This window comes from Cynocephalus volans, chromosome 12, assembly GCF_027409185.1.
Source record: "Cynocephalus volans isolate mCynVol1 chromosome 12, mCynVol1.pri, whole genome shotgun sequence".
Lineage (NCBI taxonomy): Eukaryota > Metazoa > Chordata > Mammalia > Dermoptera > Cynocephalidae > Cynocephalus > Cynocephalus volans.
In genome coordinates, this window is record NC_084471.1 from 71,367,094 (window position 1) to 71,474,105 (window position 107,012).

Sequence of the window (107,012 nt, forward strand, 5' to 3'; positions counted from 1 at the left end):
TGTAGCAGACTAGAAAAGAGTTGTAAGTCAGAGAGATATGCTCCTGTTGGCCTGGGAGAAAGCAAACATCCCTGTTGTGAACTGCCTATGGGGCCACGTGGCCAGGAACTGAGGGCAGTCTCCAGGAGCTGAGAGCAGGCCCTGGCTAAGAGCTAGCAAGAACACGGGAACTTCAGTCATACAGCTGCAAAGAAATGAATTTTGCCTACGACGAGTGAGCTTGGAAGAAGACCCTGAACATCAGATGTGAATCACAACCCCAGATGAGACCTCAATGGCAGCCTGGTGAGACCCTGAGCAGAAGACCCACCTAACTCATACCCAGACTCCTGACCCATGGAAGTTATAAGATAATAAATTTGTTATACTTTAAGGCACTCAATTTGTGGTAATTTGTTACACAGTAATAGAAAACTAATACCTGTTTTTAAAATTTTAAGAGAATACTATGGAAAGTTTTATGCCATTAAAGCTGTAATATAGATGAATAGAAAATTACTAGAAAAATACAATTTTCCAAACTGGCTGAACAAGAAATAGGAAACATAAACACTCTTATAAGCAAGAAATTAAAACAATAGTTAAAAAATATTTGTTTAAAGAGCCAGATATTATTTTAAGGCAAATACCAAACAATCAAGGAAAAAAGTTCTAATTTGGGATACACTAGAAAAAAAGAGAAACACAACTTTTTTAATGATGCTAACATAACTTCCATACCAAAACTTGACAAAAACAGAGTAAACTAAGCTCACTCATGAACGTAGTTGCCAAATTTCTAAACATTTAGCAAATTGTAACTTACAACGTATTAAAAAGAGACCTTATGGGCCGAGCCCGTGGCGCACTTGGTAGAGTGCTGCGCTGGCAGCGCGGCGACGCTCCCGCCGCGGGTTCGGATCCTATATAGGACTGACCGGTGCACTCACTGGCCGAGTGCCGGTCACGAAAAAACGACAAAAAAAAAAAAAAAAAGATACCTTATATCATGACCAAAGTCAAGTTTATCCCAGTGATTCAAAGTTGATTTAACATTAGAAAATGAATTGATATAAATCACCACATTAACAGGCAAATGAAGAAAAAACACATGATTATCTCAAGAGATGCAGGAAAGCCATCTATTTTATTAAAAATTCACACCTGTTTATAATTTTTAAAAAAACTCTCAGCAGACCAGGAATAGAAAAGAACTTCCTTAAGCTATTAAAGTGATTATATACCAAAACCCTATAACAAACATCATCTTTAATAGTGAAACATTGAAAGCATCATCTTTAAGAACATAAACAAGCCTAGGGTAACTGTTATCTCTACTTTTATTCAAGATTGTGTTGAAGATCCCAGGCAATACAGTAAAGCAAGAATAGAAACAATGGTATAAGCACTGGAAATGAACAAAAACTGTATTTATAGAGGATATGATTGTCATTATAGAAAAACCAAAAGAATGCAGATAATTTATTAAAATTAATAGAATTTAACAAGATTATTGTATACAAAATTAATAGGAAAGAATCTCATTGCATTTCTATCACCAGCAAACAAATTTAAAAATGTAAATTTTAAGATACAATTTTAAATACTATCCAAAATATAAAGTACATAGGAATAATTCTAATGAAAAAGGGCATTCCTTCATGGGGAAAAAAAAAATGCTCACAAAATTATTGAATGTCACTAGAGAAAATTTAAATAAATGGAAATATTTAGAGACTTACCTGACAGAATGTTGTAAAGTTAAAAACTTTGCCCTAATGGTTCCTGAAGTTCTACCACTTTTAGGACAACTCTTTTTATGGTATAACTATTTTTTCACCCCAAACACACAAATATATATACTGTAAGAAGTGATATTTTAACATTATAATGTCAGAAAAACACACTCACTAATTTACTTCATACAATACCTTCCAGGAAGAAAATATCATTTGGAGCAACTTGAATTGCATGTTATGTTTGGGTTGGAATTCTGTCAATAAAATGATGTGGTCCAGAGGTTATAGGGACGTGAGCAGCCCAATAATCTTTCTACTTAGTATATCAGTTAATGGTATAGAAATAAGGGACACCTGCACTCCCATGTTTATTGCAGTTCTATTTACAATAGCCAAGAGTTGGAAACAACCTAAATGTCCATCATTGGATGACTGGATAAGGAAAACGTTGTATATTTATACAATGGAATACTACTCTGCCATAAAAAAGAATGAAATACTGCCATTTGCAGCAACATGGATGAACTTATAGAAATTTTTGTTAAGCGAAATAAGCCAGGCACAGAAAGAGAAATACCTCATGTCCTCACTTATATGTGGGAGCTTAAAAAAAAAATCAAATAAATGAAAAAAGAAAGATACAGCAATCACAATAATAAGTTGAACTTTCAAGAGAAGAAAACTGAACAGAGATTACCAAAGGTGGAAAAGGGGGACAGGAGTGGTGGAAAAGGGAGGAATTGGTAAAGGGCCACGAAAATCGGTTACATTGCATAATGAAGAATATACTAATTATCCTGATTTGAACACCACATCACACAGGTATTGATATTCAATGCTGTACCCCATAGATATGTACAATCAACTATATTCCAATAAAAAATAAACTAAAAAAACCCACAAAAAACAAAAATAAAGTGCTTGAGAGTTTGCTTTTTTCAGAAACTTTTTTTTTCTTTAAGGTAGTCGACTTTATTCTCCTTAAACCACAAAATAGAGTCTTTAGTTGTACAAATATCCCTAGTTACAGTCTCGTCAAGAGATCCCGGCTGGCGGTGGGGGAAGTTAGAGGACACAACTCTTGAGGGGGTCTCTTTAAAATGCTAACACTCAGGTTAAGAGACTCGGAGCAAGGGTGGTGTTGGAGCTGGCAGGGCCCTCATCCCAGGCTGGAGACAGGCGCTGCGCCCCTCTCGGAGGGCACCCCGCCTGGGCTCGGCATCCTGGCTGCATCGCGCAGTGGCTGCTGCATGGCGTCACGTCTTCCGGGCGCCGACCTGCCCGGGAGCACCAGGGCCACCTCTTGGTCCTCCTCCTGCAGCAACTTTTGAGTGAATATATGAAGGATCATCAAACGTCTTGTATGGCAATGGTCAACTTTCCGATGCTTTAGCTTTTGTGCCTTATTATGCACAGTTTTGTTACCAAAATGTCCCAATTATATCAGATTTGGTAAGACCCAGACTTGAAAATGGTGGTGGAGGTATATGGTCGGGTGGAAAGAAAAAGCTAGTCCATGCATTTAGAATAAGGACACAAGCATCATAAACTTTAATTTTATAGCAGTCCAGGAATTTCAGGAGTAGAAAGAATAGCTGCAGAGAATTGGGGGAGTGAGAGAATTACTGAAGTTCTTTGGATTATGCAGAATTTAAATGGTAGATAATTCAATACTAGGCAAGATTTGGGAAAAACAGTGGGTGGATCAGGGGAAAGAAGGGCATGTCAGATCTGAAAAGGATTATTGTGATGATGAAGAGGTAGAGAAGATCGGGGTTAGGAGGGGAGCAACTTATCAAGTACGCATGCTCCATCAGGGAGATCTTTGGTCTCTCTGTTTACCCCCTTGTCAGCAGCCTGGTCCAGAGTGGGTGCTCAGCCAAAATTTATTGTTGTGTTGAACACAGCATAATGATTTGAAAAAAATTTTTCATTGAGGTACAAGAAGTGGTGTCTAAGACAGCAAAAACCCTAGCTAGAAAATTAATTCAAAATAAAATTGGGAAATAGGTGGACAAGAGTTAAAAGCTTCCCAGACATGAAGCTGTGGGGTGGGGGGTGGGGGGCGGCAAGAATCATATTTACCAGGCCCCCTTATCTATTAAGTTGTTTGGTAAAGAGAACAGAAATTTCCTGGGAAAACCTGGGACTATTCTAGACCTTCCAGGGCCACTTGCCACCGACATGGCCTCACAATTGAGCCTGGGAATGGGCTGGTACAAGACTATCCCCAGAGATACAGTTGCAATGGTCAGGCTTCAAGAATATAGTTGGCCTTATTACAGTTGGCGCCCACAGTAACCAGTTAGAAGCTTGTGCCTGCCTGAGTGTGTGTGTACGTGAGTGTGCACGCAAGGGAGAGGGATGGGGAAGGAGGGTAGAGGGATCAGGAGCCCATACTCCCCGTTCTATAAATGAGCAGCTGGTTTGCAGCAAAACTACTGCACCGTCTCTCTGCACCTTTGGATCCCTCCTCCGAGCCTGAGACCAGCACAGCCAATGCCCTCGCCAGCACGTGCTGAAGCCCATGGACACAGTCAATGTGCATGCTTCTGTGGTGAAAGCTGACCCTGCTTCTGTGGGCAACCCGAGAGATAAACACTCCCTGGCTTCCTCAGCAACCACACCAGGACTCTGCACACAGTGGCCACGGAGGAGATGGCACAGCTCTTGTTAACCTCCCCCGTTCTCTGTCTCTCCCTCTCTAGCTTGGTCTCTGTTGTCCCAACTCTCTCTAGTTACTCACGTCTCCCTCTGGGTCTCCCCTCTGCGTTTCCATCAGGATCTCTCGGTCTGCCCACCTGCCCTCCTGGCTCTGGCTGAGGAACAGGTGGCATGGGTGTGACAGAGAACCAGACCCATCTGCAGAGGCCTGTCTCTAATGACTGGGGAGGAGAGACAACCCCACAAGTCAACCTCTCATTCCTAGAGCTTGGGAAAGCACCTGGCTCCTTAGTTCTGGCTGCGCATCACCAGGCAGCACGCCCAGCATGGGCTGGTCAGCCTCTCAATCTCCTCCATGTTTGGCTTTTCTTGTACTCATTTTCTTTTTTCCTGTCTCTAGTTTAGAGTTCTTGGTGTCTGCATCTCTTGATGTACGTCTCTTTAGAACCTATCTTATATTTTTATACTTTTTTCTGTTTCCCTCTATTTCAGTCTCTCTAATCCTTTCTTTGGCTTTAACATTTTTCTTCTTTTTAAAGAAAGAATAGATCACTCCCCTATGTCTACGATTAATTCCTCTCACTTCTTTCTTTTTTGAACCTTCCTCTACGTGTTAGTGCATGTTGATGTTTTCTGTCTATCTGGCATTTTTCTGTCTTGTTCTCTGGGGAAAGGGAGGCTGTGAAGTGACTCAAGGATGGTCCTCTCTTGGAGATTGTCATACAGAGCACGAGTTCCACATTTTTTTTTTGCAGTATTTCTGGGAGCCAGATAAGAGAAAAGGGGACTTGAATAGATCAGAAAAAAAGCTGAGTTAGATGGAAAGAACTTTCTGACAGAGAGAAGCAGGAAACAGTAGGATGGATTATAAAGGGTGGATGAGGTCTTCTCCTCTGTCTGGATTTCTGCAGGAGCAGTTTGGCTTGAAAGTGGGAGGCTGGCCAAGTCTTTGCAGTATTCTTTCCACGTGTGGAGTGAAACCATAGGGAGAAAGAGAAGAAACAAAGATCAGAGCTAATGTTTATTGTCTAATCTGTGCCAGCCATTAATCATATGTTATTTTTGTTAATCATCATTTTATAGGAGGAAAAACTTGAGAGTCAGCAAGCCAACTCCACACTATAGTAAGTGGCAATGTTAAAAGTGAATTTCAGGTATGCCTGACTTCAGAGTCCCTCTATTTTACCCTGCATTGTGCCTCACTGCTTTTCTAATAAGTGATTAGATTATGTTTCAGGTGTGGTTTTTTAAAAAAATGCATGAGAATTTATGTATTTTGGTTTTAAGTTTTTACATCAGCTTCACAAATCATTTTTCAAATGTTAGGTCTGAAAAAAAAGGATTAAGTCTGCAGGGAAAAAAAATTATTTTGCATGTCATTTAGCTTGAGATAACAAAGTCATTTGACATTGTGCCCCAAATCTGACTAAAAGTAAGACTGTGAATTCTTTTTTTAATTGACAAGAAATTACATATATATTTATGGTATATATTTATATATATGTATGGTGAATATTTATATATATATGTATGTATACATTGTGGAATGGCTAAATCAAGCTAATTAGCATATTCATTACATCACACACTTGTTTTTTCATGGTGAGAATGCTTAAAATCTACTCTTAGCAATTTTCAAGTACTGTATACATTATTAACTATAGTCACCATGATGTGCAATAGATCTCTTGAACTTATTCCTCTTGTCTAACTGCAATTTTATATCCTTTGACCAACATCTCCCCAAATACTCCCCCCACCCTCCTAGTAACAACCATTCTACTTTTTTTCCATGAGTCCCACATTTTTAGATTCCACATATGAGTGAAATCATGTGGCATTTGTCTTTCTGTGCCTGGCTTATTTCACTTAACATAATGTTCTCAGGTTCATCCATGTTGTTGCAAATAGTATTTTATTGTGTGTGTGTGTGTGTGTGTATGTATATGTCACATTTCCTTTATCCATTAATTCACTGATGGACACTTAGGTTGATTCCATATTTTGGCTATTGTGAATAATGCTGCAGTGAACGTGAGAGTGTAGATATCTCTTTGACATACTGATTTCATTTACTTTAGATATACTGTATATCCAGTAGTGGGACTGCTGGATCATATGGTAGTTCTATTATTTTTAATTTTTTGAGGAACCTCTGTAATGTTTAACATAATAGTTGTACTAATTTACATTCCCACCAACAGTGTGCAAGGGTTCCACATCCTCACCAACACTTGTTATCTTTTTTCTTTTTTATGATAGTCTGTCTAACAGGTGTGAGGTGATATCTCATTATGGCTTTAATTTGCGTTTCCCTGGTGATTAGTGATGTGGAAGATTTTTTCATATACCTCTTGGCCATTGTCTTCTTTTGAGAAATGTCTGTTCAAGTCCATTGCTTATTTTTTAATTTGGTTATTTGTTTTCTTGCTATTGAGTGGTTTTGAGTTTTTGAATCTCATAAATACATAACTGTCCACTTCCTAAAATAATCTATTTCTTAGTCCAGGACTCTGTGTGTTTCAGCTTTTTCCATCCTACATCCTACTGGTACAGAGAATAGTATCAATTTTCTCTGGTAACGATTCTCTTTCTCTCTCTCATTATCTCTCTCTCTCTCTTCTTCTCTAATTTAGAAGTCATTCCAAATTTTGTGTGGAGGGGGACGTATTAAATAGGAAAATAGCTCAGATTAATTAATGCCATGGAACAGCTGAACCTATTATCCAGTCCACTGATGTTCAGTAGTTCTCCTTGATTACTAAGTACTTCTCCCAAATTTCTTATTCACCCATATTTGAACATACACATGGGTTCTGAATATTCAGAGGAGCATTATTAGAGATACCTTTGCATATCATTTTCTTTCTTTTTTCCTTAGCTTTTAGGTTGTTTTACTCTTTGTTTAAATCTCCATATTGAGGGTGACCGTGAGAAGGGAGGGAGCAGCTAGCCTAGTCTGGTTTTATTATAGCTTCTGCCGTGGAATAATAGATTCACTTTAGGGCTCAGCTGGAGAAGGGACAGGGACGATGGAAAGAGACCAAGTCTTACAAGGTGGAGGGAGGCACAATATGGAGCTAGGACCTCACCTATGAAATGAGAATGAGATTATTTTTGGTATTTCCATTATTTGTGATGTCTCCCATTCATGTAGATTGACAAGAAGGACCATCTTTGTACACCACAGGGGTCTGGCTCACCACAGGGATCTGGCATGCCAAGTCTGGGCACAGGCATCCTCAGGGACTGCAAGAACTTCAGAGATCCTCAGAGGGATGTGGAGAAATTGAAGTGGACCCATTAGCAAAGAGGTGGATGACAAAGTGAAGGCAGAAAAAACTGAGACAAACAATGAGAGAATTTAAAACACTTCTACAATTTGACTCAATTTGACACACCTCTGTTGCAAGCCAGTTATTGGCAAGGCACCATGAGGAGCAAAGAGACTATTCACTGTTCATCTCGCTGAAGAAAAGGGAGCTGGGAATGAGCTTAAAATGGAAAAAAAGGGAAATACAAACACTTCTGAAGTGAGTTTTTTGTGAGATGTTGGAATGGGTTGCTAAACTGTAACAAAGTTGCCCACAGAGGCCTCCAGGGATAACACTAAGGATTAATTGTCCTTTCCTAAAAGTCATTTACGTCTGTCCTCCAAATGTGTGACCAAGTAGAGATTCACATGCTTTTGTCCCTACACCTTCATTAGGAAATACATGGCAAAACTTTATTACTTGTTGTCTCCCAATTTAATTCCTAAATTCCTCAAAGTTTACATAGATGTGTTAGTGAAAATCATGGACTTTCAAAATTATTTCTCAAAATTTTAAATCTTTAAAAATGCCATAATTCCAGTGCTTCTGAGTAATATGTAACACCAAATGGAGAAACAACTATTCTTTTCTGGCCCTTTAAGGATGTGGTAAGGGCCTTGTCTTTCTAAAGATGGGGCTGGTGTAAAAGGCTGCAGGGTCAGAGAAGCCTGGTGGACAAGGTCTCTGGGTTTACAGGATCTTTCTGTGGCCTGTGCTTTTCCAATTTCTTTCCTTTTTGCTCCTGGTGAGGAGTCTCACTGCCTACTTAAAGTTTATGTGTGATTTCCAGTTTATACCTAAACTGATGTCTTTCTGGGCTTAACTCTTGTTCTAACTTAGATTGGCCTTTTATTCTTTTACAAAGATGCCTTTTTTCAAGAACAACCTCTTTAATCTGTCAGCCATTAGCAGATATTTTTTCTTGCACCTGATTTTTATTTATTCTTTGTGCACATTTTTTTTCTATTTTATCATTTCATTACTTTTAAGATCCCCCAGTACTTTATTGAAGCCCTATCAGAACTCTTAATCATGTTATATTATATTTTGCGTGTCAAATACTACTATCCCCAGCTGTACTGCCTGCTCTGCCAGGATACAGAATCTATAGCACTTAGCAGTGCTTAGGAAATACATTTTTAATTGGTGGACTCTGTTTTTAAAAGGCTTTGGGCATTTTGAGACTTACTGACATTTAAAAACATAAATGTCCTAGTGAATGTTTTTCATTTATCCAGTGACCTGGAAAAAGAAACATCAAATTAAAATTCATTGAGCACCTTTCCCTATTGCAGATACGGTTCTATGTGATTTACATACACACACACACACACACACACACACACACACACATTTTTGGTTGAATGAATAAACTTCCTTTTAATCTTCATAACAAACTTATCAGACAAATATGTTTTTCTTCATTTTACAGATAAGAAAAGTTTATAGGGGTTTGGTTCTGAAGTTGATGTAATTGGCAACATTAAATAATGTAGAAAATTGGAATTCACATGGTCATTTATTCCACTACTCTTTCTACAAGTGTATATTTAAAAACTGCTATGTGCTGGGCAATGTGCCAGGAGATAAGATATAAAATCTCTATATTTTAGGAGCTCGTAGTGTAGAGGGGAAGACATTATAACATGTCATGAGTTTTTAGGATAGGCAGGAACAAGTGCAGATGGGCTGAGGTAGGTAGGATCACTGAAGGCTTCACTATGGATGCAAGAGTTGAAGTTGGTCTTGTAGAAGCAGTTTGTCAAATGGAGAAAATGTGTGGAGAGTGAATTCCAGAAACAGGGAATAGCATACGCAGAGACTTGGAGGCTCAGAAAACTATGGAGTATATGGAAAAGTGAGTAGTAGCTGGAGTATAGAGTGCCTGTAGGAGAGTAGAGGAAGATAAAGAATATTTACCAGTGTTTAATGACAATTTAATATGGAGGTTAGAAAGAGGCGGGTGGAAGGTAACTCCTTCATTTCTGACTTGGCTGACTAAGAGTTTGTTAATACCATTAACTAAGGAAGGAGATTAGGGACAGGAGCCATGCATTCTCCTGAAGGCACTGATAACTGTGCAGGCTGCTGTCCTTTGTCTTTGGACTAGACCAAAATTAAACCAGACTTGAAATACTGGAATATTCATTGAAATATTCTCAAAAACCTACACAGTAGGAAATTATACTCCTTAGCTCATCATTTCAATGTTTAAAAGCACTTATGGGACAGGAAGTCCCTCCAGCTATCACTTCTGCTGACCTTGAAGGAAACGGAGATTTGCTGGTCACCATAGAGGCATTTTCCCCAGGATGAGCTTCCCGTTTTAGTGTTTTCTCTTTCTTTTACTTCTGCCACAACCTCCCCCTTCCCACTTTCAACTAAAAGTATTATTATCCTATCTAGGTAAGATCTAATTACGGTATGGCCAGAAGTACTGCCTCCATGGAGATTTAGAACCAATGTCATTTTCTGAACTTAAATCATATATACGCTAATTTAATTACTCCACCCCACCACTACTCAGTTCTCTATGTTCTTAGGTCAGTTTATTGTCCTTTTAATTGTAATAGCAAGATTGGAGTATAGGCCTGGGAGAAAGCAAGCAGGAGGCTTCTAGCTATTTTTAGCATTGTAGGCCTTAGGCTGCTAAGTGGCCCAGGAAAAAGAGTACGATGTGGTCCACTCCACTCCACGAGAGCCAGGATTCCTCCATACAACAGTTGGGAGCCAAAGCCCCAGTCAGTAATAAATTGGACTTCTTCTTGTAGGTAGCTATAGTCTCAAGAAGCTACGGGTAGTGAGATTGGGTGCTCAACTCAATCTCTCTCTATAGGGGACAATTTTGTGGAAACAAACAACTCAGCAAGATAGAAGAGTACTTTAATTTTTAGTCTAAAGAAGTCTGTGGGAACTTAGTTACCTCAAATCTCTTAATCAGAAGTTTTTAACCCTTTGTGGGTTCCAGCTGCCTTTGAGAAGTTAATAAATTGTAAATTCTCCAAAAAAAATGCTATAATGCCCACGTATTTTCCTACACCATTTCAGAGATGCGTGGATATTCGAAACATATCTATCAATTCCCTGGGGGGTCCATGAACCCCAGGTGAAATATATCTACCATAAAGTTTTTTTATCCGGAAAAATAATGCCTTTCTGCATCTTGAAATGAAGTATTTAATCCAAAAAGTAAGAGAACTAAGTGGTATTTATAAAAGAAAATAGATTTCAAGTGGTAAAAGATTTGAAATTACGAAAGGCACATTTTATTTAAAGCAGAACTGCAAGAAGATAGCCAAGCCTCACAGAGGCTGAAGCTTTCTATGAAAAGAATCTACATGATTTAAACAAGGTGGGTGAGTTCATTTACAACTTAAGTGAACTAACCCCATTCCTAAAACAAACAGATTCTATAGAATAAATGAACAGTGAATTGCTGTATTATATTTTATTTCCTGTGGACATAGCATGCTAGGAGAACAAGAGAAACACTGTGGCTAACTGTTGAATGTATCCTATAGTGTCCTGCTCTTCTTCAGTAAATTTGACAAGAATCAGAGCCTTAGATTATAATGAGACATTTTCCCACCAGTCTAGTCCACAATAGCACACTTTGTTCATTGTGTTCTGCAGTCTTGGGATGTAGACATCTCTCCCTTAACTCACCAGCACTGTACTTCAAGAATTCCAAATATGTGTATCAGCAGAATTCTTTCCTTCCATGATCTGCCAGACATTATTATGACTTAGAGTTTCTTTTAGTTATAATAAAAAATCTATCATATTTCCCTTATAATTCTATTTCCATATACGTGATAATATTACTAACAATAATTGTTTGGGACTTTGAAGAGGTAGTAAATAATACTCTTCCCATCTGGTTCTGAATCAACTGGGAAATAAGACAGAGTCTGCAGATGGAAGCCAAAATATCACCTTTAATAATAACAAAGCAAACATGGACTTCCTAATATGGGAGCACAAAGTTAGACAGACAGACTTACCCCCCGTCACTGGCAGCACTAGACAACAACAGAAACTTCCCCAACAGGGGCAGAGCCTGCTGTAGAGAAGGCCACTCACTACCAAGAGGAAGGCAAGAGGAAGGGGATAGAACACATGTGCTTGGTTTCTCCTTCTAAATTCACCAATCAGGTAAAGCCATTCCACCTCCCCTGCAAGGGTGTAAAGGAGAAGAAGAACGTCAGGAGTGTTATGTTATTACAATTCCCTTCACATGGAAGATAACATCAGGAATATGGAAGAAATGATTCCCCTTTCTACCCCACCCCTAAAAATCCACCCTTTTATTCTCCTGACCCATTAAGTCTATGGTTAACCAGGGATGTAGTAGTCAAGACATTTCTACTTCCACCCTCATGTGGCTCTCTGCCAGAACAAGTCACTGCTCTTTTGGGAGGCTCTTGGGACTGTTGAGCAGTTTCAGTTTTGCTTGCAGATAGTTCTAAAATAAGTCAGAACAGAAGGTTAATTAAATCAACTATGACACCACTTTAGACCCGCAGCTGAAAATTCATTCCCCATTCGTTTCTCCTTGCCAAACTATGTTCAGTCACATTGTCCAACATAACCTATCAGAGGTTTTCAATGAGATTAAATTACATCATTAATATGCAATAATAAAATAGAGGCTCAAATGTCATGATGTATATGAACTAATTTGTAAACTACTGTAAATTTGAATAAGATTTCAGACTCTCACCACTTTAAATAGCATTGGGGTACGGGAAGATGTTACCCAAAAAGTGGTGCTTTGACATAAAGGAATAAAGAAGCAGCCTCAAGTTCTCTCTGACCATTCTCCACCACCAAACCCTTGTCTGTCAATCCTCTGCCACTCTCCAAAGCACAGGAAAAAGCTATTCCCTTATCTACCTGAGGTCCAGACCTGCCAAAGAAGACAGTTACCTCTGATCCTTCCCTGAGTTTTCATTAACCCAACTCACACCACAGGAAGAAAAACTGGAGTCTGTCAACACACCTGGACAAACTTTTGCCACAGACCACTGTATTTTCTATTTTGGTCCCATTCAGTATTTTAAAGAGAATCATTTACTAGTCATTGTCTGCTCTGTGGGCCAAATAGACTTTTGTCCAGGTTGTTGTATGTTCTCAAGCCCATTGAGTACCCCCCAAAATCATTTATTCCTACACCCTACATTTCCCCTTTCCCTATGAAAATTAGCATAGAAGTTTCTGTATTCCACTGGAAAATTGGGAAATTACTCTCTTGTGATTTCCCTGTGTATTGCCCCCTCTGAGAACATTAAAATAATAAAATGTTATGCCTTTTCTTCATATTAATCTGTCATCATCAATTGATTTATAGAGATGCTTCATTGGTTGAAGGGGAAAATATCCCTTAGCTCCTATAATAGGAGACCCAAAGAGTTACGGGTGGTTTTTTATTTTATCTCTATGCAGTTGGCAGAAGAAAACACCATGATCCTCTTCTGGTTTAAAAAAGAAATTTCATAAATACATATACCTTTTGGAAAACAGAGATATCAATTTAAGAATTACTATGATCATTAAACAAGACAACTGATAAAAATTGCATTAAGAGGTCCAGGATTAGTTTTAGAAGACATAACAACTTCTGAAGTCCATTCTTAGAAGATTCTGTGTCAGAAATAATATTTGGCAGGACAAGTTCTACATTACAGAATAATATGTATTTATCTGCAGCTAAAGGAGAATAAACATTTTCTTCTTATTTCCTTGCTGATATTTCTTCAACTAACAGGAGACCATGTAATTTTCAAATCTAAAAAGTGGTTCTCGCAGAAGGAGAAAGTAGAATAATGGTTACCACAGGCCAGGAGGGGAGAGGGAGCCGGGGGGGAAGGAGAAGTGTTGTGTTAATGGGTAAAAAGCTATGCTAGCTACCCTAAGTGAATCAATGTACAGCATATGCATGTATTGAAACACCCCACAACTATGCACAAATAAACATTAAAAAATAAATAAATAAAATTTCAAGTTAGGGTGCTAGAATTCATTAGCACTGAGAAAACTTAAAGAGCACGAGAAGGTCAAAACATATAATATGAAAAAGAGGGCATCAGAGTAAGATTATTAGCAAATGATATATGGGGCAAGTAAAGTTTTACACCTATACTATGAAGTACTGTACTCATATAACTTCCTAATATTATTGAAGTAGACATTCATCTTTATAGTATAGATGTCAGAGAACTAACAAGGTGTAGGGTTGATGCAGGACATAGCCTTATTACCCCCTCCCTTGCGTATCAGCACTCCCATCCCTCTCCCTGGGGTGGCGGGGTGGGGGCTGCCGCCCCTGGCCAAGGTGGTTACCCAAGGAAAGGCATGTCCCCTTTAGATAAATAGGATGCTGGAAGAAGCAGGACACTAAGCACATGAGCAAGCGCTCTGATGCCAGGAGATGAGCTGGTAAATTAACTTATCTACCTATCCATATCTCTGGCATGCCCTGAGTCATGTGAGCTGGTTGAGGGCCTGCATGTGAAAATGATCTACATTCTTACTTTGATCTGTTAGCAATATAACTGCTGTGTGCACTCCGTGGCAGTGCAGACTTCTTAGCAACCAGAAGCCATTGGTGCCTCTCACTGGTCTAATAAACCAACAAACTACCTGCTGGACCTCCAGGTGATTTCTTTGGAATAGGTAAACACCACATGAATGCCCTCTCAAATTTAGGGCTCCCGCATTACACAAGGTCAGCAGACACACCTTCTCTTCCAGAGTGGCCCACCAGATCAGGCCATCCTCCCTGGACCAGCTCCTTTCCAAACACCATGAGATCTTCCCTGTCACTTGCCATGGTGATTCAGTGACAAACATCATTGCCAGCTGAGCATCAGAAAGAGGTAGGATGTGATTTCCATGATATTGTCCCATTTATTTAGACAAATTCTTGACTGGTTAACATTTAATGGTAGCTAACAAGGCACTTGACGCTAGGTATCACAGAATATTCTTTCTGGCAAAATGAACCACAGATAAGCATTTATCCTCTCGTAGGTCCTAGGGATTCCTTGAGCCAAGCCTCAGTTTCTTCTTGGACAAGTCCCAGTCTTCTCTGGAGTGTAGCTCATTGACTTATCTTGCCAGACTCTGACCTCAGCCCCAACATGTCCACTGAGCACAGGCTCCCAAGACACATTTTAAACAGTGCTGTCGGCTCTTCCCTTCCCTTTCTGGGCCCCCAAGAGAAATCCTAGGTGTAAGGGGAGCATCCCAAAGTGAAGATGATGAGCATAGCCAACTGTATAGACACTGCCTTGACCTATGAGGAAATCACACCTAAAGGGGATCTAGAGCTACAAGAAGTGGCAGTGGAGGTATCTTCTAAAATGCAGATAGAGAATATAAGAGATTGAAAGACATGAAGAACAGAAGAGTTCACCAGACATAGATGAATGGCAGGCAGCCATCACCAAAAATGAGAAAGGGAGAGGGAGAAGAATAGAGGAGAATTGGAAGTAGGTAGAAAGAGGAGAAAAGGTCTAGCAGAGAGGGGTAGAGTGAGAGTGTGTACAAAAGGGGGAAGAGAAAATGAAGAGGAGTGGTTGGCAGAACTGAATGTTAAGCAGGAATGTATAAACCATCTATAAACATCTGAAGGTGAAAGGGATCTGATGCATCTACCTCCAAAACAAGATGAAAAGTACAAGAGAGATTTAGTATGAACATAATGGCTTCCTAAAAGTTACAATAGTGAGAGAAGAGCATGGGAATTGTAAATGGTCATTCTCTGAACATGGAGGAAGAACAAGATTTACTCCTAGAGACAAGGGGACAGATTAAAGTTCTCTGAAGGTCCATTCCAGGAAGGTTGAATTGTGCCCTGCTCATAACTTTCCTTTTCTCATTAGGATGATTGGATCCTTTACACCCAAAGGTGTGTAGCCCTAAATTCCAACCCCAGGAGGAAAACTGTCTCCTGTTAGGAAAGCATGCAAGAGCTCACAGCCAGACCCCATCTCCAGCATGCACAGCAAGGATGGCTGAGGTAGCAGAAGCAACTGCCTGGAGAATGAGTCTGGGAAGAGGTGGATGACTGGGAAGAGTGACACATGACTGTCTCCAGAAATGTGCAAATCACTCTCACCTGGGGGACAATCCTGAGGGTTATAATGTTTTTATTTTCCCTGAAACTTCAACCCATTCATCATTTTAAATTAGGTACACAAAGACTGGCCATTTATGTTTTCTTCTAGAAAAATACACCTTCAAATATCTCTCAAGTGCTTCCTAAATATGGTCTTTTATAACCAATAGACACTACCCCCTCCCCTCAAACACTCCATTCCTCAATTCCTTCAACCTTTCCTCATTTGGCATGGATACCAGACCCAATTATCTTATTTTTCACCTCAATGCGCTACTGTTAAAAGCCAGTCCTTCAATATTGAGGGCACCAGAGCAGATGTAATACTTCACTTGAGGCCTGATCAAAGCAAAGTATAATTAATCATCACTCTCTTAATTGTTGATGTTATGCCTATGGTGAGCCTGGCACTTTCACTACCCCATCACACTGCCAACTTACTAGAGTTTACTAAGTTCCAAAATGTTTACCACCACTCATCCATCCTGTTCTACAGTTGGGTTTCTGGGCCCAAGTGAGTACCTTACCATTACCCTACAGCTATCTCCCTTGTGCTCTCCCTGTCCTCCCTCCTCAAGCAGGCCCCAGATGATGGACCTAAGGAATGGCAGCACAGTGACAGAGTTTATCCTCATGGGCTTTGAGCAGAGATCCCCTTCTACTCAGGCATTGCTCTGCCATTTTCCTACTCTTCTACAGCCTTGCCATGGTCATGAATGGCCTCATCACCTTCGTCACCTGGACAGAACCCAGGCTCAACAGCCCCATGTACTTCTTCCTTGGCCACCTGTCTGCTTCATCACCACCACCATCCCACAGATGCTGACCCACCTGGTGGTCAAGAACCACACTGTTTCGTCTCTTGCATGACCCAGATGTACTTGGTCTTCTGAGAGGGCGTGGCTGAGTGCATTCTCCTTGCTTTTATGGCCTATGACCATTACATTGCTATCTGCCACCCACTTAGCTATGCCCAGATCATGAGCCGGCAGGTCTGTGTCAGGCTGGTGGGTACTGCCTGGTTCTTTGGGCTGATCAATGGCATCTTTCTTGAATATATGTCATTCCAGAATCCCTTCTGCAGAGAAAACCACATAGAAAACTTCTTCTGTGAGGCCTCCATAGTGATTGCCCTCTCCTGTGGGGACCCCCAGCTTAGCATGAAAGTGATCTTTGCTGATGCCATTGTGGCGCTGCTCAGCCCCTTGGTGCTCATTGTCACCTCCTATGCCTGCATCCTGGCCTCCATCCTCAGCAGCACTTCCTCCTCAGGTCAAGGGAAGACCTTCTCTACTCATGCCTCCCACCTGACTGTTGTCATCTTTTTGTACACCTCAGTTATGTTCTCTTACATGAACCCCCACAGCACACATGGGCCTGACAAAGACAAGCCTTTCTGCTTCCTCTACACCATCATCACCCCCATGTGCAACCCCATCGTCTAGTTTCCACAACAATGAAATGAAGGGGGCCATGGTGAGGGCCCTTGGGAGAGCCACCTGGCCCAGGCAGAGTCTGTCTAGCAGGAAGGCCTCTGGAGGAGAAGCTCCTTCCACTAGGTGGGGGAGAGGCGAACCCTTCCCCAGCCCTGGCAGGTGAGTAACTCTTCCACACTGAAAGGCTCCAGGAAAGAGTATTCATGTACTTCTTTGTACTAGAATCAGACCTGGCAGTTCCTCCTGAAGTCTAATGCTCATCTCTCTGACTTTACTTCTAGCATTGTTTTCTCTCAGACCTTTCACAGAATTGGGACTTTCCTGAGTATTTTTCTTGTAAGTTCTCACAACAGGATTCAATAAATAAGTGTACTTAACTCCATTTTATTTTATTTGTATAATACTTTTACATGCTATTCTCTGGCCTGAGTTTTGCACATACATTTAAAAGTAAACTTAGTTCTCTTTTAACTTGTCATTTTAGTCTGTTTTTCTTTCTCACATTCACTCTCATTTCATGGATCGGCTCTCATCCACCCCACTCCTATATGAGAAAAAGTAGGTGAGGAAGTTAAGAAAAAGGGGATTAGGGAGCAGTATTGACATTAAGAAAAGTCAGTTAGAGAAAAGAAGAAAAAGATCAGCAGCCTGAACTCCATCTTCTCTGCCTTCACCAGCCAGTGAGGGAGAATTTGTGGTGGCACTAAATGTCTACACTGCACTCAATTTGTTTGTGCTTGTGTGTTGCTGGGGAAGGGTGGATGGAAGAGGCCAGTGTGCCAAACCCCTTCTCCTAAATCCTCTAGTTTCCTTTAGTAACATGACTGTCTGCCTGATATTTCCCTTTGCATGCAAACAGTAAGTGCCTCTACCAAGCTTCTCGGGCTACCAGTTTCCTTTCTTGTTGTTCATATCCCAATTAACTCCCCTCTCACCCTATTGCTTTCTTTTGTCTCTTCCATATTTCATTTTGTTCCGGCTCAATCCTGCTCCACCTTACCTTCTCACCTTAAACAGATCCATTTCATTCCCTGCACTTTAAGGAACACCTCTCCACATTACCTCCACCAGTGCAGAAGCCTTTTTATTTGTAACCCTATCCTCTCTGGCTCCCTCTAGTTTCTCTGCTTAACCAAACATAGCTTTCTTTGAGAGGGCACTACATTCTCAGCAGTTCTTTCTTTAAAAATTGCATTTTTCTCCTGCCTCTTTCATAATAAATAGGGAAGGAAGGTGATAGGCCTGTTCTTTACTTTCCAGAGCCACTTCCATAACATGAATGTACCGCATTTGGGATGCCCTCAAATAGATGTACTGTGTACCCTTTCCACATCCTGCACATCACATATTACCCTTTGCAACAATGGCTTAAAGCCTTAGCTTCACTCCACAAAATGCCAGTCTTTTGAGTCCAAATTAACTTCTCTAGAAATCTGAGAATGTGAGAAGCTCTTAGAAAGGAGGAAGAACTGACACACTACTGTAATTGGGAAGAAACAATAAATGCAGAACTTAAAAATTTCCACTGTCAAAAACCGCAGCAAAGTTAAACAAGCAAGAGACGTAAGGACTATTGCAATATAAGATTGGACTCAACGCTACTAAAACAAGGGGCTGGAGAGTTTTTAAGAGTTGGGGGTCAGCGGGTGGCAGGATACCTGTGTTTGCTAATTGGTCTTACCAAAAGGAAAAGTAAACTTTCTCCTATCTTCAAGACAAGTGGTAGTTTTAGAACAAGGAGCCCACCAAAGTTAGGCTCCTACCCTCCCACAGAGACTGAGATAGGGGCACTATCTTCTTAATGATTACATTTCAAAGGGATGGCTCCCAGGTCCTAGAAAAAGACATTTCCTGGTTCCTAAAACTGGCAATAAGCTTCTAAGGAGATTTATATGCATTTCAAAGGGGCAGAGAAAGAATGTGCAATTACAAGTTTTCTAAAGTAAATGCTCTAAGCAAAGGAAGGTCAAAGGCCTATAGTCAAGAAGAAACCTGTCTAAAGCTGACAAGGGGAATGTTAAGGGGAATGTTTAGGGGAATGTTAAGGCCCCCTAGGTTACTATGGAGAATGAGAAAAAAGTGCTTATCTTTCCCCCAACCGTCTAGAAGTTTGAAAATTCCTGTCTCAAAAAGCGTTTAAAAGGAAAAAGAAAAAAGGAAAGGAAGAAAGGGAAAGGAGAAGAAAGGGTGCTTTTTAAAAAGTGTTCTGAAAAATAATTTCTTAGTTTTACATATGCTCAGAACTGTTGTACTCTGAGATTATAAACAAGACACAGTTCCAGCTTTTATGGATCTCAACGTATAGTAGGGAGGCTAGGAACAAATAATGATAACACGAAGAACAAGTGTTATACAGACCTATACAATACTTTGGGAGCACATATAGTAATAATAGCAGCTCACATTTATTAAGCACTTATGTTCCAAGAGCTTTACATTTAATCCTCACAAAACCTTATGAGTACTAGTATTACCATTTTGAGATGCAAAAGTTGAGGCTCATAGAGGTTAAGTAATTTGCTCAAAATCACACAGCATTTAGAATGGCACATCCTCCATTCTAACTCAGGCGCGCCATTCCAGAGCCTGCATTCCTAAGGAGGTCCAGAAGAATGGGACACGCTTTATAACGAAGAGGTGATATCAGCTAAACCATGAAGAACAAGCAGTTGTAAGGCAGAAAATTGGGGAGGGGGTGGATGCCGAGGACGAATAAAATTTCCGGCAAGAGAGCTGGCTGGTTAGCTCAGTTGGTGAGAGCGCGGTGTTATAGCACCAAGGTCAAGAGTTCAGATCAGTGTACTAGCCAGCCACACACACTAACTCACCAAGGTCAAGAGTTCAGATCCGTGTACTAGCCAAACACACACACACACACACACACACACACACACACACACACACACACACACACTCACTCACTCACTCACTCACTCACTCACTCACTCACTCACTCACTCACTCACAGGCAAGAGGAGTCGCCCATTTCGTTGTAGAAACGTTACGTTCAACACGCATAGAAGAAGGTGGGTTGGGGCTCGGAATGCTGGAAAAGCAGGCCGAGTGACCTAGAACCGTCTTCCCGAGAGCGAGCACTTTCTCGTTCAAGGCCCCGGGCTCCCGAGGGCCCCGACCGCGTCTCCCCTGCTGTAGCCTGGGCCCCGGCCCTCGGCCCCGGAAGGCCACGAAGAGCCCCCAGTCTCCACGAAAACCCATAAAAATGCAATAACCAAAAGCCACCCTTAAGGCGCAAGTCGCTTCCCAGTCCCCTTTCATTTCCGTATGCAAAGCCACTTGTCGCCGGAGGGCGCGCAACCAGGTTCTGGGGTTACCACGGCCCGGCCCAAGAGCCGAGAATGTGGGCAGGGAACCCAGGAATTGCCGCCCGCAGGCTGTGGCACGGACCTCGGACCTTCCACACCAAAAGCCGACGCCACCGTTCCCGACCGGCTCCGCAGCCCACTCCCAAACTACCCGGAAGCCTGTGGGCCCCTGACCCTATTAGAAGTGGGAGCGGAGGTGGGCGTGGCCCGCGCTGACAGCCTGCGGCCAATCAGCCTTCCTCAGCCTCTCGGATCGCCGCGTGGCAGCCAATGAGCGCCTTCTCCTTGGCCGCCCCGCCCGGGCCGCATCGCACTAACCTGACTACGGAACGCTGTCCGTTCTGGGAGACTAGTGCCGTGGCAGCTTTCCGCAGCTGGAGATGCTAATCCTGGCGGCTTGGGATACCCTCCCAGACGAGTGGCATTGTTGAGGTGCCGCCCCCCTTCGGCGGAAGATGAATGGGGGCGGAGCAAGGCTGGAGGGTGGCCTGAGCTGAGGTCTCTGCCGATCACATCGAGACTCCAGAGGTCCCAGTCTTGTCCACGCTCCGCAGCCCAGTTCTTTCCAAGTGATAGCCCCCCTTTTAGCGAATTGTGTAATTGTTGCGCTCCTCTTCCCTCTTTTGAACAAAAGCAGTGTCCTCTGAGCTGCCTTACCTTCTTCCCTTCCGGTTATCCACTCCAGGAAACCTCCTTTGACCCCTCCCCCTTTCTGGTTTTGCTGGACTTTCTTTGAGTTCCCGTAATAACTTGTGCGTTTTCCTATCAGTGTACACCCTTACTGTTTTAGAATTTATTTACTTTTCCGTCTTCTACTAGTCTGGGATTCATTTTTTAATGCTTCGCGCAGTATCTGCCCGGAGGAGGTGCTGTAGCGCTATTTCTTCAATGAAATCTTAAGCAGAATCCTGATGGATTAACCAAGTAAAACCAAAGTTGTTCTAACAGGAGTGGAGGAGGAATGTCCAGAGCCCTTGTCCCCCAAGGAAGCCCCTGAGGTACCTCTTATGAAGTAGTGCCTTCCTCTGAAATATTCAGTTTAATATATAGAAATGCGTGGTTTATCCAGGACATGAAAATTAAACATACGTAGAGCCTCTAGGAGCACTTTTAAAATCTCATCTTTTGGGGCTTCCAATATGATTCCAATAATCATACACGTTTTTATTTCTCCAGTCCAAAGACCTAGCTAACTTCTGTTTGTCTATACAGATCAATCCCTCACCATCCTCATCCAGCTCTAGGCTTGGGAGCCTGACCTGCATGGACCGTATCAATGGGTTCCCTTACCTCGCTTTCTATCGGGTTCAGCCAGTGAGTAGCATAGGCAGAAGATCAGAGAGAAGAAGCAGGAGCATGAGGTTGAGGCTCTTTTTCTGTGGGGATTGTGGCGAGCTTACTTGAGTTCCTTTCCCTAAGATCTCAGCTCCTGGAACATGGCCCTTTCCACCTAGTTAGTTATCTTATTTCCAAGTTCTGGAGCTGCACCTTCTCAATTACCTTTTCCTGCTTAGCCACTCTGATACAGATTCAGGGTACTGCATGCCCGCTTGTGATTTACCTATACCCCTCCCACACCTTTGTAAATAATCCTTTATTAAACCTCTCCTCCAATTATGCTAATATGGGCACTCTGTTTGTTTCCTGGAGATACCCTAATTGATGCAAAGTTATTCTCCTTTGCTGAGACAACAGAAACAGTTATCTCAAATGGAAGCATTTGGAAGGCTCTATGATGTAGTAGAAAGAGAATGGGCTCTGGAGGTAGACAAAATTGGGTTTCATGTCATTCATTTATTCATTTGACGAATGTTTCCCTATTAGCTGTGGACATTTTGGAGAGTATCAGTTATGACACAGAAACCATTCTCCAAGAATCCTCTTCTCCTCCCACAGGGGTAGGCCTGGGCAATCAAATTAGTACCATGAAATATCCCCTCACCCACTATCACCACAATTGACATAGCCACGATGGATCAGTTAAGGCCTCTTTCCTAAGAATTTGGAATTGATATGCAGTGGATAAGGTTGCTTCAGGCTGGAACAGGCAGAAACTAAAGCTATGGAGCTGTTGTCTTCTGCCATGTGCATGTGGAAGCAGAAAAAGCTGGCATGCAGAGAGAATAGGTTGAAGTCATAGGACAAAAGGAAGCAGAGATAAAAGACCATGTCTCCAGAGAAAGAGCCTGAGATAATGGCTGCCCTGGTTTTGGTCAGCCTTGGCGGCCTAGCTGCATTCTTGCTCTTGGGTTCTGTGAAATAACTTTACAGCCTTACAATATAATAAACTGTTTTATTTTTTTGTTTGTTTGTTTTTGTTTTTTTGCTTAAAGCTATCTCAAATGGATTTTCTTGCAACCAAAGAGTCTTAACTAAGATAATAATGCCTCAGTGTGATTATGAGGATTAAATGTTAAAGTATTTTAAGCACCTCAGTTAGCACCTCCAGAAATATACTTCCCTCTTCTCTTACCAGTGCCTTATGTGCTGGATGCATCAGACTTACCTGTTCTTTGTACTTATTTGAAATAACAAGCCCACTTTGCTGTCAGTTTTTTGCAAGTTTTTCCTCATTCTATCCCTTCATCTTCCAGGTGCTGTTCTAACACATTTGTGTTTGGCATGTTTTGAAGTTTTTTTTGTTTCTCAAAGGATTGGGTTAATCGTACTACTCAGTTTGTGGCACACTATCGTTGGTCCCTGCAAGTAAAGGCCCTCTTGCTTTATTTATTTATACTCTCATCTCCCCTGCCATTTTTCTCCCTACAATAGGCGATTTTCTAATGTCCGTAATATGTGTATTTGTTTGTATTTCTAAACATAGTTATTATTATGTGGGCATGTATTTTAAAATGTATTCCAAAGCTATGAGTTATATGTCTCATTCCATGTCTAATTTTTTTCACTAAGCACTGCTTTTCAGTTCCTTCCACATTGCCAGATGTTACCATTTAATCTGTTACTTCATATGGATGCCTAGTAGTCCATGGTGTGCATCCACCACGTTGTATCTGTGCACTATTCCAGTGATGAAGTCCCACTTTACCTCCAACTCTGTGCCACTACAAATGACATATTTGTAGTATTGAACATCCTTGTATTAGTCTCCTTCTGGACTTGTAAAGAGTTTGTTTTCTGTTACTTAGGAGTTGCTGGGCTACTGGGTATGAATCTATTTAATGTGTGCAACTAATGCCAAATTGCCTTCCAAAAGTGGTGGAACCAGTCTTGCAGCAGTGCAAGATTCTGTATTCCTACATGTCTGACAATACTTGTAACTTTCTAGATTTCTAATTTTTGCTGGTTTGATAGGTATAAAGTGATGTCTCATTATTGGTTTAATTTGCATTTGATTGCTTATTGGTTTGGTCAAATTTCCATATACTTACTAGCTTTTTCCTCTTCAGTAAATTACCTGTTCATATCCTTTGCTTCATTATTATTATTATATTGAGTTGCTGTCTTTTTTCCTGTTAATTTGCAGAAGTTCCTTGTATGTTCTAGGATGATGTTATACCCTGGTCAGTTTTAGACAAAGCAAATATTTTTTTCATTCTGCCCTCTGCCTATTAACTTTGTCCGTGATGCCCTTTATGGAACAGAAATCCTTAATTTTTTATAATCAAACTCCTCAGTTTTTACCTTATGGTTTTGTACTTTTGGAAGTATTGAAATGTGGGTAGCACTCTCTTAGTTATGCCTATTCTCTGTCTGACATCTCTAAATCTGAGTTTATTGGAGAGGTCCCTCTGGCCATTCCATCCACTCCTCCTCGTTGGACTCCAAAGTAATTGTACTGACTGAATTTCATCTTCGCTGAGCCTTTTTCCTCATAGTCTCAAGCTATGAAAGTCATATCTTTTAACTATTTGAAGTCTGGTTTCCTATCACCCTGGGCACATATTTCACCTTATCTCCTTGGCTATTAGGAACTCAGTGGCATGATTACTTTCTCTCAAGGTTGTCCTCACTCTCATTTCACTAATCAATTTCATCTTTGTGGGTCAGAAGCAGATCAAGAATAGCAGTCTCTGCAATGTCATCCTCGTCCTTCTGAGAGATGACGTTTACATCAAGTCAACTTGCCCCGCACTTCTGGAACTGGGCTTTGTGCCAGTTTTATTATGTGTTCCTGAGATCTGTAATTCAGTTTATTTATCTGAATAAGTTAGTTAGGCTCTGGCACATTTTTTACAATTGTATCAGTTTTTTTCCTCTCCTTTATCTTTACCTGAATGATTCCTTTCTTGTGTCCATTCTCAAGGATATAAAAATCCCGTACAAGACTCTATCTTTGTGATGTAAAGGCCTACTCTGACTTCCCTTCTGTTGTTTTCTTTCACTTTTATTTTATTTCTCCCACTTATTTTCTTTTGTCTCTTTCTTTCTTACCTCCCTCCCCTCCCTGCCCCTTTTCTTCCTCTTTTTCTTCTCGAATTTTACAAATCCTGGGGCAAGGGCTAATGTTCTACAGCTCACAGCAAAGATGCTGCTACTGACCCGGAAGCAGGTTCCCCATCAACATGTGGTATGTCCCATGATCTGTGACCCTTTTCCAGCTGTACATCAGAACTTAGTTCTGTTTCTTTGGAACAATATATTTACTGTACCTTTTTACTACCATGTTTCAGGCATGAATCTCATTCTACCATGTTTCTTTATTATCTGTGAGATTTTATTGTCCTCATTGTATAAAATCTCAAATCCTATTTTTATGTTACCTGTACTTTGTGCATTGGTAGAGAGGCCATACGTGATTTGTTGGGGTTTGGTTTCTTTGTTTATCTGCCTGTTGTTGTTGTCCACCCCTTTCTACTTACTTTCTCCAGAGAATTACAGGATGCTCCCTGTGCTACTGCCTTTCTTCCAATGTTATACTTGATGTCTTCTGTAGTATAAAACTTTATGCCTTTTCTGAGTTTTATTTTTTATTTTCTCTGTTTTACTTTGTCTTGCCCACATATACACCTTCCCCCCAACACACGCACCATTCCCATTTTAAAATTGAAGTGCTCTCAATTCAGTTGGCAATGTCTACAGAAAACAGATTTTTCCTTCAATCTTCTGAGAAGCACTCTGTCCCAATTCACGAACATATCATTCCCTTATCAGTAGATTGTGAACTCTTTAAAGGCAGCGACTGTGACTTCTTGGAGTCGGCTCCAGTGCCTGCCACCTTCCAGGAGATATAATAGGCAGTTGGTAAACACTTGCTGACAGATTCACTCAGTCACGATTCTCTTCTTGGATTTCTTTTTCCATCATGCCAATAAGCATGGTCTTATAATGCCATGGTCAAGGGTTCAGATCCCCGTACAGGCCAGCCACCAAAAAAAAAAAAAAGATATAAAGTGTATAAGAATTATTTACCTGCTAAAAGAATTTTGAGTCTTCTTCTTTATTCTCAAAGCTGAATTCAAGCCACAGTAAGCTTTCCTTAGCATATTGTAACCACTTATAGTAGAGTATGGTACCATACCATTTACAGGGGGAAAAAACGCTGTTCAGTAATTCAGATGAAGAGGGTTGTGTTCCTAACACAATCATTAACAATGCAGTCTTGGGCATGTCACTCATTTATTTCCATAATTACGTGCACTGACATAATATTTATTCACTGGAAATCCTCTTAGAAGGAGACTGCACTTTTTAATAAAGTGCTTGGGGTAGCAATAAGGTAAATTCCCCCCACCCAGGGGGCTAAATGTGAGAGAAACTATTTTTCTCAAAAGATGAGAAAAAATTTGCCTGTTATTCTGGAGCACGCGGGTAGGGGGAGGAAGAGAGTAAGGAAGAATAGGGTGGAGGAGCCTGTGAAAGGCACAGATTCCTCAATGGACTTTCCTCATGATCATGCTCCCCACGCCACCACACCCACATTTTTCATTCAAGTCCACAGTAAAAAAATTTAAATGCCTATTAGGATTCTTTGTTGAAACCAGTGAAAGGGCTATTTTATGTGTCCTAGAGCTGATGAGAAATCAATCTGAGGCAGCCCACTAGACTCAGGGGTGTAGATGCAGAGGGAAGCAAGAAGAAAATAAACTATAGGACATTGCAGAAATTGTATGGAATTCTGTGGATTTCCCAGGTTTGGGAATTAGAATTGGGGTCAAATTTCATCAGATCTCTAACAGACATGGGAAGTCCCTTTCAGACAACTGAGTTACATATGGAATGGATTTATGTCATCAGTAAGGTTTCTTTCAGCAATAACATTTTTGAAGATTCTAAGAGATGGGAACATGTGATTTTTTTATTCCCAGCTCTAAAATCTTGTAATCGTTCATTTACATACTTATGATTCAATTAAACATACTTCCTGCCTATTAAGAGAAAGATCCTAACTAACAATTTCATTGATTCCAGACACATTCCCCCCACCCCCATTTTAATATCTCTGAAATCTTACAATTACTGTTGGCCAAGCAGCAGTCATGACATACCTACACATGCCTGACATGCTTGAACCTAGTTGTTATTCTAAGGGGCATGACTGGAAATCTATAATCCTTTGATGTTTCAGTTAGTCAACCATTTAAGGACCACTGAAAGACATATTAGTCCTGGTTGTTGTCTGAACACCTTTCCTGAACACCTTTTGGCAAGATAAAAAAAAAAATAATAAATTAGTGCCAGCATTAAAACTTACAGACTAGGTATTGTAGTCTGGAAGAAATTCCCAGAGACCACAGTAGAGGACTTTTTTTTTTCCTTTGTAAGAAATGCTGCTTCACTAATACTCAAAATGGCCCAGAGAACAGAAATGCATGGAAAAATACAGACATCAATCATTGAGTCAAAGTGATTCAGAAATGTGAGACTCAATGTGAAGAAATTATAATACCGTAATGACTAACAGTTATGTTTGTGTGCATATAGTAGTGATACAAAAATAAAGTTCTATTCCTAAACAAGTCTATTTTTTAAACAAGTCTAATTTTTTAAATTGCAAAAAGAACTCTTAAAAATGAATTGGAAAAATCTAAGCAGAAATTTGGTGAAGGACCTAAGCAGATAAGTCACACACCTCCAAAGAAACACACTTGGCTAATAAGCATATTCTAAGATCTGGTGGCAAGTGGGACCATGGCTGGCTCTTGGCTCCCATTGCAGGACCCCTGGGCTTCTCAGCTGGCTCTATTCCTGGCCCAGGTGTGGGCGGGGGCATGGCAAAGGCCCTCAGCCTCCTTCTGAGGACCCTCAAGCTCTGGGCTGGCTGCATTGCTTGCCTGGATGTGGGCAGGGGCGCGGCCAGGACCCTCAGCCTAAAAGAGCTCTTTAAATAAGAAACTTTAAAATGTAAGTTATAAGAAAGCATAGTGATAGTTTAATTGGAAGTATTTTTTCCTCTCTTAGTGGTACCTAAAATAGTGATGTGCCATACAATCAATGGTGCCTTCAAGTCAGTAAAATAAGGTAGATACTTCAGAGACTATAAAAATGAGAAAGCAGTTTTAGTTCTCAAGATACTCATAATCTGGAGGGGGGGTAACAAAAGCACATATGAAATAATAGAAGTAAGGCAAAATATAGCTATCATCCCAAATAGATACCAATCAAAAGATATGGACATTTAAAAGAAGAAGGCCTGGAAGAACTGGAGGATTCTAGCTGGCAGAGACAGGACAGAATAGGAAAGTAAAGAGAATGACCGAGGATCTGATGCAGGAAAACGAGGGGCATTACTGGGGAATGGTGAGTAGCATATTTTGACTATCATACTCACTATATTTTGATAGGGTTAGTCACCCTTTTTGGCTTTACAAACACCTTTAAGAATTTCATGAAAATCATGAACCCTATAACTGGAAACAAAAGCATAAATTTAAAATTAAAAAGTTTTGCCTACTATTTCTGGGGATTTCCCATTCACAGGTATCATAAGAGAAGGGAAAGGGACAAGGGGAAGTGTAGGGAAAAGTAGCCTTGCTGGACACCCCATGAGAGGATGGTACAGTTGACAGAGGCTGCAGAAGTCCTTTTTCTTGAGGAGAGATTTGCATATGACCACACTGGGAAGAATGACTAAGAAAAATGGAATCAAGGGCCGGGGGTGGGGACTCATCCAGACTGCTCATCCAGGGATTGAAGGAGCTGGGACAGCCTTGGGAATTATTTCCAGTTCTGACTTGGATGATATGAACTTCTGACCTGGTGTAAAAGTGTCTAGAAAATGTAGCTGGGAAATAAGATACATGGGTAAAAAAGTATGCCAGGGTCTTCTTAGGGAGGACCTTCGCTCCCCCTCCCCCAGCAGATTTTATACTTAACTCAGGAAGTACTGGGGACATAATGCAGATTGCTGAGGAGAATGAAGTTCAGAGCTCTGGTTTAGGAAGATTAATCTTCAGATTAGAGAAGCCGGGGGAGACCAATTAGGAGTTTATGGAAGCTGTTTTTTTATATTCTTCAAATGCATTCTATTTATTCCATTTTCCCATCTCTCCCCTCCACCCACCATTTGGCAGAGAGCCAGGTCTTTACTACGCATTGTATAGTGCTTACTGAAGTGAAAGCTGTAAATTCACTTTGAGCGTCCACTTGTACTGTCCCTATTCCTCGGCAGGGGGCACCATTGCAGCATTATTAACAGAGCAGGGTTCCTTACAAAAGCACAGTGCTTCCAAGCAGAAAAGTTGTTTATCTAAGGGAATTCACTTTCTGGGGACAATCTAGAAGTGGGAGGAAACAGTAATTGGAATAAAAGATTCAAAAACATTCTTTTGTACTTCCATATCATTTCTTACTGTAGCAGGGTAATCCTGGCTAAATTTCTATTTTTAAGCATGAAGATAAGGATGCTTATGAAAACCTACCTTTTCAAAGAGGCAAGCAATTTTATGTCTTGTGAGAAGTATAGACTTAAATATATTTGGAAAGTAACTACTCCTCAGTTCTGAGAAAACTTCTAGGCGAGCCATTTCGTTATACATATCAAGCAGAGACCAGATACTGAGATCATATAAAACTGCATGTTTACGTTGGAGGCCAGTTTGCATTTCTTAGGGAAATAACTATTTCCCTAAGAGCTGATTTTAGTTGTATCATGCTAACATTGTAGCTTGTTTCTATGAAGTTTTATGTCTTCATTTTGAGATTAAGAGCTCAACCCTGCGAGAGTCCCCTTGGACCAGCAAGAGATGGGAGTACCAGCAACTGAAAGGGCTGTGAGGAGTTATGCCCAGCATGGTGTTGGGCCCAGACATGAAGCACTGCATGAAGCCAGGGCACAGCCTATTTTCTCACCTCTAACACATCAGAGGTGCTCTGGCAAACTCCACATACTAGCAGACTTGGAAGTAATGGAAGACAATGGAAGTAATGGAGTTTTAGCACATAAGGGGAGTCGATTTAATTTGATGGTGAGTAATCAGATTTATGTGAAGATTCCAATTCAGTATAGGAAGTACTCTGGAGGCAAGGGCGCTAGGAGTACCAGCTTCAGGCAGGGTCATTTCTTCTTTGGTATTTTTCAAATTAAAAAAGTCTCATTATACTTTAGCTCAATGATTCTTACTTTTTAAACTTAATTCTTACTTTTTAAGGATTAAGTTGAAACAGTGGACCTTCTCTCTAGAGAATGTACATACTGGTACTTACATGGTTTTACATTCAATTTCAAGGGGTTGTGGCTCCCTGAAGTCTAAAAGTGACCCCTGCCTGTGAGTCCCTGGTTAGGATCCCACCTGAAACTCACTCATCAGGAGCATTTCAAAGGAGGAACGCAAGAAGGGAGTGGGGAATAGGGAGAATGGAGGGCCCAGCAGACCAACCTGTGCTGGTTCCTCTGAGATGATTGTGCAGGTGACTGAAGAAGGCTGAAGAATTGCTTTTTCTGGGGAGATTTTTATCTATCTGGACTTGGGGGGAATAGCTAGAGAACTTGGAGGACTTGAGCTAAGGGAATGAGGACATTTGGGACAGCAGGCATAGGAAGGGGAACTTAAATGGAGTCAAGATTTAAAGGACTCAAGCAGAACTTTCTACACGGGCTAAAGGGCTACACTGCCCTTGGGATTCATGTCAGACTCAAGAATCTGAGCTACAGGGAACAGGAAATAGGCACAAGGATGGAACTGTGTCAGGGAATACCTGCTAGCTTGGGCTTCTTGCTCTCAAGCTGCAGGTCCAGAAGGCCATCTTCTTGATGCTATTATCACCCACTGGACTCTGAGAAGGGCCACTAACCAAAATCTAAAGTGCAATTTTTTGTTCCAACTAAGAAGATGAAAAGTGACTAAAATTGATGTTATCTCCTTTTCAGGACTCTTTTAGGCTCTTGATCAGGGAAGTAAGGGATCTCCTCCAAAGATTCAAATAAGAGAGCAATTAGCATAATGGTTTCCATCTAGGGCTCTTTAAGTCAGACAGACTGAGTTTAAGTCCTGCTCTGCCAAGTGCTAACCTGTGACCCTGAGCAAGTCTTGGAGTCTGTTTCTGAACTGTTATGTAAAAACAATAGTGCCTACTTCGTAGGGTTGTTGTGATATAAAATTGGGCACAGTGCCCAGCACACAATTTGTGCTCAATAAATAATAACCATTGTTATTAGTGCTGAATGCTGGAACTACAATAGGAATCTATCTCCCTGTCCTCAAGGACACTTCCCCAGTTATATACATTAGCTGCCCTCTCTAGGGCCCCCAGCACACATTCCCCAACCACTGCATAGCTCAAGCCTTCCTGGGGTCATCCTATGTATACAAGGCTGGCCCCTGAGAACTTTTTGGCCCATAGCTACATGATGTTTATGATGAAAAGGCCCACGCTAGCTTTGGGATCTCACCATACCCCTTTCCTTAATTCTACCCAAAGGACAAGGGTTCTTCAGATAGGGAAAGATTATATAAAAAGAGAATTTCTAGAACCTTCCCTGGTTAGTTTTGTTTTCCCAGAGGAGTCAGTCACCACCACCCCCTACCCCAATAGAACAATAAAGAAATTAACATTTGCACAAACTTTCCTAGGGGTCTTATATATTTTTCTCCCCAACAACTTTTTATCCCCATTTTACACATCCAGAAACTAAGTCTTGAGCAGTTGATTCAGAGTTTGAACTGAGATTCAGGCCCAGATCTCGGCCTCCAGCGCTCTTTCCACCACTCTGCAACAACCAGCAGCAAGAAAACACACACACACACACAACACCGACACGCACAAGACACCCACACCCACAGCCCTCCAGATCACCCTGCTTTTAAAGTTTGTTCAGGGGCATCCAGGGAAATCTCTATTGCCCAAGGGAGCAGGCTAGAGCTGATGTCAGTCTAAGCCTTTGGGGGAACACCTTACCAGCATTCTCCACTAGAGGCCTGAGGCAGTTATTGTGGTTTCCTTTGTGATGTGTCAGTCTACTCCCAGAGATCTGGGGGAATCCCTCCAGAACAATACCCCCCACCCCACTCCTTCCATGGAATAGATTGTCATACCTACCATACCAGGACCCAGACTTGAAAATCTCCCAGGGGCCAGATGCTCCACTGAAAAGAAGTTTTGCACATGTAGAGTGCTGGCTACTAAAAATCCTTGTCAGCCTGGGAGAATCAACACATATCTCCTTCTTAGACCAGCTAGAGGTCAAGGTGCAGGACAGAAGGGAAAGCAGGCAGAGTTGGCAATGCCTGTCCGAACTAGGGCAGGAATAGTCAACTCCTTGGAACTGGAGTGAAGGAGAGAGGAGGGAAGGCATCCATGGTCCCTGCAGTTCCGACTAAGCCCTGGTCCATGCAGTGGGCCCAGGAGCCCCACCCTGACATCCCTCTAGTACCAGTCATCAAGGAGGGGAGATGACGCCTTTTTATTAAGGTTAACAAGGAAAGCATTGAGAAAGAATACACAAAGGAGGGGGAAGGGCACACAAAGTCACCACTTGAGGAGGTGGGAGGGAGGCACATCAGTTAAGGAACCTCAGGACAGCCACATGCTCCATGCCCTGGTTGTGGGAGTGAGGGGTGGGGGAAGCAGGGTAGATGAAGCGCCATGATAACTTAGGGCTCAGAGAAGGGTCTGAAGCCCCCTGAACCTAACACTGGAGCCACAAGCCCTGCCCCTCAGGGCTCACACACTACTACACAAGTGGACACACATAACACACACAAGACATTATGGAGGCAACACCGAGAGGCAGAGGGCAGGGACATATTGAAAGAAAAAAGAACTGAAGTTAAGCAGGTGTAGCCGGGAGAGACAGTTTTTGGCTGCGGCCCCCAAGAGTCCCTCAAACGTCCCCTAAATCTGGGCTGTTGCTGAGCACCCCAGAGTCTCTGCCTGTGAACTGGGCTCTTTGTTCTCTAAGCCCCAGTGAGTGGAAAAGCAATCCCAGATGAAGTCAGTGGCAAGGCAGGATCCGCTCTGCATGCAAAATCCTAGAGGTTGAGCTATTATGTCTTCATGCACATTCATAGCCAGCTCCTCCCAGCCCAGGGGCCCTAGGAACCCCATTCACCCAGATAGGGCTGCGGTTCCCTCCTCAAGCTTCCTTTACCAATCAGCAGCCGCAGAGATCTGTGAGGGGGAGAGGCTTCTGCAGAACACTGAATGTCCTGGATTTCAGCAGAGGGGTAAATTTCCTGTTGCCAGAACAGAATACCCCAATTCCTTAATTTCTAGGTAAATCGTTAGAGATTATTTGCCATAGTCCTAGATAAGTCCTTTTTCAGAATACAAAAAGCAGAATTTTATTTACAATTCAGGGGTTCTCCTGTTGCCTGGGGAGGAGTAAAGGGTAGGGCAGGGGATGGATGGGAATCCGGAGATAGGCGCTTCCTTTCCCGGAACCTCACCTTTCCTCAGTTTGCTATGATTCGCTTGGTTGGGCAGAAAGAATTCTTGATGCTCCCAAAGTCCTTCGCCCTACAAATCCTTCCTCGAGGGAGTCTCTCTCTGCCCGACCCACAAGAGCAGCCGTCGTTGTGAAGCTGCACCGCGCCGTTCAGTCCCCTTGCCTCACGCACTGGGACACCCAAAGCCAGCCCGGGAAGGTAGTGCCCCCGTGGAGTCCCCTCACAGGGAGGCCTCGCCGTCCAGATGCAGCAAGGTAATGTCGGGCAGGTCGAGGGGCTCCACAAGTGGCCCGTCCCCGCCAAGGAGACCAGCACAGGGACTCTTAGGGCGCTCACAGTGACTGGTGGGTGTGGCGGGGCTGGGCATCTCCTTCTCTTCGTCGTCGTCCTCCTCGTCCTCAGGATCGCGACCCGGCAAGCCGCTGTCCCCGATCCTAGGCGAAGGGGTCTCCGGCTCTTGGGGGGCGCCCGGGAAGCTCCCCTTGCCGCCGACCACGCCCAAGCCGCCCTGGCGGGGCGCCGTGGTCATAATCCGACACATGGAGACGATGGCCCGCTGGTTGGCGCACACGTCGTCCGAGAGCACCTGGATGTGCGAGGCCTGCTCGTCCAGGGCCCCCCGCATGGCCCTCACGTCCTCAAACAGGGCCTGCAGCTGGGCCTTCAGGTGCTCCATCAGTTCCTTCATGCCGCCGTTGTACTCTCCGGAGATCACGTCCCCCACGGCCGGCACGGTGGACACCTCCAGAGGGGCCGGCATGTCGCCGCCGTCCTTGGTCATGATCTCCAGCAGACCGTCCTCCATTGAATGGCAGAAGCGGGCAGTGGCGGCTCTGGGTCGCGTCCAGCCCGGCCTCCGGGGTGGGGGCGGGGGCGTGGGGGAGAAGTCCCGGGAGGGGCGGGGAAGAGCGGGGGGAAGAGGAGGCTCCGGGAGGGGCTGCGAGCCGACGTGAGGAGCCGAGTCCCGGGCGGAGGGCGCGGGCCGGATCGGGGGAGGCCGGAGAGAGACGGCGGGACGAGGACCCGGCGGGGGTCCCAGGGCCGGCCTCTCTCGGGCTCGCCCGGGGGCGAAGGCGCCCTGCCCTACTGCGCCCGTGTCGGCGCCGCCCTCCGGACGCCACGAGCAGCGAGTGCCCGTCGGTTCCCAGGGTCACAGAGGCGCTCGCGGAGGGACCCCGGCGAGGTCGAGGCAGGTAGCGCGTCGAGCTCGGGACTCCCCTTGGCCATTAACGGGCAGCGCCCGCGAGTGAGGCTGGAGCGGCAGGGCGGGTCTCCCAGCGGCGCGGCGGATGCTCCTCTGTTTCCAAGGCGACGCACGGCACGTAAATGACGTGTGTCTCCATGGTAACCAGGAAGTGGAGAAGAAAAAGGAGAGGATGGCTGGGAAGCTGCAGTGGGGCTTGGAGTCTGGGCTAGCGGGTGGGGCGGGCGGGGAGGAGACGCTGCAGTGGCCTCAAGCGAGGCTGGAAGGAGCGTGTGGCTGCAATGTTTAATAGGGAAGCATGAGAGAGCATTTTGCTGCTTAAACGCCCAAGCCCGGGAGAGATCATTCCTCCCCCAGTCCGGGTATGAAGACACTGACTGCCTTAGAAGGATCTTCACCAGCCCGCATTCCTTTTGCAGAGGATGGCGCTAGAAGCGGGTCCTGCTTCCCTGACCTCCAGCCGTCCGCAGGAAAGCAGAGAGGGTACAGAAGCCGATGCTAATAATTCCAGACTTGAGCTGGGGTGCGGTGGCGCCCTGGAGGCGGCCCCGACAAGCCTGGCGGTGCAGAGGCGGGGCGGGGGGGCACTACGGAGGTTTCTGCCTCTCCCTTTGGCTTCTGCAGTAAATTAGCCCTCTCGCTATAGAAAGCACAGGATCTGGGAAAAGATGGGGTTCCCTCCTATATGAAACTCAACCGCTCCTGTCAAGTACTTAAGTTTAAAGAATGAAAGCTCCATAAGGACAGAGAGTTTGTCTCCCCTGCACCCTGCATCACGGAATCCCCAGCAGCTAAAATAGTGCCTGGCACGTAATAGTAAGTAGATGCTCTTGTATATTTGTTGAATGGATACTTTAATAAGAACCACCGAGTCTCATGCCCTTGTCCAGAACTCTCCAGCCCACACGTAGTGGATTTTAGGAGACCTGAATTCAATTTTATTTCTGCCTTTTATTAATTCAGAGACTTTGGCTAAATCATCTTCCTGATCTGTTAGGGGATCAGAATGGATAATCTATAATATTATTGCTAACTCTGAATAACACTCTGCATCAGCTCACAGGTGAAAGGTGAAACTGTTGACAGAAATGGGGAGACTCTATGTAAGGGTAATTGCCTCCTCCAGTGCACATGTTCAGACATATACTGAGTGTCCCCAACCTTTGTGACAACCCCTTTCCCTATTTGAGGGGTGGAATGGGAAGGGAGGAAGAGGAAGAAAAATTGGATTTAATATATTTACAGAGAACACCAGATTGAGAAGCATTCAGCACCTGGGCAGTAGCATATTAATAAAGACCCCTAGTAAATGGGAGAATATAGGTGATCAGAAACCAAAAATGAAGTTCACAAGAACAAATAAACCTGGTGAGGACAAACAAACGGTATCACTTCAAAATAGAGAAGAGCTAGGTATGGGTGAGTGTATTATATATTGAAAGTTCAACAATAGCAAATGTGTTACCTTGTAGTTTCCCTGGCTGTGTGCTCTACTGATGAAGAGTGAGACTGGCCCAGAGAAACCTTTGTGGCACTAAAGAACTGTTTGGCCTATGCCTGTCTGACTGCTATTAAAATAGAAACAAGGTGGGAATATCCCAAATGTCCAATAGCAGAATGTTTAAATAATCTAAGGCACTGCTGATGTAATAAGGTATTATGCAGTCCTTAAAATTTTGATTTCCCAAAACAAATTAAAAACCCCACAGTATGTATTTTCTAAAACTAATGATTCAATCCTATTTTCTTGCTCATCCTTCCTTCCTTCTACAAACCTGTGGTGTTCTCACCTTGGTTATCACTCCTGCCTCCACCATATGCCCCAAACATGGTTAATAACACTTTAGGTTATTCCTAAAGCTCTGACTCAGGAATGCTCTGACTCAGGGCAGAAATGCTTTCCCTTGATTTCCCTGTGCACAGCTGAAGTTGGCTGGTATTTACAAAAAGACTTTATTTTTAAAACTATAGAAAAACTAGAAACAGAGACAGGGCACATAAAAACAGCTGAGCTTGCCAGAAAAGACTGGCATGGCTACAGGGTTTGTTACTTCACATCTCTTGACCAACACTTCACATGGAAGATTTCATCTTGCCAGTTCTCTCACCCTTCAGAGGGTCCCTACCTTCTACCTACAGTGGCCCTGTCCCCAGCATAGGGCCTCCCATCTTTGCAATCCCTTAAGCTTACATTAAACATAGCCCCATACAGTAGGAGCTGGATTATGTCATCATTCAAGGCCCTTTGCCACTATTGTTAAGAATACCATAAATATCAAGGCTTTCAGCATAAGATTACATTATGCTGCCCAGAGGTGCTGGCCATGAAGTCCCCTCAGAGTACAGGGGGTCTGAGCCCAGAGGAAGGGGAAATTATTTCAGAAGCATGAAAGGCAATGGGAAACAGGTACAGCGATCAAGGGGTATGGCTGATCCAGTCAAGTTCAAGGTGAGACATTTGAGAGCCCAGCGTAGGTGGGAACTGGGGGAGTGGACCAGTAGCAGGACTTGAAAACATAGGGAGGAAACATGGGTGCATCAGATTCAGAACCAGATAATTTGAGGAATTTCGTGTGAAAATGAGACATGGGAAAATAGGATAAGGGTCTAGTGTTAGGAAAATAAGGGGGACAGATGCAGAGCCTCGGCCAGCTGGCTGGGTTGCAAGGCTGGGTCCTCTGGATGCCAGTGCCCTAGAGTCTGTTGCATGGGTCCACTCCCAAGCAAATGGGAGCTGGATGGGTACCGTGGCCATCCCATAGAGTATTCAGAGGAACTGCCACATAGCGAGAGAAAATAACCTACACACTTTTCTTCTTGCCTTTCTCTTTTCCTCTGGGAATCACCTTGGCTGTTCTGTTCCTTCATCCCAGCCTCGTCAGTCCATGCAGGAAGAGACCCCATGCTGCATAGATATAGGTCTTCATCAGGTACACTCAGTTCCAAACATCACATTCTCACTAAAACTGTGATTCTGAATAGTCTCTGCCATTTCCCTCTATCTGGTTCTAGTTTATCTCCAATTTCTATTTCATATAGCTGGTGCACTTTTTGCACTATAAATCCAATGAAGATGCTCACTCAACTCACATCTAGAACAATGATCTAAAACAAGGTACAGCTTAGTGCTATACCTTAGGTCCAAAATCCCAGATGTTATCCTCCAAATGTAACTGTTATGAAGCTGAACTGCCTTGTGGCCCATTTCAGCACAATATCACATTTAAAAGAAACATATTCAATAGCAAAAAGAATTAAAAAGCAATTTAGTTTATTACAGTCTCTGAGAAAATTCTAAAGGGGTTTACAGTCTCAGTACAGAGCAAAACATTAAACTTTCCTCTCCTCCATCTCATGCATTATGGCACAGCTGCTGCTGTTGGTCTCCTCCTCCTCCCCAAATAGCCCCAAACATTCTTTCAAGCCTTGCCCTTGTTTTCTCACTCCCCAGCTCCCTCCACCACTTAGATGCATTCTTTTTCTCTCCTGCAGGAAGAAACTTCTTGTCCTTCTAATGTAAATTATTTAAGCTTATTCCAGCTTATTTGATTCTGTCCTTCATTCCTTCCATGTGTACAAGCACCAGGAGCCCCAGCTGTTCATTACAGGGGTCTTCTCAGAGGGTAAAAAAGACAGAGGCTGAGAGTACTTGTATTGTTGTGGTGTCTGTCTGTCACATAGACTAGATTTTCTCAGCTGGAGAGAGTGCTTTACCTGGTGTCACAGCCAACCATCTTCAATTATCTTCCCCACATTTGTACAGAGAAATGGACATGGTGACTTGTAAGAACCCTGATCCCTTGTGAGCCTCTGACCAGAGAGGGGGTCTAACTATCCACATCTTCAAGAGTCTTTAATGTCACAGTCATAGCCATGAGGTGAGCTACACACCCACCCCCCCACCTAAGGCCTGAGCTGGACTTGCAGTTGCTTGCTCCGTGACCTCAAACAATAGTCTTTAAGGAGTCTTTAAGGCCACCTGACTCCCTTCTTTCTCTTCTCAATTAACTTCACTGAGAGAATTCCAGAGAGCTTCCAACTTCTCACTTAATCTGAATGTCCACTGGAAGTAGCCCCTCACTGCAATTAAACCTATTTTGCCAGTGTCTCTTCTGTCTCCCCTTTCTGCACTGCCCACTGCAACTCTTATATCAACACTTGCAGAGGTCCACCCCTCTCCCCGTCCCCAGTGCATGTTTAAATTTGTACCCTGTGCCACTATGACATGACTGGTCCTACTCCAAGTGTTGCTGGGTAGCTGGCCACAGACATAGAAGCATTCAGCGCTCTGGAGCCACTGATAATCCCTTCTGTGGAGCTTCATGCACCTTCCATCCTCTCCACATATTTTCTGCCCCCAGAAAGTTGCCGTTCTTGAAACAGCTCAGAGCCTGGTTTGGCTCCAAGTCAGAATCCTCCTGACTTGGAGGATTGATAATGCTGATAATGCTCCATCACTGAAAGCACCCAGTTTCTGGTTCATTGGGGACAATTTTGCTTGACAAATTGCCTCTACCAGGGTATCAGTCCAATTTGTAGGAAATTATGCCCCATCTAGGGTAGAGTAGGGACTGTGGTGTGTGTGCCACAAACTTACCTTTCATTAAGGGAATTTTTAGAAACTTAATGTCCCTCAAAGCCAACTTACGCAAATGTCTAGGCCCCTGAGAACAGTGCCACTCATGTCTTGAGGAAGTCTGTGGCATTTTATCCTAGTCAATTCATACAAACTTGTGTAGGTTTCATTCTTATTAACACATCTGGTTATGCTCCGTCCATCCCTCTCAGAGGCCCTAAAAATAGTGTTAGAAGTGGTTTCTACCACTTCTGTCTTGTTATGAGATAGAATCCCAAGGGCCAACAAGGCACTGTTAGCTGCAGTTTAGCAGCCACTGCAAGGGGGCTCTTTGTTTCTATTGCACAGACACAAATGGGGACTACATGGACAGGTTCTTCAAAATGTAATCCATGTCTTCAAAGTACTGCAGCAGTTTTGGATCTTAGGCAGAAGTGAGGAGAAGGGCCCTTTACCAATTTTTTCACCCAGACTCTGAAGCCTCTGTTTTTTTTTTTTTTAAAGATGACCGGTAAGGGGATGTTAACCCTTGACTTGGTGTTGTCAGCACCATGCTCACCCAGTGAGCTAACCGGCCATCCTTATATGGGATCTGAACCCTGGGCCTTGGTGTTATCAGCACCACACTCTCCCGAGTGAGCCATGGGCCGGCCCAACAAAGCCCCTGTTTTAACAAGGCTTGTGTGAAAACAGCTCCATCATCTATGGTCAGCCACATGTTCACAGTCCATAGGCACTGTTTCTTTGTTTTAAGGTACAGGTATCCCCTTCACTCAGGAACTCTCTAATTCCTTTACTTTGCTTTAATCTTCTCCAAATCAGTTATCAACATATTATACTATATTTTTACTTTAATTTATTAATTTGTTTGTTGTCTTTCACTCCCAACTAGGGTGTCAGATCCATTGGGGTAGGAATTTTGTTGTTTACTGCTATATCTTTGGCATCTAGAATAGTGCCTGGCCCATGGTACATGCTCAATAAATAGTTGTTAAGTAGATAAGTAAATGAAGTCTCAATCCATACCTAGAAAAAGAAACATCTCCCTTGAGGACATGTAGTTTGCAGAGCTCCATCCAACTCTGCCGTATTTTTGAGAGTAGTTTAGCTTCTTTAGTTTCAACCGTCTACTTTGGTGATCTATGGCTTATGTTCACACAGTTAAGTGGCCCTTTTAGTGGTCTTTCTTGAAACAATTACTTTAGAGACACATGGAGTCTCCATCTCTTGCAAAACAGAAAAATGCTTGTAGCTTTGAAATGAGAGCTATCACCTATCCACCCAGTCTAACCCCATCAGTGTATTCCACCACTATCCGCATCAAAGTCTCAAAGATATTAGGGCCAAGTTTTGTCAGAACTTAGGATTGAAGGACTGCATGCTCTCTGCTCCCCTCAGCATTGCTTGAGAATGTAATATGTCAAGACTGTATCCCCATACTGTGTTTTAAGGAGAACTCCTGATTTATACTCTTTTTCTGCTGGAAATGGCCTCAAAAAAAAAAAAAAAAAAAGCACTCTGTTACTAGTTATAAAAGTGACAGCTAACTGAGAAAGGGATGTTATGAATATAAAGGTTAGTGTACTTTAAAGCTGGTGTTTCTCTTCGCTCTGAGTTCCTGAACTGGCAGTAATTTAGGGTAATGTTAGCCCAGGGTACTTTTTACTGTAATAAAATCTAGGCTTTTTTGTCCCTTCCCTGCTTCTGCTCTAAAAGCAAACCAAACAAAGACTCTCTACATTGATCAAATATGTAACAAAGAATATATAAAGATCAGTCTTTCAAGAATAGTAAAACTAAATTAAAATCAAACATCAAACATGGATCAGAAAAACAATATTCCAGGAATTGCAGTTAGTCTCTAAACATGCTAAGTGAGACCACTTCAGTAAGGCCTTGTTATTCCCCACAGTGTTGTCTGGGTCTCTAAGAAGCAGAGGGAGACGTTACGGGAAGCTCACTGGTGATTGCCTGGACTGAATGAATTAACCTGGGACTAGACTCTCCACGGAGGGTGATCCTGAGTCACGTATCCAATCTCTTATTCATCCCGGTTCATCTATCACCGTATTGCACACCTGCTTCCAGTTGCGTCTTGTACTATTAAAAATCAATTCCCTCTTACCAATTGGCATTAGTGGCTTTTGCTGCTCAGCAGAATAATGAGTATCATCCAAGACACTTCCAGGTGTGATAGGTAATAAACTGCCCACAATCTCACATTCTTCACATTGAAATCACTGATAGTTAAATTGCAATGAGTTCTGGGTTACATAAGGCCTTTCTGCTTCATCTTTATGGGCTTTTATTAGTTTTGGGGGGAGACATTCTCTGCCTAGGAAAAAGTGATTACGGAGAAAGGTTCTAAGAGATGGAGATGGAGCATGGGTATAATGTAATTTGAAACCTAACTCTGTAATTTGAGACCTAAGGTCTAATGGAAGAAAGGAAATAATCAGCAGAGATGTGAGAGAAGGAAAACCTAAAAAGAACTTCTCTGTGGATTTTTAACTCTGAGACAAACTAGCATTATTCCCCACTTCCACTGTGAGGGCAAGATGCAGACTGAGGCATTTAGGTAAGATTTTTTTGAAGAACTTCTTGAGAATGATGGATATGTGGGAGAAAGGAGTCTGAGACTCCTTTTCAGGAGGCCTTGCAAACCAGGAGAGAGATTCTTACTTGTCTGAGGTCAGCTTGGGAAAAATAGATTTATTTATCCCTGAGACTAGCTCTGTGGTTACCATATATACTTCTCTAGTACCCACAGATACCTTTCTAATCCATTTCCTCCTCCCCATTTCTAGAGCAATGCCTTACTTCAGGACCTTGCTATCTCCTGCCTGGAGGATTATTCCTGTTTTGGTCTTTCCTCTGCTTTTCCCTTCTCTGGCCTCCCTGTGCATCCATCTCCTCAAGACGGTCAGAAGAATCTACCTACGATTCAGAGTTGAGCCTTTTCATATCCCAGCTTAAAATGTTCTAAAGTCTTCCCATAACTTCCAGCCTCACTTATTCCCACCACTTTCTCCCTCACTGTGTCCCCTCTAATTACACAAATCTGCTTGTAGTTCCCATACCCCTGCACACTGTTTTATACCTCCATACCTTTATTCATGCTGGTCTCTTATGTTCAAAATGACTTTCTTGCCTTTTTTTCCCCCCTTGCTTTTCTTTTGTACGTTTATTAATTGTGAAATATGACACAAATACATAAGGTAAATAAACACACATGTAAACTATAATGAAAAAGACAATGCCTATGTAATCACTACCCGGGCCAAGAAACAGAATATAGCAAGCATTTATCATGATTCCCTCCATCCAGAAGTCCCCACTCCTACCTTACAGTCAAAACCCTCTCCCTCCTATAGGTGACTACTATCTTGATTTTCACAGTAATAATTCCTTTGCTTTTCTTTATAGTTTATCACATGCTTATACATTCCTGTACAATATAATATAATTTTGCCTGTGTTTGAACGTTATGTGAATGGAATCACAATTAATTTATTTTTTAAACTTTATAGGAATGGAATCTCAAAATTTTTTTGTCTCTTGTTTCTTTTGCACATTTTATCTGTAAAAGTCATCAGTGTTGTTGGGGTACCTGAGGTTTGTTCGTTTTTCACTCTTCTATTGTATTCCCTTGTATGAAGGTACCAAAATGTACATATCTGCATCTACTGTTGCATTCTACTGTTGATGGACATTTCAATTGTTTTCAAATTTAGGCTGTCACTAGCAATGCTGCTATGAATAGTCTAGTAGATGTCTCATAGTGCACATAGCCCAAGATTTTGCAAAGGGAAAACTTTATACATAGGGCTAGATTGCTGAACTGTGGAGTATGCTTCAGTTGTATTAGAGGATATCAAATTGTTGTTGAAAGTGGTTGTAATAATTTCCATCCACCAGCAGGGTAAAAGTTCTCATTACTTCACAGTCTCTTCAACACTTGGTATTGTCCAACTTTTAATTATTGACTTACTCTCTGATGTAATCCCAAGTTCCTAGAACAGTGCTTGACTCATAGTAAACACATGTTAAATATTTGTTGAAAAAATATTTTTTAAATTTTCCAAAATGTGAATTTTCTAGTTGTCTTTTTGTTGTTGATTAATAGCTTAATTCCATTGTAGTTGAAGAACACTTCCTGTTCAATCTCAATCTTTTAAAATTTTTTGAGACATGATAATAGGCAAGTTTTTGCTTATAATTCTTATATGTATGCATTATGAAGGAATATGTGTTTTGCATTTGTTGGGTGCAAGGTTTAGATATGCCTATTAGGACAAATTTTTAATTTTGTCTACTTACATTACAAATTACTAAGAAAGGGTTATCATAATCTTTCACTATGTTTATGAATTTATACTTATAGTTCTGTTAACTTTTGCTTTATATATTCTGGGACTATGTTGTAAGTGTAATTCAAATTTTTTAATTGTTGTGTTTTCCTGGTGAATTGAAACTTTATCATTATTAGGTGGTTTTGTTGTTCACTAATAGTGCTTTTCGCCTTAAAGTCAATTTTTATCTAATTTTAATATAAACACATCAGCTTTCTTTTGGTTGAGGGTGCATAATATATCCTTTTTCATTGCTCTACTTTCAACCTCTGTTTCCTTAAGATTTGAGTGTATATTTGCTAGATAGCATACAGTCAGATTTTGTTTTGTTTTGCTTTTTACCTATTTTGACATTCTTTGTCTTTTATTAAGAGCATTTAGTCCATTTAGATTTAATATTAATATGATTAATATTTGGATTTAAAATATATTTGTGGATTTGTCTACTTTTCATTTATATTAGGTTTTGCTTCCTATGTTTTGAAGCTCTTTCATTAGATACTTAACAATTTAGAATTCTTATATCCTTTTTTTGAATTGTCCCCTTTATCATTAGGAACAGTAATATTCATGGCTCTGAAGTTTACTTAGTCTGATATTAATAAAACCATTTCAGCATTTTTATGAGTGTTTGCATTGTATATCTTTTTCATTTTTTTCCTTTTGTCTTATCTGTGCCTTTATATTTAAAGTAGGTTTCCCATACACACTTGGCTCTCTTTGTCCAACCTGACCATCTCTACCCTTTAATTGGGATGTTTAGACCATTTACATTTATTTCAGTTATTGATAAGATGAACTTTAATCTATGATCTTCCTATTCATTTTCTATTTGTCACATCTGTTCTTTGTTTCTTTTTTCTTATTTTCATTCCAATATTTAGATTAATTGAATTTTAAAATGATTCCTTTTTACCTCCACTATTAGCTTATTAGCTCTACTTCTTTTTTTGTTGTTGTTGTTGTTATTGCTCTAGAGCAGTCCTTTCCAACAGAATATTCTGTGGTGATGGGATTCTTTTATACCTGTGTTGTTCAGTGCAGTGGTCACTAGCCACATCTGGCTATTGAATACAGTTATCCCTTGGTATCCATGGGGGATTGGTCCCAGGACCCCCCACCTATACCAAAATTCAAGGATGCTCAAGTCCCTTATATAAAATGGTATAGTATTTGCATATAACCTATGCAATTCTCCCATATACTTTAGATCATCTCTAGATTTCTTATAATACCTAATAAAATGCCTAGATATCACTTAATTTGCATGGATTCAATGCAGTACTTGATGCATGGCAAATTCAAGTTTTGCTTTTTGGAACTTTGTGGTATTTTTTTTCCCCCAAATATTTTCTATGCAAGGTTGGTCAAATCCACAGATGTAGAACCTACAGATAAGTTGGGCCAACTGTACTTGAAATGTGATGACTGTGACTAAGGAACTTAATACTTAATTTTCTCTGATTTTAATTAATTTTAATTTTAATTAAAATAACCAGATATGAACCATATGTATGGAAGAGGTGTATGACTCAAATGATTCATAGCCAACTATCAGAAGGACATAAAATACAACTGAATTTTTCAGTAAGAGGAACAAAGGGAACAGATCATTCTGGTCTGTTTCCATTAATTTTAGGCACTAGTACTGTTTGCTTTTCCATTTGAAATGTTAAATGTGTATGAGTTGTTAGCAATTGTATCTTAAATAAAAAACACCCAATCCATAAATAAATAAATAAATAAATAGCCCCATGTGGCTTGTGGCTAGCATAGTGCAAAGTGCAGCTCTAGAATTTATTGTATGCTCCTATAACTTATCATAGTTTACTTTTGGGTAGTGTAAGAACCTTATAACAATGAAAGGCTACTTCAAAAACTTCACTGAAAGACTTGTATTATCTTTTAATTCTATTTTTTCATGAACTTTTTAAAGTACCCTCGTATACTTTCAGTTCCTTCCTTGTGTTCTTTGTGTTTTTGTTGTCCTACATATTGCTGCTGTGTATGCTAAAACCTCAGGTTCATTTTTATTATTTCTACTTTAAATAGTCATTTATCTTTTTAAGAGATTAATAAGTGAGAAAATATTTTTCATATTTTACCTATATTTATCATTTCTCACACTCTTTATTCCTTTATGTTGATCCAAATTTCCATCTGTTATTATTTTTCTTCTGCTTGAAGAACTTCCTTTAACATTTCACCTTTTACCTATCTAAAAAAAAAGGCTTTATTTTACCTTTATTTTTGAAAGATATTTTTGCTGGGTAAAAAATTCTGGGTCAACCTTGTCTTCTGCCTTGCATAGCTTTTATAAGAAATCTGCTGGCACTATTTTCTTTGTTCCTGTATATCAGGGGATGGCAGATTTTTTTGCAAAGGGCCTTATAGTAAATCTTTGAGGCTTTGCAAGCCATATGGTCTCTGTTGAAACACTGAACTCTGTCATTATGGAACAGAGACAGCCATAGCACATATGTAAATGAATGTGTATGGCTGTGTGCTGATAAAATTTTATTTACAGAAACAGGCAGTAATCCAGATATGACCCACAGGCCATAGTTTACTAATCCCTGCTCTATGTGTAGTATGTCTTTTTTATCTGGCTGCTTTTAGAATTTTTTTCTTTATCTTTGGTTTTTAGCAGTTTGATCATGATGTGTCGTGGCATGGTTTTCTTTAAGTTTATTCTGCCTTGATTTCATTGAGCTTTCACATCTGGAAAATTTTTAGCCATTATTTCTTTAAATATTTTTTAATACCATGACTCTTCTGAAACTTCAGTTACATGTATGTTAAACTGCTTGATATGTCACACAGATAACTTTTGCTCTGATTCTTTTTCAATCTTTTTTCTTGCTGTGTTTTGTTACAAATTGTTTATCTTTCTATGCCTTCAAATTCTCTAACCTTGTTTTCTGTAGTCTATAATTTGCTGTCAATTCCTCCTATGAAAATTTTAAATTTCATTCCTTTTTTAAATTTGATAATCCTGATTTTATTTAATATTAAACTTTAAAATCTGCACCACATTGTCAAAGTATTACTTTGACTTACAATAATATTATACATATTTAAACTCAACACAATTACAAAATAAAACTATTTTCTTAAAACAATACAATTCTCCTCTAGTAAAAGTAGCTTTATATAAAAGGTTTGGCTTCAGACTGTCATTGCTACTTATTACTGGATGAAATTCCTCTCTTTGGCCTTCATTGTCCAGAAAAAGGCACCTTTCAGTTCATTTTTTTTTAATGAATAATTTGCAACAAGTTCCTAAAGTTTTCCAATCCTTTCAAACTTGTAGAAATCCTTCCAAATGCATTAAACAATGATACCATTTCTTGTCTAGTTAGATGGAATTCATAACTGGGCCAACTTTCTAGCATGTTTACTATTAATTTCTCTGAAAACAAGATTTTCAGAGCAGTGCCCAAACCCTGAGTCTGAAGCTTCCCCCACAGTCAGCATTTAAACTAACCAACAAAATCCATATTTTTTGAAACGTTTCTATAATGCAACCTACAGTCTACCTTCAGTTTGCTTTTTTTCCTAACCCAAGGGAAAAAATTGAATTCATGAGATATTTCCAGAACTAACTTTTTGTTTTCTGAATCTTGCACTTCATTTCCAGTGAATGGTTGAAAAATCTGGGTGCTCAGCGAACGGTTGCATTTTAGATAAACACCATAATTATATTAAGTAGAAAAAGTACAAGTTCTTGAGCCTTCTTGGACTTTCCCCTTTAGTCAAAATTCCATCAAATCACTGAAGAAATTCCATAACGTGTGTTGCCATTTCTTTTCCAAACAGGTATCTTGTAAAGGCTATCTTGCACTCAAAATGCACATTCATGCTTGCATGTAGTCCAGACATAAATTTATAGAATGCTCTTTTTACAGACAGAGACGTTCTGGACAGCTGTGAAAAGTATTCTGTTTACATTTGCCTTGACAGAGGACAGAATATCTAAAGGTCTTTTAGTTGTCTGTGCCTTGAAAGTTTTCTTCACAGATGATGATAGTTCATGTCTCTCAAGCATTTGGTACCTTATAACCTGTGCAATGCTCAGGATTACAGAGAAATCTATATATTCAGCATCAAGGTACTGTATGTCATCAGCTTCATGGAAGTTGTCTGAAGAGTCATCACACTTGATCCACTGAAGAGCAGCCTTCTGTGTTTCCCCACTTAGATATTCATCCACAGCTCCGAGTTAGTCAACTTGCTCATATTCTTCAGTGAGATTATTGGCATCTTCAGAACACATGCAGCTTGCAGATTTATTTTAAATGATACATTTCTAAGTTGTAAGATGTCTAACATATTTTTATTACTTCTTACACTGAACTTATTTGCTTTATCCTATAAAGTACATAAAATAGTTTCACAAAACCAGTATTAGTACTAACAACAAAATTGCAGAATAAAGTTTAAGTGTTCTTTGCAGTTTCTTTTCTTCTTAGAATATATTCCACTAAGGCAGGACAAACTCTTGAGTTCAAAAGTCGTTTGAAATCTTTCTTTTTGGTTATGTTACCAATGTCATATACATTTAGGTTTATTCATTTCATCTATTTTCAGTTTTAGAGGTTGCTCTTTTTTTCTTTTTGGTTTAATTTACTTTTTGAATATATAAAACAATTGCATAATTCTAAAGTCAAAACTACATAAAAAGGTATACTCAGAGGCATCTCCCTTTCATTCCTATCCCCTGATCCCAGTTCCCCTCTCTACCACATATAGATAACTATTTTTATTAGTTTCTGGATTATCCTTCCAATGCTTCATATTACACAAAATGTAGCTATCACATACACTGTTCTGCACCTTGCTTCACATAATACATTGTGGCAATCATTCCATAGCAATACATACAAATACTCCTCATTATGTTTATAACTCATAGTGCTCTGCTATATACCATAGTTTATTTAACTACTCAACTCCCCACCTGCTGATGAATATATGTAGTATTTCTAGTCTTTTGTCATTAAAAATGCCACAATGAATAACCTTGTGCATATATTATTTAAAATATATGCAGGTGTGCTTTTAGTATAGATTTCTTAAAAATGTGATTTCAGGGTTGAAGGATAAATTCATCTATCTGCGATTTTGCCAGATAGTACCAAATTCCCCTCCTTAGGGGCTGCATCACTCTATACTTCCACCTGTAGTGTATCAGTGTGTTTCTGTCCCCAGAGCTTTGGCAACAAAGTATGTTCTCAACTTTCGGATTTTTGCGAACACAATAAGAAATGCTGTTTCAATGTAATGTAATCTGCCTTTCTTTTTTGAGTGGGTTGAGCATGTTTTACTATACTAAGGGCCACATGAATGAATTTTTATTGGGATCATGTTAAATTTACAAATTCACTTAGTGTATGTCTCTCCTTTGTTGCATCTACTTTTGTGCCTTTGGGGAATATTAAAAAGTTTTACTCATAGATTTTTACATGTTTCTTTTTAACTTTATAGCTAGGAGTTTTGTAATTATGGTTGGATCTTGATGTTCTCTTCCATGTTATTTTGTAATTGGTTCTTCCTTCTGTCTATGAGGCCTATGGACTTCTATATATTGCTTTCATATCCTGCTATTGTACTGAATCATCTTTTTGTTTGCAGTAGTTTTCTATTGATTTGCTTCCATTTTCTAGACACACCATCATATCATCTACAATTCTCATATATCTAATCGCTTTCTCTTGTAAAAATGCATTGCCATTTTTACCATGTTAAATGGTGTAGTAATGGTGAAGATCCTTGTCTTGTCTCAAATACTAGCAGTGAATGGCTCCAGTGTTTTCCCATGAAAATAGTAAGAAGCTGATAAAGCAAGATAGTATGATGTTAAGAAACACTCTTTTATACCTTTTTTGAAAATTATTTTTATTAAGAATACATCTTGAATTTTTCAAATGCTTTTCAAGCATCTATGAAGATAATCACAAGACTTTTCTTCTTAGATATAATAATATTAATTATATTAATAATTTTTTTCTTTTTGTATATTATCCTTTTTTTCAATTTTATTTATATTTATTTTGAGGGGTACAGTGTGTTGTTTCAACATATCTTGCACAATGATTCACTTAGGGTAGATAGCACAGTTTTGTTCCCATTAGTTCACCCCATATCTTTCCCCCACCTCCACACCTCCCAGCGTCTGGTAACCATTATTCTATTCTCTACTTTTTTTTTTTTTTTTTTTTAATACACAAAGCTTAATATTCTTATTGCAAAATAAACTCTTAAAAATGAATTAGAAAAATCTAAGCTGAAATTTGGTGAAGGACATGAGCAGGTAAGTCACACACCCAAAGAAATACACATGGTTAATATGTATCTTCTAGGATCTGGCTGCAGGCAGGGGCAGGGCTGTCCTGGCCCCTATCTCTCAGGATCCCAGGCATTGGGCTGGCTTCTGTAGCTGGCCTGAATGAGCAGCTATTAATAAACTTTCTAACATTGAACCATCTTTGCATTCCCAAAGCAATTTCTACTCAGTCATATGGATTTGATTCCATTTGCTAATATTTTATTTAGTACTTTTGCCTTGATATTCATAAATGAGATTCATCTGTAGTTTTTTGTTTAATCTTTATCAGATTTTAGTTTCAATGTTATATTTATTTGATTAAAAATTGTCAAAGTTGTCCTTTTTCTGTGCTTTGGAATAGAATTGGGATTAGAGGTTGCTATGGGTGGAATGTGTCCCCCCAAAATTAATGTGTTGGAAATTTGATCCCCATTGTAATAGTGTTAAGAGGGCGGGAAATCTCATTATGGTATTTGAAAGGTGGGGCCTTTAAAAGGTGATTAGATCATGAAAACTACGCTCTCATGAAAGGATTAATCCATTCTGGAGTCATGAGTTATCATGGGTGTGGACTGGTGGCTTTGTAAGGAGAGCATAAGAGAGTTCTAGTTATTCTCACCATGTGATACCCTGGTCATCACGGGACTCTTCAGAGACTCCTCACCAAGAAGAAAGCCCTTGCCAGATGCACCCTTGACCATGGACTTCTCAGCCTCTAAAACTGTAAGAAATAAATTTCATTTCTTTACAAATTACCCCGTTTCAGGTATTTTGTTATAAGCAACAGAAAATGAACTAATACAGAGATCTGTAAAGAATTCCATTTTAAACCATCTCGGATACTTTCCGAACAATTTTCTCTTTAATATTGTATTAGTCTGTTTTTGTTGCTTATAACAAAGTACACTGAACTGGGTGATTTATAAAGAGAATGAAATTTATTGCTTACAGTTTCTGAGGCTGAGAAGTCCAAAGTCCATCTGGTGGTGGCAACAGTGACCCAGGGGTCTCACATTACAAAATGGTGGAAGCAGAGAGAGAGAAAGACAGACTCTCCTCTTCTTTTAAAGCCCTCAGAACCATGCCCCTGATCACCATTTTTAATCCATCCACTACAGCACAGTCCTACAACCCAATCACCCCTTCAAGGCCTTACAGTTACCATAATAGGATTTCCCACCCTCTTTACAGTCACAGTTCCTAATACATAAAACTTAGGAGACACAACTCAAGCTTCACGAAGTTTTGGGGGGACATAATTCAATCCACTACAAATATCCTATGCAGTATTTTAGTATTTTAGTTTTCATCACTCAGTATGGTGATACAAATGAGCCATTTATTCATTTTCCTTGGGGAAAATCCCCCACCTTTCTTTACTTGATTTACTTCTAATCCTTCAAGACTTTATTCAGTTATCATCTCCTCTAAAAAGTCTTCTCTGAATTCCCCAGGTTGTGCTGTCTCTTTTCTGGGCTCCTATGGACATTGTTCATTCTACATTATATTGAAATAATCCATTAATGGTATCACTATCTTCCACTAACTGGAAGTTTCTTAAGTATAGAGATCCTGTGATGCCTCCACATCTTAACTTCCAGTGTATAGTGCCAAACACAGTGCCTGACATATAGTAGGAGACTCAATAAATATTTGATGAACTGGTCTTTGATCAGAGCCCCCCAAACATACCTACACATGCCTGTTTCTTCTCCCGTTCCTATCTTTCAATTCATCCAGGGGCTCAGCAAAAATCTAGGAGTCATTTTTGACTATGGTAGTCCTCATCTCCAGCTTGTAGTCAATCACCAAGTCCTATTAATTCTGACATTAAAATATTTTAAATCCACCCACTTCTCACCCTTTCTATGGCCAGCACCCTAATCTAAGACCCTATCATTCCTTGCTTAAATCACTTAAACTGGTGTTTTCCCTTTTTAATCCTTGTCCTGGCCCATTCTTCCTCAGAAAGTCAAAGCAATCCTTTAAAAACACACATATCATCATGTCACTTGTACATAGCCTGTCAATAGCTTCCTATACTTTTGGGACACAGTTCAAAATCCTTAATATGTCTCCCAAGACTGCCTGATCTGGAGACTTCTTTCCTTTCCAGCCTCAACTTGTGCCCTTTACCTCCTTATAATTCTAGCCTCTCTCTTCTTCCAACTTTCTAAACTTTTTCTTTCTCAGGGTCTTTGAATATACCGCTCCATTTGCTGGAAGGCCCACTCCCTGCATCTCCTTCACACCTTTGATCTGGTTATTTCCACCAATTTTCCAAGTCTTTGGTCAGGGAAGCTCTCCTTGCCCTCCCAAACTTAATGAGACCCTCTATTGAATAGCCATTTTACCCTCCACACTTTTTGTCTTAGTCCATTAGGGCTGCTATAACAAATATACCATAATGTGGATAGCTTATAAACAACAGAAATTTATTTCTCATGATTCTGGAGGCTGGGAATTCCATGTTCAAGATGCTGGCAGATTCTATGTCTTGTGAGGGCCCATTTCCTCACAGACAGCCATCTTCTTACTGTACCTTACATGGTGGAAGGAGCCAGGGATCTCTCTGGGGTCTCTTGTATAAGGACACTGTATTACTCCATTTTGTGTTGCTATAACAGAATTCCTGAGACTGGGTAATTACAACTGACAGAAGTTTATTTGGCTTACGATTCTGGGACAGCTACATCTGGCCCAGGCCTCAGGCTGCTTCTACTCATTGAGGAAAGTGGCAGCATGCGGGTACAAGCGGATCACATAGTGAGAGGAAGCAAGAGAGGGAGGGGAGGTGCCAGGGTCTTTTAAACAACCAGCTCTCAAGGGAACTAATAGAGTGAGAACTCACTCACTACCCACCCTCTCCCCAGGGAGAGCATTAATCATTTCATGAGGGATCCACCCCCATAACTTGAAGAGCTTTCAACACTGCCACATTGGGGATCAAATTTCCACATGAATTCTGGGAGGACGATACATCCAAACTCCATTAGACACTAATCCCATTCATGAGGGCTCTGCCCATATGACCTAATCACCTTCCAAAGGCACCACCTGCTAATATCATCACCTTGGGGGTTAGGATTTCAACATATAAATTTTGGGGTAATATAAGCATTCAGTTTATTGCACTTTTACTTTGCAGAACTCATCATAGTTGTATTTAGGCATTCAGGTGACTATCTAATATTCATTTGTCACACTAAACTATAATTTCCTTGGAGTCACGGAATGTGTTTATCTTGTTCTCAGTTGGATCTTCAGCATCTATTGTAACAAACAGCACAGTAATAGGATCTCATAAGTATTTGTTGAATGGCTGGATGAACAAATGAATGAATGAATCAATCAGTCAATCAAAGAAGCAAAGAATCAATGAATGAATAATCAACTTTAGGCAAGAAGGCTGAAGGAGTAAATGATCTGTTCCCCCTCCAGGGGGAGACACACTCCTAAAAATAGCATGGGCAGCAGGCAGTAGAAGATTCTGAGATCTGCCATAACTTGCTTCTCAAGCCCCTGAAATTGATTCAAAGAATTCAATCATCTCTTTGCTAGTAAAAGTCTCTAGCTCAGTCTGGATCACCCAAGGTTAAAAGGCGAATGGTATTTCCTCTGTTAATTTCCCACACTTAGACAGTCTTAAAAACTCTCCTGCTGGAGTTTGTCACTTGAGTCTTGGTTTGCTAGGTAATTTAGCTGTAAATGCCTACATTCTTGGAAAAATAGTATGATGTATATGGAATTTCAATATCATCATTAACATTGTCATTTGTGTGTTCAATTTTTTTCAAAATCCCTCTGGCAGTCTTTCTCTATGAAGACAAATGTTTTAAAATTATTCAGATAGTGAAAAATATTGGTAGCCTGTAGAGCCAAAAAAAAAAAGATAAAATATTGATGAAAAGCTAATTTTTAAACAATAGTAATTCATAAACTTCCCCAAGGCTTGGGGAAAGTTAAAAGGAAAAAGAAAATGAGTTTGAATATTGAGAGCACGTCTGCCTCTGAGCAGTTTCTGAAAGAAGTCCTTGTTTAATCCTGATGGCACATCTTGGGAGACTATCCCTGCTGCACATTAATACTGTTCTTTTCTTTGCTAAATTACTTTCTCTAGTACAAGACCTAAACACATGAAAAGTTTCATGAAGCTTACATGATATTTCCTCTGAATTTCCTTTTCTTTTTCTTTATTCTGGTTCCAAAGCTTCCCTTTCAATTTTTCAATGTCCTGGTCTCTGAGACCTCTCTTTCTGAGGCTCAGGGACCAAGACAAAGAGACATTCCACTCTTCCTGTCTGTGGGAAATCAGTTCACTTCAGTTTAGTTCAGTTTGCATTTATCAGTTACCTATTGCGTGATTGGGACTGTGCTATGTGGGAGGAGGTGAGTGCAGGAAATCTAAGTCTCTGCCCTAGAGGTGCTTACCACCATGTAACTGAGAGGATGAGACATTTTGTAACCTCCTTGAACAAATGTAAAATAATACACAGATGACATAGATAATAATCAATATTTATGTGGTTTACAAAACCACTTTTTCACAAATGTGGTTTAAGTATTGTGAAATTCGCCCTTGGGGTAGGTGTGTTACTCTCATCTTATTGTACAGATCAGTAAACTGAGACTTAGGTAATGTAACTTGCTTAAGCAGGTAAAGTAATTATACATAATCTCAGAACTGGAACTTTGGTCTCTATGATGTCTGCATGACATTACATTGTTTCTAAATATGAGGAATATGCTATGAGTGATAGCCGGAAAAAAACTGATGAAATTAAAAGTAAAGGAAAATACATTATTCTAGTAATGAGGGAAAATTATTTTTCCAACTAGCCTACTAGTTTTAACTTGCATCGTATTTTTCACTCTACTCTGTTAATGTTGACTGATTCCCTCTCTCTCCTTCACTTTTAGTGTATTTCAAATTCCCCTCTGGTTCTTTTTTTTTTGGTGATGAGAGAACTTATTTGAAAGAAGTCCCTTCTTCTTACTTAAGTTACCTTTCTCTGGGTAGGGTGTCAGGGAAATCTGGCCGTCAACATTAGCCAGGTGGCCCCTGAAAGAGAAGGATAATAAGGCCTTTGAGACAGGAGAGTAATTGATGAGTTCTGGCCAGAGGCCAGAAAACTGTTGTGAAAAGCTTCATGTTACCACTTAGAAGTGTTTCCAAGGCAGTATTCCTCTCCTTCAGCACACTGTCACTCTAGAGGAGCCACTCAAAATTAGGAAAGGGTTTGGAGCCAGCAGGTGAAGGAAAGAGTTTTTTACTCCAAAAAGGAGTTGTGCAAAAGCCTATGGATGTTCAGTATCTACAAGGCTCAAAGGGCAAGACACCTGCATCTGTAACATGGGACACCTCCACGGCATCCACCTATGGAATCAGGATACTAAATATGTTGAACAGTGATAGCAGCAATCATTACAAGCAAAACATCAACATCAAATTTCTAGTTCAAGGGGCCGGCCCGCGGCTCACTCGGGAGAGTGTGGTGCTGATAACACCAAGGCCATGGGTTCGGATCCTATATAGGGATGGCCGGTTAGATCACTGGCTGAGCGTGGTGCTGACAACACCAGATGAAGGGTTAAGATCCCCTTACCAGCCATCTTTAAAAAAAAAAGAAAAAGAAAAATTCTAGTTCGAGTTTATGTCAAGGTCTGAAAATAGAAACACCAGTTGTACCATCAATCAACACCATCTAATAAATGCTTCTTGAGTGCAGAACTGGTATTACCAGGGGAGAGAAGAAAAAATAATGATATCAAAGTCTTATGGGAGACACAGCACACTGAGGAAAAAAAAAAGAAAGGAAAAAAAAAAAACTCATTAAATGAAAACATGAAGAACAGAATAACCAACTAAAACTTACAGAGATGGAATCCAGATACTGAATGCAAGATTCATGGGATGTGATCAAAGTACAACTTTATTTCCTGGCTTTTACCATCTTTTAAACATTTTTATTGGGGGTGGTGGTGGTAATCTTCTCCTGCTCCTGGATGGAAAATTGGGCAGATTTCCTGATTTTTTTTAAGTTCACTATTTGATAATGGACAATCCTTTTAGTAACAGACACTTTACATTAAAAAGTCAGTCTCGATTTAGTAATTAGAATGTTCCCAGTCCCAAATGGTAATCAAATACTTTGGTTTTCATTCTCAGGTACTAGTCAGTCCAAGACCACCCGCCCCCCCCCCCCCCCCCGTAATAAGGCCTGCTGGCTGCCTGCCTTCAGCTTTCTCCCCAGTTACCTCCTCTCTCACTAGCTACCTGCTATTTGATCTGCTTGTGTAAAAGCAGGAGAAGGCAGGACAGCTAAGAGGATAGGGCAGTTCTTTTTGGGTAGTATAGGTCTGTACTGTGTCTGGCAGATGGTTAAAGCTGGCTCTTCTTGAATTGTGCTTTTAAAGGTTCTTTGGAGATTCCCATTAGAGACCTCTCACTTGAATTACTTTGGCCTAGACAGATGCAAGTGGTTGCCTGTGACTAGCTCTGTGGATTCTAGGATTCCTGTATTCATCTCTAACTTCTGGCCACTGGGTCCCTCCACATTTCTAGACAGCTCTTTTGAATAGACCAAAGGCAATCCCATGTTGGCTGTCTTCTGTGTGGCCCACATCTGGTCCAGGGAAACATTTACACATTCATCATCCCTGCTGAATCTGGGAGTACAGGCAGATCCCAATGCAGCCCCCTCTATCTACTCTGTGGCTACAGCCCTCTTTAATTTATAGACAAGAGCTGGTACAGTTTTCTGTTTTACAACTATGGGGAACAATTTCCAAGCTCTCTGGTCCCACAGAAGCTCCTTCTTAGGCTTGAGAAGGAAGTAATACCATCACTTCCTCTCCCTTTGGGTGGGAGGAGAATGGGGACTCAACAGCACACACAAATTTCTCCCCAAGAAACCTCTTCACAGACCCTCCCTCCCTACATTCTCTTGGTATCACCATGAAGTAGAACTGTTCTTCAACACTGACTTTGTACATAAAATCTCCATTGAAGTAATAATCTTTAATTGCAATTGACAATGCTCATGTCTGTCTCCCAACCATTAATAACAAAGGACTGTGTCTCTACATCTCTGTTTCTCCCAACATAATTGAGCACAAAGCCCGGAACAAAGTAGGCACTCAGTAAATGTTTGATGAATGGATGAGTACATGGATCTGAAAATAAAAGTTGTTTTGTTGTGCAGTGAATTCTTGGAGACACTTTAAAATAATTTGTATGAATAGCCTGTTTTATCACTCCCTGGGAAACTCCATTCATTTTTTACATTTATAAGATGCTGGTGGTTTTCTAGAATTTATTTACCTTAGCATTTACCAACCAAGAAATTTGAGAGATGAGAAAACACAGCGGTAAAAAAGAATATCTTTTTTCAAAGAAGAGATATTTCAGGTTTTTAGAAAAGTTATGGGAAGCTAAATCAAGCCTTCTCAGAAAAAAAATTTCCCCCAAAGCTGCAGGAACTATGGATATTGTTTGAATACTGTAGTTTGTTTCAAAATCCTAAAGCTACAAAAAACAATTAAGAAACAAAAAATTAGGTTTAAATATTTGGCATAATCTTAATGTATTAAATATAATTGATGGGTATAAGGAATTCATCATACTACTCTCTTTAGTTTTTCTGTATGCTTAAACTTTTTATAATAAAAATAACATTAAAAAATTAATTTTGGGACCCATCACTGTCTTTACTCTGTTTTAGAAAGGAGGCTGTTGCTTTGCCCCCCACGGATTTGTCACCCCACTTCCCCTGGGTGACGGAGCCACAGAGGATTACTCAAAGCCCATCTCTTCTAAGCAGTGAGAAGCCCCGAAGTGGTTAATCTCCCCTGGAACCCTCAGGTGAGAGGCATTCCTTCCTTGGGAAATTAACCACAAATTGGGGTTCTCCTCCTGCATTTATTCTCCAGACCAGGAATTATAGGAAGAGACATAGGTAGGGTTTTTGCTAAGTACTGTTTAACAAGTTTAACAATAGAAGCTGGTAACATTCAGTAAAAACAAGTCAGATGACATTCTCTTAGACAATTAAGTGATCCACCAATAAAAGCTTGATCTAGCAAACATTCCATCTACCTCCAGCACCTTCCCAGTAACTTTACATATCAATCAGTAACTAGTCTGTCTTTGAGCCAGCAACCTTGCTATGTTACAAATCTTTATCTTACACCAGTGACTTTATAGCCTGAGGAGAATTTCTTGTTCTTTGCAAGGTCAATATTTGAAACTGCAAGGCTTTGGAAAACCAGGCCCTGTGAAGTACATTTGCTTTATGAATCCTCTACAGGAGGCACCAGACGAAGCAAAAATGGAACAGAAACTATGTAGACCTTGCCATCTTATTATAACTTTCACAGGTCTCATTAGTATTGTAGTATTATGATAGCCATAAATCTGTTTGCATTTGAACTACAGAGTAAAAATTTTGGAAGCAAGAATTTTTGCTTAGGAATTAGGTGGAATCAGGGCTGACTGGTTTAGCTCAGATGGTTGGAGTGCAGCCTATATAATCCCAAGGTGTCATGGATTCAGATTTCTGTACCAGCTGGAAAAAAAAAGGAATTAGGTGGAATCAGAATTCACAGAAATAGAAGAACATGTACGGATCATTTCAGCTAGTGCTTTCACTTTACAAGTGAGAAACTAATACCCAGAGAAATGGAATGAAATAACTAATCAATTTCAGATCCAAGACAAACCCATAGGTCTTATGTTCTCTAGTCTTATACTCTTTCTAATGCGCTGGTTGGCACATGACATTGAACAAGAGCTGCCAAGTCATGGAACCCAAGAGGAGGGATGGATGCCATCCTTCAGGTGCAGTACTTTCATTTGCTGGATCCTTTGACTCTATCATCTCTGCTGTTTATAGGTAGAGACCTCCTTTTGTTGTGCAGTGACTTCTCAGAGACTGAGCAGTAGACCCACTAAAGCTAGGCTTAGTAAGATGAAGGCTAGAGAGGCAGTCACCAAGCTCACAATAGGTCAGTTGTGTTAAGCTTATGCTCCACTTTGAGAGACAGCAATGTGTGGGGCCAAGGAGAGAGTCATCTTACTAGGTCTAGAGAGAAAATGACTAAGCAGGCCTGGGACCATGGTATCATGGAATGGAATTTATTACATCTCTGCCTCAAACCTTATAATTCCCCAGTCAAATAGAATCCAAGTGGATTCAGGGGAGAATAAACCACTAGGCTATTGATGTGAGTCATGTGGTTCTGGACACAGGGATGGGAGTTTGAGAGGTAATGACTGAAATGAGGTTAGGTCTGGACAAGACATGTACGTGTCTTGATTTTCTCTTCTGTTGGCCAGGAAGGGCTTAGGTTCCCAGAATGCATTTCCCCATTTTGGAGCAGCACTGACTCAGGTATATCTAGTTCCTGTGTTAGGACGTGTAATGTTCTTTAGGGGCCTAATGTATAGATTTCTGGTTAGAAGCAATGGGCACAGAATCAAACTGTTTCCATTCATTGAATAAAAAAATGCCTTACAGTGGCTTGAGGGATGGGGGTAGGGACCTCTAGCCTCCATTGTAATCCCATTCAGGTTCCTTCAAGCTTTCCCAAGTGAATCTAAGAATTAAATAAAAAACAGTGAGATTAATATGTACCTACAAAAAATTAAAAATCTTTAAAATAGAAGAGAAAAAAATTAAAAAGAATGAAACAAAATTTTAAAAAACCCATATATATATATATACACATATATATGTAACTACATCTTCAAGTAAGCCCTCCAAACTCCCTCTCAGAGAGCTGTCCTTAAACCCTTCTTCCACAGAGTTACCAATGACCAAAACAGCCTTTAATCCAGAGTCTAGAAGAGGTAGTTTGTAGACTGAATGTTGCCTGCTTTAAAAAAAATGATTTAAAAAAATTGCCAACATTTGAAATTTGAAATAATGCACTTTTAAAAAAATCTGGATTTCAGCTTCTTTTGAAAAATTGGACAATCTCACCATGGCTCAGTGATAGGAGGTGGGGGACACATTCCTGCATGCAAAATTCCTTTGAGTTTGGAACCCAGAAGAGGCTCATTCCTCCGGCCGGTCATGAGCTTTCAATCACCATCCTTTCACTAACGTACATGAACTGGCTAGATCTTGTTGCTTAGAACAAGCATTGAGGAGTAGGTTCCAGAGCACTTGGTTAAAAAGGCTGCAGCGTGGATGGCAGAATTCAGTCTGCCTGTGTGGGCTGCTTCACTCTTCACCTTGAACCACGATGTGCTGCTGACTTTGAAACACTGGTGCTTTGCACGGAAAGTATGTCACTCAGACTTGTCAGCATCTCTCTGCGTGGGAAAGGTTATTGTCAACATGTACCTCTCTTTTACTCCTCAACATTTCGGATACTATACCTCTTGGGTGCTTGTTTGTCTTTGGTATAGTCCACTTTGAAGACGGGTAGACAATATCAAGGAAGGTTCTAAGGAGGAGCATAGATTCGTTCCAACATTTTGAATAATGCTGGAAGTTCTTTTGTTTGCCAGAGACACTTCTTAACAATTTAGTCTCCTAAGCAACTGAATCAGTGGGGACTTAGTGGAAAAGGCAGTGGTTGGTTTAGCGAGTTTGGGAATAATCTGGGATGAGGTGCCCAGACCCGAAATTAGATAGAGACAGTGGAAGGCAGAGGACAGTGGGATGAACTCACTGCATGCCTGGTCCACGCAGGCGCGGCCATACTGAATTGGCCCGACAGCTAGGGTTCGCGAGCTGTTTTTCCACGGCAGTGCGAGGAACCGAGCCCCAGGGCTGCGGCCCACATTGCGCCTGCGCGCAAATCCTCTGGGCTAGGGGAGAAAGTGACCCACTAACTATGCCTCGGAATGACTGAGACTGCCTCACCAGTCTGCGCAGGCGCGTCCCATTTATGGACGCTGGCCAGTGCGCAGGCGCCTCTCCTTAGTCGGTCTTCTTGTCCAGTAAACAGAGGGGCCCGCTGGCTACAACTTCTGCTTCCGGGTCACGCTTTGACAGCGGCTTTCAAGACCCAGCTCAGTCCGGCGATTCGGTGAGTGCGGTCCTCGGTGCGGGAAGGTCTGCAGCCTGGTTCCCTAGCTCGGGGCACCACGCCCAGTAACGCTTCCTCGACTTCCCGCTGGAGGTCCGCGAGCGCTCGAGGCTGAGCCATCGTTCCGGGCCTTATGGGGGAGATCCGGGCGGGGGTTGGTCCGCGTATGGTGCTTCCTGGAGCAGACTGTGCGACCCCTTTCAGTACCGGCACTGGGAGACCTGCCGGGATGGCTGCGATCTGTTGGGAGCTCGTGCGGAAAATGACACCACACGTCCTTGCATTTCGTGCCCTTGCCTCGCCCCCTGTTCCCCTTGGCGAGACGAAGCTGCCACGAGCCCTCCCGCAGCAGGTGCGGTGGGGTTTGGTGGCGCCTCTGGCTCGGCCGAGGGTCTCCCGAGGAAGCCGAATCCTCACTAGCACCACAGCTGTTGAGTGTCTTCTCTCTTCCACTATGCTTTTAGCTTCCCAATAAAATCCCTTTTGTGTTTTCTCTGGATCCCGTAGCGAAAGAAAACGGGGCGAGGGAGGATTTTCAGCCCCAGCAAAGGAAAGGGCTCACTAGGGGTCAAACCGTGCACGGCCTGCTGTCGGGAGAGAAGTCGAGTTTAGATTTTCTTAATCCTTCCTGTGAATGTTGTCAACCTGCTCCGCAGTTTCACTCCTTTATCGCGAGCTTTGAGGCTGCAGTGGAAGACCACTAGCCATATTCTCAGGAGTTCGTTGCCTGGAGTCTAAGAGCGCCCCGAAAATGAGTATAGACTTTAGTTTCATCATATTATCATGGCCCACAAGCGCTTAACAGAACCACTTCAGTACAAGCCTCCCATTTTACTGCTCTGTTTTCTACTCCGATTTTTGAATCGCTGACGCAAATGCACCTCTGCCTTTCTTCCTCCTTTTTCCTTGCTTACAAAATATAAGATACAGATCTTTATCTCTGAGGAGTTTAGTGGCTATTGGAGAGATTAAAACATATGCCGAATCTAAACTATCTAGAAAATTTCATACAGATTGAAATTTCATAGAGAGACATACATAAGTGTGCAAGCTTATTCATTCATAATAAAGTTGGGGAGAAAATACCCAATTTGAATCATTGATACCTATGAATTGAATATTTTTTACTTGCTTTCTATTAGTAGTGTGTATATATTTAACGTATCTAAATGGCTACTGATTAGCAAAATAGAAACTATTAGAGTTTATAGTATATAATATAATGTATAAAGGGATACTCTATCACAAGAAACAAAAGTTGTATGTTATGAAATGGCCAAAATAATTTTAGGATTTTTCCTTTAGTATTCACCATATAGATAACGTGCTTAATTTTTGCAAGTCTTGAATTTATTAGGATCCAAAGTAATAAGGTTTATGTTGGTTCAACAAATACTTACTGAGGACCTACCACGTGCCAGGCACTATTGAAAAAACACGATCTTTTCCCTCAAGGAGCTCATATTTTAATAAGAACATGGATTCCTAAGCAGTTACACCTAGAGAACTGATACTGCATATTATATTTTCTGTACAGTTTTTGATATGTGCTTTTTCATAGAATTCTCCATGGCTGTAATACCTTATTGGCCATAATTTTAGATGTTACCTGACTAGTACCTCTTATACAGCTGAATCATAGTTGAATTTAAGTATACTGCATTATTTTCTTCTTCCATCCTAGGACTCTCTGTCATGTCAACCAAATGTAGTGCTTTCAACATACATTTCCCCAAATCTATTTCCCAATCATCATGCATAGCCAATCATTAAAAGTTTAGATTTATTTAAAATCTGCTTGTTTTCCTAAAACTGAGAGCATATTTCATTGGTATGAATTTTGTTTTTTTCTTTCTAATTTTGTTTCTGTGAATACATTTATACTTTTGCTTTCCTTTTTTATTTTAGAATATTGCCTCAAATATTTCATATTTTTTTCTGTGCTGAAGACATTTGAAAATATTTCACAGAAGCCTTGTCATTATTAAGATACATGTATTTGTTCCATAGTTTTCTCTCTCTCTTCTCACAGGTAACAGTCACTTCCATACCATTTAGTCATTAAACTAACCAATATTTGTTAAATACCTCATTATTGTGAGATTCTGTGGCTGCCCTCACATGGGTGAAAAAGCAGAAGATGAGGTCCTTGCCTTCCAATTGATTACAATTTAGATAGAGAAACAATATGTACATAACTACTGCAAGGCCAATTTAATAAATAACATAAAAGTCATGCTGATAATAAACACCACAAAAATTCAGAGGAGGAAAAGAATGTTTTGTCGCATCTTCAGCCTTTAAAAATCCCATTCCTTGCCCTAGTCTTATTTGTAAACCACACAGAGCTCCACAGGATTCTTAGTACCTCATAGGGAAATATTGTGCTAAACTAGATCAGAGAATAGGACACAGGTCCTGAAGGTCAGAACGTTTTCATCCAGGTTTACCCGGCTCCCTAAGCAACTATTATAATCGATCCTTATGATTATGAAAAATGACATTAATTAAGCACTGATCTCTTTGAAATCTGCTTTTAGTATTGGAAAGGCCTTAAAGAATGCTAAACTCTAAGGACAGGTGTGCTCAGTGATATTGCATATGCCTAAAACTTCTTTGTTTCAGGCAGTTTGGAGCATGTGAACACACTCTGAGCCTCGATGAGTTCCAGTATGTGGTATATTATGCAGAGCATTCAGAGCAAATACTCTCTCTCAGAGCGCTTAATCCGAACAATCGCTGCCATCCGTTCCTTCCCACATGATAACGTAGAGGACCTCATCAGAGGGGTGAGTGTGCTGTTTTTGACACGAGTCGTTTGGCAGGTGAAATGGGAAAATTCCTGGTAAATCCTAATAGATTACAGATTTGCAGCTTTGACGGAGCATAAGATCAAAAGGAGTTTTTACAACTTCTTAAATGTATTAACTTGATCATTAAAATATATTTTCCCCTGTATTTTGCTTTATTTCCCTTCTCCCTTTCACTTTGTGTATCTGATATTTTTCTTTGTGAAATGTGTTCTGGATAACCCTGGTCTCATGTTCTTTGTAAAATCTCTGGATATGGTGCATATGGAATCTATCGAGCTCAAAGTCTTCTGTACATGTTTACTAAGGGAGGAAGGAGGTGAGGAAAAACAAAGGTCATTTTCAAATCCCTGTGAGCCTTTTTCCATACTTTGGTTATAATAGTTACAAGGAGAGATTTCACTTGCCTTCTATCTTAACAACAGCTACCACTCTAGTTCTGTAAAGGTTTTCAGCTGCTAAAATGCATGGTAATTTTAGATTAGGAAAATACTTTATTTGAAATCTAACCACTGCTCTTCAGTAATTCTGTTATATGACTAGTATTCTAGAAAGTTTTTGATACCCTCTTCTGTATACTATTCCTATTGAAGAGAAGTTACAGTAATTTTTTGATCACTAGAAAATGCATCCAGGTAGATACTTCTGTACATTCTTTCTAACAACTTTAGGATTCTCATTTACAGTCTGGACCTCTGTAGCTGCTTCAGAGCTGTGTGTCATAACTGGAGAAGGAAAAGTCAGTGTTAGCTTGTTCTCAGTAAAAGTGGTGTCAGAAGACTCAGCAGTAAAAACTTTGTCACATTCTAATTCTAGCTCTGTTGCTGAGTCATTCAGTGACTTTGGTCTGACTAATTAATCTCCATCTCCTTTACAGATTTGGAATAGAAGCACCATCAGGGGCTAATTAACAGAGAATGCTGATACTAAGAGGTTACTTTGAAGATGTTTATAAACAAAAATAATGTTAAGATAATCCTACTGTTAGTGGTGGTCATTTGTTGAATGGCAAAAAGAGCATGCCAGTTCTAGCCTCAGCCTGACTGACTTACTTTCCTGACTTTTTCAGAGCATGATGGCTATAGAAAGTGGATTGTTTGTCCATCTTTCCTGCTATAGAAAGTGGATTGTTTGTCCATCTTTCCTGCTATAGAAAGTGGATTGTTTGTCCTTCTTTCCTGCTATAGAAAGTGGATTGTTTGTCCATCTTTCCTGCCAGGTGATAAGGTTTCCACTGCTTTTTCACATAAGGTTATGTCATCAATGATGCCCAGGTAACCATCTGGCAGGCTACCTAATGGAGAAACTTTATAACTTGATCTAAGGAATTGACAGTTCCTTTCCTTCATCTTCAGTATATTTCTTTGGTTTGGACATTGACATTAAATATTATTTATTTAAATAATAGAAATGGAAACCAGGAACCAATGGTATGTTTATAATATAGTCAGAGTTAGAACTCTCTTCCCCCTGGACTGAGTGAGTTCTGAGTCTCGTTCTGCTGGGTGAGCCAGAGCTGAGCACACTGACTGAGGTTTCCTTCTTCCCATAGGGAGCAGATGTGAACTGCACCCATGGTACCCTGAAGCCCTTGCACTGTGCCTGTATGGTGTCAGATGCTGACTGTGTGGAGTTACTCCTGGAAAAAGGAGCTGAGGTAATGTGTTTTAACATTTTCACATTAATGATTCTCTAAAACTTGAGCTTCACATTTTCTTAGAATTTCTCCCCGTCTGTCCTGCATCTATTCCCACCTCCAGTCTGACTTTCTAGCTCATGGCAACATTTGCATAGCCAATATTAAAGCAAAATGTAGTGCTAAATATATAAAATGATCCTAAGGATTTCATTCCTTTGCCTTTCTTCTCCTTAATTTAAGCTGTCTATGGCTCCAGGAAGGAGTTTTATCTCCCTTTTCCCTCCCAGCTTACCTTCTAGGGATTGCTAATATTTCCATTTAATCCTCTCATTGCCCGTTGACTGTCCAGGAGCTATAAATGCAGAGGCCCCTCAACTTTGATTAAATCTAAACCATTTGAGGCCTCCTATCAGAATACTATTCTAATACCACTATCACTGGGAGATAAATATCATAAGGCAATCCCTTCCTCAGGATTGGGCTATTTGTGCTATTTCTGCTCATTAGTTATTTTATGTTTTAGTATGTCTTGTTTCTGTTTTCTTTCTAATGTATCCTAAGATAAAAAAAACAAAGATTAATTTTTGAAAGTAGACCCTTGGCATTGGTGTGAAGCAGCATAGTATAATGAATGATTAAAAGAATCTGGAACCAGATTTCATGGATTCAAATTCCAGCTCAGCCACTTCCACCTGTGTGATCTTGAACACGTTAAACCTTTCTTTGCCTTGGTTTCTCTGTAAAATGGAGATGATAATGGTGTCTTCTTCATAAGGTTGTAAAGTGTTTGGGACACTGGCATATAGTAATTGCTAAGTAAGTGCTTATTAAATAATAAACTAGCATATTTGGCTGTTTGTGAGCAGTCTTTAAGATGCATGTGCTGAGGTACTCATGCAGCTGGTGCACAGCTCCAGACACACTGGTCAGTGAGCCTAAGGGCCGGCCACGCCTTTCTTATCTTAATACAGCCATGGTGTTCTCTACTTGTCATCATCTGTTCCATGACTTTTGTGATTAGAACTGTTTCTTTGTGAGTGACCCTGAAGTGAAAGCCAGTGACTGATGCCAATGGTGAAAGTGAAAATATCCAGGGAAAATTGAGGGGTTTAGCCAAATAAAAGGTTGAACTCACTTAAATGTTTGTTTTGCTTTATTGCAGTTTTTGTGGGAAAATAATATGCTATTTATGAATTTGGGATCTTGAAGTGAAAAATTATAGGTGGTGTTGACTTTCAGCAAGCCAGCTGCTTTTCCAGCATTGGAAGACCTGTGCTCTTCCCTTCACATGCTTTCATCTGGGTTCTCTTGTGAACCCACAGCATATTTTTGTGAAGGGCTGACTTAGATTAACACTTGAGCTTCTCTGTATGATTAAAGACATAGCAAAGCTATATGGGCCGAGCTTTGACCTCATTATTTTTCAATCTGGTTGCCATTTGCCCCAGGATACAGAGTCAGGATAAGTAAAATAATCTAAAACTCTTACTCTAATTGTATATTGAAGCAGCTGTCCAGAACAGTTGCAAAGACTTAGATTTCATTTTTTCCTGTTTTACCCTTACTCTATGGTACAAAGTCTAATGAACAGAGAAATGAACATTGCAGCAAAAACCTAAATAATGCAGGCCGGCTAGTCAATGCACATAACAGTGTTAATTCTTTGGAGACAGTTCTTTTCCTATTTGCTCCTAAGCTCCTGTCATTTCTCCATCTTTGGAATTGCTTGTTGACCCTCTTGTTCAGAGTGCCATGTAACAAAGATACTGGGTAAATACATGCAACCTTCTTTGCTGCTTTCCCACCTCCCTCCCACTAGTCTGTCAACTGTAATATAGTTCCTCCCTTTTTACAGGTGAATGCTCTGGATGGTTACAACCGAACAGCCCTCCACTATGCAGCAGAGAAAGATGAGGCTTGTGTGGAGGTCCTGTTGGAATATGGTGCAAACCCCAATGCACTGGACGGCAACAGAGATACTCCACTTCACTGGGCAGCCTTTAAGAACAATGCTGAGTGTGTGCGAGCTCTCCTAGAGAGTGGGGCCTCTGTCAATGCCCTGGATTACAACAATGATACACCGCTCAGCTGGGCTGCCATGAAGGGAAATCTTGAGAGCGTCAGCATCCTTCTTGATTATGGTGCAGAGGTCAGAGTCATCAACTTAAAAGGCCAGACACCCATCTCCCGCCTGGTGGCTCTGCTAGTCAGGGGACTTGGAACAGAGAAAGAGGATTCTTGCTTTGAGCTTCTCCACAGAGCTGTTGGACACTTTGAATTGAGGAAAAATGGCACCATGCCACGAGAGGTGACCAGAGACCAGCAGCTATGTGAAAAACTGACTGTTCTGTGCTCAGCCCCAGGAACTCTAAAAACACTCTCTCGCTATGCTGTGCGCCATAGCCTGGGACTCCAGTATCTGCCAGATGCAGTGAAGGGCCTTCCACTACCAGCTTCTTTGAAGGAATACCTGTTACTTGTAGAATAGCCTGGAGGAGACATTTGCACCATCCTGCAGGCAACCTTGGGTGAGGCTTTTCCCTGTAGTACTGCCTCTTTGTCATGGAAAACAGAAAAGCAGTTGTTTCTGTTGTGTGGTTTATAGATTTTGAGGCAACATGTCACAACAGTAACCTCCACACCACCTCCCCTCACAAACCAAGCAATCAAACAAAAAAACCCTCACTTTTGTTTTCTGTTCATTGCTTATTTGGCTTTTTATACTGCACCCTGCAAAAGAAGAGTTTCCTTCCCCCACCCCCACTTTTAGGGAAAGAGTCAACGGTGCAACTAAATTTCTGTAGGAATATGGAAAGTATTTAAAGAATGTGTGCCTGGTTTTCGTTTGGGGACATGATTAACGTTCCGGAAGAATCCCTTGTAGAAAACATTTCAATTGATCTGTGAAGAAGTTTAAGAAAATCACAGTTCCAGCTAATGACCACTGTGTCCCAAAAATGAAGATACTACAATCTCAAATGGTATGCAGATTCAGAATTGGGCTGGGTGATACCACTAGAGTGCCATGTCATTGGGCATTCAGAAAGGACTGGCCCCCTTTCCCCTCACCAAAGGAAAAAACAGCCTTTGCCTCTGCCTCTTTGCCATGGGCGTGCCCAAGGGTTACAATAGTTCAGCAATGTTATTTCAGAAAGAGTGTCTTGCTGCTTTCCACATAAAAGAGCTAGCAGGTTCTAAGCAGTCCTAAGAACTCCTAAAAGTCCTGGGAACTTTTCTTCTAATTCTGCTCTTTGTCTTCCTGAAAGCCAGCTTGCTCTGATGGGCTTAGCTGCCTTTTCCCATGGGTCTTCTTCATTCCCTATGGAAAGCTTGCTCTGCTAAGAGTTTGGAATTAGTTTTCTTTCAGTTGTTTTGGAACCTTTGCTTTTTGTTGATCTATGCAAAACATTGGTGGAGGGGTGGAGTTGGGAAGGGAGTGGGGAAAAAGCATATGAACTTCTTTTGAGATGGCCCAACTGCTGAAAAAAGATCTATCTTCGTGAACAATACTTAATTTAAAATGCCCTTACTTTCCATATTCCTAAACTAGATCGAGTTGTTATGGATCTTAGATGATCTGTATGCAAATTTGAAAAACTTTTTTTTTAAAGCTGATTGGAAACTACAAACAAAATGAATGGAATCTGCTGTCACAGCTAATTTGAAAAAGTATGTCTTCTTTTGTCCTTTTGCTGTTTTTTTTTGTTTGTTTGTTTTTGTTTTTTGCACATTTAAAGAGGAAATAAATAGTTCCAAAAGCAAGTTTGGCAATTTCTACTGTTCCTACTTTTCTTCACTACCCCTCCCCCACCCACTTTAGGAAAAGTTCTTCCTTTACTGCCTGGCTCTTCAAGGTATCTTTCCATCCCAACCTCTCTCCCATTAGCAATACTGTTTCTGGGCCTTGGTGGAGTGAACAGAAGGGCTTGAGCAGAGTATTTGAAGGGCTTCCCCTTCCTTTATATCTTCCCCCACCTCAAATTTAGAAATACTGCTTTTATGTTCTCAACCCCAGCTGCACATTATATCACCAAGGCGGCTTTTTAAAAACACCGATGCCAGGGCTGGCCCATGGCTCACTTGGGAGAGTGTGGTGCTGATAACACCAAGGCACGGATTTGGATCCCTATATAGGGATGGTCGCTTAGCTCACTTGGGAGAGCGTGGTGCTGATAACACCAAGTCAAGGGTTAAGATCCCCTTACCAGTCATCTTTTAAAAAAAAAACCCACTGATGCCAAGATTTCACCCCACACCAATTCTTTAGAATTTCCTGGGTGGGGCTGGGGGCATCACTGGATTTTTAAGATTCTTCAGATTATCCTAATGTGTAGCCAGGAATGAGATTCACTGCTTTAGTCAGTGATTCTCAAGTCTAGGTATTAATTAGAACCACCTAGGGAAATTTTCAAAATACTAAGGCCCAGGCTCCACCCCCAGAGGATGATTTAATTGGTAAAAGGTGGGGCTGAGCATCAGTATTTTTAAAGGTACCCCAGAGGATTCTAATATTCAGGGTAGGCTTATAAACCACTGCTTTAGATGCTATCATTTCTCGTCATAGACACTTAATATTCTGGAAAGGGAAAATATTTGTCCATATGGGAAAAGATATTAACTTTTCTCAGATACTTCATAATCACTCATGTCGTTGGTGGCTAATACATTCTGCTTCACGGGTACTTAAGAGTTTAAACACAATTTCACTTATCTTTTTAGCTCTAGGGAAATGGCATGTACCTTCAGAGGTTTTGTTTTTTGTTTTTAAGTAGTCTTCACTATGCTTTTTCCCCCAGACATTATTAGGATCCTAAATCTTTTACTCCTTACAAAGCGATATTTTGCCTCTGTAATTAGCTTTCCACTCAGCCGTCCCTTCCCTCTTTATCATTTTCTCAAAGAAACAGCTCCAGGATTAAAGATAGGGAAGAGAACCTATAAGGTTCTGGATGAATGCTTGAACTTTCCCTTTCACTTCATTTTCATAGCCCTTATAGATTTTTGGATTTGATGAAGCATAGTAAGAAGAGGCACAGGGAATGAGGATGGGCTTTGAAGTCAGAAACTGAGTTTGAGTTCTCTTTGAATGATGTTGAGGGAGACATTATTTAATCACCTTGACCCCCTCATCACTGAAGTGGGGCTGTCACCACCCCCTCATAAAGCTATTTTGAGGATTCAATGATAACATGTAACAGTGCATGATGTTTATTGTTAATTTTTCTTCCCCTTAAAGAAGCGTGCAAAGAGCATTTGGCTACTTTAATTCCTGACTCTGGCAACAAACCTTCTCAGTCACTGTTTAGAACTGTGTTTAGGGTATGCCAGTAATACTTTGGAGAGCCAGTGAAAGTGATGGACAAGAGATAGTCCCTTTGTCCACCCCTTGTAATAGCTTGAATGTCCTTACTGCTTCATCAGGCAAATGAGGAAACTGTGTGGGTTGGGAGGAATGTATGTGCCTGTGCCTAGAGCCAGGATTTGTCTATTAAAGCCTAATTTTAAAACTGGCATTAAAACAGGGTGCCATCCTGTCAATCTGGAGTATAGTCTATAGTCCCAATCCCTAAAACAAACTGGGATGGGCACTTGGGTAATAAGGAGGGAGAAGAAGCTGTTATGGAACAGAAGACAAAATGTAGCTGAATAAGAACTGACATCTTTCCAAAGCAGTATTCCAACCAACCCACCAAACTAGGTCCAGGTCAGGGTGTCTATTTTCCAGGCTTTCAAAATGTACATGTCTTCCCCATGAAAGTTCTGTCAAATGGAGTCTGGCTTTCAACAAGGAAGGAGTACAGGGGAAAAGTTGAGAAGGAAGAACATGGGCCTGTTAGAGGAGCAAACATTGTGGGATGGCTGGAAAAAAGCAACTCTGGGTAATGGGTATAAGATCAAAAGGTGTCTCTTATGCTTAAGAGAGACAGGAGAGTTCTCTTGGCTGCCAACAATGCATGAGGGACTAGTGCAAATGGCTGGGACCCTGTGTACAGAGCCAAGAGATGATGCAGAAAAATAGTCCAAGAGGTAGAGAGAAGTACATGGGATGATCACCTGGGCTGTGTTTTCCCAGGTGTTCCGTCTAGGCAGGTCTGGTGCATGGGGCTAATATTACATTCTACTTGTGAAGATGATAACAGGAGAACCAAAAGCACAGTGACCAAGTGGCATTTATTAGTGTAGTTATAGCTTGTCACTGCAGTAAAAGTAGTAGAGGAACCAAGACTCTTCGTTATCACAAAGAAATAAATAAAGCTTATATTTAGGAAAATTTTAACTGAGTAACAAATCTAGCAGTAGCACTAGAGGAACCCAGCCTTGTGTGACAGATGAAGCTGGGGGAGAAGTCAGATAAAATCTACCTAAAAGAAACTTCCACTCCCCCAGCTCCTGGCCAGGACTGATCATGGCTGCATGTACAGAATAAAAGGAAACTTAATGAAAAAAAAAAGCTAAAACACTGAGAAAATGTGGACTTAGATCTATCAGTGCATGAGCTGACCATGATCAGATAATCCGTTCCTCTCACCCCAAAGAGGTTTAGACAGCAGCTTCCCCAGACCGCTTCCGAGTGATGTGCTCCAGGTGGGCATGGTCTGAGGTGTCTAAGTCAATCTCGTACTTGGCTAGGATTTTGAGGATGGGCCTTAGCTTCAGCCACCACTGTTCCTTGGGGATTCGATGCCTACAGAAGAAGGAATGAGGTAGATGAAATATAATCTTTTAGCACCCCAGTTAACTTCTACCAAAGCGTTAGGAGAGGAAGTTGGGCAAAAGAGGCTGTATTTAGGTTGGATGGGCATCAGATCTGAAGAGGATACAACTATAGGTGTTAAAAAAAAAAAAAAAAACGACTGAAGACAGTGAACAGATTGAGGAAAACAGAGCTTGAAATTACCAGGGAGAGAACCACTCCAGAGAACAGATGTACTCACTCAAAATCTGTCTGGTCCTTCAGCTCAGTCACTGGTTGAAAGACCAGGGCCCTCTTACGCATCCCCAGAACACAGCCCGAGTCTGGTGTATTGGCAAAGATCCGCCCTGAAATAGGGATGGTCAATCAGCTTCTATACTGGGGAAGCAGCCTCAATGGAGGGAGCTCACCCTCCCACCTCACCTACCATTACGGTAACTCTCTTTGATTTTCCCAGACATCCAGTTCATAGCCTTGGCACCCATCTTAGTGGCAAAATTCCTGTCAAATGGAGTTGGGCTCCCACCCTGGAAAAAGAATCATAAAAATTACAGAGGGAAGGACTCTAATCTAGATACAGAGAGGAAAAGGAAAGAATAGGCTCCAGGTTTACAGCCAGAAATGGGATCTAAAAGTCTAACCCTGAGACAACGTGAGACAGTGCCAGGATCCAAGGTGAGCTGGCCCAGCATACATGGCCATTTGTCGGGTATCAGAGTAACTAATTAGTTGAAGGGGTGATTGGTCCCACAGTTCCCTCTTTTAGCTTTATAGCTGCCAGATCCTGTTTTAGTCTTATTGGCCACGGGGTCAATTCCCAGCTTCTCTTCAGCCTAGCAGCTTTTGTAAGTCACCATCATCAATGACACAGAAATGTTCTCTGTGACCCAATCTGGCTGTCCTTGTTAGTACCTCAGAATAATGTAAAACATTATACAGATTTTCTCTGAACTGAGAAAAACTAGGTGGTAAAGGAAGGAAAAAACAGGAAGCAGTCTTCATACTTTATCCAATAATACCCCATTCCTGCAGGGGATGATAAGTTCATTCAAACTGAGATATTGGGAATTCATTTGTGGGTAGAAAAAGGTCAATGCAGGCATCAGCTGGGGACATTTGGGATGGAGGGCCTCAGACCACTAGCACCATCTGTGAATGAGGCCTATCTTGGGTGGGGATTGAGTGTCAACAGTAGGGAGGAATTCCTTTTCCCTTGAAACCCCAGTTAGTGGAGATGGAGGCCCAACATCAGCAAGTGCCTGTTCTCATTCAACAGATTCCTCATGAAAGGCAGCATGGTGTGGTAAAAAAAAGCAAAGGACTAGGTTCATTCTAGCTCTGAACCGAGCTTGATGAGTGGCCTAGAAAACATTTATTTCTCCTCTCTGGAACTCATTTTCTTCATCTGAATCAGTGGCTCTCAACTGGAGATGACTTTGCCCCTCAGGGGACATTTGGCAATGTTTAAACACATTTTTGTTACAACTGGGGGTGAGCAGGAGGTACTATTGGCATCTCGAGGGTAGAGTCCAGGGATGCTGCTAAACTTTCCTACGATGTATACAGCAGCCACACCTGACAAAGTATTATCCATCCCAGAATTGCAATGGTACCAAGGTTGAGAAGCCTTGCCCTAAATGAAGAGGATGGACCACATAATCTCTAAGGTCATTTCCAGGATAAAGATGTCTTGATTCTATGACTGTAAAAGATTGCAGGCACATGCTTTTTGGTGGCACTGACCAGCCTCCAGCAGATTGGAGAAGGCAAGTGGGAGCCCCAATGGCTGCTGGGAGTTATGGCCGCCTGGTGAAATGCCTGACTGGGGTGGCTTCCCTACCTGCTGCATGTGGCCAAGCACATTCTTCCTGCTGTCGAAGATGCCCTTCCCCTCCTCAGAGTACAGGTTGAAAATGAAGTCAGTGGTGTAGTTCTCATTGCACTTCTCATTCCTGCCAGGTGGAGACCAAAAGCCAGTGACTCCAGTTGTCTCCCCACCCCTCCGCCCCCCATCTGCCTCTGTAGGCTTTGTTCTTCCCTTCGTATCTCCTCCCAGGGTTCAGGGGATAGGCTGTCCCCGCTCTCTGTATCCACAGATTCCTTAGAGTGTCCTAACCAGGGATCCATTCTGTGATTTAGGGCCAAAGCCTGACCATTTTTTTTCTTCACTTAGGAACAAACCATGGATGAGGTACCTTAACACCAAGCCCCTTTTCACAGTTGTTTTCATCTTTTGCACCAGATGTTCAACATTCGCCTGAAAATGAAACAGTAAATTCTAAGTCTAGCCGGGAGTGGATAGGATCGGGAAAGCACACAAATCTCTTTTTCCACACCAGGCCTCTCCAAGAAGGTAGAGGGACATGGAAGAGAGTTGTTTACAATCCTGGAGCTGAACTGTGCCAAATCCCTTTAAGAAGTTTAGTGCGGACTGAAATTTACCAAAGACTCCAAATGAGACAAGGAGAACTGGAAGAGGGAGCTTAGAGACAGCTACAGTAACTGCAGTTTTCAGCCTCTCACCCTCTCCAATCTCCCTTTCCAGGGGTTTCTATTTCTCTCTTTCCTCAGAGGGCTGATTCTGCTCACAATGTCAGTCTTTAAATGGGTTGCTTGTAGGTAAAGCAGTGAGTCATCTGGAAGGAGCATGTTCCTTCACTTGAGCTTTGAGTTGGGGGTAGACACCCACCCTTCACTCCTGCTAGCAATTGGCTGGGATCTTGGATTAGGGAGTTCCTTCAGCCTGCTGCTAAACTCCAGTTTGTGGCTCTTTTATCTTCCACTGAACTGGGATCTGGGAACATATGGATCATATGGTCCCTCTGTGAAATAGGAGTCAGAGCCCTACTCTGAAGGTGAAAAGGTATCTCTCTCAAAAATGGAATGGTAGCAAAAGAAATCTGGAGGGGCAGCATGATGTAGTAAAAAGACCACTGACATTCTCAATCAGTTAAACCACACAGAGGTTTTTTAACCTCTCTAAACCTTTCCCATCTCTAATACAGAGATAATCTTCTTTGCATGTCTGTTATGAAGATAAAATGCAAAAGTGCACGTAAAAGCCTCAGCAGCATAGCATGCTGCAAAATGAGTGTTCCAGCAATAGTAGCTATGGTCATGTTGTGAGGTTGCGCTGGAGAATGCCTGCCTAGTGCTCTTTCTAGTCCCCTCACGGAACTCTACAGCTCTACAGACCAATCAGCTCCATCTGCATCTTTTTTTTTTTTGGAGGCTGGCGGGTCCTTTTGATCCCAAAAGGGAACAAATGCTGGACCTTGGTGTTATGAGCACCACTCTCTAACCAACTGTGCTAACCAACTGTGCTAACCAGCCAGCTTAAAATTTTTTTTCCCCCCTCATCTTGAGCTCTCATAGCTCAGGCTGCTATCAGACAGTCAGAACAGATTGGGGCAAGAGAGAGCCAGCTAGCAGATTCTCATTGGCCATCTACCTGCAGGTCTCGAATGGTGAAGGGCTCCTCAAAAATGTAGGCGGCATCAGCCCCAGCTGCCAGTCCTGCCATGGTGGCCAGGTAGCCACAGTAGCCACCCATGGTCTCAATGATAAACACCCGACGCTTGGTGCCTGCAGCTGACTGCTTGATGCGGTCACAGGTCTGCGAAGACAATGATTGGTCACAGTTTAGAAAGACATTGCCAGGGGTCTCATTCTCATCACTTCTTTGGCCCTTGCCATTAACTCAACTCTGGAACTATAACCTGCCCAGGCCAGGAGGACCTTATCAAGTCCTTGCATTCAGGGATGACAGGCACATTCGCCAGCCACACTGTGGAATGTCTCTCCTGGGAGGAAAGCTGTACCTATCCTTTCTGGTGCTTGGAGTAGCGAAATTAGGCTATATGACCTCAGAAAGGAAAAAACGTTTGGTATGAAGAATACTGCTGCATTTCCAGGTGACGAGAATGAACACCATTAAAGTCAGCATAAATGCCTGGATTTGAAGCATTTTTCAAACATTGCCACTTGTTTGGAACAATAAAAGTAGCTCACTTTCCAGGACCACACTCAGTCCAGGAATTATAATCCTGGCCAAAAGGGATGGGAAGTGGTGGTAGCTTCTCACCGTGCAGATAGTATTGAGTGCTGTGTCAGCCCCAATGCTGAAGTCTGAGCCAGGGACGTTGTTGGAGACCGTAGCAGGAATGACCACAAATGGGATGCAGAGCTCATCAAACAGCTTCCTGCCCTCCATCAGTTCTAGGCCCCCTGTGTAAGCCTGAGAAGAAGAGAGCAGCAGGGGTGGGGATGGGGAGAGAGGAAAGGTGGAAGGAGAGAGGGAGAAGTGGTAGGGGCACTCACCTCAAAGCCCCCAATGATGACAAGGCCCTGGATGTTAAACTTGGTTATGTTGGCACTGATCTGTTCGAAGCTTTTCTTGGGTAGAGTCCTAGTTTGACCAGTGATGGGGAAGCAGGGGAGTTGGAATTTGGGGAAGAGACAGCAAAATTGAGGGAGAGAAAAGCTAGAGTTAGAAGGTGCTTCATAATTTCTTGATTTGTGCTCTTTCCCTACTGCACCCTCTCACCCCTATCCAAAGATACATGCTTGGGCTCTAAATTGCCAGAGCTGCTCAAACATGTTTGGATAGGCATGTCTGCCCTCCCCAAAACAACAGTGAGCTTGGGGCAGAGGGCCCAGGCAACAGACGTGGTCGAAGCAGACCCTGACCTAATGAATTCATGTCCACGTTTGAGGGACACCTTTGTGGGGTGATTGGGAGGAGGTGCTCCTGCAATGCCACTTACCGTTTAGTCCCAAGTTTAGAACCACCTTGGCCAGTCCAGCCCCCAACATAGCTCCAGCCAACTTCCTCAATCTGCAGGGAAAGACCACACAGTTCTGCATCGTGGCTAATGCACCAGGAGGCCTGTGTGGGACTGATGGCACTTCTTGAGTTCTGACCCCATTCCTTGATTCCCCCTTGGTTGGAAGAAGAACACTGGGTATTGGCTTTCCCCCACACATTGAGCTTGGTCCAACCTGATTGCTTGTTCACAAATGTTATGCACCTACCTACCTGCTCCACTGCCCTAAAATTAAATATCTACTTCTGCCTAAACCCTGAGAGAGTAGAGGGGTAGTGAGGGATAGGGGAAGCATAGTGAGTGGACAGGTCACCCCTGCTACACTTATCTTTCCTGTCACTGCTCCTTGGCCCCAGAATATGTGCCCTCTTCCCTTATAGTCCCCATACCTGACCCTTGGCCAGGCCTTCAAAGCCATCATGTACAACCAGCACTCGGTTGCCCTGGATGAGGCCGATCCTCACAGTGGAGCGAACAGCAGCATTCATGCCTGCAGCCGGGGCCCCCACGTTCATCACAGCCACTGTGTGCAAACCACTCTATAAAGGAGGAAGCAGAGAAAGAGGACAGCATCCCCAGCAGGGGGAGGGGGATGAGGTCAGTAAGAGAGGCAGAACTCTGGGCCCTTATTGTCCTGGGATCACAACGTCTGCCACTGACTACAAGCCCCTCTCCCAGGGAGTACTAGCACAGCTTTCTACCTTATACTATGGAAGCAAAATTCTGTGCCACAAATCAATAAAGCTGCTGTCCCTAGTCCCAGATATCATCATTACATAATGAACAAGAAACCTTCCAGAACAGCATCTCCCAGAATGTGATCCTTGTACCGCCTGCATCAGAATCCACCTGGGGAGCATATTCTTGGCCCATAACCCAGATCTGAATCCCCTCTTGGGAGAGGCACCCAAGAATCTGCATGTTTAGTAAGCAACCTAGATAATTCTGATATATACTAAATCTTGAGAACCACTACTCTGATGGAAGAGGTGGCTTAGATATATACTCAGATATGATTATTCCCGGATTCTCCCAAAGGAAAAATATAGCGGCCCTCTTTCTCATTCTTAGCATGTCATCTTGTCAGCAGTGAAATGGGCACGGGTCTTAGGTTAGAGACATCCAGAGCTAAGATGTTCTTAGCCCCACCAAGAACATGGGGCTGGTATCTGCGGTGGCTAAGAGAAAATCATCACCATTGGGTAAGGGACCCAGCACTGAAGATTAGAGTTGGGGCAAAGAAGTGGGCAGGGATTAGGTTGTATGGATTGGGGGCAGCACTTCATAAAGAGGGACTGAGGGAGGGGGAGGTCAAAGGGGGAGGGAGGGGGAGGTCAAAGGGGGAGGGAAAGTTGCCAGTACCTTAGATACTGGGGGTCTGACATGAGCCAGAAGCTTGTATACCTCCCAGTTGTTCATGAAGCTCCTGTAAAAAGCAGAGAGAGAGAGGTGTCTTCAGGCTGTTCCCATGGCCAGCAGCCATGCAGATCCTGCTGTGAAGTTTTGCTCCCAGAGTGAAGTTCCACAGCGCAGGCCTCTAAGAACATAACTGGGACAGAGCCTGGACTAGGCAGGGGCTACAAAGGGGCCACTAACTCATCAGACACTCTCTGGGCATTCTCCCAGACACTGCCCTCAGCACCACAGGAGACTGTACCCTGTCTAGAGAAACTTACAATCTAGCTGAGGTCCACATATAGAAACAACAGATAGTAAAAGGTTGATCCCAGGCACAGCATCCCTGGGATGAACTGAGCCTCCTGGTCACCTCACAACTAACTTTCTTAGGGAAGAAATTGTTGCAGAGACAATAATATGAAGCAGAAGCTCATATTTTGGGTCTGGAACTGTATAGATTTTTGGCTTCATTCTGTGGTCTAATTTCTGCAGTCAGTGAGCTTCTGGTCATTTCCTCACCGTCCTCTCAGCTTCATGGCTTCATCAAATTTCCTCTCATCCATGGCCTTGGTCACATCTTTGGTCTGAGGGAGAAACATAGCGAAAGTTAGAACTACAGGGTAGGGTCTGCACAGCTGAAGTTTCATCCCACGTCAGACTCTTCCCATCTCTGGCCATGCCTGGATCCTGCCCACCCTGTACCCGACCTCTTCTATGCTCCCCAAACTTTCACAAAAGTACCTTTGCTTTTCCTTAACTGTCTGAGTTATGAGCAGCAAAAGAAAAGGGCTGACTCGGTGCTCTATCATTAGAAGTAGGGCACAGTGGAGAAGTGCTCACAGATAAATAGCACCTTCTTCTGTTCTACACCCAGGTCCCCAGCCTCAAAGTAGCCTCTAAACTAATAAGTGAATGAAGAAGATCCTGCAGGTAACCCAGTTAGGAAGAAAGACTGATCCCTGCAAGTGCTTCTCAACTACGATTTCTGCTCTGAGTCAGTGTTTTAGCTTTTGAGCTTTTAGAGATAACGTTCCAGGCAAGGCTGCCAGTCGTTGGGTCTCCTAAGTCGCAGAAACAGGCCAGGAGATGGGGAGCATCCAGACCAGCCCCAAGAATCAGACCAGACACTCAGCACCAGCCACAATGTTCACTCTGTGGTATCAAAGCAGTGGTTCCTCTATAATAAAAGCCAGGGTTTCCTGAGCACTCAACACTTCCCACGTACTGCATCAGATCCCTTACACAGCTACTCTCCAATCCATGCAATAACCCTCAAGGTGAGTATTAGTAACCTCATGTTGGTTCAGAGAAACATGTTCAAGGTAGAAATCGTAGAGAGACAAAAGCTACCCAGCCAGAACTTAATAATATTCCCCTGCTTTTAGTAAAGTTAGGAGGGATATTGCATTTCTCTTCCAAAAATGACATGACAAAGGGGTTTGAGGTTGGATATTATAAGATATTGGGACTCATTATTAAGGATGATTTAGAATATCCCATCTTCCTTAGGAACATTTTACAGAGGGGGAAATTAAGGCTTAGTTAGAGAGGTTACATCTCCTACACAAAGCCTTCTGTATTCTCTCCCCATATGTCTCTGACTACACCATCCTTCCTTTCCATCTGTGCATGTACCAGTGGCCTTAGAAGTTGGTCCTATGCCCTATGAGCTCCAAGACAGGGGCTTGGGACTATTAATAATAAAGGGGGTTGGGATCAGTACTTACCACCTGGACACACTCCATGAGGGGCAGACGCACAGCCTGGTTACCAGACAGGCTCACCACACAGGCCGGGGTATCCGGGGTCCCCTCCAAAAGCGCCATCACTGCTTCCACACCCATCCTGCTGCCCTGCAGGGGCCCAGGGAGCAGAGAGTGTTGGCTCAGCCACGAGAGCCAGGACACCCAAGGCCCTTTCCAAATCACAGGGCTGAGTTCAACATTTAAGGACTGTAGCCAAGAACTTACTGGGCTTTACCTCCTCACCCAGATTTCATCTAAAGCTTGATGACTGTCCTCTTGTCCATTGGAACCCCAAGGATTCTACTTAGTCCCAGAGAAACATGGCCACTATAATTAGTGATCAACAGGATTACTGGGACTTAGTAATATTCGCTTCTTATTGATAAAACAAGGAAGGAGTTACCTCTCTTCCAGTGAAAGTAGGATAAGAGGGTTCAAAACTGGTTGTCTAAGGTTAGATCTCTATAATTACAATGAGGCAATAAGATATTGATCCTCACTACGAGGGGAGAATATAGTCTTCCATCACTTGTGTAACAGAAGAGAACTCTTGAGTGTATGGGAATAGGTCAAGGGCCACTGCAGTCCAGAGGCTGGTGGAAGGGCAGTATGACCAGTGACATAAGCCCCTGTCTGGTGAAGTGTGGCCCTGCAGGGAAAGGACAGCAAGATGAAGGGTTCTAAGGCATAAGGGCCACAAAGTCCCATGACTTACCAGGATTCGGTCAAAGGCTGATGGTGTCCCCCCACGCTGCACGTGCCCCAAGACAGTGACCCGGGTGTCATATCCCAGACGCTTTACCACCAGCTGAAAGGACAAAGAGAGGAACAGAGAGAGGGTTATGCAGAGTCAAGGGGAGAAAACAAGCAGAGGCTGAGGTAAACTGAGGATAGCTTAGCCTCTTATCTCATAATGGTTACTGGTGGGAGGGAGGGAACAGGAGGCAGAGACCTGCGGAGAGATGTGCAGAAAGACCAAGGGGACATGCAATGTCAGGAGACTCAGACACCACTAGGGAATGGGCTGGGTGTCTAGACCTCTCTGGTTCCATTCATACTAACATTCTTGATGTCCTCGGAGGTGATTGGTTTCCCATTCTTGTCTATAGCACCCTCAGCCACAATGATGATGTTGAGACGAGAACCACGGGTCCTTGTCTGGTCAAGAACAAAGGCAAAATGGTCAGTGGAACGAAACTGATGGATGGGAAATGGATCGTCAGTGGAATAGGGAGAGGGATTTTTTAAGGGCAAAATGAAGTGCCAGTACCTCACTGAGCCGGCGACAAAGGTGTTCCTCCCAGTCATCATCTGGGGGACATTCAGGAATAAAAACCCAGTCGGCCCCACAGGAAAGAGAGGTGACAAGGGCCAGGTATCTGAGATGAGAGCCAGAAGCATCATGCTAAGAGCTACACTCCACACATACACTACAAGCTCTCCTAGTCCCCAGAGATACCTCCATGTCATTCTTGGAGTGAGGGTAAGTGCAAGGGCTTCTCAATGAAGTTCTGTCCCTGAAGAGCACCATCTATTTGTGCTCACCTGCCACAGTGGCTTCCAATCTCAGATCACTGTCCATTCTTTCACACTGTGTGTGCCTGAACATGTACACACATGCTCATGTAGGTGCACGAGGGAGGCGAGTGGAGGCAGGGAAAGGGGACCACACCATGAGGAACATGCACACCTCCAGATCTGCTACCACTGAGAGACCTCACTAGACTCTCTGGGGAAGAGGGCAGGGCATTGCTGGGTCTACAGAATAAATGGGTCAGAATGGGGATCTTACCCACAGTGGCGGCCCATCACTTCTAACACAAATGTCCTCTGGTGGCTGCAAGAAACAGACATAGGACTTACACAGTCCAAGTGTCCCTATGGCTGGGATCAAGCCTCCACCCACACGTAGGCCAATTAACTTCCCTAGGAGATGCATTTATGTGGCTAGGCTTTCCAGCAGGTTTCCTAAGAGACCAGCAAGACCTAGGGGAAACACTTTAGCTACAAGGCATCCTTCCTGTGCCTGAGAAAACACAGTAATTGAAGGTGTCGGTACAGAGGCTCTGCTCCAGGGAGGAATGGGGTCAGGAAAGGGAAGGAGAAAAAGGGAAAAGAAGTGAAGACTAGGTGAAACTGGAATCCTCTAGGATTACCCTGGAGCAAACTGCTCTCCTTCTATCCTTCCATCCTCCTACATTGCCTCCTCCCAACCCCTTTATCTCTGAGCAGTGGTGGACATGGCATCTACAATCTCTATGATACGGCTAGAAACAGTAGGTCAGGTTTTGGACTCCCTGGATTTGTCTGTCTGGATACTAAGCATTTAGGAGACCCCACAGGTATTAAAGACCTCAGAGGTATATGTTTGGACAGTGGGCTGGACAGTGGCAAAAGGAAAATCTTAGAGCATTTAAGTAGCTGTACAATTTCATTGCTCTAGGGATAATTCTTAGTTAAAAATAGTGGTCTAGACCCAGACAACCGGTCGTTATAGTTGCCATTGCTCAAACACTTTAATCTTCTCTAGCCTCTAGCCCTTTAGCCTATCCCAGCTGCCACCCTCCCACGCTGCCTACCTCCCAATCCCCCTTACCTCTGGGCAGTGGTGGTGATGGCATCTACAATCTCTATGATCCGGTGCAGGGCTGAGTCAGTGCCAATGGTCATATCAGTGCCACAGAAGTCATTGTCAATTGAGCCAACCAGGCCCACAATGTTTAGGTAGCTGGACTTTGTAGCCTCCTCAGCTGTGATCTTACCTGACAATGGGAAGCAAACCAGGAGCCACTGGGTGAGGTACCTGGCATGCCTAAAGAGATTTCTAGACAGAGAAGAAACTATAGGCAATAGCAATTATAAGCAATAGTGGAAAAAGGAGGGCACAGGCTGTCTGTTTGTGTCTGGGTAACATTTTTCTCCAATGGGAGGTAAGAGGGGTGTGTGTGTGTGTGTGTGTGTGTGTGTGTGTGTGTGTGTGTGTGTGTGTGTGTGTGTGTGTGTGTGTGTGGAGGTAAGAGGGGGGTGTGTGTGTGTGTGTGTGTGTGTGTGTGTGTGTATGCATGCTCACACAAACAAGCAGTACTGACATGAACAATGTCTCACCCGCTTTCTGGAGGTCACTCAACAAGTCACTCCACTCAGAACGGAAGGTGTCAGCCCCAGTGAGGCTGCCATCACCCCCAATGACACACAGATTGGTAATCCCAAGTTTCACCAGGTTGTGGGCAGCTCGGAGTCGTCCCTCTCGGTCCCGAAAGTCCTTGCACCGGGCACTTCCAATCACCGTGCCTCCCTTTTGGGAAGAAGTAGAAGTCAGCTCCCCATACGACAGTCAAATTCGGGCTTAACATAGCAAGATTTCCTCTATTTCAACACTGCGATGGGCTGACATAACCATGTGACTACCTAGGAAGTTCCCTGACATCCTTAAGAGCCATTTGTCCCCTCCAAGGAAAGAGAAATGATGCTGGCCCAGACATCATAGGGCCATTCTCATATTCTGCCACACATCTTAGAAGACTGCTAAGATCAACCCATTTCATTGAAGGCTTTATCATCAAAGTGACTATCCTCAAAGACAACAAGGCCAAAGGAAGAAGACAACATGTCTGTTGGCTTCTGGAATAATGTCCATCTTTCACATCTTAGAAGCAAAGAAGTAGCAGTGACTTCAGTCTTTGGAAATTCTCCCTAGTGACCTGACATTATTAGATTGTGTCCAAACTATTATTACGAGTTCATTCCAATATGCCTGGTAGTATTTTTTCCTTTCTAACCCATGAGATTTCTAACTATACCCAGTCACTGCAATCCTTTCCCCTTACCTCCTATGATGCTAGTAGCAGGAGCCACAATACCCAGGTATTCACAGGTAAATTAGCTGTGGGTGTAGAAAGCCTTAAATTCCCGAGGATGTATAGACAGCCCTGAGAGAGGTAAGTATACTTAGGGTTTTCACAAATCATATAGGCTCCTGGACATCCACGACTTTGGGGTATTGGTGGAGAATTCTGGCTAATGCTCAGACCACTGTATGGCAGGCCTGTGTAGATCCTCCATTAGGCAGTGCACATTAAATTTCTTCCCATAGGTTTTGAGGGGATTGAAGTGAAGAACAGGGATATGAATATGATTTGTAAATTTTTCAGTAAATCAGCAAATGGTTATATTTCTACTGGGCTAGCCTGTAGTAGATACATATAGAAGAATCCTAGAATCACATGGACTAAGTAGCATAAAGGGCTATGGATATGACTAGGATGTTCTTAGGGTGTTTTTTTGAGACTCTGAAAGGCTATCTCAGTTCCTTCCTCCCTTAAACGGTCTGGTTTCAGGTCACCTCATCTCCATCACATGAGGACTGGCAGATTTCAACTCTGCTTCTGGCTCTGGCTCCAGTCCTCCAGTAAGGTTATTTTCAGGGCTGGACCTTCCCCATGACCCTAGAGTAGGACCTACTTATGTGCCAGTTCCCAAAGTCTTGCCTATGACCTTTCTATAAAGAGCAAACCGTTCTGTTATCACTCCACCCACCCACATCCCTGCCTCAGGAATCCAGGGTGATGTTTTCAAATGCAAACAGTAAAGGGCAAATATAACCCCTCTCTTGTCACTGAATCCCTTCACATCAAACCACGTGGCAGGGAATTTGGGAGACTATGAGCCTAAACCAGAGTGGGATGAAATAAGGACAGGACAAATAAGGGGCAGGAGTCCTCTGGAACATACCAGCTGAAGCATCATCGAAACGCTCTCCCAGGTGGCTTCCCTGATGTGATCTCCACCGTCCACCAGGCCTTGATAACCCTGTGAGGCACATTATACCCATTCAGACTCTGCTGGGCTCCTCCCTAAATTCTCAGGATCAAGACAGGATCTCTGGGAAGAGATTCTCTGAGGGTCAAGTCACCTCGTCCCATTAGTGATTCTAGGATGCTCATGAGACTATCATATCAACACAGCCCAAGGAAGGAGATGTCAACCCTATTCTAGTTTCTGCCATTCTTGAAACATCAGGATATCCTTCTTGATACTTCATTTTAATTCCTCTTATTTTTGGCTCATCCTATTTCCTCCAAACTGCTTTCCAGGGGACTAGGTAACAGATGGTTTGGATGACAACAGAGGAAAAGGAGAAGGGGATGTTAGAGGGAGGGAAGGAAAGAAATGTGACTTGATAGGGAACTATAAAATTTGAGGGAGGAAGGGCAGATAGACCTGACAGAAAGAAGAGTGGGCAAAGCATGAAAGGGAACCAAGAGAAGGGAGCCAAAGAGAAGTTAGAACCTCAGAAAGTTAGGCCAACTGCAGACATATAGTGAGACTCTTCTCTCCTGGGGCTCTACCCCTGGATATACTAAATTTTTTGTAAACACTACTCAGTTCAGTTTCTCTTTCTGTTTTGTGGGAGGTAGAAGGAAGACTGAGAGTTACTTCTTCTTTTAAATTGAACAGGCAACATGAGGACCCACTTTGCAGAACCCTGGGTCCCAGCATCATTATTAAAACCAAGAGTGAGAAGGAGTGACTCATGGAGATAGAGAGCCAAGGCAGAGCAAACAGCAACGTACCTGGGAGGTAAGGAAAGAGAAAGTGGGAAGAGTGTGGGAGGCAGATGAAGCAGAGAAGAGAGAAAGAATGAAGGAGAATGAAGTAGAGAACCAACCTCATGGACAAAGAAGACACGGGCACCAGTAAAGATACCAACTCGAACCACAGCCCTGACAGCAGCATTCATACCTGCAAGAAGGGAAGAAAGACATCAGGGAGAGGTTACTCCTAAGAAAAACAGCCTTGGAATCCAGAAGTTATATTTGACTAAAGATATGAGTCAGTCCTTTTCTTAGGCTTTTCTCTGAATCTACAAACCTCCTCTCATCCAAGTCTTCTGGCCTCCCCATGCCCAATTACTGAATTCAATGTTAATGAAGCTCTGGATACCCCAACTCACTACCCACCCTCTCCCGAACAAATCCTGCCTTTCCCAAGACTTTTCCTTGCTGGGACAATCTGGGGAATAATAGTAACAAAAGCAACAAGCAAGTATTTTCTTGAATGCATATTCTGGGTTAGATACTGCTAAGAGCTTGTCAAACACCATCTCATTTAAACCTAGCCACAATTCTGGAGTTACCTCCATTTTATAGATTTGGAAGCTGAAGCTCAAAGAGGTCAAGGTCACAGAACTAGTACTCTTAGAAAGTTCAGATTTGAATCCTATTCCTAAAATGCCTAAAATAGAGTCAACACCATTGATCTCTATGCCATGCCCTACTAATCTCTAGGGCTGCACTACGTTTTTCCTTGCTTTCTACACTGAATCTAGACATCCAGCTTTGGTAGGCTTTTCAGAACAAAGACATGAGTCTCTGTAGTTCAGTGACCTGATGAGTAGTCCATGTATGAGTATGTCTGTTATCAGATGGCAAATTCTCTCAGTCTCCATGCACAAGCATGTGCATGTGGACACGCATGCACACACACACACACACACACACACACACACACACACACACACACACAGGGCTTTGCAGTGTCATTTGAGTTGCTCTATGTTCCACTGTGTGCTACACAGTTGTGATTCTCAGGCTCCCACAATACCAGAGGAGGCTGTGACCAAGTGTGCAGGAAGAATTAGGAAGGACTCTAATTTTCTCACTGCCTTCTGCTGGTTTCACTCAATTAATCAACAAATACTTTCTGACCTCCTCCTGTGGCCCCGTATATAATATGTGTATGGGAAACTTAAAACTTATGCTATAAATTATTCTCTCTGTGCTTCCAATTGGAAGGAAAAATTAGAACCATTTAAAATAGAGAGAAAAGCTTTCTCCCTTTTTCACCGGTGAGTATTATCCCTGTCCTAGTAGTGGCTCAATGACAAGAACTCTCTTCCAAGAGCACTGGTGGAGCCAACCTGTCACAAAACACAACACACAACAAGTGCTCTATATGTGTGTTTCATACTAGGAACAATGTTACTGATTTTGCGCTAAGCATGGCTCTACTGGTGAGAGATGGGAGACACTCCTATCCTACTTTGTCATGTGAGGAGGGGCTCACAGTAATGCTCAAGGAATTTTAGAGCCATGATGGATCAAGTTCTTGTGAAGCATTTTAGCCATGCTCTCAGATATCCCAGTACATACTTTTGTTTCAGTCTAACATGAATTTACATCATCCTTAACCCTGCCTGGAGAAATGTCATATACCAGTAAGCACTAGGAAAGCCAGTAATTGGAAAAATCTGCAGCACCAGACTAAAAACCATCAGAAACTATTGAATAATCCAAAGCTGCCTGGAATGAAATGGAATTTAAAAAATCATAATGTCTTTATTTTTATTTTTTGCAGGCTGACAGACATTGGTATTACATGGCTACTAGCTCCAAATCAAACTGAAAGTCCATTCACTCACTTAAACAAATATTAACAGAACACCTATCATGTTCCTGGCACTGTGCGAGGCACTGGGGATTCAGCAATGAACAAAATAGAGTCAGGGAATACGAAGATAAAGGACTTAGTAACAGTCTTCAAAATATGTGAAGAATTACAATATGGCATATTGATCCCTAGGAAAGAGATATGTACAAAGTGCAGGGGGAACAAGGACAAAGGGCACGTAAGCCTGCCAGGAGGAAGTCAGGGAAAGTTCTCCAGAAAACACAGCATTTGTTCTGAGATCTAAAGGCCAATTTCCTTTTAAATCTTTTTGTCAGGTAGACAAATTGGGGGAGAACATTCTAGGCCCTGGGAATAGGACACATAAAAGTGAGGGTTAAGAAATAACCTTAGGTAATTCACTATTATAAAGAGTAGGGATGGCCAGTCAGCTCAGTTGGTTAGAGCATGGTATTGATAACAAAAAGGTCAAGGGTTCGGATCCACATACTGGCCAGCCAGCAAAAAAATAAAATAAAATAAAATGTAAAATAGGAAGTGGTGAGAGATGAAGCTATACAGGTGGGAAGGCACTTATATGCCATGTGATAAAGTTTGGCTTTTATTCTGTAGGTCAGGGGGGTTTCAGATGATGGGTTTCAGGGAATCTGTGAATCCCATAAAACTGTATGAAAAGTTTTGTGGGCATGGACATTTCTTTGGGGAGAAGGTCCACAGCTTTCACTGGATTCTTAAAATGGTCTGTGACCCCCCTCACTACCCCAAAAAAGTTGCAGAAAATGAAGAATCCCTGAAGAATTTTGACAGTAGAGGGACATGATGATATCTACATATGAGAAAGAAAACTCTAGAAGCAGTGTGGAAGACAGCTTGAGAGAGGTGTCACTAAGATTAGGAGGCTATCTGGCATCCTAGACAGGAAAGGAGGAGGCATGGACTGGAAGAGAGGCATTTCAGACAAAACAGAAATACTGGACAGAAGACATCTAGGAAACAGAAGCAACAGGACTTATATCTAATTGGCAATATGATTAGATTTCAAGGTTTTGGAGAAGAACGAGGAAATGTCCCATGATTGACTTAGGCAAAAGACAAAACTGTGGTGCCATTAACTGAGTTGAAGTTCTTGTGGGACATCCATGTGGATGTGGAAGACACTGTCTCAGGATAATATATATAATTAGAAGGTAAAAGGGCAAGGAGTGGAACCCTGAGGGAAACCAGCATTGAAAGAACAGGCAGGTGAGGGCCAGCCCGTGGCTCACTCGGCAGAGTGTGGTGCTGATAACACCAAGGCCACGGGTTCGGATCCCTACATAGGGATGGCCGGTTCACTCACTTGGGAGAGTGTGGTGCTGACAACACCAAGTCAAGGGTTAAGATCCCCTTTCTGGTCATCTTTTTTTTTTAAAAAAAGAAAGAACAGGCAGGTGAAGTGGGGTTTCATGCAGGAAATTAATAAGGATCGGCAAGAAAGACAGAAGGAGAACCAGGGCTTAGCAATGTCTTGGAAGCCAAAAGGGGACAGTTTCAAGAAGTGGGGACAGTGCCAAATGCTTCTGATAATTGATCTAACATAAGAACAGGAAGGTTGGGCTTGTCAACTAAAGGTCATTGGTGAGCACTGATGTCAAAGGTTCCTTATAACATCACTAAGGCAAAGCTCAATGAAGTCTAGAAGTCTAAGTTACACCCTTAAGTTGAAGGAACCAAAACCAAAAAATTTATGAAGGGAGGGGGCTTCTCAGAAGCTTTAGGAAAAGCCTGTGTGTGTGAAAGGAACGAGGTCAGAGTAAACACAAAGCCATCAATGCTTTTGGAAAGATGAATAGTCAGATCAATATGAGCAGAACAGATATGAAACTGCTGCTTGTTTTCCAGCCTGTCACAAGGCCTATATGGGATTCTCTACTGGATACCTGCGGTTCTGAAATATGAGTTTGTACAGAAAGGACATTGTTGGGTGGGAGGGGGGACAGGGAGGAGGGAGGGAGGTTTCGGTAATGGGCCACAATAATCAACCACATTGTACATTGACAAAATAAAATAAAAATAAATAAATAAATAAATAAAATAAAAAAATCTCTCCAAAAAAAACAAGAAATATGAGTTTGTCAGCACCACGCTCAGCCAGTGAGCAAACCGGCCATCCCTATATGGGATCCGAACCCGTGGCCTTGGTGTTATCAGCACCGCACTCTACCGAGTGAGCCACGGGCCGGCCTTTGAGTTTGTAATATTAGGAAATAAGAAAAAAACATTGTTTCCTGCTCCAAAGAAGTAAATGTGGGGGTGGCGGGAGTGGGGGTGAGATTTAAAAGAAATAAATGACTTAAAAGGTTTTCAGTGCAAAGCAAACAATAGATGGTAGACAGGAAGTATCCAAATCCATTGGGCAGAAGAAAAATCCTACAATAAGGAAGATTCTCTTTTCTCCCCACTCTGCCTTCTCACCTCAAACCCTGCCAACTTCCAGAGGTCAGCCATCTTCCCTCTTAATTGAATATCTGAGTGTTGCTTAGAAATTAAGTTTTAGGACTCCCTTTGTGCCCCTGTACCTATGCCTCAAACCCCCAGTTCCCTAAAAATCACAGACTCGGGTGTATAGATAGTTCACACTAAGGAGTCCCAGTAGTCCTTTGGCTTCTCCTATTCAACCTCACTGGCCTAGTCGGGCCCCAAGCCAGCCCTGGCCAGACTCTCCTTGGCTGTTCCACGTTACCCTAAATAACCCTCTATGAGCAGCTGCCTGACTTATTAGAAGCAAGACGAAGGATAAGATTACAAGGCACCATCCAGAAGGTATTCTGGGTACAGCCAGGAGGGGCTCTGGAGAACATCGTAAGCACATAGCTTGGAGTCTCCAATTATAGTCTATTGGGAAGAGGTTTTGGGGAGAAGAACTATGGGTGATGGGTTTCTATGAGACTAGACAGAAAAAAACTAACAAATGACTTCATTACTACTTTTTAGAAAGTTGATGTTAAGAAGTTTTTTCTACCTTAACTTTGAATTAGATTTTTTTTTAAAGTATGAAGAATAAATATTTGTTTGATGTGCATTGCACTGTCTAATAGATATGTAACTAAAAATTATAAACCTTAGAATGGCAATTCAAAGAGGTAGCAGAATCCCTGTTCCTATAAACCTTTAAAAATAGGATAAACATGCATTTAGAATGACTGTCTGGAGATAGAGGGCTAGAGCAGGTGACAGGTCCTTTATGAGAGTAGAATATGCCAACTTCATAAGGCTAAATGTGTTATGATTTGGGGGGCTGGGACCATTCCTGGTCTGGAAATGGAAATATAGGATTTGGTATTTAATCAGCCCAGCATCTCAGAGTTTTTGGCTTTTGAGCTCAAGATGTTTGATTCCTGGCCATTTTCCTACCTCAAGAGATTATTAGCTTTGCTGAGCTCAGGGAATGACAGAGCTATGGCCTCTACAAATTTTACAAAGCTCAATCCCACTTTCCCAGGTGGCCTACAGCCACTCAGGGAAAAACACCATTCTGTGCTTTTTACCTGGAACTAGGGCCCATCAAACTTATCTCTGGACATCTATACTAATAAAATGCTCCTTTGGGGGAAACCTGTCAGCTCTATTTCAAGTTTTCTGTTTTGTCCCCTTGTGTCCCTAGAATTTCATTCTCTACCACTCTCAGGCCCTATGGACATATGCCTGTAAGGTGATGTGGATTCACAGGTGGGATATTTCCATGGATACACTGTGCCTATCACAGAATCCCATAGGCCTTCACTCAGCTGGATCTTCCAGAAATAAGCTTGTCTATGGCCCCTTCCTTCATACAGATGATCTTTCCCTTACAGCAGGCAGGTATTGTCATCCCTAAAATAAGACAGTCTCACTGCTCAGGATCAGAAGCTGGAAGGGCTCTGCTGCTCTTAGACTCAAGTTAAGTGCTAGGCCTCCATTTCTTTCTTCTTTCCCTTTCCAAAGAGCTCTTCTCCTTCATCATTTCATAACTGTGTATCTCATGTGGATTTTTTAGCAGGCTTTCTTTTCCCCTAATGTGACCATCTAAGTCCACAGGCCATTGTACAAGGTTTCAGGATCAACACGTAAGAGTTTATGTTGAAGAACTCAGTATTGGCATGGGATTCTTCCAGGAGACAAGACAGAATTGATAAAAGCCAGGTCAGCAGTCTCTACAACCTCAACTATGGCTCTGCATTCCGAATCTGGTCACTATTCCTAAACTCAGGCTGGTGTGCTCTCCTTCCTCAGTTTCTTCATGCTAGCATTCTCCAATTCATAACATATATCACGGTTCTAATTAAATAAACATTAGTTTAAAAATAATTTAAAGTCAAGCTTTACTAATATACTAATAAAAAGTATTGGCTGGCCGGTTAGCTCAATTGGTTAGAATGTGGTGCTGATAATACCAAGGTCAAGGGTTCAGATCCCTTTACTGGCCAGCCACCAAAAAGAAAGTATCGTAAGAGCAAAGACTGTGTCTGACTTTTTCACTGATCTATCCTTAGTGCCTATCATCCTGCTTGACACACAGTAAATCGTTTTTATTTAATTAATAAATTAAGTATTTATTATGTGCCAGCCACTATTCCAAGCACCTTACTTGAATAGAGTTCGGTTTCTTGGAATCTACATTCTCCATGAAGTTTTCCCTGATTAATATCCTTTTGTTATATAAGTAGATTCTACTTGGTTAATGCACACTTGCTTATTTTTATTTATGTGTCCTACCTAAGAATTCTAGTGATTTATGATATCTTTACTTATTAAACTGTAAGTTCATAAAGGAAGACAACTTCTTCACAACATACAAAACAGGCTCTATGCAACATGGGTGCTTAGCACAGAGCCTAAGAAAGCCTAGGGATAGTGGCAAAGAGGAGGGGGGAGACTAGCTGAAATCTCTCTCTTTCTCTCTTTGTTCCATCACTGTCTCCATGTCCTGGTATTCCATTCAAAGAGATTCTGCCTCCTTTTCAACATATTATAAACTAGAATATACAAGATCAAAGGAGAAAAAAGTATTTTTAAGAAAAGTTCCACATCCCCTCTCTCCCACTTCATATATACCTGATTTTTATGACTCCCATGTTTCTCAGACTCAACCTAGAGAAGGACTCTCTCTGGCTCTGATTTCTTCCCTTTCAGCCCCGAGGGGATCTGTATTTACTGTTAACTGCTACTGTTCCTATTTGTTCAAGGGCTAAAGGAATGGAAGGGGAAGAAAGGCCAGAGAAAACAGAGAGTGCCTGACTGACCCTGGTCAGCGTAGGAATTCTCCAGACGTCAGGGTTAACACCTAAAGATCTAGCTGGGGCCCAAATACCATTTCTGGGTCTCCTCTCTTTCCCACCATTTCCAAAGTATTTGAAGTGAATCCACCTATTGCCTTGTCAACAATTTTATCCCTTCAGTTTCTTTCCAATGTTGCCTGAGAAAACACCACTCTTTTAGGTACCAGAGGGTCAAAATGGCCCTGAATCTTGAGAGAAACTTGGAAAGAAGTTTTATGAAGATTTGGGTAAATAAAAGTACAGCAAATAAAATTCAAATGCACTTGGGAACTCATACATGACAGAGATTTTTAGGAAAGCCCAGGATTCCAGTGTGACCCTACAGAAGGATAATTCTATTCTACAGTCTAAGAGATTCAAGAAATTCGACGGTACCTACCAGCCACATTTTGTCCCCTCCTACTTACCTTGGGCATCTCCACCAGAGGTTAACACGGCGATGGCTTTGCCGATCCCCAGGGTTTTGGCTGCATGGTGCTCTTCATGGGTCATGATCCACTCTAGAATTTAAGACAATGGCCAGTTAGATACAGCTGGATGAAGGTACCACTAGCTTAAGAAATGGCTTTGTTAGACTGCCCAGAGCCACCTCAGTCAGTCTCTCACAGTACACTAAATCTGGGCTTTGCAGTCTGGGAGATGTGGACTTCTTCCAGAGGAGAGCCACGCCCCCGCAAGCTAAAATGTCACAGTAATCAAGCCCCAAACTGCAGAAGTACTGGCCAATCCCTCCCTGGTCCCTTCCACCCCAATTGGAGCCTATTTGGGGAATAAGCTAAGGTCAGGGAGAAGGGCAGTTGATTGAACAGAAATGAGGAAGGAAGGAAGTGAGCTAACTCAATCCTCAGGGATTCCTCCCTTTCAATGAAGAAAAGGGATTAGTAGGTTAAACCTACTAGCCTTCACCCTTATTAAATCTATTTTAACATCCCTTTTAATGAAGGAAAATGTTGTTACAGAGGGCAGGAAATCAGATGAGGTTTGGGACACTGACCCGCAAGGTAGAAGCAGAAAAGCAAGGGTGGGTTGGGTAATGGATAAGATTAAGGTTGGGTGGTATGGAATTGAGCAATAGGAGTAGGGTTGGATGATATGAAGTTAAAACTGCAGTTTGAGGTTACAAAGACACATTAGAGCTTGGGCAAATTAATGGTGCAGTCTCAGGAATGGTTAGGGTCTTTCTATGGCTCTTCCATTCCTCTCACATTCTCAGCCTCCTGAGCATCTCTTGATCCCTTGTCTTCGGGCCTTGCTGCTCACACTACATACTATCAGATGTTTAGAGTAACATAAATCACTGTCACATACACACAGATATGTACATGGGAACACCTTTACATTTTGTTTTAAGGGATTATGTCTCTCAAAGCAACACACAAGACATACCTTTGTACCCATAAAATGCCAATGGAATCATCACTCTCCCAGTTATCCAGGCTAAAACCCACTATTTTTTCATTTATGTCCTCCCTTCTTCTCAGAATCAAAATAGTCACCAAATCCTATTATTCTCGCTTCTTATTATCTTCCTTTATCCATCCCCTCATTTCCACCCTCACTGCCTCTTTCCGCCTGAATTGCTTACTACAATAGCTGGTCTCCCTCTGCTTGTGTTTCCTTTCTTCACTCTATCAGAGACACAAAATAAACCTCCATGGAAAGGAGACTTCAGTGGAGAGAGAACTCCTTCACATGAACAGGAGCTTTAAAGGCAGCTCATGTTTCTGCCCTGCATCTGGGGAAATCAGGGTAGCTGTTTACAGGTCACATAAACACAAAAATCCACACACATGCCAATAAAATATATGCAATGAGACACATTTGAAATACATACACAAAACACACATTGTGTTATTGAGACACAGATTAATAAACAAACTACATATAATCAGTACTGACAGATAAAGTTCAAGCTTCTTGAGTTGGCAGTCAAAGCTTCCACAATCTATCCCTCACCTATAGCTTCAACCTTTGTTCCCACGGATTGTCTGCTCAGTCGTCACCTGAACATTACTTTGTTCATCCCCACTTTTGTGCCTGGGCACACTACACCCCTGTCCAGAAGGCTGCCCTGGCCCTTTCCACAGCTCCATAGCCCACTCCATCATTTAGGGCCAGGCCTAGTCATAGCCTTATTTAACCTATTTAACCTTCACTGATTACCACAGGTCAAGGAAGGTTTCTTTTTGGACCTCCTCTAATCACATATTGTTTGGAACTGGATCATTCATTTAACACTTAAGTACTACCTTATGTGGCATTTTAATTGCTTCTTGTGCACTGAAAAGAGGGTTGGATTAGATCAGGGGTCAGCAAACTATAGCCCGCAAGCCAAATCCATCCCTTCTCATGTTTTTGTATGACAGCAAGCTATGAAAGGTTTCTACATTTTTAAATGGTTGCAAAAATCATTTCATGATACGTGAAAAATATATGAAATTCAAATTCCAGTGTTCATACTACCTTCATTCATTCATGTATTATCTACGGCTGCAACAGAGACCTACCAACCTGCAAAGCCTAAAATATTTACTATCTGGACTTTTATGGAAAAAGTTTGCCAAACACTGGACTAGATAACTGCTATAGTCACTTTCTCTAACTAGGCTGAAAACTCCTCCTGGACAGGCATCATGCTCATTTTCAAAAACTCTTCTTCAGCCTACCAAGGCCTAGTGAAGTCTATGCACATAGCAAGAGCTCAAGAAATACTTGTTGAAAGCATTAATGAACTGATTAACTACACGAAATACAAACATATGAAAAATTAAAAATAGGCTTGGACACAAACATCCTCCATATCCTCTCTACTTCTAAAAACACGGACACAACTAGGACTTAGGAAATCATATAGTGACAGATACTGAACGAGCATAAACACACATGATTAGAGACGCTCAGTTAACAATAATGTTCATGTCCAAATGCCTGCTGTTTTGGAAAAAGAAAGACTAAGTAGCCAACACAAATAGGAAGGCAAAAATTTGGAAAAGAAAGAACAAGACATCTGAGTATGCTGATCCCTTTTCTCCTGAGTTTTTTCTTCTCATTCACTCTTAACGCTCATCACCAGATAGAAGCCCACGTAGGGATCTTCCATCCCTGGAGCCTTCAGTGAAGGAGAGAATTCACCATAACAAGAGGAAGGTTATGAGTGCTGACCTGTAAAAAAACAGGGCATGTTCTTCTGAATCGCTAAGACAGTTATAAAGGCACAGGACACAGAAACACATGCAGATTCATACATGAGGGGATTTCAAAAAGTTCGTGGAAAAACAGAACTAAAAGACAATACAAATCTTTCCATGAACTTTTTGAAGACCCCTTAAGCATCCTTTATGGACCCACAGTGACACACATGTAGTGATAAACAGATACAAATATTAAAACATATATCAGATCACGTGTGTGTAAGTAAACACGGGGAAGGGATACAGAGAAGCAGCATCATAGGCGCACTGATTCTGACTGGATGAGTGCTGGGGTATAGGGGTCAGGCAGCCAAGGGCAACGCTGTCCGGCCACCACCCACCCATCCGTGCAAATGGAGGGGGATTGACCGAGGGGCTAGAATTCTTCACCACTGCCCTACCCATCCCCCTCTCGGCTCCGACTTCTGATGTCATACCACCTTTTCTTTTCTGCTCTTTTCAGTTCTCCCCGCATCTCCTCCCAGCACGTACATTCCCGCCTCACTCTCAGCTTTCCCCTCGCTCTTCACCCTGGGGCCCCTCTTGCCTTTCAGTCTCAGCTCTCCGCCGCCGCGGCTTTCCTGCAGATTGTCCTTGGGAAAGAGGGGAGGGGAGCCCGGCGAACACGGGGAGGAGCCAGGTGGAGGCAGCAAGGGAGGAGAAAGGAGGAGAGGCTTCCCAACCTCCACTGACAGATGCTGACCGGGAGGCTCCGCCTCCTCCTGCTCGCCTTCCTCCTCCTCCTCCTCCTCCTCCTTCTCCTCCTCCCCCTCCCCCTCCCCTCTCCAACATCTTCCTCCCCCTTCCACCCCCTCCCCCTCCCCCTCCCCAAGAACTCAGCTCAGACATGGCAGCGGCTTGGTTTTTTTCACTCCCCAGAGGGTCCTGGGGTTCTCATACCTGTGTAGGGAGCCATCAGCTCTTGTATGTAGTGGGGATCAAAAATTATTTAGTTGCTTCTCTTGTTTTCAACAGGGACAACTTTTTCCTAGCCTGGACTGAGACTCCTTGCAATCAAACATCTTCAGCAACCAATAATACCTCCCCCTCTAGTTCTATCCCACTTCAATCACTCTTTAAACAAACATGTATTGGGATTCTGTGTGCCAGATTTTATATTAGATACTGAGAGATAAAGAGATAAATGAGTCCCTGCCTTTGAGGAACTTTGAACACTGATACTTTCTATAGAATACCCTCAGATACTGGGCCGGCCTGTGGCTCACTCGGGAGAGTGTGGTGCTGATAACAACAAGGCCACGGGTTCGGATCCTGTATGGGGATGGCCGGTTAGCTCGCTGGGTGAGCGTGGTGCTGACAACACCGAGTCAAGGGTTAAGATCCCCTTACTGGTCACCTTAAAAAAAAAAAAAAGAATAACCTCAAAAACTATTTTTACATTTATAATACCTTTCTCAGGGAAAATTCAAAAGAGCTACCTACTTGAAATGGAAGTACCAAAAGGCAAGAGCACTGCTGTGACAGCCTCTTCTCAAGCTTGCAGTAGGAGGGGTGCAGGATTCTGGTAGTGAAACAAGCATATGTGCTGGGCTTCACAGCAAACAGGATCCACCCTGGGAACATGGGTCAGATGTTTCCAGAGCAAAAGGTGCACCCCTTACTCAGATCCTCTTCTCTCCTTTCCTTGCTCCACCTATGCCTCACTTCAATGACTCTCCACTGTCATGTCTCTCCTTGCTTTTTTTTTTTTTTTAAAGATGACCAGTAAGGGGATCTTAACCCTTGACTTGGTGTTGTCAGCACCACGCTCTCCCAAGTGAGTCAACCGGCCATTCCTATACAGGGATTCAAATCCACAGCCTTGGTGTTATCAGCACCACACTCTCCCAAGTGAGCCATGGGCCGGCCCTCTCCTTGCTTTTTCTACTGCCCTTTCTCTTGCTTACTTTTGTTTCCGCCCCTGCACATTCTGGCTGAAAACAATAAGAATGCAAGTGAGTAGGAGATAAATCCATTTGACTACACAAAACTTAAAGCTTTTATACTGCAGTGTTACCATCAAGAAGGTAAAAAGACAACCCATGGAATGGGAGAAAATGTTTGGAAATCATAAATCTGCTAAGGGACCAATATCCATAATATATAAAGAACTCTTGCTACTCAATAATAAAAAGACAACGGCCCAATTAAAAATGGGCAAAATATCTGTACAGACCCCTCATCAAAGAAGGTATGTAAATAAGCATGTGAAAAGATATTCAACATCATATGTCATTAGGGAACTGCAAATTAAAACAGTAAGATACCACTACACACTTATTAGAATGGCTAAAATCCAAAAAAAAAAAAAACCTGACAATACCAAATCCTGATGAGAATGTGGAGCAGCAGGAATTCTCATTCATTGTTTGTGGAAATGCACAATGGTATAGTCACTTTAGAATACAGTTTGACAGTTCCTTACAAAACTATATAGTCTTACCACATGATCCAGCAAAGTCACTCCTACATATCCAAATGAGTTGAAAATTATGTCTGCACAAAAACCTGTACACAATTGTTTATACCAGCTTTATTCATAACTGCCCCAAACTAAAAGAAACCAAATGTCCCTCAAGAGGTGAATGAATAAACAAACCATAATACATCTATACATTCGAATATTATTCAATAAAAAAATAAATAACATATTAAGCCATGAAAAGATGCGAAGGAACCTTAAATATATATAACTAATTGAAAGAAGCCAATCTGAAAAGGCTACATACTGTATGATTCCAACTGTATGACATTCTGGAAAAAGTAAAACAACAGAGAGAGCAAAAAGAGGAGGGATGAGCTGGTGGAGCACAGGATTTTCTGGGCAGTAAAACTATTCTGTATGATGCTATAATGGTGGATACACGACATTAGGCATTTGTTAAAACTCGGAGAACTGTACAATACAAAGTGTGAACCTTAATGTAAACTGGGATTTTAGTTAATAATAATGTATCAATATCGGTTCATCAATTGTAACAAATGTACTTCACCAGTGCAAAATTTTAACAATAGGGGAAACTGAGTAGCGGACAGATAGGCTATATGGGAACTCTCTGTTCTATATGATAATTTTCTGTAAGCCTAAAACGGCTCTCATAAATAAAATCTATTAAGTTAAAAACATATATTCTGCTCAATGAATATCGAATAGAACTGTGATATTAAAAAAATGGGCAGGGGCCGGCCCGTGGCTCACTCGGGAGAGTGTGGTGTTGATAACACCAAGGCCACAGGTTCGGATCCCATATAGGGATGGCCGGTTAGCTCACTGGGTGAGCATGGTGCTGACAACACCAAGTCAAGGGTTACCGGTCATCTTAAAAAATAAATAAATAAATAAATAAATAAAAATGGGCAAAGGTTTGAATAGACATTTCTTTAAAGAAGATATACAATGGTCAATAAGGGCAGGGACAGAAAAAGATGCTTAACATCATTAGCCATTAGAGAAATGCAAATCAAAACCACTTCATTTCATTTGAAGTGAAGATACCATTTCATACCCATTAGCATGGCTATTATTTTTTTTAAAAAAACCATTCAGACCAGCTGGGGTTGGGGGTCCTAGAAAAAGAAACTTTTCTCAGAAGTACTTAGGCCTTGCCTATGGTCATCTCAGTGCAACCCCAAACTTGAAGATGTTACTTTCTGAGAGTTAAAACTAGTAAAAACCAACACAAAATAGAGTACCTGATGGAAGAAATACTTCATATTAAGAACTGGCTGTAAATGTCTTCCTGATATAAATCTTGAGAAACCCCTATAAATCATTCATCTGTACATTCAACAAATATTTATTGAGGATTCATTATGTGCCAGCCACTGTATCAGGTACTGAGCTATAGTAAGCTCTCTTGGAGTTTATAATCTAGAGAGACTATCAAAGGTTCATAGGAAGTTTACATTTATTGGGCCTGGAATATAATTAAAGAAATCAATAACCCCATTAACAACAGCTTTAATGTATCAAACTCTTACTACATGAATATGTTAGCTGGAGGTAAATGGAGCAAAAAAAAAAAAAAAAAAGAAGGAGGGACCTAGATGGGAAAAAATTTGGCAGTGTTTATTCAATACTGTTTAAGAGAAAGAGGCTATTTTTTTTCCCACTCAATGATTTTCCCAATTCAGCTAACATTATAAGAGCCCTGACAGTTTTAGCTGCATGCAGACTCAAGTCCTGTGGAACTGATTCTGGAAGTCTGACATTAGAAGATCAATGGTGAATAGTGATTATGTTGAGATTAAGGCAATCTTGATAGAGGCAGAACTCCCACTGACTTTCCGTCAGCGAGAGGCAGAACTCCCACTGCTTTTCCATCAGCGAGAGTTCAGCTTCTTGGATGGCTACAACATAGAATATACTCGAACGTGGAGAATCTTGTCTCTGATGCAGAAAGGAAGTATACCTGCTCGGAAGAAACTTAGGCCATGGGTAGCAGTCATACTTTCTACATATCAGTTGTACTCACTCTGTTGGGGTAACTTTGTATCCCAGTCTGCATAAACCAGCTGTGAGTGTATTTGTCAAAGGAACATAAGGGCAGCAGGGGGCATGGGCAATGCTGATTACTGATGGCCTAAATAAAGTGAAGAATAGGATAGTAAGTTCTTATGTTCCAGGGAGAAGCTGTGACACAGGGGGCTGATGGATGTGGCACTACTCCCTTGGAATGCTCCCCATCTACAGCAAAAAGTGGTCTTGGGAGTCACTAGTCACCTAGGCAGGTTGCCTGTCAGTGAAGTCCTTATGCACAAGAGAGGCTTTAGATCTAGTGGACTTTTGGATCTGCTGGACCAGAGCCTGGCCCAAAAAGCTGCCTGCTGTCCCTGAGCTTTTGCCCTGGAGGTAGTTGCCCCACATGCTCAGCTATCTTGGAATGCTAAGCACCTTTCTTTACAAAGGATAGGGGCAAAGACATAGAGGTAAAGGGTAAGGCCTAGGTGACTCAATTCTTTGCTGTGCCCCAGTGCAGAAACAAATGGCTTCCTTATGTTGGGAGTTTATCTTCTATGGGCCAGAAACACATGAACACACACACCTTGCCTTGTCATAGCACCCGTAGAGCTGTCTATCCTGATGGGCAAGGAGTAGGAGAAAAGAGCTGTTGCAGCTGCTTCCCTGCCAGGTGTGACACAAGAAACAAAATGTATTCCATTTTTCTTGAGGACTAGAGCTCAGCATTTCCATATATAGCCACACTTAGAGCAAGAAGCAGAACACCCTGGAGGGAGTCTCTATGAATTTTTCAGGCTGGCAAAAGCAGCAGAAGGACATCAGGCCAGGGTATTTGCATGTTTTAGCATCAGTGACTCTGTGCTCACCTCTGCTAACTACATTACTTGATGACATGAGTTCCTCACTGGAGACCTATAGGGCTGCATTACCTAGATATGCGGAATTGACCATCTATCTCACCAGAGCAGGTAAACCACTCATGTCCCCCTCCAATCCATCCTTCACCCAGGAGCCAGAAAGATCTTTTTAAAACTCAATTATGATCCTGTTACTCTTCAGTGACTTCCCATAGCTCAAAAGCGTTAAGACGACCTAGAAGGCACTGCATGATGTAGCTCTCAAACTACCTTTACGGTGCACTTTCCGACTATTTTTCCTATCACTCAAGTCATACTGGCCCACTCTACTCTTCCAATGAGCCAAAGTCCTTCTCACTTCAGAGTCTACTGTGTTCTTTTTTCAGAAATCTCTTCTTCCCCATTTGCCTGGCTAATGCATAGTCATTCCTCAGGCCTTCCTGAGAAAGAGTTTTTCTGACTTCTCAGGCCAAATTAGATACCCTGTTTTACATTCTGATTACATATTATTTTCTTTCATTGAACCAATACCATTGCAATAATATAACCGTGTGTATTTCATATGATTACTACTTACTCCCATAAGACTATAAACTTCATGAGGGCAGGCAATGTTCCTGTTCTGTTAACTGCTTTATTCCCAATGCCAAGTACAGTGCCTAATACAGTATGTGTTCAACACATTTTCTTGAAAGGAAGGAGAAAAAGGACAAAGAGAAGGAGGGAAGCAGAAAGGAAGAAAATAAAGGTGAAGGAAGGAGGGAAGCTAGCAGGAAAAAAGGAATAGAGGCTCCACTGGGGCTGGGAAGATATTTGATTCCCCTTCTCTAGTGGGAAAACTAAAAGGGTTAAGAGTGGCTCTTACCTGAGACTCCAGTGTTTAAAGGCAGAAGTTGAACATCAGCATTTTATCCATGGGATAATGCTGAGTTTAGATAACAGGAAAAGTTCCAAATAGGTCATCAGAGGAAAGGGGGTCTGAGGTGAGTATCAGGTATAGAGCAAAATGAGAATGGGAAAAGCAGGAAAGATGAAGGCAAATAAAAAGTAATCTGTAGAAATTCAAGAAACAGTAGGACAAGGCCACCAGCTGGGTTTACTTCTTGTTCCTAGCTGCTTTCTATGCACGGACAAAGCAATCCTGTGTGTTGCCATATATGAAGGGTCATCAAAAAGTTCGTAGGAAATGAATATTATGAAAAACTATGCATAGATTTCAAGGTTTTTTTTTTCTGCAACAAAATAAACTCATACTAACTTGTTATAACGTCTGAACAGGATCTAGTTTGAGGCACTAATAAAAGTAAGACATCAGTTTGAAAAGAGCCCCTATCAGAGCAACATGAATTCTGCTACAATTGAAGCAAGAAGAAACATCAAATTTATGGAGAAGCTTGAGTGGAAGAATGGTGAAATCACTGATGCAGTTTAAAAATGGACAGCTCATTTTAAGAAGGATCAAGATGATGTTAGAGATGAAGCCCACAGTGGCAGACCATCCACATCAATTCATGAGGAAAAAATTCATCTTATTCATGCCTTAATTGAAGAGGATTGATGATTAACAGCAGAAATGATAGCCAACACCATAGACATTTCAATTGTTTCGGCTTACACAATTCTGACTGAAAAATTACAGTTCAGCAAACTTTCTGCTCGATGGGAGCCAAAACTGTTGTGCCCAGTTTAGCTGCAGACAAGAGCAGAGCTTTCAATGGAAATTTTAAACAAACGAGATGAAGATGCTAAAACATTCCTTTGAAGAATTGTATCCGGAGATGAAACATGGCTTTACCAGTACAACTCTGAAGACAAAGCACAATCAAAGTCACGGCTACCAAAGATGAAGTGGTCCAGTCAGAGCAAAAGTGGACTGGTCAAGAGCAAAGGTCATGGCAACAGCTTTTTGGGGTGCTCAAGGCATTTTGTTTGTTGACTTTCTGGAGGGCCAAAGAACAATAACATTTGTTTATTATAAGAGTATTCAGAGAAAGTTAGCCAAAGCTTTAGCAGAAAAATACCTAGGAAAGCTTCACCAGAGAGTCCTTCTCCACCACAACAATGCTCCTGCTCATTCATCTCATCAATTTTATTGTCAATATTTTAAGTAATATTTAATTCACAAGCTTGCTATGAAGCTTCCAAAACACATCTATGTGTTTCATCTCAACTTAAATACATTTATACTGGAGTTAGTTCACTGCAAACATTGATTGAGTTCCCACTATGTGAAATGATTCGATGAGAAATCACTAATCATACACCTTACAGTACTGATTTGGCTCCTTCTGACTTCTTTTTGTTTCCTAATCTTAAAATATCTTTAAAGGGCACTCATTTTTCTTCAGTTAATAATGTAAAAAAGACTGCATTAATAAGGTTAAATTCCCAGGACTCTCAGTTCTTTAAGGACAGACTAAATGGCTGGTATCATTGCTTACCAAATTGTCTTGAACTTGATGGAGCTTATGTTGAGAAATAAAGTTTATATATATATATATACACACACACAGACACACACGTATTTTTTTTTTTTTAAAGATGACCAGTAAGGGGATCTTAACCCTTGATTTGGTGTTATCAGCACCACACTCTCCCAAGTGAGCCACAGGCCAGCCCTAAAGTTTATATTTTTTATTTTCATCTTTTAATTCCATTTTTCCATAAAACTTTTGAAATCCCCTCATATAGGAAGATAGATATTGCCCCCAAATCTGAATAAACAGGTATTCTTGTATATAAGCCGTTTTCTTGCTGAATGTGGTTAACTCTGGTACACTAAGGAGATTGCATTAAGTTGGAGTTTATGCAGGGCCATGGGGCCTGACTTCAGGCTGGGGCTCAGGGAAGCTCTGCCTAGGCAGGCAGCTGGCCCCTCCCTTCCCTACATCTCTATGGAGTTTTCTTTTGAAATTCAACATTTTGATCCAAAGTTATCAAGCTCTTAACTTACACATTGTCTCATATTATCTCCCCCCTTAATCATCAGCCTCTAGGTAATTGGGAAAGTGTCTAGCTCATTTTCTCAGCTCCCACTGAGTCTAGCACAATGACTTCAAATAGCAAGTGCTAAAAAAATTATGAATAAATACTGCTGTATATTTCACAGGTGCTGGGAGTGACTAATGAAATTGTTAACTTCTTGAGGAAAACCTTTTTAGTCCTGAATTCCTTCTGAAAGTATAAGGGATTTGGACTAAACAATCTCTAAGGCATTTCCAAACTGTAAACTATTGGTGCTATGACAAGAATATGTTCTATACATTGTTTTATAACCTCACTATCATTTCTAGTATATCATTTCTAGAATGTTTTATACATCTATTTTATAACCTCACTATCATTTTACATAGTGGGAACTCAATAAAGTTTGCAGTGAACTAACTCCAGTATAGATGAATTTAAGTTGAGAAGAAACACATAGATGTGTTTCTGAAGCTTCATATCAAGCTTGTGAACTGAACATTACTTAAAATATACAAAAGAAATTTATTATTAAATGGATTCCTAAGGTGAACATTAAAAAAGATCAGAATCATTTTGTAATATAATAACTCCTTGACTTAATCCAATTTTTAAGTTTCACATTTTTGTATATCAAAGTTGCTGACAATAGGGTAAGCCAAATTAGTAGCTTACAGTTACGAAGGAGCCAGTTTATTTAATATTGACTAAATCAAGCTATACTTCCTAGAGAGAAGTGTCCCTCTCTCTGCAATTTCTGGTATGACCTCCGGCTCTCTCTCTCTCTCTTATACGCACACACACCCTTTCCCTTGTGTCTTAACTCATATTTCAACTTTGCTAGGTTTACCCTGATTCATAATAGTATGCATAAACTTTTCACTTTCCAATACTCCTGTCCACATTCCTCCTACTTGTTTACCTACATGCCTCACCAGTTTTCAAAACAGTTATGCCTTCCACAGTGTCTGGATCATCCGTACTATCTAGACTCTTCATGGCATCTGTATTTGGTGGTGGGTTTGGTATGAGCATGCTGGAAGTAGAAGCTTCCCCAGCAGCAACAGTTCTAGGTCACCTTCAAGGTAGGATTCCAGAAAGGGAGTGCTCCTTACTCTCTTTCATTTTTCCTGTGACTCTCAGCTGTCCAGTGCTTTCTTTCCAGTGAAAAATCCAGTGGAAAATTAGAGAACTGATGACTATTCTCAACAACTATCTTATCTTAAAAGATTCTATACCTATGACATAAACGGGGTGAAAAGCAGAGAACATAACTAGATACTTTGAGGCTGGGGTGGAAGAAAAGGCCATTTTTCTTTGGGGCTTGATTTATCTTATAGGTTTTGGAGTGTCAATTACAATGGCAACACGGACTCCCACAGATGAGCTCAGACAGTTTGAAATAATTCACAAAGGACATAAAAATCAACAACCAGCATATGGGGTATAAATCTTGTTCCCCCTCAATCCTAAGTACTGCTTATCTCTCTGGGGCCTATCCCCACAAACCAGGCCAAAATCTCACCTACATTCATACAAGGAAAAGGCGTAACTCAGTGACAAATATTTTATCATAGTGGGAATGGAATAGACAAGGTCAGTTGACCTCTTAAGTCTTTATTTACACTAGAAAGTCTCACCTCATATATTCAGACTCCCTGTCAGAGAAGCCATTCCCTATCACAGGAGTATGGTTAGGAGACAATGGTACCTGTTCCCTGAGGGGTCCTGACTAACTGGCGAGATTGAATCACACACATGAGAAATTTCAGATGACATTCCTCTTTATGCATGCCTGTCTCCTAGAAATAGAAAGAGTTTAATCCAAATGAAAAGATCTGTGGAATGATTAAGATGTCAATGACTGACATGGATCAGGTATGCTCAATACTGCTAGACCTTAGGACTTGACAATATGAAAATGTGAGCAAATGAGGTAATACAAATAATCTACTTTTGTACATTTGACAGGGCAGGATCCCCTGAACTCAGGAAGCAACCCCTCTTCCCAGCTGCTGAGAGCATCAGAAAGGCTCTGGGCCTCCAGATGCTTCCCTGCCTTAGGTCTGGGCTCAGACTGTGGCTGTCTTCTGGGTCTACAGTGCCTACTCAGAAGCATTTCTCCAAGACTTGTAGATGGGACTTGGGTCCAGAGGCCTGACAAGTCGAGTGGCTTGGGAAATAGTTTGAATGAAGAAACCAATTTTTTCCTATTATTTTCTCTTAGAAAGCATGGCACAGATTATAGGCCAATTAATGTGGTCCCAGGAACAACATTAGGGTCCTTTCCTGTCTCTACCCAGAAAAGATCTCTGGTCGGCCCCCAATAGCTTTCCTAACATCTCTGCCCGTGTTTCAAACTTCTCCAGAGTTCTGGAAGGTTCCACATGTTGCAGGAGTCTAAACTAAGCCATCCCCAATTTTTTTTCTTTTCTTTCTTTTATTTTTTTGCTGAATGGCCAATCAAGCATGATGTGGTGCAAAGAGCAGGGGACTGCAAGAAACTTGTTTCCTAGTCCTAGATCTGCCATGCACTTTATAACTTGGGGAAATGACTTCACTTCTCTGAACCTGTTAGACTAAAATATTTCCAGTAACCTCTACAAGAACTAATGTTCTATGATTCTCACAAAGCGCAATACAGCCTGAGATCAATTTAGATCTCAGGGGAAGCCACAGGTTCCCGCAGATCTAGGGCCACAGGAAAAAGCTACCATGGAAACCAGAGCGTAAGCAAAAATCGCCATGCGGAACCGGAGGATGGCAGGTAAGGGGGCCGGGGGAACAGAGAAAAGGAAGGACGAAGGGCATACTAACAGTATTCCTAGTATAAGAAAGAGAAAAAGCCCAGACTGGAAGA

The 107,012-nt window shown here is 41.9% G+C and overlaps 4 protein-coding genes and 1 pseudogene across 6 annotated transcripts; 2 read left to right on the forward strand and 3 right to left on the reverse strand.

Annotated features, from left to right (window-relative positions):
• The first annotated feature begins 16,409 nt into the window (after window positions 1-16,409).
• Window positions 16,410-17,341, forward strand: LOC134391725 (olfactory receptor 10AD1). Its single transcript, XM_063115694.1, is given in 6 exon segments — window positions 16,410-16,492; window positions 16,494-16,603; window positions 16,606-16,668; window positions 16,671-17,259; window positions 17,261-17,307; window positions 17,310-17,341. Coding segments are annotated over 6 exon segments (924 nt in total).
• A 16,241-nt stretch (window positions 17,342-33,582) lies between these two features.
• CCDC184 (coiled-coil domain containing 184) lies at window positions 33,583-34,167 on the reverse strand. Its single transcript, XM_063115813.1, has one exon. It carries the CDS (start codon window positions 34,165-34,167, stop codon window positions 33,583-33,585), a length of 585 nt encoding a protein of 194 aa, XP_062971883.1.
• Window positions 34,168-46,751: 12,584 nt separating this feature from the next.
• Window positions 46,752-60,982, reverse strand: LOC134391726 (ERO1-like protein alpha; annotated as a pseudogene).
• On the forward strand, window positions 60,767-69,046 carry ASB8 (ankyrin repeat and SOCS box containing 8). 2 transcript variants are annotated; one of them, XM_063075354.1, is made up of 4 exons: window positions 60,767-60,862; window positions 63,488-63,651; window positions 65,225-65,329; window positions 67,167-69,046. In XM_063075354.1, the coding sequence occupies exons 2-4, from the start codon at window positions 63,523-63,525 to the stop codon at window positions 67,797-67,799; spliced, it is 867 nt and encodes a 288-aa protein (XP_062931424.1). In that variant the 5' UTR covers window positions 60,767-60,862; window positions 63,488-63,522; the 3' UTR covers window positions 67,800-69,046. The 2 variants fall into 2 exon arrangements, with proteins under 2 accessions (XP_062931424.1, XP_062931423.1); XM_063075353.1 differs by having other exon boundaries at window positions 63,492-63,651.
• A 2,417-nt stretch (window positions 69,047-71,463) lies between these two features.
• PFKM (phosphofructokinase, muscle) lies at window positions 71,464-96,532 on the reverse strand. 2 transcript variants are annotated; one of them, XM_063076308.1, is made up of 23 exons: window positions 96,417-96,532; window positions 93,086-93,178; window positions 85,643-85,716; window positions 84,706-84,783; window positions 83,080-83,269; window positions 82,571-82,736; window positions 81,767-81,811; window positions 81,245-81,353; window positions 81,037-81,132; window positions 80,690-80,782; window positions 79,957-80,082; window positions 78,749-78,813; window positions 78,194-78,257; window positions 77,221-77,370; window positions 76,772-76,842; window positions 76,326-76,413; window positions 76,090-76,242; window positions 75,457-75,621; window positions 74,201-74,262; window positions 73,846-73,957; window positions 72,433-72,532; window positions 72,247-72,352; window positions 71,464-71,996 (listed from the first exon to the last, which is right to left on the reverse strand). In XM_063076308.1, the coding sequence occupies exons 2-23, from the start codon at window positions 93,168-93,170 to the stop codon at window positions 71,852-71,854; spliced, it is 2,343 nt and encodes a 780-aa protein (XP_062932378.1). In that variant the 5' UTR covers window positions 93,171-93,178; window positions 96,417-96,532; the 3' UTR covers window positions 71,464-71,851. The 2 variants fall into 2 exon arrangements, with proteins under 2 accessions (XP_062932378.1, XP_062932377.1); XM_063076307.1 differs by lacking the exon at window positions 96,417-96,532 and adding an exon at window positions 96,362-96,380.
• Between the last annotated feature and the right edge of the window lie 10,480 nt (window positions 96,533-107,012).

Coding starts and splice junctions, on each gene's coding strand:
- CCDC184 (XM_063115813.1), bottom strand. CDS start 34,167: ATGGAGGACGGTCTGCTGGAGATCATGACCAAGGACGGCGGCGACATG.
- ASB8 (XM_063075354.1), top strand. CDS start 63,523: ATGAGTTCCAGTATGTGGTATATTATGCAGAGCATTCAGAGCAAATAC. Junction 63,652..65,224: donor TAGAGGACCTCATCAGAGGG/GTGAGTGTGCTG, acceptor TTCTTCCCATAG/GGAGCAGATGTGAACTGCAC. Junction 65,330..67,166: donor TCCTGGAAAAAGGAGCTGAG/GTAATGTGTTTT, acceptor CCCTTTTTACAG/GTGAATGCTCTGGATGGTTA.
- PFKM (XM_063076308.1), bottom strand. CDS start 93,170: ATGACCCATGAAGAGCACCATGCAGCCAAAACCCTGGGGATCGGCAAA. Junction 77,371..78,193: donor TCAGACCCCCAGTATCTAAG/GTACTGGCAACT, acceptor CCTCCTTTATAG/AGTGGTTTGCACACAGTGGC. Junction 74,263..75,456: donor TCACCATTCGAGACCTGCAG/GTAGATGGCCAA, acceptor TTTCATTTTCAG/GCGAATGTTGAACATCTGGT.